At 37.9% G+C, this 124449-nt stretch overlaps 2 protein-coding genes across 2 annotated transcripts; one reads left to right on the top strand and one right to left on the bottom strand.

Annotated features, from left to right (window-relative positions):
* Positions 1–12689: 12689 nt before the first annotated feature.
* On the top strand, positions 12690–47549 carry MFN1 (mitofusin 1). Its single transcript, XM_065942777.1, has 18 exons — positions 12690–12817; positions 15604–15719; positions 18119–18254; positions 19599–19761; positions 22920–23044; positions 25380–25488; positions 27080–27187; positions 29670–29823; positions 29939–30006; positions 35229–35350; positions 36989–37115; positions 37288–37392; positions 37689–37791; positions 37940–38169; positions 39956–40108; positions 41009–41205; positions 43341–43475; positions 45393–47549. Exons 2-18 carry the CDS (start codon positions 15608–15610, stop codon positions 45469–45471), a joined length of 2226 nt encoding a protein of 741 aa, XP_065798849.1. The 5' UTR covers positions 12690–12817; positions 15604–15607; the 3' UTR covers positions 45472–47549.
* Positions 47550–47913: 364 nt separating this feature from the next.
* On the bottom strand, positions 47914–115403 carry GNB4 (G protein subunit beta 4). Its single transcript, XM_065942779.1, has 10 exons — positions 115191–115403; positions 82834–82931; positions 67207–67245; positions 66413–66519; positions 63598–63661; positions 62053–62215; positions 60975–61041; positions 60666–60867; positions 55345–55561; positions 47914–52117 (listed from the first exon to the last, which is right to left on the bottom strand). The coding sequence occupies exons 2-10, from the start codon at positions 82888–82890 to the stop codon at positions 52011–52013; spliced, it is 1023 nt and encodes a 340-aa protein (XP_065798851.1). The 5' UTR covers positions 82891–82931; positions 115191–115403; the 3' UTR covers positions 47914–52010.
* Positions 115404–124449: the final 9046 nt, after the last annotated feature.

Raw genomic sequence — 124449 nt, 5'->3', positions numbered from 1 at the left:
TAAAAGCACTATAAGTGACATAAATTTGAAAAAGCTAATAAAAATCAACTAACCACAATCCTCCTGGGAAGCAGATTGACTTAAAATAATCAATACTACTTACTTAACTGAAAATAAATAGTTAACGATTAACTAAATCCCAACAGAGAAGCAAATTTGGTTAGTCAGTTTTACACTACAATTAACAGTCTCATCCCTGTAAATTAAAAATGAACTTTTGAAGATACAGTCTTCTGTAACTTTCAGTTCTGATGACTGAAGATACAGAATATCTTTTAGAATTTCTATTTATGGCATTGGGTTTATGGATTTTAAATATACCTTATATTGGTTTAGCTTTCCATAAATTAATAACATTCAAATCTAAGAGAAAGAAATGTGTATATTTATGATGTAAAATATAAATACACAAAGCTTAAAGTTGTCACATGTAATTTACATGTTTATATGAAATTACTTGCTCAATTTACAAGTTTAAAAAACAAAATTTTAATGGTGTTTGCTCTATACTAATGATTTGAAAAATACTTTTCTATACAAAGATTTTCCATATTAAAGCATCACCACGACTTCCTTACTAAGTCCATCCTCTTTAATAACCTTGATATTAAACTAGTAACTCCCTGAACCTAAAATAAACCACATTGGTGAAAAGTAATTTCTTTATTGTAAAAAGAAACAATTTTCTCACATTGCTAAATAGGAATATTGTATTATCTGGTTTTATTCACATATTTTAAAAAGAATGACTTTAAATTCTTTTTTTAAAGGAATTTTTGTTGCAACCGTTGATTGTTGTTTATTTTGAGTTTTAAATAGGCAAACAGATATGACCTGGAAAATCTTTTCTCTTGCTGCTAAAAATATTGAACTGAATGAATTATACATTGAAAATTTTAATGAAAAGTATATTTTGAATAAAAATATTTTCTAGCTTTTAATATCTAGGTATTGTCTGCTACTGAAAAACATTACAGATGAAATAATTGGTATTTTTGCACTTATTCTTCAGAGTAAGCTCAGATTAGGAATTGGAGTCAAATGAAAATAACATAGAAGCATCATTTCTGGTGGGTGATGGGTTGTTTTTTGTTTTGTTTGGGGGAGGGGTGTTAGTTTTTGTTTTTGATCCTCTGCCTAAATACCATTTACCATGATGTTTGGGATTTCAGTTGGCTGAAATGTGAGAGTATTGAATTCTTTTTTCTTGCCTACCTTGCACATTTTATTTAGGGTTATCACTTCTCTGCTATAACCTGATGTTTCTGAAATATATTGCTCAAGCTATATTCTACGACTGATTACTCTTCGCTTTGCAACCCTTTCTCACCTCATTTGAATTTTCAGAAAGTCTCAAAGAGAGTAAAATTTTCCCAGTTAGCAAGGAGAGAGTGGATGTCTTAATTCTTCCTTCTCTATATTCTCCAAACTGTTAAAATAACTTACTCCTTGCTTACCGTATACCTCATCACTCACTTCTACACCCTGTAAATATCTTATTATATCCTAACAGGAGTAGTGAATTTATAAGTTTTAATGTGTCTATTTTAGATTTTTAAGAAGCAGAATATCATGGCATTTTTCTTTCTGGCTGTGCTACACAGCTTACGGAATCCTAATTCCCCAACCGGGGACTGAACCCAGGCCACAGCAGTGAAAGCGCTTAGTCCTGACCACTGGAGGGCCAGGGAGTTCCCGCACAGCACTCCTTTATGGTTATAAGGTTATAGTTAATTGCATTCTTTATTGAACAACTAAATTGCTGAAGTAGAAAAACTAACACAGAGTGACAATGTTAATTTGGAAGGAACCTCAGAAATCATCTAATCCAGACCCATAAAGCACACTACTAATAAAAATAATTGTATATAGTACATTATTTTGTGGTTTTAAATTATATATTGTAAAATGTAACACATCAAATCTCATTCATGAATATTTTTACTTAGGACAGAACTATTTTTTTTTTAAAGCAAACGTAAAGAAAAATGAAGTAAATAATGATACATCGACATGGAAAAAAATAGGCAGGTAAAACATGGATGACAAATTTGAGAATACAAAATCCTTATCTAAACTTATTTATAGCTCAGAAAATGATTCTCTAACATCATTAGTCGAATGCTTTTTAAGCTATAATAAATAGGACATAACTCTCTACCACTCTTCAAAGAATTTTAGAAAAAGTGAAAATGTACCCTATTTTTTCAGTGAAATGTCATACCAGACAACTGAAGAGAGAAAATAATGGTTGGTTCTGGATCATGGCATGAGACCTTATTTTCTAGTCCCTGTTAGCTAACCCTAAATTGTGTGACTAACCAAGGACAATGGATGTAATGTTACCAAGTTTTTCTTTCAATTCCTTAAAAACTTGTTTCACTACTAACTCTGTTTAAAAACTATGGAATGTCTCTTCTCAAGCCATATGCACAGGGATACAAAGATAAACTATGGTTCCTGTCCTCAGAGTGATTTATCGTATGGGGCAGGAAACTTCTCTGTCATTCTTCTGAACTCCAGTTAAATGTGAAGCTGAGTGCCTTTTGTGTTTCTAACTGTTCAGTTTCTATATAATGCTACCATAAACATTCTTGTATGTGTTAAGGTGTTTGGAAATTTTTTTTTTTTTGGTCCCTTCGAAGGATGTGGGTTTTCTGTAAATATTTTTTGTATGCTTGTGATTAAATATGTCCAAAATATTATCCAGACTGGCCCAAGTTTATACGCCCATCATATGATCAGGTTTCCCTGCATCCTTATAGACAATAAAGTGAGTTGATTTTCGTAAATCTGAAGGGCATAAAGCAGTATGTTACTGTTGTTTGAATTTGCATTGTTTGATTACTAACAAGATTGGGAAGGCCTCAATATGTTCATGAGACACTTTGGTTTCTCATTTTGTGAAGTGATTCTGCATATGCTTTGGGGTTTTTTTTGTTGTTTGTTTGTTTGAAAGCCCAATGTCCTAACCACTGGACCACCAGGGGACTGCCCTTTGTCCACCTTTCTATTGGGTTTTCTGGTTACTTTTGAGAAGTTCTTTAAAATTTTTAATTACTTGGTCCTTTGTTGATGATATACACTGCAGAGAACAGATTCCCGGATTCCCATCCATTGCTGATGTCTTTTGTTGAATAGAAATCTTTACATTTGATGTGGATAGATCCATCACATCTCACCTTACAGGTTGTGCTTTCTACAATCTTGTTAACAAACTCCTCTGTAACCCCAAAGTCACAGAACTATTTTCCTACATTTTTCTCTGAGTAATGTTCTGGTTGCACCTTTTGTGTTTAGGTCTGAATTTCTCTGTGTGTAAGAATGATTCGGGTTTTGTTTTTGTTCATTCAAGTGAGCCAATTTCGTCAGTACTATTTGTTAAATAATGCATTCTTCTCCCAGTGATTCATGATAACAATTTGATCATATATCACTCCCCATGGGCATAATTGGCATACAAATTTGTGTCTGTAACTCATTATATTCCTGTTTGTTCCTGCAACAGTATCACGCTTTAACAGTTACTTAAAACATTATAGGTTTCCAGTATGTCTTTCTTTTAATTGGAGTATGATTGCTTTACAATGTTATGTTTCTGTTGTATAATAAAATGAATCATTTCTATGTGTGCATATACCCCCTCCCTTTTGGATCTCACTCCCCAACCCCCATCCCATGTGTAAAATAAATAGCTAGTGGAAGCTGCCATAAAGCGCAGGAAGCTCAGCTCAGTACAGTATGTCTTAATATCAGGTAGTGTGAATTTATTCTCTTCGCTCTTCTTTTGAGAATTGTTTTAGCTATTGGTGGACTTTTCCTTCTTTCATGTAAATTTAGAATTAGTTCCAAATTCCACCTAAAGTGTTGGAATTGCATTATAATTATGATCATTTTAAAGGGAATTGACATCTTTATAGTGTTAAATCTTTGCTTTCATAAACATTGTATAGTTCTCCATTTACTTAGGTCTCTTTTAATGTTCTTTTAAAAGTTTTCCATAAAGGCTGTATGCAGTTTTTGTTAAGTTAATAACTAGATTCTTTAGTTTTGGTTGCTTTGACATGCTTTCTTGTTTTCTAATTGGTTACTGCATGTTTATAGGAAAGGTTCTGAATTTTGAAATATTGATTTTGCATATAGAAGTATTTGGGTTTTAATCTTCTTAGTTTTAATGGCTGTCTTTCCTTGATTTTTTAATGTAAGTCATCATATAATTGTCATAAATTATATATTTGTTTCTTTATTCCTAATCTGCGAGTCCCGAATGACTTTTTTTCTTATCACAGATAAAGAGCAGGAATAGCATTAGCAGGCATTCCTTTTTTTGCTCCTAGCCTTAAGTGTAAGACTTCTCTAATCTCCCTGTCAAGTATATTTTCTGTAGGTTTTGGTAAGTAGCCTTTAGCAGTTTTCTTAGTTTTGAAGACTTTTTATTGTAAGTAGGATTAAACTTTAGCAGTGATTTTTTTCTATAGCTATTGAAATAAATGTGGGCTTTCTCCCATAAGTCTGCTAATATGAATTCCATTGATTGATTTTCTAATATTATCTTTGTATTTCTAGGAAAACTGTACCTGTAGAAAAAATTTTTTTAACAGTGTTGGATTCAGTTAGCTAATATTTCACATAGGATATTTGCCTCTACAGTCATACATGTGATTTTCTTTACTTACACCTTCTGTAAGTGGTATTAAGGTTATTCTAGTCTTATAAGTGAGTTGGACTGTTTTTTCCTCTTGTTCTATGCTTTGCAAAAATCTGTATGAGATAAAATTAATCTTTTCTTGAAAGATTTAGTAAAGGGTTATCTCTAAAGTCATTTAGGCTGGCTTGTTTTTGGTGTATATGGGAAATTGACATTTCCATTTTTTGAGTACTTAACTAGTTTTTCACAAGTTTTAAAATAATTGAATTTTAGTTTTTGTTAATCTCTATTTGTTTTATTTAGCCATTATATTTAAATTTTTCCCCTTTCTTCTTTATGTTTACTCATGTGGTTTTTGCCTATGAGTCTTCTATAATAAGGAAAATGATGGGTTAAATTACTTATTATATGAAAACACTTATTTTTATAATTTATAACATGTAATGTCACTTTTATTTGAAATACAAAAATTATGTTAAACGTGTAGTTGTTATTTGGAAAGTGATACTGTTATGATTTTAAAATTTCAAATAATATAAATAAAGCAAAAGTTACCTTTGAGATTCCTTGTGTTCAAAAACTGATTTTGAGTGGTTCAGGATTTCACATAGCTACTAACTGGCATAGTGTAGATATGAACTAAGGTCTTCAGATTAAGTTACATGCCCTTTCATTAAAAGATTTCTTCTTCAATATATATTTGTTGAATAAACATGAAGATCTCAGGATGATAACTGCTTTCACCTTTTGCATGCTGGTTGATGCTTGAAATTCATCCTGAAAATTTCATTCCTTTTTGCTTAATGCCTTAACTTGATTTTAAATTATAGTACTTGTTGGTCAGGCAAGTACAACAGAAGTCTTTTGATTTCAGAGTGTTTTGTGCTTTTTAATTCATTGTCTCTTTCCCCACCCTCCCTCTCTATGCCATAAACAAAAATGCTTACATAAACGGTATACTATTATTTCTGCTAGGAATCCTTAGCTTTGTACTTCTATCAAAATTTCTTTTACAATGAAGACCAAGCCTAGTCTCTTACCTCCATGTCAGCTGGGTTGCAGTGTGTATCAGTTAGGGTTCAGAGGATAAGAAACTTATTGCAAGGAATTGAGGACTGGCTAGGCAAATCCATAATATATAGGGGTAAATATATATCTATATACATGTGGATATATATATCCAAAATGTATTGGGATATACATATATATATGTGTGTATACTGGAATAATACTCAGCCATAAAAAGAATGAAATACTATAATGCCATTTGTAGCAACATAGGTGCACCTAGAGATTATACTAAGTGAAATAAGTCAGAGAAAGACAAATATCATATCGTATCACTTACATGTGAAATCTTTTTAAAAAATGATACAAATAAACTTATTTATAAAACAGAAAAAGAATCACAGACATAGAAAAAAAAACTTATGGTTCCCAAAGGGGAAAAGAGCAGAAAGGAAGGGATGAATTAGAAGTTTGGGATAAGCAGATACAAACTACTATATATAAAATAGGTAAACAGAAATGTCCCACTGTATAGCACAGGGAGCTATATTCAATAATTCAATATCTTGTAATAAACTGTAATAGAAAAAATCTGAAAAAGGAATTGTATATGTGTGTGTGTATATATATGTATATAAAACTGAATCACTTTGCTGTACATCAGAAACTAACAAAACATCATACATGAATTAAACTTCAATTTGTTGACAAAAAAATAAGCTAAAAAGAAAAGAGAATTTAGTCCATCCAAACTGAGGATTATAACACAGGAAACAAATTCTCAGAAGCTCTAAGAGTTGCTTCATTGGTCAGGAGTTAGAGATGCAGTTTTTCTCTTTTTTTTTTGAGATGCAGTTTTATAGATTTTTGAGACAAATTATATAACATATTGACAGGTTAGCATTGTATGGATAGTTCAATCAACCAAGTTTTTTTTTTTTCTTTTTCAATTATGCATGTGCAGACAAGGCTTTGGTCAGTGCCACCCCTTGTGCCCTTGCCTGAGATGAAAAAAATACATTAAGCATAGAATTACAATGTAATTCTCTCTTGTGAAGAATGGGGCCAACCTTTTCTCATAGGGTGATTTCATCCTCCTGCTTTGAGAAGGTCTGTTTAATGTGTAATGTAGATGCACACTGCACATGGTGAAAGGTCTGACATGAAGGGAGCATGTCATTTGTCTTCCTTTATTTTAGTCTGATTGTCCTTCCACAGAATATTTAAGATTTTCCTTACCAAAAATTTTTAAAGGGTGAAAAACCAAACCATGCTCTAAGGAAAATACAAGTGTAATAGGTTGGACATTTTCTCCCCCAAATATGTGTCCAAGTTCTAACTGTTGATATCTCTGAATATGATCTTACTCAGAAATAGCACCTTTGAAGATCTAATTAAGTTAAGGATCTTGAGATGAGATCATGGATTTAGGAGCCAAGATCCCAATCCCCATACTGGATCTAGTGACCAGTGTCCATATAAAAGAAAGGAGAGAGAGATTTTAGACAAGGGCAGAAGGTCATATGAAGATAGGGGCAGAGATTGGTGGGTGACATGTATCCTTAAGCCAGGGCTTCCCTGGTGGCTCAGATGGTAAGAGAATCTGCCTGCAATGCAGGAGATGTCAACCAGGGAATGCCTCTAGCCAGTAGAAACTGGAAAAGGCAAGGAAGGAACCTCCCCCTGGAAACTCCAGAGAGAACTTAGTCCTGCAGACACTTAGATTGTAGACAATATGGCCTCCATAAGACTGTGAGAGAATTAAAATTTTGTTTGAAACAAAAGCAAAAAGCACAAGGGCAAGTCATCAGTAAGGCTTGGGCAGGAACTAACAGTCGATCCTGCAGTCCACAGGCAGAATGCCTTTATTAGGCAATTATCAGATCTGCTCTTAAAATCTTTTAACTGATTGGATCACCCAGTATCTGAATTAACCTCTTTTACATTCAGTTCAGTCCCTCAGTCGTGTCCGACTCTTTGTGACACCATGGACGGCAGCCCGCCAGGCTTCCCTGTCCATCACCAATTCCCGGAGCTTACTCAAACTCATGTCCATTGAGTCACTGATGCCATCCAACCATCTCATCCTCTGTCATTCCCTTCTCCTCCCACCTTCAATCTCTCGCAGCATGAGGGTCTTTTCAAATGAGTCAGTTCTCCCCATCAGATGGCCAAAATATTGCAGTTTCAGCTTCAACATCAGTCCTTCCAAAGAATATTCAGGACTGATTTCCTTTAGGATGGACTAGTTGGATCTCCTGGCAGTCCAGGGACTCTCAAAAGTCTCCTCCAACATCACAGTTCAAAAGCATCAATTCTTCAGCACTCAGCTTTCTTTATAGTTCAACTCTCACACCCATACATGACTACTGGAAAAACCATAGCTTTGACTAGACGGACCTTTGTTGGTAAATGTCTCTGCTTTTGAACATGCTATCTAGGTTGGTCATAGCTTTTCTTCCCAGGAGCAAGTGTCTTAATTTCATGGCTTCAGTCACCATCTGCAGTGATTTTGGAGCCCCAAGAAAATAAAGTCAGCCACTGTTTCCCCATCTATTTGCCATGAAGTGATAGGACTGGTGCCATGAACTTAGTTTTCTGGATATTGAGCTTTAAGCCAACTTTTTCACTCTCCTCTTTCACTTTCATCAAGAGGCTCTTCAGTTCTTCGCTTTCTTCCTTAAGGGTGGTGTCATCTGCAGATCTGAGGTTATTTATATTTCTCCTGGCAATCTTGATTCCAGTTTCTGCTTCATCCAGTCCAGAATTTCACATGATGTACTCTGCATATAAGTTTAATAAGCAGGGTGACAATATATAGCCTTGACATACTTCTTTCCCAATTAGGAATCAGTCTGTTGTCCATGTCCAGTTCTAACTGTTGCTTCCTGACCTGCATACAGATTTCCCAAGAGGCAGGTCAGGTGGTCTGGTATTCACATCTCTTTCACAATTTTCCAAAGTTTGTTGTGATCCACACAGTCAAAGGCTTTGGCATGGTAAATAAAGCAAAAATAGATGTTTTCCTGGAACTCTTGTTTTTTCAATGATCCAACGGATGTTGGCAGTTTGATCTCTGGTTCCTCTGCCTTTTCTAAATCCAGCTTGAACATCTGGAAGCTCATGGTTCATGTATTGTTGAAGCCTGGCCTGGAGAATTTTGAGCATTACTTTACTAATGTGTGAGATGAGTGCAGTTGCGCAGTAGTTTGAGCATTCTTTGGCACTGCCTTTCTTTGGGATTGTAATGAAAACTGACCTTTTCCAGACCTGTGGCCACTGCTGACTTTTCCATATTTGTGGGCATGCTGAATGTGGCACTTTAACAGCATCGTCTTCTAGGATCTGAAATAGCTCAATTGGAATTCCATCACCTCCATTAGCTTTGTTCATAGTGATGCTTCTTAAGGCCCACTTGACTTTGCATTGCAGGATGTCTGGCTCTAGGTGAGTGATAACACAATTGTGGTTACCTGGATCATGAAGATCTGTTTTGTCTAGTTCTTCTGTGTATTCTTGCCATTTCTTCTTAATATCTTATGCTACTGTTAGGTCCATACCATTTCTGTCCTTTATTGTGCCCAACTTTGCATGAAATATTCCCTTGGTGTCTCTAATTTTCTTTAAGAGATCTCTAGTCTTTCTCATTCTATTGTTTCCCACTATTTCTTTGCATTGATCACTGAGGAAGGCTTTCTTATCTCTCCTTGCTATTCTTTGGAACTCTGCATTGAAATGGGTATATCTTTCCTTTTCTCCTTTGCCTTTCACTTCTCTTCATTTCACAGCTGTTTGTAAGGCCTCAGCAGACAACCATCTTGCCTTTTTGCATTTCTTTTTCTTGGGGATGGTCTTGATCACTGCCTTTTGTACAATGTCATGAATCTCTGTCCATAATTCTTCAGGCACTTTGTCTATCAGATCTAATCCCTTGAATCTATTTCTCACTTCTACTGTATAATTTTAAGGGATTTGATTTAGGTCATACCTGAATGGTCTATGAATGGTCTAGTTGTTTTCCCTACTTTCTTCAATTTAAGTCTGAATTTGGCAATGAGGAGTTCATGACCTGAGCCACAGTTCAGCTCCCAGACTTGTTTTTGCTGACTGTATAGAGCTTCTCCATCTTTTACATAGTCAACTGACTATAGATGTTAATCACAAATAATCTCCCAGAAATACCTAGGGTTAGTGTTTGGTTGAATAACTGGATACTAGCTCCTACCATAAAGTAGGTATTAGTATTCTGCATTTGTGGATGAAGTACCTAGGGCTCAGAAGGATAAAGGGGCGTCAATTGCAAAACTGTGTCTCTTGCCAACTAGAGAAAGTCCCAGGACTTTCCTTTGAGTCATGTGCAGAACAGGAGCAGCAACACTCAAGGGATGTTAGAAATGCACACTTGGACCCAGTGAATCAGAATCTGCAGTTTAATAAGATCCTCAAGTACAAAATTCCTGAGTACAAAATTTGAGAAGCACTAGTCATGGTTGGAGGAGAAGGCAATGGCATCCCACTCCAGTACTCTTGCCTGGAAAATCCCGTGGACGGTGGAGCCTGGTAGGTTGGAGTCCATGGGGTCGCTAAGAGTCGAACACGACTAAGCGACTTCACTTTCACTTTTCATTTTCACTCATTGGAGAAGGAAATGGCAACCCACTCCAGTGTTCTTGACTGGAGAATCCCAGAGACAGGGGAGCCTGGTGGGCTGACATCTATCAGGTCACACAGAGTCGGACACGATTGAAGTGACTTAGCAGCAGTCATGGTTGGAAAAGGTCAATTTTCAAACCAATTCCAAATAAAGGCAATGCCAAAGAATGCTCAAACCACTGCACAATTGCACTCATCTCACATGCTAGTAAAGTAAGGCTCAAAATTCTCCAAGCCAGGCTTCAGCGATACGTGACATGAACTTCCAGATGTTCAAGCTGGATTTATAAAAGGCAGAGGAACCAGAGATCAAATTGCCAACATCCGCTGGATCATCGAAAAAGCAAGAGAGTTCCAGAAAAACATCTATTTCTGCTTTATTGACTATGCCAAAGCCTTTGACTGTGTGGGTCACAACGAACTGTGGAAAATTCTGAAAGAGATGGGAATACCAGACCACCTGACCTGCCTCTTGAGAAATCTGTATGCAGGTCAGGAAGCAACAGTTAGAACTGGACATGGAACAACAGACTGGTTCCAAATAGGAAAAGGAGTACATCAAGGCTGTATATTGTCACCCTGCTTATTTAACTTATATGCAGAGTACATCACGAGAAACACTGGGCTGGATGAAGCACAAACTGGAATCAAGACTGCCAGGAGAAATATCAATAACCTCAGATATGCAGATGACACCACCCTTATGGCAGAAAGTGAAGAAGAACTAAAGGGCCTCTTGATGAAAGTGGAAGAGGAGAGTGAAAAAGTTGGCTTTAAGCTCAACACTCCGAAAACTAAGATCATGGCATCCGGTCCCATCACTTCATGGCAAATAGATGGGATAACAATGGAAACAGTGACAGACTTTATTTTTGGGGCTCCAAAATCACTGCAGATGGTGACTGCAGGCATGAAATTAAGAGATGCTTCATCCTTGGAAGGAAAGTTATGACCAACCTAGACAGCATTAAAAAGGAGAGACATTACTTTGCCAACAAAGGTCCATCTAGGCAAAGCTATGGTTTTTCCAGTAGTCATGTACGGATGCGAGTTGGACGATAAAGAAAACTGAGCGCTGAAGAATTGATGCTTTTGAACTGTGGTGTTGTAGAAGACTCTTGAGGGTGCCTGGACTGCAAGGAGATCCAACTAGCCCATCCTAAAGGAAATCAGTCCTTGATATTCTTTGGAAGGACTGATGCTGAAGCTGAAACTCCAGTACTTTGGCCACCTGATGCACAGAACTGACTCATTTGAAAAGACCCTGATGCTGGGAAAGATTGAAGGCAGGAGAAGGGGACGACAGAGGGTGAAATGGTTGGATGGCATCACCAACTCAGTGGACATGAGTTTGGGTAAACTTCGGGAGTTGGTGATGGACAGGCAGGCTGAGCTGCTGCGGTCCATGGGGTCGCAAAGAGTCGGCCACGACTGAACTGAACTGAACTGAGTCAAGGATTGGCTCCGTGATAAATAATCCGCTTGCAAAGGCGGGAGACAGGTTGGATCCCTGAACCTGGAAGATCCCCTGGAGTAAGAAATGGCAACCTCGTCAGGTATTCTTGCCTGGAAAATTTTGTGCACAGAGGAGTCTGGAACGCTAGAGTCCATGGGGTCGCAAAGAGTTGGACACGCGAAGAGCTGGATACAAGTTAGCGCGCGCGCGCGCGCGCGCACACACACACACACACACACACACACACACACACACACACAGCTAAGGTAGTCACACACACACACACACACACACACACACACAGCTAAGGTAGTCACACACACACACACACACAGCTAAGGTAGTCACACACACACACACACACACACACACACACAGCTAAGGTAGTCACACACACACACACACACACACACACACAGCTAAGGTAGTCACACACACACACACACACACAGCTAAGGTAGTCACACACACACACACACACACACAGCTAAGGTAGTCACACACACACACACACACACACACACACACACACACACACACACACACACACACACACACACACACACACACACAGCTAAGGTAGTCTATAAGTCAAAAGGTTTTTCTTTATTGCTGATGGCCGAGCAAGCAGGATTCCTTGTTTTGCGCCACAACCCAACCTCATCTCGCCGCACCTGTCCTCCTTTTCGCTCTTCCTCACTACACCAACCACTGGCAGCTAGCGACGCCGAGGCTGGGCAGAGCTTTGGAAATTTTGAAGGCAGAGGGAGGCGAAGCAGAAACTAGGGGAACTGAAAAACATTCTTGTAGCAGCATTCCCTGCCAACAAAAACTCTTTGCCCTGTGCCCTTAAGAAATATGACCTTCGGCGAAGACGCACTTCCGGTCATGGAGCCAAACAAAATCCGGGAGGCCAAGAGGCCGGAAGTAACCGCCCTCGCGCCTCTCCTCCCGCCCCCTCTTAATTTCCCAGCGTCTTTTGGGAGAATGAGGCTGCTTGAGGGCTGTGGCTGAGGTGCGGTTGCTGGGTGACAAGTCGGAGCCCGGACTGGGTGAGTGCCCGCTGTCTCGGCCGCGGATCGGTTCACTTTGCTCGGGTGACCTTCGTCCTGCCGGGGATAGAGGGCAGGGAGTCGTGCGCGGGGCGCTCTGTGAAGAGGCGCCGCCGCGGGGTCTGCGGCAAAGGAGCGAGCTGGAGGGGTTGCGAGTGGGGCCAGCGCCCGGGTCGGGCCCGCGGAGCCCGCGAGGTCAGTGCCCAAGGAGTCGGGCGGCCGGGCCCGGGCCAGGGCTCGCGGGACGGGGGTGGGGTCTGGCCCCGAGCCCCGCAGGCGGGGCTCCCGCGCCTGGTGTGGAGGACGGGAAAGGCCTTTCTCCAAGGAAGGCGTTCACAACCAGCTGAACCGGGTGGTTATTCTCACCGTGTTTTCTCTCGCAGCCATTCGGTCAGTCATTTCCTGACCCCTTGAAAGTCTCAGCCTTTTTTATGGCTGCTCTGCTCCATTTTACACACACGCACACAGAGATTAGACAGGTGTGTGATCGGTTTTGTTGGGTGCTCTTTATGAGAAGCTACCACCAAAAATTATTTTTTTAACTTAAATTCCTGTAAGTAAGTTCTTGTTACTTTGGCTGGAAACGTTGATGCTCTTTATGAGGCTTGTCTCCATATTTGCTGCGATGAGAACTACTACTTTCTAAACGTTTGTATTGCTTTTTTTAAAGCTTGCCTCCTTACTTGTTGCGACGAAAACTAATTTCTAAACGTTAGTATTGCATCAAACGTTAATATGATGTTGGAAGTTTTATTTACTCACTCTGCCTATCCACCTTCACCCACCTAGAGGTCAAGGTTGAGAGACAGTAACTTATTGTTGGTGAACTTGGCTTCATCTCACTCATCCTGTTCCCTGATGTAGTTAAGTCACATGCACTCTTACTAGCATGAAAACAAATAACCCATTCAAAACAATGGGCAGAAGACCTGAATAGACATTTCTCCAAAGAGGACATACAGATGACCAATAGGCACATGAAAAGATGTTCAACTTCAGTAGTTATTGGAGAAGTGCAAATCAAAACTAAAATGAGATATCACCTCACAGCGTTTAGAATGGCTGTCATCAAAAAATCCAAAAACAACAAATGCTGGAGAGGGTGTGGAGAGAAAAGAACCCTTCTATATTGCTTATGGGAATGTAATAGTCACTATGGGAATCAATATTGTCACTATGGAGAGCAGTATGGAGGTTCCTTAAAAAACTAAAAATAGAGCTACCATATGATCCAGCAATCCCACTCCTGGGCATATATCTGCAAAAGAACGTCCAAAAGGATTCATGCACCTCAGTGTTCATTGCAACGCTGTTTACAATAGCCAAGACACTGAGGAAACCTAAATGTCTATCTACAGAGGACAGGATAAAAAAGATGCAGTACATATATTACAATGCAATATTACTCATCCATTAAAAAGAATGAAATAATACCCTTTGCAGCAACATGGATGGACCTAGAGAGTGTCATACTTAGTTAAATGAGTCAGAGAAGGAGAAATATCCTATGACATCCCTTATATGTGGAATCTGAAAAGAAATATACAAATAAATTTACAAAACAGAAAAAGACTCATAGACTTAGAAAAGGAACTCATGGTTGCCAGGGGAAGGGATAGTTAGGGACTTTGAGAATGTCATGTACACACTGCTGCTGCTGCTGCTGCTGCTGCTAAGTCTCTTTGGTCGTGTGCGACCCCATAGATGGCAGCCCACCAGGCTCCCGTCCCTGGGATTCTCCAGGCAAGAATACTGGAGTGGGTTGCCATTGCCTTCTCCAGTGCATGAAAGTGAAAAGTGAAAGTGAAGTCGCTCAGTCGTGTCCAACTCTTAGTGACCCCATGGACTGCAGCCGCCCAGGCTTCTCCATCCATGGGATTTTCCAGGCAAGAGTACTGGAGTGGGGTGCCATTGCTGTCTCCGCATGTACGCACTGCTATATATAAAATGGATAATCAATAAGTACCTACTGTATAGCACATGGGACTCTGCTTCATGTTATTTGCTAGCCTAGATGGGAGAAGGGTTTGGGGGAGAATGGATACATGTATATATATGGCTTCCTAGGTGATGCTAGTGGTAAAGAACCCACTTGCCAATGCAGGAGACACAGTTTCAATCCCTGGGTCAGAAAGATCCCCTGGAGGAGGGCATGGCAATCCACTTAAGTATTCTTGCCTGAAGAATCATGGGGTTGCAAAGAGTCGGACACGACTGAAGTGACTTAGCCCACCTATGTATGGCTGAGTACCTTCAAGGTTCACCTGAAACTGCCACAACATTGTTAATCGACTATATCCCAGTACAAAATAAAAAATTTAAAGTTTGGGGGGAAAATAGAGTCACATGCACTCAGAATTTGGCTAGTTTTCATCATCAGCAAAGGGAAATAAATAGAAATTGCTATCAAATTTTGGGCAATAGACTTCACATATTTTAGTGGAATATTGCCCAAAAGTAGTCTTTAATTGTCTGAGTAGATCACTTCTCTCCCAAAAATAGCTACATCAAAATATTTAGGGGGACTTCCCTGGTGGTACAATGGCTAAGACTCCACACTCCCAATGCAGGGGGCCTGAGTTTGATCCCTGGTTGGGGAACTAGATCCCACATGCCACCATTAAGAGCTTGAATGCTGCAGCTGAAAAGCCCACAAACTATAACTAAGACCCAGCAGAGCCAAATAAATGTTTTGGAAGTTTGTTTCATTGGGGAGTCAGTGTTGCTGAAAAGTGTCATTAACTCATGTGTCTTTAATTTGTACTTTTCTAACATTTTATTTTCAGCATAATGGCAGAAACTGCTTCTCCACTGAAGCACTTCGTGCTGGCTAAGAAGACAATTACAGCAATCTTCGACCAGTTACTGGAGTTTGTTACTGAAGGATCACATTTTGTTGAAGGTTAATATCTCTAAGTTTTTAAAATAATTACTTTTGAAAATATATAAAGATCCTTTATTCTTTCAACCTTGGATACTGAACACGTACAGAGCATTGTGCTATATGAGATACCGTAACAAAACCCATTTCTGCTGACCAAAGGAGGAACATTGAATTATATTAATAGCAACTAAGAAAGAAGTATATGTGTGAGGTCCTGTTCTAAGTACTTAATAATAGCTCATTTAATACTCAAATCAACACTGAGGAAGATTTTAATCACACTCATTTTTTTTTTGGTTTTGTTTTATTTATTTATTTATATTGTAGTGGTTTTTGCCATACATTGACATGAATCAGCCATGGGTTTACATGTGTTCCCCATCCCGATCCCCCACCCCCCCGCCTCCCTCCCCATCCCATCCCTCTGGGTCTTCCCAGTGCACCAGCCCTGAGCACTTGTCTCATCCATCCAACCTGGGCTAGTGGTCTGTTTCACCCTTGATAGTATACTTGTTTCAGTGCTATTCTCTCAGAACATCCCACCCTCGCCTTCTCCTACAGAGTCCCAAAGTCTGTTCTGTACATCTGTGTCTCTTTTTCTGTTTTGCATATTGGGTTATCGTTACCATCTTTTTAAATTGCATATATATGCGTTAGTATACTGCATTGGTCTTTATCTTTCTGGCTTACTTCACTCTGTATAATGGGCTCCAGTTTCATCCATCTCATTAGAACTGATTCAAATGAATTCTTTTTAATGGCTGAGTAATATTCCATTGTGTATATGTACCATAGCTTCCTTATCCATTTGTCTGGTGATGGGCATCTAGGTTGCTTCCATGTCCTGGCAATTATAAACAGTGCTGCGATGAACATTGGGGTACACGTGTCTCTTTCAGATCTAGTTTCCTCGGTGTGTATGCCCAGGAGTGGGATTGCTGGGTAATATGGCAGTTCTATTTCCAGTTTTTTAAGGAATCTCCGCACTGCTCTCCATAGCGGCTGTACTAGTTTGCAATCACACACACTTTAAAGATAAAGGACCTAAGGCACAGAAAAGGTAAGCAGCTTACCAAAGATCACACAACTTGTAAATGCCCAGACTAAAAAGTGAGGCAGCCCACATTTAGCCATTATACTTATCTCCCTGTCAACTCAACAGTTAAGTCAACATGTCAGATCTGTTTTAGTGAAAAGTGAGACAGGAAAGCTGTGACAAACCTAGACATTGTATTAAAAGCAGAGACATCACTTCGCCAACAAAGGTCCGTATTGTCAAAGCTATGGCTTTTCCAGTAGTCAAGTATGGATGTGAAAGTTGGACCATAAAGGCCGAGCACCACAGAATTGATGCTTTTGAACTGTGGTGCTAGAAAAGACTCTTAAGAGTCCCTTGGAGAGCAAGGAGATCAAACCAGTCAGCCCTAAAGGAAATCAACCCTGAATAGTCATTGGAAGGACTAATGCTAAAGCTGAAACTCCAATTCTTTGGCCACCTGATGCAAAGAGCCAGCTCAGTGGAGTTGGCTGAAGCTTCAATACTTTGGCCACCGGATGCTGGGAAAGATTGAAGGCAAAAGGAGAAGAGGGTGGCAGAGGATGAGATGGTTAGATAACATCACCGACTCAATGGACATGAATTTGAGCAAACTCTGGGAGATAGTGAAGGACAGGGAAGCCTGGCATGCTGCAGTCCATGGCATCACAAAGAGTCAGACAGAGCTTAGCGACTGAACAACCATTACCTATTCAAACCCCACTCTTAGCATGTGAATCCCTCTGCTCAGTTCAAGATTTGAAGCTCCTGTCAGAATGAAATTATAATTGGTGGATATTAGGTTCTAGTTACTCTGTTCAGAAATATGTTTTGGTCTTAAGTGGGTATTTTGTATTAGATGAATAATAAATACCCTTTTGGGTCTTCCCTGGTAGTCCAGTGGCTAAGACTCTGTCCCAGTGCAGGGGACCTAGGTTCAAATCCTGGTCAGGGAACTAGATCCCATATGCTGCAACTAAGACACAGCACAGTCAAATAAACAAACATTTTAAAAATAAATAAATATCCTTTTGACTGGATCCCTGTAATTTTTAGTAATTTTATAATTCTGAGCAGTATTCCTAATGACCTGTTGCAACAAGGCATTCACCTTTTACCAGATATTCAGATCCATGCCATTTTTATTTTCAAATGTCATGTTAATATAGAACAAAACCAAAATGTATGCACATCTTAAGTATTTTATAATTACTGGAGTGGGTTGCCATTTCCTTCTCCAGGGATCTTTCCAACCCAGGAATGAAACCCAGGTCTTCCACACTGCAGGCAGATTCCTTACTGACTGAGCTCTAAGGGAAGCCCTATAATTAATGTAATATTCATCTATATTATTTTATCTAATACCATTTTAATTTTACAGCAACATATAAGAATCCAGAACTTGACCGAGTAGCTACAGAGGATGATCTGATAGAAATACAGAGGTATAAAAGCAAGCTTTCCATCATTGGTGAGGTGCTGTCTCGGAGACACATGAAAGTGGCATTTTTTGGCAGGTAACTCTTTACTATTCTTCTCAAGGATAGTGTTCAGCTTGATCATATCTGCAGCTTTGTTTCTGATGTTTCAGCAAGGGTATTCCTTCTCCTTCTCTTTACAGCAGTTTCTGCTCATATTAAATGTTAAAGCTATTAGCATGTAAAAAAGTTTGTTTGTTTTAGTTCCTGGTATAAAATAAAGCTTTATGAAAGTCATTTCTTTTTTAAGGGTGCTCATCTCTAAGAATTGGCTTCTTAGCCAATTATAAGAATAGAAAAATAGATAATTTGTGACTTACTCTTTTAAATTTCTGTGGATTATCAGGTGTGACTTCCAAAAAGGTTTTCAGCTCCATGATTCCCAGAGGGAGAATAAGATATGCCATTCCTTAAAGAATCTTGTGGAGTGATAAGAGTGATTTCTGCCGCAGCTCATACATTAATTTAGGGACCATTTGTTAACTGTCTATGCACCAGTCACTAGAGATGCAAAGACAAATGACAAGGCCCATACTTGGTTGTTTAGATGTCATGTGGCATCATGTCATGTGACATGTCATTAGGCATAAATGCCTAATAGAGGCATTTATTTACTCATTAAGCTAACCTTGTGGGCCCTCTAAGCTATTTCCCATCTTAGGGCTTTAGCGCTTGGCAGCAGCCTATCTGTAGAATTCTCTGTGTCTTGTTCAGTGTCAAACTCCTTTGCATTCTTTAAGTCTCATTCTAAATGTTAACTGTAGAAACCTTTCCAGACCAAGCTATCTAAGGTATTCCTTTTCAGTTATTCTCTATTAAACCACCTTGTTTATGTCCCTGAAAACTTTTCTTCAAGCTCGTTTTTGTTTGTCTTTTTTGTTATTTGCTTACCCACTTGAGCTTGTGCAGAGTCTAGTATGAAGTAAGTCCATGAAAGAGACCCAACCTCAGGTTAGGGTGGAGTAGAAGTCAGAGTAGGAGGGAAGAGGCTTGTTGGGGAAGTGATGACTCAGTTGTCCCACTTGAGAAGAAGAAATAGGAATGAGTTTTGCATGTAAAGAAAGTTCAGCCCAGATTTAAGAAGATTTAAGAATGGATATTAGACCACACCTTGTTATGGGAATCAAAAAGCAAGAAAGATAAAAAGGGTAAGGGAGGATAGCTTTATGGGAAAGGTAGGATTTGTTTTCCTCCATTTTGTTTTTCTGAAATGTATATTGCTAATAGTTATGTAAATCAAGTTGTCAACTTTTTAATAAAAAATGGAATCTGGTGAAATTTTTGTACAAAATTTGCATTCTAAAAAAGTTGGCCTTTGACCCAGTGAAAGAACAAAATTTTTATCATTATGTTTTGTCATGATTTTGTGTATTCATTCTTCAGAACAAGCAGTGGGAAGAGCTCTGTTATCAATGCCATGTTGTGGGATAAAGTCCTCCCTAGTGGGATTGGCCATACAACCAATTGCTTCCTGAGTGTTGAAGGAACTGATGGAGATAAAGCCTACCTCATGACAGAAGGGTCAGATGAAAAAAAGAGTGTGAAGGTATGCTGTTTGACCTTTAGTAGCATAATGCACCTGAAATAATGTCCTTAACTTGTTCTTTTAGAAGCTTCTGACAAGATGTCTGCATTGCTAGAGATGGAAGAACCATTAGTATTTCTCTTCATAACTTTTAAAACCATCAGTATTATTTTGGATTTTCTCAGATACGTTTGCTTCAGAGCTAAATTCTTGGAAGAATAAAACCTGTCCTTAACTTCAAATGAAGATAAATTAGAATTAAAAGTTTATAAAAATTTTAAAGTATTGTTCCCAGTGAAAAGAACATTACTGAAGTGTGTCATTGCTGTTTAGTCATAAATCTTGTTTCTAAAGAAAACTTTGTTTAAAAAATTGGGCTCTGGAATCTGTTTTTGACCCACACCTGTGCCTTTAGAAACTGTTCTTGTCTTCGGAATATTTGGTAAGCTAATTCATGTCTAAATGCTATACTTTATCAGATAAAGGCCAGTGGTAGTTCCTTGCTGCAGCTAAGTTGCTTCAGTCGTGTCCAACTCTGTGCGACCCCATAGACGGCAGCCCACCAGGCTCCCCCATCCATGGGATTCTCCAGGCAAGAACACTGGAGTGGGGGGCCATTGCCTTCTCCAGTGCATGAAAGTGAAAAGTGAAAGTGAAGTCGCTCAGTCGTGTCTGACTCTTAGCGACCCCGTGGACTGCAGCCCGCCAGGCTCCTCTGTCCATGGGATTCTCCAGGCAGGAGACTGGAGTGGGGTGCCATTGCCTTCTCCAGTAGTCCCCTACCTTGTATAAATTTCTTAAGGAATTCAGTGGCACTAGGTGTTTTCAGCCAAACAAAAAGAAAAAACAATTAGGATGCAAGTTGTTTGCTTTGGTGGATGAAAGCAAGTGGAAAAGGCACTGTTTCTCATTATATTCACTTTAGTCATAAGAGCTTTCCCACAAATACAGAAGTTCAGTATGTGAAGATCCATGCCATTTTAGTTTTGACTAAACTGTAGGTGAATTCATAGGTCTAGTCATCCTCCTGTGAGTTTGCTGTTTGATCAGAGCAGGTAACTCAATCGTTCTAATACCCTTCAGTATTTATTTATGAGCAATAAATGAGATGATATTTATGAAAATATTCAAACTTTTAAGCCATACAGAAGAGTCACAAGTTTGTAATTCTATCAAAAAGTTTATAAAAACAAGCGAAAAAACCACTATCTATCATTGTCACTGCGGAAATTCACTTCAACCTTGATCAGGACTACTGTGGCCATTTGATAATAGATGTTTCCATTTTTAAGTTTCATGTAAATTGCAAAAGAATCATAGAGGTATGTGTTCTGATGCCCTTTCCTTGATTATTAATTTTGTCTTAAGCCCTTTGAACTTAATTGTGTGTTTAACATGTACATGAAAGATAATAAACAAATGTATATCAGAAGTCATCTTGAGAAGTAGAAATACTTTAGGGAGCTTAAACGGAAAGAGAGGACATCAGTCAGTTCAGTTCAATTGCTCAGCCGTGTCCGACTCTTTGTGACTCCATGGACTGCAGCACACCAGGCTTCCCTGTCCATTGCCAACTCCTGGAGTTTACTCAAACTCATGTCCTTTGAGTCAGTGATGCCATCCAACCATCTCATCCTCTGTCGTCCCCTTCTCCTCCTGCCTGCAATCTCTCCCAGCATTAGGAGAGTCAGTTTTTTTAAATGAGTCAGTTCTTTCCATCAGGTGGCCAAAGTATTGTAGTTTCAGCTTTAGCATCAGTCCTTCCAAAGAATATTCAGGACTGATCTCCTTTAGGATGGACTGGTTGGATCTCCTTGCAGTCCAAGGGACTCTCAAGAGTGTTCTCCAACACCACAGTTCAAAAGCATCAATTCTTCGGCGCTCAGTTTTCTTTATAGTCTGACTCTCACATCCATACATGACTACTGGAAAAACCGTAGCTTTGACTAGGCAGACCTTTGTTGGCAAAGTAATGTCTCTCCTCTTTAGTATGCTGTCTAGGTTGGTCATAGCTTTTCTTTTAAGGAGCAAGCGTCTTTTAATTTCATGGCTTCAGTCACCATCTGCAGTGATTTTGGAATACCCCAAAATAGTCCACCAGGAGCACCCCTGGTGGACTTCCCCTGTGGCTCAGATGGTAAAGTGTCTGCCCACACTGTGGGAGACCCTGGTTCAATCCCTAGGTCAGAAAGATCTCCTGGAGAAGAAAATGGTAACCCTCTCAAGTATTCTTGCCTGGAAAATCCCATGGACGGAGGAGCCTGGTACTATAGTCCATGGGGTTGCAGAGTAGGACGTGACTGACTTCATGTTCCTTTCCTTTTCCAAAAATAAAGTCTGTCACTGTTTCCACGGTTTCCCCATCTATTTGCTATGAAATGATGGGACCAGATGCCATGATCTTAGTTTTGTGAATGTTGAGTTTTAAGCCAACTTTTTCAATCTCCTCTTTCACTTTTCATCACAAGGCTTTTTAGTTCCTCTAAACTCTCTGCCGTAAGGGTAGTGTCATCTGCATATCTGAGGTTATTGATATTTCTCCCGGCAGTCTTGATTCCAGCTTGTGCTTCCTCCAGCCCAGTGCATGGGCTGTCACTAACTTGAAAGCACGCGTGTATGCATATTGCCTAGCGACATTCCTTTACCTGCCCCCCATTAGTAAGCAATAAATTCATTTTAGAAGAGTCAGGAAATACAATTAGAAAAAAAGAAAAGAAACTCCACAGCTCACACACTTCCAAAATCAGTGGAAATACTTTGGTATAGAGTTAAATTGGTGTTTCTCTGTATTTTTAAAAGAAAATGGTTTTATATGCTATTTTTTGATTTGCTTTTTTCCCCTTAATATATTGTAGATTTTTTTTCATACATACAGTATAATCAAGTTCAGGTGTTGCATAGGATGCCATTTGTTGGGGCATTTAGAATGTTTCCAGCCCATTGTTTTGCATGATGGTATGAGTCAACTGTTTTCATAGCTGTTATTTTCTTTTTTTCCTACTTGGTAATTTTAAACCTCAGGTTTTTCAAGATTGCCCCAGATGGTTTTATTTCAAATTACATAAAGTTCTGCTTTTTCTACATGTTTTGCAAAAATAAACTTAGCAAGTCCTAATATTTAAAATTTTTCTTGAATTTTGTTACAAGTAGTTTTGTTTTTTCTTTCCTTCCCTTTTTAGACAGTTAATCAGCTGGCCCACGCCCTTCATATGGACAAAGACTTGAAAGCTGGGTGTCTGGTGCATGTGTTTTGGCCAAAGGCAAAATGTGCCCTCTTGAGAGATGACCTGGTTTTAGTAGACAGGTAAAATTATATATGAAATGTTTTCTCATTGTAAAAGTTTTGTTTAATAGAAATGCTGCTTGTATGTAGAATGCAGTACATAAAAATTTTAAATGTTCAATTGCTGCTTTGTTCTCCTTTGCTAGATTGTAACAGAACATTTAAGGTATTATTTTTTATTTTGTTTCTTAATGGTTACATGAAAGTGCTGATTTATCAGTATGATTCTAGTACAGGAAATTTCAAGAACTGACCACTTTTTTCGCTAGACTGACTTTGTAGTTTGGATAATGGGCTGAGCCTTAGACACTGTCTCATTCTAGATACGTTGATTATTGTGGTTTAGTCACTGAGTCGTGTCTGACTCTTGACCCCATGGACTGTAGCCCACCAGGTTCCTCTGTCCATGGGATTTCCCAGGCAAGAATGCTGTGGTGGATTGCCATTTCCTTCTTTAGGGGATCTTCTTGACCTAGGGATCGGACCCACATCCGTGGAAGCCCAGATATCTTTGATAGATAACTCTAACCAGTTATTGTTTTTAATCAGTAATCATTCTTGAGACCTAGTTTCCCAAAATAACTGCTGGACAGTTCATACAGCTTTTTGTTGTTCAAGAATTAATCAAATGCTTTTGTAATTTATTCCCAGCTCTTCTGATTAACCTGATTAATATGCATTTAATATGTTCTTTAAAAATCATCCTACTGCATTGGTGCTTAATAAAATGGTAATGCATGTCCCTTTAACAGAGTCCTTAACAAAAAAAAAGTAGTTAAATGATTTTTTTTTTAAATTATGGTATGCTCTTTTGTTTTCTTAAGTTAAAATTTCAGTGTTTTATGGAAATTTTTTTTTTTATTTGATGAGGGCTTTCCCTTTTGATTGAAACAGTATTTCAAGTAATCAACAGAAATAGCTTGGATGAGACAAAAGGTATGAGAAATAAAAACACTGAGTTTATTTTTTTTATGTTTTAATTTCTTAAATAATTAATTTTTGGCCATACCATGTGGCATATGGCATCTTAGTGCCTCAACCAGGGATTGAACTTGCGCCCCCTAACCATTGAACTGCCAGAGAAATCACCTAAAAATATTTAGTTTAAATATAATAGTTTTAATTTTTCTTTTACTTCATGGCCAGACTGTATCCATGACCCCAACCTGTTTTTCTTGCCAGCTGGTCACAGGATACATCAAGCCAATGTATATACAGTTGGACTGTACTTTTTATAGTATAAATTGTGTATTAGCCTTATTTTTTTTTCTAGTGCTTATTTTCAGCCTCCCAAAGCATAAAGTTTTTTTTTTATTAGAATATAATTGCTTTGTAATGCTGTGTTAGTTTCTGCTGTACAGTGAAGTGAATCAACTACACATATGCATATGTCCCCTCCCTCGGGCCTTCTAGACCTCCCTCCACTCCACCATGCCCTCCCACCCATCACAGAGCACCAAACAGGACTTCTGTGCTTCATTGTGGGTTCCCACTAGCTATCTATTTTAACACATGGTAGTATGTGTGTGTACACACACACACACACACACACATATCAGTCTTAATCTCCCTGAGAAAACCATAATTTAAAAGGACGCATGTACCCCAGTGTTCTTGCAGCACTACTTAAAGTAGTCAGGACAAGGACACAGCCTAAGTATCTAGTGGCAGATTAATGGATAAAGTAGAAGTGGTACATATATATACAGTGAAATATTACTCAGCCATAAAAGGGAAACAAGGTCATTTGTGGAGATGCAGGTGGACCTAGAGAGTCTGACACAGAGAGTAGAGTAAGTCAAAAAAAGAACAAATATCGTATATTAAAGCATAAAGATTTTAAATATTTATCATGTTACTTGTTTTGTCAAAAATCATGAAGTTTTCTCTCTTTAATAAATAAACATTTTTAACATTTGTTTAGTTGTCAGTTGGATAGGCTCTGGGAGTTGTCAGCAGAACAGAAGTATGTAGAGCACAGTTCTCAACTTTCCACAACTGCTCTTTTTTTTTTTTCCCCCACAACTGCTCTTATAGATGAGAAAGTAATTTAAATCTCCTAGGCTTCAAACTGATAACTGGTAGAAATCTTATCCTTTAGACTTCAACTAATTTTTAAAAGTTAAAAAAAATTATCTCTCTGTAATCTAAATTTTCTTTTTAAAGAATGTATAGGGACTTCTTGGAGGCCCAGTGGTTAAGAATCTGCGCTTCTGTGTGGGGGGTGTGAGTTCGATTCCTGATTAGGGAACTGGGATTTCATATCCTACATGCTGTGCAACATGGCCAAAAGAAAAAATACATATGTACACATATATATGTATGTAAAATATAATTCTTACTTTATTCCCCTTAGTCCGGGCACGGATGTCACTACGGAGCTGGATACTTGGATTGATAAGTTTTGCCTAGATGCTGATGTCTTCGTCTTGGTTGCAAATTCCGAATCAACTCTAATGAACACGGTAGGATCTAATCATTCTTTTGTTTGAGTGATAGAATATGAAGTAATATCCTTTCTGATTATGAAAAGTAAGGGAAATCCAAATCGCATATTAGAAGGAAGCTGTAATATCAGGGGTGAATGAAGGGATTTGTGTTTCTTTGGGACTAGAAAGACTGATTTTGGTTTGATGGTTCTAGCTTGTAGTGAGTCTTTGAGTTCAAGGTGTGTTGTTGACATTTACTGTAGTTATTTGCAAGTTTCTAAAGGAACAGACACCAGAATTGTTAGGCTGTTGACTTAAGTATTTTAAATAAGATAGAACATTCCCACCTCACCTCCCTGTCTGGCAGGCAAAGCTTTTCATATTTTGAGTTTTGTCAACTTTCTCACAAAGGTTTACCTGTGTACGCCCTAGATATCTGCTTACCTGTGTACACTCTTAAGCTGCTGTTAAACACAGATTATTTATCCAGGATGTCTAGAACCAGACATATCTCAAATAAACTTTCCGGAGTTTTGATATCTAGTATCCAAAGCTATAGTGTAATTTTTAAACATTATTATTTCTCAAAACCATATAAATGGCCAAACACCATTAAAACCTAGTTGTTACCAACAGGTTCTGTTTTGTCACTGTGTTAATAGTGTTTATGTGGCCTGATCTATATCATAAACCATGTTGCTCTGACAATACTGACAGCTCTTTACAACCTGATGGTATAAAAAATAGGTAAATGTTTAAAATCTGGTTTAGAGTAACTCCATTATTTAGGTGTCAGGTAAGCAAACTTTGATATACATCTTGACTTTGGTACCTATGTTTATGTTATTCTTGGCTCACAATTCTTTTCCCTCTCAATTTTTCCGTCCTTCAAAAAGCCGTTATCAGTACCATCAAACCTATCTTTATCATCACTTCCTCCTTTATAGAAGATTTCTTAATTTCGGTTGGATGTTTATAGCATTTATGGCACATACGTTTTATTGTTTTTTATGATGAAGTGAAGATGAAGTGAAGTCGCTTAGTTGTGTCCGACTCTTTGCGACCCCATGGACTGTGGCCTACTATGCTCCTCCGACCATGGGATTTTCTAGGCAAGAGTACTGGAGTGGGTTGCCATTTCCTTCTCCAGAGGATCTTCCTGACCCAGGGATCGAACCCGGGTCTCCTGCGTTGTAGGCAGACTCTTTACCGTCTGAGCCACAAGGGAAGTCCTATGTTTATTATGATACGTGTGTCTTACATTAATTTACTTAGCCTGAATCTTCAAGATTTGAGGTAGCTTTTTAAAAATACTGTCATATCTAGCAGTATCTTATGTCCTGCATGTAGTAGAAACAGATAAATATTTGTTCAATTGAATTTCAGTAAAGACTCATGAGAGAAGCAGGAAAATCTTAACTTTTGCTTTCTTATATTTTAATTTTGTCATCTCTGGAGGTTTAATGTTCAGAGTGCTTTGGGATCCTTTATCTCAGTAGGTGTTTTGGGTGTTCTCACTGTTGTTAAATGGTTCAAACTTTTAGATTCAAATAAGTTTTCATGTATAAATATAGAAATAAAGTAGCTTTAAAAGTGAACATACTGTTGGGTATTGGGTGTTTTTCAGGAAAAACAGTTTTTTCACAAGGTAAATGAGCGACTTTCCAAGCCTAATATTTTTATCCTGAATAATCGTTGGGATGCCTCTGCATCAGAGCCAGAATATATGGAAGATGTAAGTTACATTTTTTTCCCTTAAGTTTTGAAATATAGTAATGTACATTGGTATCTGAGAAAACAATACACATCATAGAGTAGAACATCATAAGCAGATATTCTTTTGAGAAAAGAGTATAATTGTACACAACCTGAAGTGGATATGTGCTAAGGACAGAGTATTAAGCTACTTTGAAATAAAGGTGTATTATGACAATACTGTCAAATTATTTTAGATCTTGAAACATCCTTTTTAATTCTCTATTTAAGTATAGCATAACAGAAAAGTGTACAAATCATTGGTGTCCAGCTCAGTGAATTTTACAAATTTAATACCTTTGTAAGGGTTCAGGTCGAGAAGGAGAACATTCCAGCACCCCAGTATCCCCCATTTCTAGCTTCTATCCTCCAACCAAAGGATAACCACTTGTGTCTCTGATAGCCTAAATTAATTTTTCTGGTTGTTCAACTTTGTGTAGTGGAACCACATAGGATCTACTTCTGTGTCGGGTTTCTTTGTTCAGTGTTAAATTTGTGACATGTGCATTCTGTTGTGCGTAGATGAAGTATGTTCTCATTGTGTATAGTCTTTCGTCCTGTGAATAACAGTCGGTCTCTTCATTCTGATAGTGACGGGCATTTGGGTAACTTTCCTTCGTTTAGCTATTGTGAACAGTGCTGCTGGGCATCTTCCTGTGTGTGTCTTCTTGTTGCTCACTGGTGTATATTTCTCTTGCATATATACAGCGCTTCTCACTGTGATGGGTTCTGTGCCACTAGCATCTAGTGGGGATGGGCTTGCGATGCTGTTAAATGACCTGTAACACAGAACAGCTCTTGCCCCCAAGCCAGATTTATCTGACTCACAGTGTCAGTAACGCAGGAATCAGTAATCAATGGGTGTAGATCAAGGAGTAGAATTCCTGGATTATAGGTAAAGAATATGCTATTTTAATCAATGCAGCCCAAGAGTTTTTTGAAGTGCTCATATAAGTTTATATTTCTGTCACCACATTGAGAGTGCCACATGATTTGTATCATGGCCAGTGCTTGGTATTTTTTGCTTTCCCTTTAGTCATGCTGGTGGTTTTAAAGACTTTTTAGAAAGGATGAAGAATCTGTCATTTAGTGTACAAGTAATATTTAATTTGCTTGATATTTATTATTTTTTTAAGAAAACTTATAGAGAATTCTTTGGCAGTCCAGTGGTTAGGACTTCATGCTTCCATTGCAGGGGACATGGGTTCAATCCTTGGTTAGGGAACTAAGATCCCACAAGCCACATGGCCTGGTCAAAAACAAACAAAGACTTTAGAAAATACATTAAAAAAATAAAATTTATACTGTCCCATCACTATTCACATGTTAGATTATTTGCTTTCATTCTTCCCCTGACCCCCCAAATTGAAATTTTGCTTAATATGAAACCTTATATCCTGTTTTTAACTCATTTTGTAATTATACTCTTTCAAATCAAGCTCTCATGTAATCACAGAATCAGAAGATAGCACCCAGAGATTGTTCTTCTCCATTCCTCTTTAGTTTAATTTTATTAAGTCTTAACATGGAGATCTCTTATCATAGCCATAATGTTAAAGACTGGTACTAAGCCCTCACTAACTTTTAATCCTTATTCCTAATTTAGATACCCAAGTGCTAATCTTAAACTTAATGTCACAGCTCTAATCCATAGCTAATGTATTCTCCCCAATTTTAATTCCCAGTGTTTTTTGGAAGAAAAATATACCGTTTATGCTCTGATTTCAAAGTAAAACTAACTTCATTATAGCAAATTTATTGTAGCACTTATTTTCTAATTTTAATAGCTTCATTGTAGAAAATTTAGAAAATAAAATCCTAAGGAAGAAATTAAATTGCCACCCATTTTAGTGAGTGTTGCCTGCATGCCACGTATTAATTACATAAATATGCATATACATCATATATCCTTAGTACAGAATTAAGAACCTTTCCCTGTGCCAATAAGTACTAGTATTTGTCTACAATATATTTTTTAATGGTTGTGTAGTATTTAATGGGCCATCAGAATTTTAAATGAAATGTTCAAGGAAGAATCACTAAGTTAAGAGGAAGATTTCTCATCAGCAAGTATCAGACTTCATTTATTAGAATTTTTGGATTTATTTGTTAATTACAAGGCAAAACTAACAAAACATTGTAAAGCAGCTATACTCCAATTTTAAAAAAAAGTAGTTGAAAAAAATAAAGTTATTTAAAAAAAGTATAAGGCAACTGTTACTACATAGTATAGTAATCAGTTCAGTTCATCGCTCAGTTGCGTCCGACTCTTTGCGACCCCATGAACTGCAGCAAACCAGGCCTCCCTGTCCATCACCAACTCCCGGAGTCCACCCAAACCCATGTCCATTGTGTTGGTGATGCCATCCTTAATATCACTATAAATGGAGTTTAGTATAGACCTGTAAGTCATACTTGTTTAGTTATTAGAACTCTTTTAATGCCCCCTTTTTTTTGGTCAGGTGCGCAGACAGCACATGGAAAGATGCCTGCATTTCTTGGTGGAGGAGCTCAGGGTTGTGGATCCTTTGGAAGCACGCAATCGCATCTTTTTTGTTTCTGCAAAGGAAGTTCTCAGTGCTAGAAAGCACAGGGCACAGGGGATGCCAGAAGGCGGTGTGTATTCAGTACAGATTTCCATTTGAAATATAAACATGGGTTCTAAAAATAGAATGCAAATGTCTTATCTTGCTATGTACTAGGTTTTAAACTCTTCACCTAAATATTACAGGTGGGGCACTTGCAGAAGGATTTCAGGCAAGATTACAAGAGTTTCAGAATTTTGAACAAATCTTTGAGGTAGGAATTTTGTGAATGTATTGACTAATATAAAACTGGAGCTTTGGTTGGAAAGTGAGCATCATCTTCTGTTTTCATTACCTGTCTTTGTTAATAACCTTTGGTGTTATTTAGTGTAGCTTCTGACAGAACAAGTGAAGCAAGGAAAGTTTGAAGAAAGAAGGTCCCTGCAAAATGGATGATCTGTAAGAACAGAGAATTAAAGATTATAATTTCTTCTTATTCTTTTTTTTTTTTTGTATTTGTATCTAAATGAGACATTATTTTCTAATATTGTGTTGTGTGATGAATATAATAGTCTATATTCAGTAGTTAAGGACAAGATTAAAGAAATTAATTGCTGTAGGAATGGGTAACAGAGCAAAATGAAGATTTTTTTCTTTTGATAGAACATAGTTAATGCCATTTGACAAAAGTTAATTACATCTCTCAATTGTATTGCCACCTGTTAATTCTCCATGTTTTATGCCAAATGTCCTGAACAAAGCAAACAGATGCAAAAATAATTAAGATACAGGTCCTATACTTGAGGGGAATCTAAGCTACTGAGATGCAGGAATATCTAGTGTGTGTGCCAGTGGAGAGAGAAGATCCTGTTATATTTTGGGATAGGTGTTTTATTCAGAGACCTTAAAACATCCTAGATCGACTGAAAAATATTTGAGCTGTTAATCTTCTTGACTCTCATTTAGCTCTATCTAGTTGTATTTATTAGATTACATATCTCCTCACCCCCAGATGAACACAAATACTCAGAACTGAAAAAACTTTCGTCTGTAATTCTTCCTTATAAGTAGTAACTATTATAATACTTAGGACATAAATATTGAATGTGCTTGGAAGAATTTTTAAAATTAATTATCTGCTCACTATCCCCTACTTTTATTTATTTATTTTTTTATCCCCTACTTTTAATTTGGTGAGAAAAAGAAAGACCATTAGGTAGACAAAGACAAAATGTTTTAAGACAGCCTACTCTCTGCTCTCTTGATAGGTGTTTCTGATTCTTCAGAGGTCCCTGGAATATCAATAGGTGTTCTGTCAAGTTAAGCTGTGGGATACATGATATCCCAGTTACTTAAAGATCGTTGTTTATATTCTTTCCCTTTTCTTGCACAAGAGATTCAATCCTTTACCCACTTTTATCAGGAACAATCATTTCATCCATGGGAAAAATATTGGGGAGAGTATCTTTTGTTGTTTCCCTCCTCTTTTCTTATGTATTGAGCTTTTCTCTCTGTGTGTCTAGGTGTTTATCATTGATTTCTCCTACCAAATCATGTACTGTTCAGTTATACACTCATACCTCTTTCATATTGGTTCCTGGTACAGCTTTTGCTTTCCCAGAATATCTCCTTGAAGAGGTGGGAATGAGAAGAATAAAAGATGTGCTGTAGAGCACTGGTTCCCAAACCTGGCTGGTGATGAGAAACACACGAGGTACTTTGGAGGCCTGCAGGCTCCTGACCTGTCCCAGAGACCTAACCCAGTAGGGCCAGGATGGGCCTAGCAATCTCCCCAAGTGATTGCAATAATCAGAAAGAGTTGGGAACTATTCTTTCTAAGGTTTTTAGAAGAAACTTGGTATTTCACCTTTTTATTTTAAAAGTTCTTTTGAGAATCTAAAAATGTATGTTTGGAAAAAACTATTTATGATCAAGAGCTTTTCCATGAAATTGGAGAGAACGTTAGGCTTTAGAGTCTGAAATTTTTGTTTACAAAGCTGTGATAGATATAAAATGAGAATTACCTAAAAATGATTTGAATTTACCTAAGGAAATAGTCATATGGACAAACAATTTTGTCTTGATGGCCAAACCTTTTTTTGGTAATTAAATAGACAGCTCTTTTCAACTTTTTGCCAAAGTTCAAATTTGCTACCTTTAAAATTAATTTTGATAATTTATGATTTCTTATAAATTGATACATTGATGAGAATTTATAATTTAGTATAAAATTATTTATTAAAAAATTTTTGTATTCCTTTTATCTGTCTATATACCTATATATAGATATATCATTAGATAAAGTATATAAGAAATATCTATATTTTAATCTTAATTGAGATTTGTCAATGATTTGATTGCTTTGCTTTATCCTCTAAAGATTAAATGGATAATTTTTCAGTTTATAAATAGCATTTTTGGTTGTTAGTCATTTAGTTCAACTAATGTTTACAGAAAGTTTCTTTTTGTTTTCATTATAAAAGTGGAATGAATTTGTCTGTGAGTGTAGCTTTGGATGTCTTCCATGGCTTTCAGTACCCAGATTTCATTGTTGATTAATTTTTAATTATAGTTTTTGGCATTTCCTATTTAATACAGGAATTATTAAAATTCAGATATTTTGATCCTTCCCATATGACTTTTCTTGATTTGTGTGTGTGTGTGTGTGTGTGTGTGTGTGTGTGTGTGTGTGTGTGTGTGTGTGTTGTGATGACATGTGGCCTTAAATGCCCATTTTCTGTTTACAGAATTGATTTCTGTTTGTGTGTGTGTAGTCTTATGATTTTTGTGAAAAGAAAAACTGTACCAAGTTCATCATTTTATCAAACAATCTGATCTTTACTCTTGACCTCTTGAGATTCATTTGATTTAGAAGAAGCTGAAAGGTATATTGTATCTTGGTGTTCTTTCTTGCACTTCTTCTGTCAGTTTAAAATACTTCCAAGTAACACGTTTGGAGTGGTAAATAGCATGTTATTGGGTATTTGGGATCTTTATCAAGGGGACTTGACAGATTTGTTTTATGTTTTAATTACACATAAATATTAATATGTACAAATTTGTAACTACGTATGACTAGTTGTCAGCTGTTTTCTTTAGATGTTAGTAGAAAGTCAGAAAATCTTAATTGAAATGTGATTATTGTTTTGCTTCTTTAATAAGTTTTCAAGCAGCCTCTGGCATATTCTGATAAGATGAAATTTAAAATATCTGGTGTGGCATTTTAAACTTCACCTTATGAAAGCAGAGTTCCTGATGAAATAAGTCTGGATACTACTGCAGGCTATATGTGACCTCCATGGAGATTCATAAGTATATTAGTGTATACAGGACTCTGAGAAATGGTTCAGTAAAGAAGCTTTATTTAAATTAGCATTCCCTATACTTTGTTTGGAATAGAGTATTCCTTTTGTAGTTGACTTTTTATATTTTTCTGATCAGTGGGAACATCAGTGAGGCATACTTTTTAATTGGAAAAAACTTGCCTGTTTTCTTCTTTCTACATATTCACTACTGTATATTTTTGAATCAAAGAGTAACTTGTAATAACTTGGAGATTTTTCCTTTTTGTCTAGTCTAGCTCTAATACTGTGCTGTTATCTACAAATTTGGGGTCTTCATTGCTGATATCTAGATCTGCTTCATCGAGGAACATAGAATTTCTTTTAACTTTTTTTCTTTTAAAAATATTCTTATTCTTTTATTATAGTTTTGTAAAGGTTAATTTGGCAATTAATGAGACAGTTATTTAAAGTAAATTCAAAGCTTTGTTTTGGTCATTAAAAATTAAGCAATTGACTCTTTAAATGTTTGATGTTATATAGCTTTTTGTGGTTTTTGCTCTGGCATGTACAAAACAGTAATACTCTTAACTTCCTAACACTAATCTTTTCAAGATTAATGATAATTGAGAAACTTATGAGCTTGATGATGAGCAAAAATGAGACTATGCTTTGAAAAAAAGTAGTGGGCTCTGAGTTAAGGAAACTATTAGCTAAATGAATTATCCTCATGTACCCTGGAGCTAAAGAAATGAATGTTTTGTTTTCTATACACTCCAGTATTCTGGCCTGGAGAATTCCATGGACTGTATAGTTCATGGGGTCGCAAAGAGTTGGACATGACTGAGTGACTTTCACTTTCTGTAAAGTGAAGTGAACAAAATAATCATTTATAGATGTGAAGGCTTAACATAGATTATAAATAGGACATGAATTGAATATATATACTAATGATTTCAAGGTAACGAGTAACAGTGCTAGGGTATTGACTACCTTTAAAACTTGAAAGCTATTTATTTTGATAAAGAATAGTATTACTTTAGGAAGTAATTATCACAGTTTGTACCAGTTTTATATTAAGCTCAAGAAAATAAATTCATGGAAATATTAGAGAGTTGGAAGGTATATCCTTTTAAAAATTTATTGTAAAAAATAAACATGGTTTCCTACAGAACATCTGTTGTGGCTATTGATGTTGTGACCCAGATGAGTGTTTCTTGATTGTTCGAAGACCAGCTACCATTTCTCTATAGATGCTTGCAGTTGTTTTCAGATGTTAATGTCAGTATAGAATTAGACTTTCTATGAAGTAAAAGTGAAAGGCCAATTTTAGTTTAATAATTTTGCAAAGATTTAAGTGATGAATCACAGTTAATGTTTTAAATAACAAGCAGTATGCACACATACTGAAATTGAAACAATTTCACGAAAGAAATATCCATGATCATATGTGATGCATTTTGATGTATTATTCTCTGTGTAAAAAATACTGGTCATGAAACACTGATTTGTACAACTGTTAGTAAGTTAAGACCTGCAATTAACTTGAAAGTAAAACATGAGATAACGTACATTCTGACCTGTATGCACATGCTATATTGTCCCATGACCATAATGGGATTATCTTAGAAAAATAGAAATTTTTCTATAAACAATTTAAAATACTACGTTGTGTAGTGTTAAAAGAGTATTTTTCCGTTTGTTCAGGCTTCACTCTGTAGAAGTTCTTTTATGAATTTTAGGTGACATCATTCAACTAATTTTTTTCAATGTAGAATTCTGGTTCCATGGCTTAAGAACTTTATGAGGTGATCAATTACAAATTTGAGAAAGATCAAAAAAAAAAAAGATCAAGATAGATGAACTAGAAATAGATTAAAGGTGATCCAAGTAAAATTAGTACTCTAATAGGAAATCTTTTTTAACATTGAAAATAGTATCCTTTTTAATTTGCTTTTAAAGATAGTATAGTCAAAGATCCATTGCACATTACTGTGTAAAATTACACAAAGCTATGAACTTGCTGTTAAAGCTTTTTTACTTTTGAATCCTTGACTTTTTTTAACCTTTATAACTTTAAGTTGTGTTTATGTTTCATTTATTTTCTTTCCTTGTGTCTGTTTTGGTTAATATGAACAGCAAGTTTTTGTGTTTAAATTCCTGAAAATGTTTGGATGGAATTACAGTAATGTGTTATGGCTTGGGCCCCTCGCAGGAGTGTATCTCGCAGTCAGCAGTGAAAACAAAGTTTGAACAGCACACTATCAGAGCTAAACAGATACTAGAAACTGTGAAAAACATAATGGATTCAATAAACGTGGCAGCAGCAGAGAAAAGGTATGAGTTCATTTTACTGCAAAATAACGATTATTTTTGTGTCAGTATAAAAAGATTGATCTAAAATTTTTATTGTTATTGAATACCTTTCACACTAACATCAGCCTGATAGGTTTAGCTGATGCCTACTTGCATGTTTTTTAATGAATATTTGAAACTGTTAAGCATTTTTTTTTTTACAACCTTGAACACATTATTTACATTCTCAGTATACAGTCTCAGTATTCGGGTGTATGAGTTGTGATTTTTAAATGTTGAGTGACTTGAAAATATCTTTAAAGCAGTGAAAGAGCCATTTCTTCAAGCGGAATTTTTCGAAGTTCAAAACAGGTGACTTTTTTTTTTTTACATTCAACTTATCACTCATCTTTTATTTATTCATATGTTGAAACCTTGAAATCACTCTTTTATGCTAGTTGTGGTTTTATATCAGCTGGTAAACAAGCAAGGTGGTACTACCTGCCAGCCACAAGGTGAATTTGGTAAGCATTATTCCATATGTCATACTGTAGTACCAGTATTTTAGTCCATTTATTGCCTTGTAACAATGAAAATGAATACAGAAACCAGCACTATTCAAAGAAAAGGGTAGTTCTCACAAACTTAGTACACTTGAAACAAAGATCAAGATGTTATTAGATGTTACAGGCATAATGATAAGCCTCAACTGAACCTTTAAGTGAACTTAAGCCAATCAGTGGAAAGATATAAAGTGTCTAAGATTAAGTCCAAGGCGATGTAAAATTGGTAATTTTAAATGTATCCGATCTTGCTGAGAAGAAAACTCCATTCATATCTAGGTCTGTTGCCTAATTTTGGCATTTTTGCAGGATGCATTGTGTATAAAATTAGAGAATTTGCAGCATATTAAACACAAGGGTCAGAACCCAGAGTCTGATCGCTGGCCTTGTCACAGTGTTTCTGTATGTTGGGCTCAGTTGCTATATTATATGGTAGCCAAAGTAAGTATTGGTCCACTGGATTGACCTTAATTTTTTTTAAATATAAACATTGAAATAAACCTGGCACCAAAAAAAAGATGTGAATTGAGGATGGTTTGTAACTCTTTTAGCTAAAGATGATATTAAAAAAAAAACTCAGGCTTTTGTTTTCCTGTATCATCCAAGGGTTAACAAATTTAGCAGATAGCAAATATTCTAGGCTTTGTGGGCCATACTGTCTATTTTGCAGCTCTCAGCTCTGCAGTTTTAGAGCAAAAGCAGCCAATTACACCCAATAGGTACATGAATGCATGTGACTGTATTCCAAGGAAACTAACAAAAATTAGCAGCTGACTGGATTGAGCTTTCAGGGTGCTTTATTAAGTAGACTCAATAATGAGTTAGTTCTATTTTGAATATTTGTATCTGTGAAATGGGTGGAGATTTAGAATCCTTATTAATCCTTTGTGGGATTCAGGTGCCACAGGAGCAGAGAGATAGCAGTTTCTATCCAGTCATCTATAAAACATTTTATGAGTGAAATATTATTTGAATCCCTCTTAGATGTTGAAATAAAAGGGTTTTTTTTTTTCTTATATCACACTAACAGATGGTTCAATATATAAGTGAGTGTCTCCTTAATTTCTTTAGGACTTAAATGTATCCTGAATATTAATTACTCTTCATACTATAATAGGGTTTATTCAATAGAAGAGAGGGAAGACCAAATTGATAGACTGGACTTTATCCGAAACCAGATGAACCTTTTAACACTGGATGTTAAAAAAAAAATCAGGGAGGTTACAGAGGAGGTTGCAAATAAGGTGGGTAACGTTAGCTTTATGATAATATCTGAGAATGAAAATACTTTTGATAGTGCTAAAAATATTATCCATCTGTTACTTTAAAAGAATATTAAGTTTTTTCAATTTGATTTTTTTGAGTAGTCAGTCATCTTGTTTAAATTTTCTAATTCTGATTTTTTTGTATTTCCAGGTTTCATGTGCGATGACAGATGAAATTTGTCGACTCTCTGTTTTGGTTGATGAATTTTGTTCTGAGTTTCATCCTACTCCAAGTGTATTGAAAGTATATAAAAATGTAAGTTAAATTGTAGTTAAATGTTACTCAGATACAGTTTACTTGTCTTACCGAGTCTTAGTCCACGCTTCAGTGACTTGGTCATTTTAGTGTCTTCATGGCAATCAGTACAGGATTAAACTGTTAGCTCTCCTGTGCATTCTTATAATAAATGTAAATTATAAAATACACAAGAAAATTATACACTTCAAAAGAATAAAATCATTTTAGTGTTTACTATTTTTTAGCATTTTTATGAAGTATGTATATGTTCTAGAGAAGAAAATAATGTGGGCAATTATTACCATTGTTAACAGGAGTTAAATAAGCACATAGAAGATGGAATGGGAAGAAATTTGGCTGATCGGTGCACCAATGAAGTCAACGCTTCAATGCTTCAATCCCAGCAAGAAATTATTGGTAATATTTATGTCTGCAAGTTCATATGTAGTTTTTTCTTTTTTTTTCAGTGATAAAAGATTTATTATAATGTCTTTTAGATATCTTATAAATTGTAAAACATTATTTACTGTTGTTAACCAAAGTATCATAATTTGGTTCTTTATAGAAAATTTGAAGCCATTACTTCCAGCTGGTATTCAGAATAAACTGCATACACTGGTTCCTTGCAAGAAATTTGATCTTAGCTATGACCTAAATTGCCACAAGTTATGTTCAGATTTTCAAGAGGATATTGTATTTCGTTTTTCTCTGGGCTGGTCTTCTCTTGTCCATCGTTTCTTGGGCCCTACGAATGCTCAGCGGGTGCTTCTAGGATTATCAGAGCCTATCTTTCAGGTATCTATCTATCTATCTATCTATATATATATTTTTTTTTTTTTGGTAGGCTTTTAAAAAAATTTTCTATTTGAGTAGACTTTTTATTAGGTGGTTATTGTTATACTGTACAGGTATGTATCTGATTCTACCTGTTGAGAGTCTCTTTCTATTTCATTTGTGTGATTTTCTTTGTAGAACTAGCTGTGTCAGCTTTGCTTATTTGTAGGTAATATTTATGATATAGAGCCATTTCAGAATTAGGTATACTACTATGTTTAAGGGAAATCCAATCCTCAAATTTTCATTCAATACTGTTGTAGGTTACTCTGCATTCACTTTTGACACTCTATTTTGTAAATTTTCTAATCTTAATCATTTAAAAAAACGTTTTTGAATTTATCAACTCAGTAATTTTTCAAGAAACTTAGAGGATTTTAAAACCATTGCCACAGTCTACTTTTAGAACATTTCTGTCACCCCCAAGAATATGCTTGTGCCCCATTTGCAGTCAGGCTTCATTTCCACCTCCAGCCCTACTGCTAGTTAGATTTCTCTAGCTATTATTTTTGCTCTCCGTGGACATTTCCTATCAGTGGAATCATACAAAATGTGACTGGCTACTTTCATTTAGTGTAATGTTTTCAAGATTTGTCATCATACTATATGAATGTTGTAGCATGTATCAGGATTCAGCATTTCTTTTGTATTGCTGAATAGTATTCCGCCTTGGCTGTCACACATTTTATTTATCCATTCATCAATTGATGGACATTTGAGTTGCTTTACTTTTTGGCTATTATGAATAATGGTGTTATAAATACCCATATACTGTTGTTATGTGGGCATGTGTTTTCATTTCTCTTGAGTATTTAGGAATGAAATTGCTGGGCCATATGGTAAGGCCATGTTTAACTTTCTGAGGAGCTGCCAAGCTGTTTTCCAAAGCAGATGCACCATTTTACATTCCCATCAGCAACGTATTAACATTCTGTTTCTCCATATTCTAATCAAGGCTTTTTTTTGGCAGATACAAAGTTGTATCTCATTGTATTGATAGTTTCGATTTGTGTTTCGCTAGTGACTGATGATTTTGAACATCCTTTCATATGCTTATTCTTGTATTTCATTTTGTAACATGTCTATTCAAATTTTTTGCTCATTTTTAAATTAGGTTATTTGGCTTCTTACTGACTTTTAAGAGTCCTTTACATATATTCCAGATATAAGTCTTTATCAGATACATGATTTCAAAATATTTACGTTTCTCTAGTCTGTAACTTGCCTTTTAATTTTCTTATGGTATGTTTTAAAGTGTAAAGGTTTTAATTTTGATTTTATTATACTTTCATTATTTATTTATTTATTTATTATTTTTGGCTACATGGCTTGTGGGATCTTAGTTCCCTGACCAGAGGTTGAACCCAAGCCCTTGGTAGTGAAAGTGTGAAGTCCTAACTACTGGACCACAAGGAAATTCTCAAGGTTTTAATTTTGAAACCCAATATTTTTTTAAAAGATTGTGTTTTTGGTGTGAAAAAAATTTTACATGCAGTTTTAACTTCTCTTGAGACTTGAGGGCCTATTGTTATAGATAGACTCATTGTATATTATAAAAATCTGTCCTTTATGGTTTCAGACCATTTTTATTTTCTTCGTGTACTTATGGTAAACGCATTAATTGGAGTCATTATTTTTGTAGTTTTACTGCTGTAATTTTAAAAGAGAATATAATAGAATTTTGTAAATGACTATTCCATGTAGAGCTGTTTAATTGACTTAATTCTTTACCCCTCAACCTTATCAGCTCCCCAGATCTTTAGCTTCCACTCCCACTGCTCCTTCCAATCCAGCAACGCCAGATAATGCATCACAGGAAGAACTCATGGTTACCCTAATAACAACATTAGCCTCTCTCACATCTAGAACGTCTATGGGCATCATTGTTGTTGGAGGAGTGGTAAGAAACAGTACTTTTTTTTTTTAGAAACAGTATTTTTTGGTGTAATTAAAATTGAAATTTTTGCAAAGCTACCTGCTAGATCAGGAAAAGAAAGGTATATTTACTTCTGTTTCCAGGTTCAAAGTGATTGTTACACACATACACACACACACACACATATATGTGTAGCTTTTTTCAGATTCTTTTATAGGTTATTATAAAATATTGAGTATAGTTCTCTGTGCTATAAGTAGGTACTTGTTGGCTACTTTTTTTTTTGGCCTCACTGCGTGGTATGTGGGATCATAGTTCTGTGTGTGTGTGTATGCACCTAGTCATGTCTGCCTCTGCAACCACATGAAGAACCATGAGGTTCCTCTATCTGTGGAATTTTCCAGGCAAAAATACTGGGATGGTTGCCATTTTCTACACCAGGGGTTCTTTCTGACCCCAGGGATCAAATATGTGTCTCCTGCATTGGCAGGCAAATTCTTTTACCACTGCACCACCTGGGGAGTCCCTATAGTTCCTTGACCAGGGATCAAACCCATACTGCCCTGTAGTGGAAGTACAGAACCTTAACCACTTGACTGCCAGGGAAATCTATTTTATATATAGTTTGTTTTTTTAAACCTTTGACCTAAAAAAATTAACATCCCTTTTTGAGATACATTAAATCAACTTAGCAAATACTTGGCAGGTTATAAAAGTTCTTGCCTGCTATTTCTGTGCTGTTCCTTTTTCAACTTGATTTTCAGTAATTTCATATTTTCTTATAGAGTAGGAAGATACATTTTTAAAAAATGGATCTAACTCAAGGATCTGTATGGAGCCAATGCAGTTTCTAAAGTGCCTTTTAGTACAGTCTCCCTAGTAGTGTCTTTCTTTCTCAAAGTAAGCTGTGAATTTATCTTACAGATTTGGAAAACTGTAGGTTGGAAACTCATATCTGTTTCATTAAGTATGTATGGAGCTTTGTATCTTTATGAAAGGCTCACTTGGACCACCAGTGCCAAGGAGAGAGCCTTTAAACAGCAATTTGTGAATTATGCAACTGAAAAACTGCAAATGATCGTTAGCTTCACAAGTGCGAACTGCAGCCATCAAGTACAACAGTAAGTTGAAAGATTCATCTGTATTTTTGTTTTAAAGCTTTACTGAAGTATAACATGCATGCAGAAATGCACAAATAAGAGTACAACTCAAAGAATTAGCACAACATGGACATATTTTATAATTGCCACCAAAATGGAAAAAATAGAATAATCAAACAGTGGGCTCAAAATAAATACATGGTAGTGAATGTAATTTGTTTTTACTATTACAGCCCAGATTTATAAGAATTAGCACAACATGGACATATTTTATAATTGCCACCAAAATGGAAAAAATAGAATAATCAAACAGTGGGCTCAAAATAAATACATGGTAGTGAATGTAATTTGTTTTTACTATTACAGCCCAGATTTATAGGCATGATTTTTTTAAAAATTCAAGAGAATTTTATTATAATAATAAATACCTGGGTCCGCTGAGTATCTTTTATGTATACACTCAAGTACCATACACTCAAATATTTATTGTTAATTTAGTAAAAATACATAGGACCCCAGTCAAATTGATGCATAGTATTCTGCATTAGGGTGCTACTTACAGCTGAATTAGAAAGTTTTCTGAGCTAAAGATAATTGCAATTTAGTAGAAAAAGCAACATGTACATAATTATTAAAAAAAAGATGAAAAATGATAGGTAATGAGAGCTTCATAATGTGAGACTCTAGAATCTTAAAGCATAAAGGACAGTGGATCAGTAAAGGTTTCCTGGAGGAGAGGTAGCCTGATGAGATTTGAATGTGCAGAATAGAAAGAGGGAGACAGAGAAAAGAGCCCAAACTAAAAGCACGAAGTTGGAGAAAAAAGGAATGTGTTCAGAAACATGAGACAATTTCCGTGTGGCAGATGTGTACATAAGCGGGGTCCATTGGGGGGGAAAAAAAAAGAGGGGTCCATTGGAGTGTAAGCCTAACAATAGGACAGGTTTGGATAATCAGGAATCTTGGGAGTGGCATCATTAACATTAAGCTCTAGATCAGATAACTTAGCAGTGGTATAGTGTGTTAAGTGGTTTAGACTCAGGAGAAAAAAACTGCCAGAAGATTAAACTGTTTCAAACACAAGATCAGAGCCTGTACTAACCTATTTAGAGCTGTAAGGAATGAAAACAACGAGGTCACAGAATTGAGACCACTGATTTAGTCCATTCATTTCCCAAATATTTATTGAGCTCCTGTTTTATTTAATGGTGTTAATTTTGATTTATTTATATTAATGAGGATGACGTAGACCTCCAAAAGAAATCAGTCATGGTTTACATTTCATAAAAACAGAATGAAGCTTTCCATTCATCATCATCAAACATTTATTAATCACCTACCATGTGACAATAACTATAGCTAGAAGTTATGGTAAATTAAAAGTTAAAGATAACTTGTGTTCTTTCTTACATGACTTTACACTCTAACAGAGGCAACTTCAAATAATTATTCCAGTTAATATAATACTAGCCAAATATTAATGTAGTGAAATGTTAAAATAGATGCTTCATTTGTCTAATCTTGGTATTTGGTCAGATGAGGAGAGATGGGACAGGGGAAAGACCATGGGAAAGATGAAGATGGGCAAGAGAATAGTTGCAGAGAAAAACAAGTTGTCAAAGTCCAGTGGTACACACCTACTAGGCATGCTCCCAATAGCAAACACACAATATTTGCCAAAGTTCACATGTTAACTAGCACACAAATACACCCTTTAACTCTAGAAATGTAGTTAAATGTTGCTATAAAGTATTTTTGACTAAGTCACAGAAGTTCATGAAATTTCCTTTCCTGTTTTCAGTAATTTATTCTTATAGGTAGGGGATGAGAGTAAGGCTTATTATGCTTCTGAAGAAATATACCCAACCTTTGCCTTTTTTATAGCTTATTCACATTCACAACAAAATGGCAGAGTAGTTATTACCTGTTGAGCATTTGTCTTGAGGCCAGATGAAATCAAGCCCACAGTCAAATTAAGCTTACAAGTACCATACACTCTACCCTCCCTCACACCATTCTTAGCAATGTTCTTTGATACCTTATGTCTTAGGGATTTTTTAATCTTGTGATCCTTTTTTAATGTAAGCTTTAGATTAAAGCTTATTCATTTTAAAAAGACATTCGTGACTGCTGATAAAATTGTTTTTTATTTTAAGGGAGATGGCAACCACCTTTGCTCGCCTGTGCCAACAAGTTGATATTACACAAAAACATCTAGAAGAAGAAATTGCTAGATTATCCAAAGAAATAGATCAGTTGGAGAAAATACAAAACAATTCAAAGCTCTTAAGGTATTTGAACTTTTTCTTCTCAATAATATGAACATTTACTGGTCTCATGACCAAAATACAATTATGTAAAATTGCTAGCAAATTTATGTTAAAATTTTTGGCTTTCTGCATTGGCTTAATTATAATTTTCCATATTTAATTCCATATGTTTTATAATTTCAGTGAAAACTAATTTCAACAGCAAAAAAATATGAATTTAAAGGGATTTTTTAGATCCAGACTTAGAGCCCTGTGTTAAGCTATATTTGTCCTTTTTTAGAGCAGTTCTGTTATTAAAATTATGAGTTTTCAGTCCTATATATCTAAAATTCATAATTTTTCTTCTCAGTGGGGACTCTTAGGTATACTTAAATTTGAAGCAGCAGAAGTAAACAAGATATCCTAATATAAAGTGGAATTATGGTTTAATATGATTAGCCATGGATTCTTTGGACCCTAAATAAATTCTGCTTTGGGGAGTCAAGACCAGAAGTATTAGCACAAGGTCTATACTTGTTGACAGTTCTTAATTTGCTATGTATTAGCTCACTCAGCTACAAGTCTGGAAGACTCACTAAGCATCATTTCATTTCTGCTACTACTCACCAGGGCACATGCTTCATACAGCTGCCTGTATGAAAACAGTTTGCAATGTTTGCAAATTGGAGAGACTGTCCTTGTGACCGGAATTTTGGAACACAAGGATCTGTCCATGGTATCTGTCTGATCAGCAGTTACATTCTCATCGCGTTTCTGTTTCACAGTCTCTGAAAACGTGACTGCTTGTGACTTAGACTCCAGTATCCTTACAGACAGGCAGACACACACACACACACAGTCTGTCCATGCATGTTTATTTCAGTCTGATCACTAGTCACATTCTCATTGAGTTTCTGTTCCAGAGTTTCTGAAAATGTGACTGCCTGTGACTTAGACCCCAACATCCTTTCTCACACACACACACCACCCCCCACCCAAGCGAATTTCATGTGTTCCATTGCTCCTATTTTAAGCTAGATCATCCCAAATACAGCCTTTCAAATTTGGTGAAACAGTATTTAATAAAAAAATATTTTTAACTGAGGTAGGTTTTTATTTTTTTCATCTTGCTATAGTTAAAAAAAATAAATAACTGATAGATTATTGGTATTTATATATCTCAGGAGCATTTCCTGAAGAAATATACAGTGGAGTTCACATGCACGTTTAAATTATATGGCCTTGACAATATCCACTTAGCAACATACATCACAAGACCAAGAAGGAAAGAGACAGACTCATTTAAGCGTGTGTGCACTGTGGCGCATGATGAGCATGGAGACACAGACCTGCTTTCCCTCTTTTTACAGGCATTCAGTTTCTTTATATAAAGTTTTTTAATATTAAAAAAATATATATTTTTGGCAACTATGGTCCTTTGACATCTGCCAGCTACTGTATGTACACATAAAATCATTTATTCTATGTTTTATACTTAAAGGGAATTCAGGAACAATTGTCTTAATGTGACTTAGGATATAATTTCCTTGTAAGGTAGTGTGACTCCACTGTCTCTTAAGCTTTTCATTCTTTTTTTTCTTTATTCAATTTTTCAATTTGTTTTTTAATTGAGGGATAATTGGTTTACAGAATTTTGTTGGTTTGTGTCAAACCTCAACATAAATCAGCCATAGGTATACATATGCGTAGACTTTTCATTCTTGTTAAAGATTTTATCTCAGTATATCTTTCCTGGCCAGTGGACTGAGTCTGTGTTTATTACAAAGTTATAGTAGCATATATAGTAAATGCTTTTAAGAGTGGATCTGAATTCAGATAAATGTAGCAACAGCTGACTAGTGATTTTTTTTTTTTTTCAAGATTTGGATGGGATGCATTTTTTTCTCATTGACCTTTATGATAATTAGATTGGTGTTTATTCATTTTTTTTTTAATTAGAAATAAAGCTGTTCAACTTGAAAACCAGCTGGAGAATTTTACTAAGCGGTTTCTACATTCAAGCAGTGAAGAATCTTAACAATAGAGATTGCTTTGGTGATCATTGAAGGAGAAAATGGAGTTTGGAAGATTTGGATGGTTATTTTTATGAAGTGATTTTAAGTATGAATTATACTAACTATACCTAAATAGCAAATCCTTGAGTAGATCTTGGTATTGATCTATCTTAGGGTGTTTGCACTTCTGAAGTGTTATGGTGTCTCTTTAATTTTGGGTAAAGAAAAATTCTTTGATATGTGAAAATGATGAATTAGTTTAAAGCAAAAGAAACAACTCTGTGACCCCTGAGGGGTGGGGCCTTGCTCTTAATTAGGGCTCTCTTTGTTTTTGATTCTGAAAAACTCTGCTTCCTGGCATCCAGGAGTTAGAGAATGCTCCTTTCATCTTCTTTCTCAAAACTAATTTTTGATGCTGACTTTAATGGGAATAATCAGATTTTTGTTTTATAAACTGTATTGCTGTAACCACAAAGGAGTGTGGAATGTTCTTGAGTGTATTATTTATGCAGGTTACAATCACTTTTGCCATCCTGACAGGTTTGTAAACCACTAATAATTAATGCTGTTTTTACTCCCTTTTATTCCCATTGAAACTGATGTAAAGCAGTGTATAGGTTTTGTTATTAGAAAGAAAGTCCTTTATGAAAGTATTTGGGTCTAAATAGTATGCTCATGTTTCTCAAGAAACACATTCAGCCTCAGCTGTGATTCCAGTAAGGAGAGCTTTCTGTTTTTGAGAGTTAAGTTTGAAGTGATAAAAATAGCCAAAGGGATGGGAGATCTGAATTTTGGGTGGCTACAGTAAAAATTGCTGTTCTTCGGAAGGTGTTTGCCAAGGGTACTGCTGGGTTGTCCCCCACAGTGACTTTTATGTTTATTTAATTGTATGAATTTGACAGGGCACGGTTAAAAATTTTATTTTTTACCTTAATGAAAATGTTTATGAGTTAAAACATTGTGTTTGTTTCTGTGTTAAAAAAAAAACTAATAGAAACTTATATGGAAACATTAAAAACTGGTCTAAGGCTTTGCTATGCAAAAATAGTTTTGAGGACCACTGAATCAACATCAGCAGGTGCATGTTAGGAATGCACAATCCCAAACGACACAGCGCATTTGGCTGGTAAGAGTTGATGCTGCTCTTCCACAGGAGGGATAATGTTTCAGGCTTTTTTTCTTCTTTTAATACTCAGTACTTTTTCTGTACGTTTAAGTCTCTTGGATGCTATTCAGTTTTTTCACAACAGGTGCAACACCTCTTCTGGTTATTTTAAGGAGAAAATAACATTATTTAGGCCATAGAAGCCTTTAATGTTTGTTTATGCAAATCAGATACTAGAATGCAGTGTTCAAATTCAGATACTCATTTATAGCTAATATTGTGGCTTTATAACCAAAAAATTATACAAGTCACCAAGTGGGACTAAGTAACAACTGCAACAGAAAAAACTGATGTTTAAGAGTGTGTACTGCTAATTAAGGTTACAAGTTGAAGGCCTTAATCTTTACACACAAGTACTTGAACTTCTGAAATAGCATAGTGGTTTGTTATTACACCATGAGTGCTAAGTACAGTGGTTCTCACAGTTCAGTCCCTCAATCAACAGTATCACAAGTGAAGTTGTAAGAATTACATTCTTAGGGCTCATCCCAGACCTACTGAGTCAAATACTAGGTTTGGGGACCAGCAGTTTCTGGTTTAACAAGCCCTCAAGGTGATCCTGATGCATGCCAAAATTTGGGAACTGTGGAGCCGTGGTTCTGCTATAGTAAGTTTATACTAAATTTTCCATCAGTCGCTTGAATCCAGTTCTGCCTGATCAAGTTTGAAAATACATGAATGTTGGAAGTGGGACACTAAAATAATAAAGCCCACCTTTATGCTTGGGGTAAGTGCACCTATGACCAAGCACATGAATGAGAAAGAATTGTGATTTATGGCTGATGTTCAAAGTTACTGCACATTTACTTGTCTACTATGTGTTTGCAGGATTATTTATAAACTTTGTATAACCTTCAGCTTTTTACAAACCTAGACTTTTTATAATATGCAAGGTGGAAATAAAACTTGTTTGCTTGAAAGTTGATAAATAGAACATTTATACTGGCATTTAGTGAGTTTTAATCTTTTATTTTTGATGATTTTTATGGCAAGCATTTAAGCTATCTTGGGGAAACTGGCTCATTTTTACCCTAAGGGAGCTTTAAGGGAAGAATGACATATTTTGCTTTTTCATGAAAATGTGTGGCCTTTTAACAGTAGGCCAGCATTCACAGTACTATAGGATAGGTCATTGGACCTTCAGTCTCTTCCTTGCTTCTGGCAGCCCATTCATTTTTCATGACGAGAATGCTTAGATAAAGGAATCAGAGCTGAGCATGAACTGCTGGGCTTGGAGTTTAGTTCTGAGACTTAAAAAAGTAATCCTACTAAAAACTGATTTAAAACATGCTGCATGAAATCTGGTTAAAAGCACTTTATTGATTACAATATCAGTTCACAGCAACATTATTTCACAGAGCTACTATACAAATAAAGGAATGAATTACTGCAAGAATGATTCAAGAATACTGTTAAGTCGTGATACAAGTCCATAGTTTGGTTTAAAGCTTTTTTCTAAGAGCTTTAATCTAATACATTCACCTTTCCCACAGACTACTGACATTCAGGTTCAGTTGGCCACAAGTATTGTAGAAATCACGCTAGGTGAAGAAAAACATTTTAATCAACTTAAAAAAACCCATTTAGATATGAATGCCTTTGGATAAGAATATGCAAATACAAGTGTTCAGATGCTTCTTTGAGAAGAGAAAACAATAGGATAGAGCACCATTGTGTAAGAGACAGAAAAGGCTTGAAATATCTACCAAGTATATCACTGAAGTTCTATTAATTAAAAAATACTGTATGATGTAAGATTTTGTCGGGCACACTTAACATCAGTTGAAACATTTAACCAGTTTTTCCATATGCTGCATTAGTCAACTATTTTATAGGCTCAATAACTGGTTTTAAGAAAAAAGACTTAGGAAATTTTATCAACATGCAAACAAATTTGCTAAACACAAGTTGTACCATCATTCTGATTAATAAATTACTTTTTAAAACAATGCTAGCTTAGACATTCAACTACAGACCATTTTATTGAGTACCTATTATAACCAATACTTTTAAATATAGCACTGAATTTAAGGCAACTTACAATGAACAATGGGAGAAGAAGCAGTAAATATGAAGGGTGCATCACACTGTATTTAATCTAATTTAAAATACCAATATTATCCACTGTGCTACCATTTCTCACAAGATAGTCTGACTGGTGGGTGTTTTCAAAATTCTAACGAGGTAAGAAATAGTTTAAAATTTTGCTTTCCACAATGGCAAAAGGGAAATTAGAAACTGAACATAATTTCAAAATGTTTTTAAGCCTAACTCACACCCTAAAGATTTTAGAAAGAACCTGTTTATTACTAAAATCATAGGCCCATTTGGGAGATTGTTTTATCAGTTTCCATTACATTTAAACACATCAAGAGGTAAGCCGCAAGTATTCGACTGTTATAAACTGTGAGACACTCACCAATAAGCATAAATTTCCCTGAACATCTTCATTTTTAAAACAGAATCTAAATTTACTTCTAAATCTAAAACATCAAAAGTGTTGAAGAAGGTTAGTTATATAATATTAACACAGTATTTTTTTTAGCAACTTCAAAAATTTCATTTTGTCACCTGAAGAAGCCAAGGTTTATTTCTCTTTCAATAGGTTAACTTTAAAATTACTTAACATATTCCAGAAGCACCTACATCTGTTATGTCTGAGAGACTAGTTTACTATCATCATGCAGTATTAATCAGTTCAGATGAGTCTAAATGAAAACAAGGAGACTGCCTGCCAGGTAAGCCCTCTTGCAGAATTAAGAAGTATCTCTTGATACTTAAGTATCTCTTGAGATATTAAGCCTAAATCTTTGCCTCTCTGAAGATGGAACTCAATATGCTGTTGTAACCATGGATTCACAACTTAAAAAATTTGAGCTAGGGAAGAAACCTGGATAGTTAGTCTAAATCTCTAGTAGCACGGCTGCCAAAAATGAGGCCAGTCCATCGAAGTGGAGGCAGTGTCCTTGCTGGCAACATGAAGTGCTTTTTTGAGAAGGTTTATGGGTTGATGTGCTGAACACAAGGCCATCACCCCACTTTTAGAAAAGAATATTTGCCTTTAAAATACTGTCATATCTCAACTGTTCTTTATGTAGTGATTCAAGAATCTACAAATAAATCCAACTGAGGCACACTATGTTTAAATGTTTCTTAGGTAAAAAGAAAATATTGCAGGCACCAGAACTGCAATATTGATGCAAATTCCTTAAAACTACATTTGGCTTTTTTTTAATTTGGAAAAACTAAGATTCAAGCTATACTGTGCTTCTACAAAATATACTGAATTCAGGAAGTTTTAAATAGACAATCAGGTGAACTCAGACTGCAAGTACACAGATTTAGCAAGTGGGACCATATCACTAGATAACAAAAGTTTTAACCTGTGAGTTAATTAATATGGTATCACCATTTGGTCATATGTATAATCAGCCATGATAGTGTTGCCTAGTACATGTTTAACCACCTACAAAAAGTTTAATAATATTAAATCATTTTTATTAACATGTTTAAGACAACATAATTCTTACAGTCTGTGTGCCTCTAATTTATCTTGTTACTAGAATCATTTTCAAACTAGTGGAGATACTCTTCATATATATAAGGCAATTTTGCACATGACTACAAGTGCTTGCTTCAACAGGATTTTGGAATAAACTGAACTACATGGTAATCCTCACTCCTATTTTTGCAAATGACTGTCCCTTTAAAATTGTCTTGCCTTACCTCAAAGAGCTGTTCTTTATATCACTTCTTAAATAGTCCACAAACATTAACATCAAAGGTCCACAGAAATCCTGTTATATGTATATAAATATACATTCATGCCTGCCATCTACAGCAGTCTGGTTTTTTTTTTTGGTCCTATATCTTGATCTTCCTTTTTCCATTCTATTCTCTTTTTAGTATCTTAAAACATTTACTTCCTTATGGCTGATGTACTTATTAGCACATCCACAATATAAAAATGGAAATTTACAAGTAAAATTTGGGAGTATTTAGGATTACAGGTGATCAAAAGTTAACAGATCTAGCTCAATAGTAACTGACACAGTTTACTAAGTCACAAAACACAATGCACCTCTATATTAGAAAAACTCCATGACTTCACTATCAAGCAAGACTTAACAATCTTCTATTGTCAATCATTTAGATTATTTGTAGGAGAAAAATCCAAGAGGGAAAGTATCTTTGTTTAAATTTAAGGGGGCTCATTCTAGTAATAAACACATTATATCACTGACAAGCCGAGAAATTGCTTAGTATTTTCCTCTGACTCCTTTAAGAACTGCTCTTGGAATTTTCTTTTGGCTTTAAAGTGGGGATCACTTTGATCTAGGTATCCTTTGAAGCAAAACCACTTAGAAACCAGTATTTTGTCCTACTGGGAGGAAATGGTACAGAAGATCAAAGAGCTTGAATGTTTACTTTTTAAATTTTTGAAGACACAGAGCTAACATCAATTCAGTTTTTATATGAACATAAATTCATAAAGCAACCTTACATTGTGTGTTACAATGTAACAAATAGATTTGTTAGATTTTATACTTCTTTCAAAATCATAATGCCATCACACACTATCTGTCCTTCCTAGATACATACTGATGGAAACACTGGGAAAATTTCTTAAGATGCAAAGACAGTCCAAATGTTCATCAGAGTGCACCTGCAAACTCAGCTCTAGAAGATGAAATCAGTAGGAAAGCCTAACTATTTTTTAACTTTTTGTTTTGTATTGGGGTATAGCCGATTATGTTGTGATAGTTTCAGGCGAACAGCGAAGTGGACTCAGCCACACATACATGTATCCATTCTCCCCCAAACTTCCATCCAGGCTGCCACATAACACTGAGCTACAGAGTAGGTCCCTGTCATCAGCATTCTTTAACAGTCAGCAACCAGGATCTCTTTCAGATCAAAAAGAAAGCCGGAGTTCAAGGAGATCTTTAAACATCAGTACACACACGTATGGTCTCACTTCCGTGTATTACTGTGCCTGTTCCTCCACTACAGAACACAAAAATGCGATACTTCTATATAAAATTAAAAATGTAATTCTGAAAAAATGCAAACATACATTCTAACATGATAGGTTGCTGTAATGTGTACATTTCTGTCTACACAAAGAAAATAAAGAGACAATACAAGCAAGAATTCATCAAGGTTAAATGAGCTCAACTCCTCAGACTGACACACTGGTCCTAATCTCAGCAAGCACCTTTACCTTGGTTTCACCTTTTTTATTTTGTAGTTTACTGAAAGCTGCTTTTTTATATATAATAATCTCAATAGAAAAATCTTCACCTGCAAATATAAGGTAAATTCTTTTTCACAGCTATAGGCTGTAGTACTGATTTCTCCAGGTATCAGTGGAGAATGGTAAATTTGCATGTATTGTTAATTCCAGATTCTAAGAAAACTGTCCCAAGACCCTGTTGCCACAGCCATGCCATCATCAGTTACACCTAAACAGCTGACACGGTTGTCATGACCAGCAAGAACACCTGAAAGACAAAAGTTCAGTAAAAAGTTAGCGATGGGCAAGTTTTAGGATTAAACAAGGGTATGCAGAAAGATCTCAGAAGGATACTTATGGGCAGGAATATAAAATAATATTTCTTCGCATTACATGAATTTCTGACATATGCATTGTGTTTTTCATTTTTGAAAAATCTATAACTGCTTTCTCATATTCAAAATCATCTCTTCAAAAACATGTAGTCTTTTATGTCACTAATAAGTTCATGATACTTCTGAATTTTGCTAATAAGCTGTGACAACAAAAACAAAATTTTAAATGAAATTCAATGAACTTTTACCACCACCACAACAAAAACGTAAGAATACCAACATAGTTTACTCTATTCTTTTAACCACTAACACTGGAATGTTTTGGTCATAACTCTGTGAAACCATCAAACTCATATCTAGTTTTAGTTTCTTTTGAACTATTAAGCTTATCTGATCTTCGGACCACCAGACAGGATAAAATTAAATATTCCAAACTGGGAGGAAAATGAGAGATGTAGAGATTTAAAAGAAAAATCGGACTATATCAAATTCTCAGTAAGAATCTTTCTTTAATATACTGTTTGAGTTTGCAATATCTCTCACATGTAATTAAGCATATCACTTGCACCCAATCTCAGGCACAGATGTTAATCTTGTGTAACTCCTTAATATTCTCTGCAGTACCTTCTGTATAGCAATGTTTGGAAAAAGGCAAATTTACCATTACGGGTTGAAATTACAAAAAATGACCATTGTGACTAAATACTCCAAATCATATTGGAAAGAAGAATGAATTAGTAATTCATGTCACAATTCAATTTTAAGGTGAAAGTAGCCAGTTGAGTCAACCTGAAACCAAACAGCTATCAGCAAAGCAAAACTAAATCTCAAGCAGATGTTAAAAAATATGAAAAACACATTTCTATTCTGTTATGGATACTGACTCAATCCAGGCAAAACACCTAATACCTCAAAAAAGGAATCAGCTAAACCACGAACTCTTCTGCAGTCTCTCAAGAGAGGTTGTGGAAAATCATCCCAGTGTCAGAGGTAATGCTGACACTGCCTCTACTTCAGAAACCTCAAAACTGCACAGGAATTTAAAAGGGTAAGAACACAAGGACAGCAAGGATATGAGAGCAATGGCAACAAAAGTTCGTGAGCTATATGCTGATTATTAATGGGCCCCAAAATGCTGAGTTCAAAGCAAATGGTCTGATAAGCCAACAACAAAAATGACTGCAGAAGCTCCAAAGGGGTCAGAAACTAATGGAGCCAGGTATCTCTGGAACCACACACGGGCCAAGATGGGGTAAACGAAGACTGCATTAGAAAACATCTGGGCATCGATTAGACTCCAGGTCTCTACCTTTACTCCGCAGATGATTTATCATCCTGCCCAGAACACAAGACTAGAGACGTGCTAGAGAGAGAACAAGAGGGTCTCAACTGGAAGAAAACAGGCACAGGTGAGATGGTGCAACTACTGAAAGCTGGGGAATAAGCAAAGTTTACTTCCTAATTGTTTTGCACTCCAGCTTTCTTCCTGAAATCAGCCCCCAAACTGTCAGTCAACTTAAAGATTCCAGGTAGAAAAGTGGAAAAATCCACCTCGGAGAACACAGCAGGCCCAAGAGGGAAAAGGATATAAGACATATCAGAAATTCCCCAATGAAAGCCTGGCCAGATCATTGTTCAGTGAGGCCTACTCTCAGTACACCCTAAGCATGCAGAAGGCTTTCAGACAGTTTTAATGCCTTACTCTTAAGAATAAATAAGAGGCTAAAAATCATGAATTTCAAGGAAATACATTAATACAGGAGACTGAAAAAAATAAGGGGGAGAAAAGGCAACTTGGAAACCAAAAGATTATGCTTAAAGAAAACTTCAAGAAAGGCTTTTGTTAATGACCCTACAAAAACAAAAGACTTTTATTCATGGAAAAAAGAATGCCCTTAAAAAAAAAAATCTCAAAAAGATGGTAGCAAAAATGGAAAACCAAAGCTTGACAGAGAGTTCATGGAAAGAAAAGGCAAGGATTTCTCCCAGAACATACAGGAAAAAAAAAGACAGATGGAAAATAGGAGAGAAACTAAGTCAAAGGAAATTCCAAGAAGTCCAACATCAGAATAATGGGAGTCCTACAAAGAGAAAAAATGTGCAACTGATGAAATGAGCCCTCTAAAACTTCCCAGTGCTAGAGAGTATACATTTTAAGATCTAAAAGGTCCACTGAATACTCAGAATGATAGAGGGAAATGAATCTACCCCCAGACATAGCAAAACTTGCAGAAAGTTTGAAGAGTAATGAGAAGCACATCAAAAGAATGTGAGCCAAAAATTAAGAGGCCCAATAATTTGACCCTAGAGAATAGTAAGAAGCTGCATCACAAGTCTTATATATATATATGTCACTGCTCAGCAGTAAGTACTGTTTTAAAAATTCGTAAGTGTGTAATAAACACTGACTGATGTTCTAAACAGAATTCACTACATGGGAAAAATTGGAAGATGGCAGCTGCGGTAGGAGGAAGGATGTTAAAGCCAAACCTTAAGAGATAATGACTGAAAGTTAAGAGGAAAAAAAACCAATACAGGTATGTTATTTAAATATATGGAAATAAATACTTAAAAGTAGCTACCTTTTGGAGCAGAAAATATGGGTTGAGGTCAGAAGACTGCTGTGTTTCAGTAATAACCTATGTAGATCTAGCTGATTCTTTGCATATAAGTTTGATTCTAAAAACATTTAAGTCACTCTAATTTGTTATTAATGAGAGTCCCCAGTACAACTTGATGCTAGAATTTCAGAAGCTGCAGGGGAGAACTCGAAAGAGTATGAGATTAAGAGGAGACGGTAGTTCTATGCCCTTTCCTGGACAAGATCTGAACCAAAAAGAGGATGCAAAGCAGTTACAATGTTTCCTGTCAGATTATAAGCAAACTGTAATCTTCAAGATCACAGTAAACTATATTCACTATTCATCTTTATGTCAAAACTTAGTAAACATGAAAATATGGAATCAGATATTACTCTTTAGAAAATAGAAACATAAATGCGGTTTATGAACTGTAACTGAACTCAAAGGTTAACAACAGCCAGGAATGAAAACTGCCAGGTTGCCATTCCCCAGGGTGTCCAGGAGGCCTCAAAAACAACTGGCAGGAGACTACATGCTTCCCGGCAAAATCAAAAACTAACGTGTACCAATTTACTGACCTGCACGATCTCCTTTGAGAGTGTCCCATACGTTACAATTGAAGTCATCATAGCCAGCTAACAGGAGACGCCCACTTTTTGAGAAAGCTACGGAAGTGATCCCACAGATGATATTGTCATGAGAATACAATAATAACTCTTGGTCTGCACGAAGGTCAAAGAGGCGGCAAGTGGCATCATCAGAGCCAGTGGCAAAGGCATATCCATTTGGGAAAAACTATAAAGAAAAGCAACAAACACTTATTCCATAGAAGTAAAAAAAATTATGTAAGGCAGTGTAATGATGGACACTGGGTTAAAACAGTTCAGTTCAGTAGCTCAGTTGTGTCCGATTCTTTATGACCCCCAGGGACTGCAGCATGCCAGGCTTCCCTGTCCATCACCAACTCCCAGAGCTTGCTCAAAGTCCTGTCCCATCGAGTCAGTGATGTCATCCAACCACCTTATCCTCTACTGTCCCCTTCTCCTCCTGCCTTCAATCTCTGCCAGCATCACGGTCTTTTTCAATGAGTCAGTTCTTCGCATCAGGCGGCCAAAATATTGGAATTTCAGCTTCAGTATCAGTCCTTCCAATGAATATTCAGGACTGATTTCCTTTAGGACAGACTGGATAGATCTCCTTGTAGTCCAAAGGACTCTCAGGAGTGGGTAAGACAGACCTAGATTCAAATTTCAACTTGGCTTTGGATCAGGTGAGTGATTTTAGGCACTGAAGGTCCCTGAACACGTGGGCTTTGTGCATGCTGCATGCTAAGTCGTTTCAATCACGTCTGACTCCTTGCAACCCTATGGACTGCAGTCTGCCAGGCTTCTCTGTCCGTGGGATTCTCCAGACAAGAATACTGGAGTGGGTTGCCATGGCCTCCTCCGGGGGATCTTTCTGACCCAGGGATCAAACCTGCATCTCTTATGTTTCCTGCATTGGCAGGCACTACCACTAGTGCCGCCTGGGAAGCCTTAGTTTCAGCTTTAGCAGGTTGGTTAGGGCAAAGTGAAATAACACATGCAAAGGACCCATAACACATTGTTCAGCACAAGACACGTATTCAATAAATCCTGGCTCCGGTCCTCTGCTCTTGTTTAGTCACTAAGTCGTGTCTGACTTTTTTGCAACCCCTTGGACTGTAGCCCGCCAGGCTCCTCTGTCCATGGAATTTCCCAGGCAAATCCTTCCTTCTCCAGATCTTCCCAACCCAGGGATCAAACCCGCATCTCCTGCTTTGGCAGGTGGAAACTTTACCCTTGAGTCACCAGGGAAGCCCCTAATCCTCCATATGTTTTACTAAAACATTTAAATAAAATATTACCATTTACAGTATTTATATATGTATGTGGACTCAAAGACATGTTCCAAAAACCTCATTATGAGAGATAAATAGAAACATTTTATAAAAGAGAACATAAATCATCCAGTTAGGCTAGGTTATGAAGTGAAGCTAGCAGTAGACTAAATGATCTCATGCGCGTGCATGCAAACACACACACACACACACACAGAAAAGAAAACTATGCATTATTAGTTTGTGAATCTTGTTTCTCAGATATTGTGGCACTACTCAACACTTTTTACAAAGAAGAAATCAATTTTTTTCATGTATCTACTGGTCATCTATATTGCTTTTTTAGGACCTGTTGATATGCAGGAAGAAAATGAAGAATAAATTTGTTTACTTTGTGGCGAATATAGCTTATCATTTTCCTTCTAATATTATTTACTTTTTAAAAAATATAAAGCAATTTTTTGGTGGTATCACAGGCCCTGATTTCAAACTATACTACAAAGCTACAGTAATCACAAGAGTATGTTACTGACGCTAAAAGATCAATGGAACAGAATAGCCCAGAAATATACCCATAGAAACACAGTCAACAACAAAGGAGGCAAGAATATACAATGAGGAAAAGACATAAATGGTGTTGGGAAAACTGGCCAGCTCCATGCAAAGGGATCAAACTGGATGACTTTCTCATACCATATATAAAAATAAATGGATTAAATACTTAGATGTATAAATTTGAAACCATAAATCTCCTAGAAGATAACATAGGAAGTATGTTTTTTGTCCTTTTTTTCTGCACTGTGCGGCTTGTGGGATTTTAGTTCCCAGACCAGGGATCAAACTCAGGCCCTTGGCAGCGAAAGCACGGAGTCCTAACCACTGGACTGCCAGGGAATTCCCAGGCAGTATGCTCTTTGACACAGGTCTTAGCAATATTTTTTTTGGATCTGTCCCCTCAGGCAAGGAAAGCAAAAGCAAAAATAAACAGATGCAACTAAATCGAACTAGAAAAAGCTTTTGCACATGAAGGAAACTATTGAGAAAAGGAAAAGGCAGCCTTCTAGGTGAGAGAGGATACTTGCAAACAGTATATCCAGAACAAGGTTAATACTCAAAACATGCGGACAATCTGCAAAACTCAGTATCAAAAAGCCAAATAACCTGCTTAAAATACAGGCAGGGGAACTAAACAGCCATTTTTCCAAAGAAGACATACAAACAGCAAAGGGACACACGAAAAGATGCTCAACATCACTAATCATCAGGGAAATGCAAAAATAAAGATATCTTAAAAATCTACAAATATTTAAAACTATAGAAGCTACTTCTAAATAACTTCATGGATCAAAGAGATCAAAAGGAAAATTGTAAAGAATTTTTCACTAAACGAAAATGAATCAAATTTGTGGAATGTAGCAAAAAGCAATGCTTAGAAAGAAACTTATAACTCTAAGTTCCAATATTAGAAAAGAGAAAAGGTTTCAAACCAGTGATACCAGCTTCTGCCTTAAGAAATGAGAAAAAAAAAAAAGAAGTGAGAAACAGGAGAGCAAACAAAACCCATGTAAGCAGAAGAAAAGAAATAATAAAGATAAGAGTGAAAAATCAATCAAACAGAGAACAGACTCTTTGATGCCAAAAAATGGTTCTTTGAGAAGATAAGTTAAAAAAAAAACTGATGCAGTTGTGTCTGACTCTTTGTGACCCCACGGACTGTAGCCAACCAAGCTCCTCTGTCCATGGGATTCTCCAGGCAAGAATACTGGAGTGAGTTGCCATTTCCTTCTCCAGGGGAATCTTCCCCAGCCAGGGATCAAACCTGGATCTCCTGCATTGTAGGCGGATTCTTTAACAACTGAGCTACCAGGGAAGCCCTGATAAACCTTTAACCACATGCATTAGTTTGCAAGCCCTCCTGTAACAAAGGATCACAAACTGAATGGCTTCAACAACAGAAATTTATCATTTCATAGGTCTGGAGGGTAGAAGTCTGAAATCAAGGTGTCTGAGGCCTAAAAAGGGTCTGTTAGGACAATCTCCTTGGTTTATAGATGGGCTATCTTCCTATGTCTCTTCACACTGTTAACAATGTGTGTTTGTCTCTAAATTTCCCTTTTCTAAGAGCAACAGTCATATTGGATTAAGGGGGACCCCAATCCAGGATGACTCAACTAATTAATTTCATCGGCAATAACTATTTTCAAATAAGGTCACATTCTGAGGTACATTCTGATTTAGGACTTCAACATGTAAATTTTTAGAGGTATTCAATTCAACCCACAAGACCAGTCAGGAAAAAACTAAGAGAGAAGTTACTAATATCATGAACGAGATACCCTACAGATTCCATAGCTATCAAAAAAAAAAATAATAAGGGAATATTATGAACAACTGTAAGCTAATACATCTGACAACACAGGTTACAGAGCCAAATTTCTTTAAAGGCAAATTACCAAAGCTTACTCAAGCAGAAATGGATAGCTTAAGTAGGCTTAAATCTAATTAGGACATTAAATTTTTAGTTAAATTTCTTCTCACACAAGAAAATTTCCTTGGCCAGACAGAAAAGTCAACCAAACAATTAAGGATGAAATCTTATTAATTCCACACAAAGTGTTAGATTCCCAGCTCCTCCTATGAGTCTAGCATTAAGCTAATACCAAAGTGGGAACAAAATTCCTCAAGAAATGAAAAATCATAGCATAACTTATCAATATGGATGCAAATTTTAAAATTACAACAAATCAAAATCCACCAATAAATAAAAAATGATGAGGCATTATAGGCAAGTGAGGCTAAATGTAGGGTTAGGTTAATATTTGAAATTCAACTCATGTAAATTCACCATTTAGCAGACTGAAAAAGAAAAACACCACATGATCATCTCAATAGATGAAAAAGGGGCATTTGATAAACTTCAACACTCATTCTTGATAAATCTGCAGCAAACCAGAAACGGAAGAGATCATCAAGTTGATAAAGGTGGTGGGATGTGAGATGGACAGGATTGGATGTGCCTGCTCTAAAATTCTACTCTGCAAGCCAGATTGGCCTAATAGCAGTGGAGGTCACAGAGCCTTTACTTTCTCTGATATTCTCTAGAAGGTGATATAAAAGTGACTGTCGATATATACATGATAAATAAAATTTATCCCAAAAATATCTTCTTGCAAAAGAAGATCAGAGTACATCTTATACATATAAATAGTAGCAATTACAGTACTTTTGGAAAATATAGTCATCGGTATACATTCTGACATCTGATCTGCATAGTATAATTTACCTAAGTCAAGGAGTATCCCACTTTCTAATACCCCTCCCCTCAATCCTGACTGATAAACCATTTTGATTGTCATTCAAAATGCCTTTTGGCTTTAATTTATACACGTATGTCTATTCACTTTTGTATATATGGAGTTATTATCTGGCTTAATCTATTTGTGCCTATATGTCTGAATTGTTTTTTCCTTAATATGAAGGAGCTTATAAATAATTTATACTATTTACTGAGCATCCATCTCGTTTCATTTAGTTTCCACACCACGGTAGCATTACTCCTACCAAGGAATGTGTGGCTCACAGAGGTTAAGTAGCCCACCTGGTCTCACAGAGCTGATTCCCAGATTACTAAAATTCAATCCAGGGTTTGGCGGATTTCAAAAGCTATGCTCTCTACAGTAAACAGTCACCTCTGTCTTTCCGACGGCTCTCTCTTGGGGTTGTTCCCCTGATTGTGGAGAAACAGGACACTGTTCTCCTCTGAACACAGTTGATACTCTGGATCCACTTTTTTTGTTCAAGATTATCTTGCCCTGTAAATCTAGAAATTAAACTTATTCCTGTTCCCCTGCAAATGAAGACTTAGGCCTTATTAAAACCTTTCCATTAAAAAAAATCAAACTTTTATTATTTGGGGATTAAATGTTGTTGAGAGCACTTTATTTATGGAATCCTTAAAGGGAATTTGTTGTTAAAATCATACTATGGAGTTCAACACTTTATATGCACAATAAACTTTCCTTAGAAATGCTGTTCACTTACACTGACAGCATTAATATCCGACAAGTGCCCAGTGAAAGACTGTCTGCACATTCCATCTCGAATATCCCATAATTTTGAAGAGGCATCACAAGCACCAGAAACAAAAGTCCTCATGTCAGGACTCAGAGAAAGACTCATCACATCTCCAGAATGCCCAGTGAAGGCGGTGGTCTGCTGGGCAGTTTCAATGTCCCATAAAGCACTATGGTAAAAAATAGACAGAAATAATTAATGACTGTTCTCCCCTCTTACATTAGTTCCTGCTACCACGCTCAACCTCAAATTAGTAATCTTCTGGAATAAACTTACCACGTTGTGTCTCCTGAACTTGTAACTATTTGGCTATCATCTAAAAACCGACAGCAGGACAAGTAGCCTACAGCACAGAGATAACAAATGTTAGGTTATCACTGATTAATTCAATTACCATACAAAATAGTAATATGTATTTTAAAAATATAATACCTGGGCAACAAGTGTTTGTTAGTCAAATCTATAGTTCTACTTTTTTTTTAGTTCTGCTTTTAATAACTTCCAATTCTATGCTGCCTGCAACTATATTTTACCAACAAACCCTCTCTTAGGTATTTACTGTGTCAATGACTCTGAAAGTTACAAACTTGAGTAAAAGACACAGTCCCTTCCACCTACTACAATTACCTAGGAGAAGGATACTCCTTAATACAAATATTATCTATTATCTATAGCAGATTGGGTTAAGTACCTTGGAGAAATACTTTAAAAACCTCAATGAAAGCTTCATTAAAAAGGTGGATTAGAAAAAAAAAAAAAAGGTGGATTCGAATGCTCAGAATTCACCAGTTGTTCAAAATATGGAAATAGCAGGAGAAATACCATTATAGAGATTTTATAAAAAGCATAGCCAAACAGTACTTTTAAGAATTCAGAGAGGCTGAAACCTGGTAAGTGGCAACAAATTCCTATGAACACTGCTAACCAAATACTATACTGATGAACCATGGTGTGCACACTAATAAAGCAATGCATTATTACACAGTGGAAAAATACTTCATAAATGGAGCTTGATACAAACTTTCAATTACCTAATGAAGCATCCAAATACCATAAATGTTACAGGTTTGCAGAGAATACAGAAAATCGTATTTGCTTTCTTTCTGTATTCATTATTGTTGGAATTTTTGCAGTAAGTAATTTCTACAAAACAATACTAATTTTAAAAGAAAAATAGAAGTAGAGTCATCATTTGTATAATTATAAAAAGCCAATGCTTCTCAGATTCACAGTAATTTCCATTCTCACTTGAACATGAATCCTTTGGTCAGTTGAGCCCCTTCTGTCCCTCTTTATCCTTGATCTTCAGAGAAGTCAAATTTGGGAGGACAGGACAGTATGTAGCGAAGCTCACCTGTGTGACCCGGTAACTCTCGGCTCACTCTCACATTTCCCTCTCTGGTTTTTAAGTTGTATATAGAGCAGATGTTGTCCAGCCCTCCACAAGCAACGTAATTACCAGAGGGAGCATAAGCGCAAGTCATCACCCAGGAAGACCTCAAAGGGATAGCATGCATCTGCAGAACAAACACAACATAAAAACTAAGATTACAAAAGTCATTGATTTTTCAAACCTATTTACAGTGAAGCAGATATTACTAAAACTTAAATATATCTCAAAAAGAAGCAAGTAAAATAAAGAATACAATGAACTGAGAAACTGAATAAAGAAAACCACAACGCACACTAAAATGCCCGTTATATTTTCTACATATTGCAAATCATTTGGATTTACTTCTTTTCAGAAAGTATTCTTTTAGGAAGAACAAAGACACAGAATGTTTCAACACTAATAGAGCTGTTTGAAATATTAAGTATAAAATGTTAAAAAAAAAAACTTAATATAATTCTTGGCTTTTTGCAGTAGTGTTCAAAAGAGGAATTTCCTACAACAGAACACTGAACAATACAAGAACTGGAGTTAAATAGGATGGTCCTTCCATAAAGAACTATGTTTTTCTAATAACTCGTATTCTGGGTTTGAACAATGGTAATAGTTCGCACTGATCTATTCACACCATTGTCTGATGTCTTATTACCCAACACCAAGCATTTGCAAATCAGGTAGCACAGTTTAATGTGAATGGGAACATCAAGGCTAAATGGCCCAGACACAGAATCAACATATTGTGTGATTACTTTACTATGCTCTTACTTAACCCAAAAGAGTATTTTTCATTTTAGAAAAATATAGCTGAAAGTCATTGACTGACACCAAAAAACTAAGAAAACTATTATATTATAAATCTATCCTAGCTAGCTTTTTAATTCTCAACCAGGCTGAAGTTACTGTTTGCTTCACAAAATAGTACTTCTAAATCTTTAATGGAAACAATGGTATAAGTGGAAAACATTTGACTTGTGAGCATTTTTTGGGAGCTTTTCCACTACCACTCAACACTTCTACATCAGGAATTCTTTCCAGGAGACATATTAGAAGAACTCACTAGTTTTTACCACCAAGGGATCTAAACAAGTTGTAATCTGCCTCCAACCTATTGAATCTTCTGAACAGCCCAGAAACACAAATCAATGCCTAGCATTCCAGTTTATCCACAACTAAAAATAAAAACTAGAAGGTCACTGTCACATTTGGAAATGGGAACGTCACAAAAATCATTTATATATAAAACTGATGCATGCTATCTTTTAATATTTGAGTATGAAATATGGGATTCAAGACACATTGAACTGTATTCTTAGAGTTGTCTTTGGGAATAAAAAAAGGGCTAAATATTAAAAGCAAATACAAGGCCTAAAGAGAGGACCTAAGTAAAAATTAATGGAATAAACTTATCCCAGGAAGAAATAATAAGCTTGAAGTAATAGAATAAAGGAAAGAATTGGTTTATCAAACCAAATAAAAGGTTATATAAGAGGATGATTAAAAAAATTCTACCTTATTTGTTGTATAGCTATCCCAAATAATTAATTTTCCATCTTGGGAAGCACTGACTAGTAGCCTAGAGGAGCAAACACAAAAATAATGTGACACTTAGAGGAAAAAAGTCATTTAATTATGCATTGCATTAATGTAGAACAGTTCAGAAAAGACAAATATAATTTTTCTAATAAAAAACTTGATACCAAGAAACATTCTCAACTTAAAAAATATATATTCTGCATGCCAAAAGTTGTCAACATTAAAATTTTTTAGAGATTTTACTAAAAATGTCTCTGGTTATGATTCAGCTTTCTCATGGTGACAACATTCTAGGTATTAGTCACGATTTTGGTAGCTCGTAGTTGACTGGTTTAGTACGTACTGACTTAAATATAATGACAAAGGAGTACATGTTAAGTCTAACAACCACGTTTCATTCAATCTAAAAATATCAATTGAGAGCCTGTGACGGAAATGCTGTGTTAACGGCACAACATAGGCGATACCTCCTACCCTTGGGGCCTCTAGCATCTGGTGGAGATAGGATGTTTACTAAAATAAATGAGGTAAGTGAAAATAGTCAGAGGAGTAGTATAAAATAAAGGCCATAGGAAAACAAATGAGGGACACATAACTAAGTTACTCAAGTAGTCTAGCGAAAGAAAACACATCTTGAAAAAACGGAATTTTGAAAGCTGGAGAAATCTGTATTCTATAAAGAGGGCAAGTTCCATGGCAAGAGGTAGAAAAAAACAATGGGTGTTTCAAGATCTGTGAATTTCCCAGTTACACAGACTTCATAAGAAATGGAAAAAACAGTTGGGAAAAGCAGACTGGGCTTAAACAGCAGAGGGCTCTGTCTGCCAGGCTAACTAGAAACTCTTGACTGAAGTTACAGGCCACTGAATTTTCTGTTTTCTTTTGGAATTTTATTTTTCACTACAGGATAAAATTCAAAAGATACAAAAGGATAGAAACACAGTGAAAAGAATCACCTCTAAGTGTTCCTATCACTCAGCCACCCATTTCCCTTCACTACAGGTAAATACCGTTATCAGGTTCTTATGTAGTAATCACTGTAAGTTTCATGAAAGGGCAGATATAACCACAGAGTATGGGATGGAACTAAAGCTTTTTTAAAAACAATTGATATCATCAGCACTGAGTTGAGAAAAAAGTTAAGTAACAGGTTGATGATCAGAATGAGCAGAAAGACAGGTGAGACAAGTGCTTTGCTGACACGTCGTGTTCTGTGGAGATTAATAGTCTTGAGGAAATTTTAAGTAAGAACTATTAACATTTTCAAGTGATTGTATTTTGAGTTATGTATTTGCTATCTCAATGGTCAGATTACTGCTTATGTTAAATTTAAGAAAAAATTTGGCCTAGAAAAAAAAACATTTGGCCTTGCTTTACATTGGTTGTCAGTTATATACTTTCATTTATCCCCTCCGAAGAGGCACAAGTTCTATTTTACTGTATTCAAGAATCCTATTTACACTGAGATGTGGGAACCATTAGCAATAGGTAGCAACATTTTTGGATTCTCCTGGAAGAAGAGAAAAAAATGTGCAACATCTATTAAAAATCAATTGGTTGGGCTTCCCCGGTGGCTCAGTGGTAAAGAATCCACCTGTCAGTGCAGGAGACATGGGTTCAATCCCTGAGCAGGGAACATTCCACAGGCCACAGAGCAACTAAGCCCGTGCACAACTGCCGAGCCTGTGCTCCAGAGCCTGAGAGCTGCAACTACTGAAGCCTACATGCCCCAGAGCCTGTGCTCTGCAACGAGAAGCCCCCTCAAGGAGGAGCCCACACACTGCAACGAAGAGAAGCCCCCGCTCACCACAACTGGAGAAAAGCCCATGCAGCAACAAAGCCCAGCACAGCCAATGATCCTAATAAATAAACAAATTTTTTTAAATTAATTTTTAAAATTTCTACTTATTTGGCCACGCCAGGTCTTAGCTGTGGCACAGGGCATTTTTGATCTTTGTTGTGGCACGCAAGCTCTTTAGTTGTGGCATGCGAACTCTTAGTTGCAGCATGTGGGATCTACTTCCCTAATCAGGGATCGAACCTGGGCCCTCTGCATTGGGAGTGCAGAGTCTTAGCCACTGGACCACCAGCAAAGTCCCCCAAAATAATTTCTTAGTTAAGAAATTTTCCCAATTAGATGGACCAAATCAAAGGAACAAGTCAACCATTACATTAATGGTTACAGAGTAACCACTGTCAGATACTCTGGAAAGAGCACAGACCATACTGTAACCCCGTGAACAAGTCACGACCAACCATTCAACTGCAATCCAGACGGCGGCTGTGTGTGTACGGGCATGCACTCTCACTGCACACACACTTGTAGGGTGTGGCTGAGGAATAAAAGAAGTATTCAATGAAAATGTCTTCTTGTAATTCCATTCTTCATGACTTTAGGTAATGAATAAATTATAGCAATATCTGGTAACTTGTACACAGCAATATTCAACAAATATTTCCTTATTACCTGAAATTTCAATGTTTATTATGTAATAAAGCTACCCTGACATGCTAAAAAACAAAGTATAATACCCCACTGCAAAGAAAAGAAATCCTCAACACTTTTCCTAAATCATTTGATAAAGGGGATTTCTGAGAGGTAAATTTCTTTTCCATATTAAAGGTTTCTAAACTTTTAAAGTGTCAATGAATATGTTTATAAAAAGCAAAGCGATCATATTAGATGCATTTTTTCAAACACTTCATAGAAACAGGTTGTTTCTAATGGAAAATGCAAGTGATGAGTCAACAAAACAATTTTGCAGGCAGTTTGAAAATGGCAGGTACAAACCTTGAATCGTATCCCCAGTGCATAGCATAGATTTTAGCTAGGTGACCCCTCAGCGTACGTCTCGTTCGCATTTGTATTCGACCCACGGAATCCATATTTGACGTGATCTTTAGGAAGTGATGAGAATGTTATTCTTTAGCTTAGACACAGCTCAAAAAATAAAGCAGAAACAATTAATTGGCAATAAAGTAGACATAAAATAAATGGACAGTTACTGAAGATATTTTAATATAAATAATTCCTATGATGCTCAAGAATAAGTATGATTTATTTGCACACCTTCCAATAAAAACATCTTCTATAGACTAATAAGTAAAAAAACAGACATACCTTCCAACCTTAGTAAAAAACCAGCCACAAATAAAAAGTTAATAGATGATCAAATAGTAAAATATTTATAATTTTAATTATTTAAAGAAAGCCAATTTTTTATTTAGATAGCACATAAAATATCCGTAATAAAAATGAGCAATTTAATTAATGAAACTTTCCTAAGAGTTTATATAAAGAAAAAACTTAACCAGGGCATATCAAAAAGAAGCAGAAGCTACCTAAAAAGAAACATATATTATATGAATCTACATATTTTTAAAGTATTTACTTTTTTACGGACTTTCATTTTCACAAGTATGTTTTAAAAGGCTCTTGAACAGCATCTGACAAATTACAAAGCCTTTTTAATAGAGATCTCATTTTGCTTTCAATTAAATACTAATAAATAGAATCTGTCATTTGCATCGTTGTCAAGCTGTTTCATGCAAATTAGTAAAAGAAACTGAGGAAGAAAACTTTACCTGAACAAGTGTTGCATCATTACATGCTTTCCTAGCATCCTGAAATAAAGATGATTATACATTTAGACATGGAAATCCCTAGATATGATTTAAAATAAGGTTTACATTGGAAATGTAGATTTGAAATATGCTCCTTAGTGTAGTACCCAATCTTTATTTTTAAAAGGTTTATTGAGAAAATTCACATAATATAAAAATAACCACTTTAATCATTTTAATGTGTGCAGCTGGATTGGTTAGCATCTTGACAATGCTGGGCAACCATCACCACTACCTAAATACAGAACATTTCCATCACGCCCGAAAAAAGAAACCCTATACCTTCCAATTCCCTCTTCCCCCACCGCCAGGTGATCACTAATTTACTCTCTAATGGATTTGCCCATTCAGGACATCGCACACAAATGGAGTTGTACAATATATGACTTTCATGTGTCTGGCTTCCTTCATTTAAATGTAATGTTCTGAAGGTTCATTCACGTCATACCAACATGTCAGTATTTCATTCCTTTCTCTGGCTGAGTAATATTTCATTGTATGAATATATTACATTGCTTATCTATTAATTTACTGGATGGACATTTATGCTATTTCTATTTTGTGGTTTTATGATTAATGATGCTGTGATTATTCATATACAGGTTTTTGTGTGTGACGTGTATGCCCAATTCTCCTGGGCATACAACTAAAAGTAGACTTGGTGGGTGATATGGCAATTATGTTTACATCTCATCTGTTTATTTTTGGTTTTATTTCTATTGCCTTAGGAGACTGACCTAAGAAAACACTGGTATGATTTATGTCAGAGAACATTTTGCCCATGCTCTCTTGCAGGAGTATTATAGTATCATGTATTATATTTAAGTCAGAGAAAATGACTTTAAAATAAAGACTGTTACAAGAGACAAAGAAAGATACTACATAATGATCAGGGGATCAATCCAAGAAGAAGATACCATAATTGTAAATATAAATACAACCAACATAGGAAAACTTCAACAAATAGGCCAAATATGCTAACAGTCATAAAAGGAAAAGTTGACAGTAACACAATAATCATTGGGAACTTTAACGCCTCAATTACAGCAATGGACAGGTCATCCAGACAGAGAATCAATAAGGAAAAAGAGGCCTTAAATGACACATTAGATCAAATGGACTGAACTGATATTTATGGAGCATTTACATTCCCACCAACAGTGTAGAAGGGTTCCCTTTTCTCCATAACTTCTATAGCATTTGTGTCTTTGATGATGGCCATTCTGACTGTTATGAGATAATACCTCAATGTAATTGTGATTTGCATTTCTCTAATAAATTAGCAATGTTGACCATCTTATCATGTGCCTTTTAGCCATTTCTCTGTCTTCTCTGGAGAAATCTCTATTTAGATCTTTCCCCATTTGCATGGGTTGTTTATTTCTTTGCTATTCAGCTACAAGAGCACTTTATATAATTTGGAGATTAATCCCATGTTGATTGCTTCATACGTAAATATTTTCTCCCATGCAGTGGGTTGTCTTTGGTTTTGTTTATGGCTTCTTTTGCTGTACACAACTTTTAAATTTAATTAGGTCCCACTTGTGTTAGAGAATGTTCTAATTTCATTCTTTTCCATGGAGCTGTTCAAGTCTTCCCAGCACCACTTATTGAAGAGACTGTCTTTTCTCCACTGTATATTCTTGCCTCATTTGTTGTACAATAATTTTTAGAGAAATGCAAATCAAAACTAAAATGAGATACCACCTCACATGAGTTAAGAAAGACCATCATCCAAAAGTCCACAATCAATGAACGCTGACGTGGGTGTGGAGAAAAGGGAACCCTCCTACACTGTTGGTGAGAATATAAATTGGTACAGCCACCATAGAAAACAGCATGGAGGTTCCTTAAAAAACTAAAAATAAAACTAGCAAATAATCTAGCATTCCACTCCTGGACATATATCCAGAGAAAATTGTAACTCAAAAAGATACATGCACAGACTTCCCTGGTGGTTCAGCGGTTAAGAATTAACCCACTGCTGCAGGGGACACGGGTTCAGTCCCTTTTCTGGGAAGATTCTACATTCCAAGAGGTAACTAAGGCCGTGTGCCACAACGACTGAGCCTGCGTGCAGCAACTACTGAAGCTCGTGCACCCTACTGAGAGAGCTCACCCTTCAGTTCAGTTCAGTCACTCGGTCATGTCCGACTCTCTGCGACCCCACGGACTGCGGCACGCCAGGCTTCCCAGCCCATCGTCAGCTCCCAGAGCTTATTCAAACTCATGGCCATCGAGTCAGTGATGTCATCCAACTGTCTCATCCTCTGTCGTCCCCTTCTCTTCCTGCCTTCAATCTTTCCCAGCATCAGGGTCTTTTCAAATGAGTCAGTCAGTTCACATCAGGTGGTCAAAGTATTGGAGTTTCAGCTTCAGCATCAGTCCTTCCAAAGAATATTCAGGACTGATTTCCTTTACAATTGACTGGTTTAATCTCCTTGCAGTCCAAGGGACTCTCAAGAGTCTTCTCCAGCACCATTGTTCAAAAGCATCAATTCTTCAGTGTTCAGCTTTATAGTTCAACTCGCACATCCATACACGACTACTGGAAAACCAGAGCTTTGACTAGACAGACCTTTCTCGGCAAAGTAATGTCTCTGCTTTTTAACATGCTGTCTAGGTTGATCATAGCTTTCCTTCCAAGGAGCAAGAAGAGTCTTGTAATTTCATGGCTGCAGACACCATCTGCAGTGATTTTGGAGCCCCCCAAAATAAAGTCTCTCATTGTTTCCATTGTTTAGCCATCCATTTGCCATGAAGTTATAGGACCAGATGCCATGATCTTAGTTTTCTGAATGTTGAATTTTAAGCTAACTTTTTCCTCTCTCCTCTTTCACTTTCATCAAGAGGCTCTTTAGTTCTTCACTTTCTGCCATAAGGGTGGTGTCATCTGCATAGCTGAGGTTATTGATATTTGTCCGAGCAATCTTGCTTCCAGCATGTGCTTCATCCAGCCCACCATTTCACATGATGTACTCTGCATATAAGTTAAATGAGCAGGGTGACAATATACAGCCCTGACATACTCCTTTCCCAATTTGGAACCAGTCTGTTGTTCCATGTCCAGTTCTATATACAGATTTTTCAGGAGGCAGGTCAGGTGGTCTGGTATTCCCATCTCTTGAAGAACTTTCCACAGTTTGTTGTGATCCACACAGTCAAAGACTTTGGCATAGTCAATAAAGCAGAAAGAGATGTTTTTCTGGAACTCTCTTGCTTCTTTGATGATCCAACAGATGTTGGTAATTTGATCTCTGGTTCCTCTGCCTTTTCTAATACCAGCTTGAACATCTGGAAGTTCACTGTTCATGTACTGTTGAAGCCTAGCTTGGAGAATTTTGAGCATTACTAGCGTGTGAGATGAGTGCAGTGGTATGGTAGTTTGAACATTCTTTGGCATTGCCTTTCTTTGGGATTGGAATGAAAACTCAGCAGTGGCCACAGGACTGGAAAAGGTCAGATTTCATTCAAATCCCAACGCTCATCTTTAGGTACTTGATAAGTAGTCTGGGGCCCTTGAGGAGGAAAAGGTCCAGGGCCCTTGAGAAGGAGAAAGGGGTCTGAGGTTCTCAAGGAGGAGAAAAGGACTTTTTTTTTCCTACATTGTTTTGTATTAGTCAATATAACAATGTTATCTTGCTTAAGGACATGTTTCTCCTTAACAAGAACCTTCAGACTAATCTTGTTAAGATGTACAGTTGCGGGAGTGGGTCTTTCTATTGTTAGTTCTAATCCTGTTATCTTATACTGTGGGAGTGGGTCTGGTAAAACCCTTTTTATTGTAACAAGGTATAAAGCTCCCTTACAAAGACTAAGTGAAATAGGGCACTCTGTCCCCTTTCTAACGTCTATGTCCCCTTTTATACTTTAATAAAACTCTGCTACACAAAAGTTCTTGAGTGATCAAGCCTGGTCCCTGGTCCTGAAGTTAAATCTTCTTCGGAGATCACGAATCCGACATCGTTCACTGTAAGCTATCAATATGCTCCACAACAAGAGAAGCCACCACAATGAGAAGCCCATGCACTGCAACTAAATAGTAGCCCCTGCTCGCCACAACTAGAGAAAAAGCCTGCAGACAGCAACAAAGACCCAGTGCAGCCTAAAGTAAATACACAAAAAATTTTTAAAAAGATACAGGCTTGTCAATGTTCACTGCAGCACCATTTACAATAGTCAACACATGGAGGCAACCTAGATGTCCATCAATAGATAAATGGATAAAGAAGGGGTGGTACATATATATACAGTGGAGTATTATTCATCCATAACAAACACTGAAATAAGGCCATTTGCAATAACAACAATGGACCTAGAGATTAGAGATTATCATACTAAGTGAAGTAAATCAGACAGAGAAAGACAAATATTCTATGATATCACTGATACGTGGAATCTAAAAAGATGATTACAGGGAATCCCCTGGTAGTCCAGTGGTTAGGACTCTGACTATCCATAGCAGGGGACATGGGTTCAATCCCTGGTCAGGGAATTAAGATCCAGCATGTCACACAGCTTGGCAAAAAAAAAAAAAGATTACAGATGAACCTATTTACTAAACAGAAAAAGATTCACAGACTTAAGAGTTTGGGATTAATACATACACACTACTATATATAAAATAGATCTTCTACCTACTGCATAGCACCCGAATCTCTACTCATTATTCTGTAATAACCTATAGGGGAAAAGAATTTTAAAATGATTGGATATGTTAGGTAGGAAGTTAGGTATGAGCAATGAAGGGTGGCCTAGGTGAAAAGGATGCAAGCTAATCTTTAAACCCCATCCCAGACATGCCCAGGGGAGCTCACAGATGTACTACAAAAAAAACCACAGAGACTTTTCCAACTTCTCACAGGAGCCTCAGGCACACAGTGAATATAAACTAACCACAGGGGCTTACTCAAGTGACGTTAGGCAGCTAGGAAGCCATTAAGGATTTATTAATGTTCCATACATACATATATATGGTAACAACAGACTGAATTATGGGAAGACATGCACAACAGAGTCTGTTGCTATATAGCCTGCAACTGTCAATCAGACTTGAGTATGTCCATGTGCATTCCCTTTCCTGACTGGTGGTGGTTAAAGCCCTATTTTGCATTGAGCAGAACCAAAAGGAAGAGAAAAGTGAAGTCACGCAGTCGTGTCCGACTCTTAGCGACCCCGTGGACTGCAGCCTACCAGGCTCCAACATCCACGGGATCTTCCAGGCAAGAGGGGAAGTATAAAAAAGGGAAACCTTTTGACTCCTCTGGGGTCAGCCTGCTCCCATATCTAGGGAGTATCTGTTTAATAAAAGTTCTATCTGCTTGAGCTGTAACTGAGGTGTAACTTGCCTGTCATTTTAAATCGTTTAGTCTACCATTTAAATTTTTGCTGCAATGATATAAGAACAGAGGGAGAAAAATAAACCAACCTGACAGAAAGATAATCAGTTTGCTGTATACCTAAAATTAACCCGCACACTGTAAATCAGCTATACCCCAATAATAAAATTAAAATAAAACTAAAAACAGACACACCACTTGACTCAGCAATTCCATTCCTGAGTATTTATCCAAAAAAACCCCTGAAAACACTATTTTAAAAAGATACATGTACCCTAATGTTCATAGCAGCATTCTTTATAATTGCCAAGATATGAAAACAATCTAAATGCCCGACAACAGATGATGCATAAAGAAAATATACACACACACATACACATATAATGGAATACTACACAGTCATAAAAAAGAATGAAATTTTGCCATTTGCAATAATATGGATGGACTTGGATGGTATCATGCTAAGTGAAATAAGTCAGAGAAACAGTGTATGATATCACTTACATGTGTAATCTAAAGAATAAAACAAAAAGACTTACAAATATAGAGAACAAATTAGCAGTAACTAGTGGGGAGAAGAGGTGGCAAGAATACACAGAAGGACTGTACAAAAAAGATGTTCACGACCCATATGATCATGATGGTGTGATCACTCACCTAGAGCCAGACATTCTGGAATGCGAAGTCAAGTGGGCCTTAGCAAGCATCACTATGAACAAAGCTAGTGGCGGTGATGGAATTCCAGCTGAGCTGTTTCAAATCCTAAAAGATGATGCTGAGAAAGTGCTGCACTCAATATGCCAGCAAATTTGGAAAACTCAGCAGTGGCCACAGGACTGGAAAACGTCTGTTTCATTCCAATCCCAAAGAAAGGCAATCCCAAAGAATGCTCAAACTACCACACAATTGCACTCATCTCACATGCTAGCAAAATAATGCTCAAAATTCTCCAAGCCAGGCTTCAACAGTTTGTGAACCGTGAACTTCCAGAAGTTCAAGCTGGATTTAGAAAAGGCAGAGGAACCAGAGATCAAATTGCCAACATCCATTGGATCATCGAAAAAGCAAGAGAGTTCCAGAAAAACATCTATTTCTGCTTTATTGACAATGCCAAAGCCTTTGACTGTATGGATCACAACAAACCGTAGAAAATTCTTCAAGAGATGGGAATACCAGACCACCTGACCTGCCTCTTGAGAAATCTGTATGCAGGTCAGGAAGCAACAGTTAGAACTGGACATGGAACAATAGACTGGTTCCAAATAGGAAAAGGAGTATGTCAAGGCTGTATATTGTCACCCTGCTTATTTAACTTATATGCAGAGTACGTCATGAGAAACGCTGGGTGGAGGAAGCACAAGCTGGAATCAAGATTGCTGGGAGAAATATTAATAACCTCAGATATGCAGATGACACCACCCTTATGACAGAAAGTGAAGAAGAACTAAAGAGTTTTGTGATGAAAGTGAAAGAGGAGAGTGAAAAGTTAGCTTAGAGCTCAACATTCAGAAAACGAAGATCATGGCATCCAGTCCCATCACTTCATGGCAAAAAGACGGGGAAACAGTGGAAACAGCAGAAACAGCGGCACACTTTATTTTGGGGGGCTCCAAAATCACTGCAGATGGTGACTGCAGCCATGAAATTTAAAAACGCAAAAAAATAAAATAAAAAAATTTAAAATAATAAAAGACACTTACTCCTTGGATGGAAAGTTATGACCAACCTAGACAGCATATTAAAAAGCAGAGACATTACTATTTGCCAACAAATGTCCGTCTAGTCAAGGCTATAGTTTTCTAGTAGTCATGTGTGGATGTGAGAGTTGGACTATAAAGAAAGCTGAGCACCAAAGAATTGATGCTTTTGAACTGTGGTGTTGGAGAAGGCTCTTGAGAGTCCCTCGGACTGTAAGGAGATTCAACCAGTCAATTGTAAAGGAAATCAGTCCTGAATATTCTTTGGAAGGACTGATGCTGAAGCTGAAACTCCAATCCTTTGGCCACCTGATGCGAAGAACTGACTCATTTCAAAAGACCCTGATGCTGGGAAAGATTGAAGGCGCGAGGAGAAGGGGACGACAGAAGATGAGATAGTTGGATGGCATCACCAACTCAATGGACATGAGTTTGTGTAAACTCCGGGAGTTGGTGATAGATAGGAAGGCCTGGTGTGCTGCAGTCCACGGGGTCACAAAGAGTTGGACACGACTGAGTGAACTGAACTGAACTGAGTGGGGAGAAGAAAGGATAGAGGGACAAGACATGTGTAGGAAATTAAGAGGTGTAAACTACTAAGTATAAAATAAATAAGTTACAAGGATGCATTGTACAACACAAGGAATAGAACCAATATTTTATAATAATTATAAGCAGAATATAACCTTTAAAAGTTATGAATCACTATACTATACATCTGAAACAAGATACTGTACAACTACATCTCAATTAAAAAATTTAATTAAAAAATATAACACTTCTTTAAAATATTTTGCAAGTATACTATATGCAGATGCTATTAGAAATAAAACACTTAAGCTGTAACATGATAAAAAGATATGACATGTCAGAAAAATAACTTTTTATATAATAAGTCACATCTACATTTTTATATTAAAAGCAAATTCCCTACAGGTTATCAGGTATTTATGCTTAAGTATTATAGGGTAGCCTTTCAAAGAGACCTTAAATTTTTACACAAACTGAAAAGAATTATTAAAAGGAAGATAATGAAACAAAAATCAATGTAACAAAGTAAGTAAAGGCAAGCAAAGGCCGTGTTTAATAACTAATATAATTTTTTAATGGAGAAGGAAATGGCAACCCACTCCAGTATTCTTGCCTGGAAAATTCCCTGGATGAAGGAGCCTGGTAGGCTACAGTCCATGGGGTCGCAAAGAGTCGGACACGACTAAGAGACATCACTTTCTTTCTATAGCTCCTTTTGGAGATGGAAATGGCAGCCCACTCCTGTGTTCTTGCCTGGAGAATCCCATGGATGGAGGGGCCTGGTAGGCTGCAGTCTATGGGGTTGCAAAGAGTTGGACACGACTAAGCAACTAACACACACACACACACAAAATGTTTTAAATCAAGTTTATCAGTTAATAATAAATTTAGAAGATTCATATATATGGGAAAGTGAAAGTGAAAGTCACTCGGTGTGTCCAATTCTTTGCGACCCCATGGATAGTCCCTGGAATTCTCCAGGCCAGAATTCTGGAGTGGGTAGCCTTTCCCTTCTCCAGGGGATCTTCCCAACCCAGGGATCGAACCCAGGTCTCCCACACTGCAGGTGGATTCTTTATCGGCTAAGCCACAAGGGAAGCCTAAGAATACTGGAGTGGGTAGTCTATCCCTTCTCCAGCAGATGTTCCCCACCCAGGAATAGAACCGAGGTCTCCTGCATTGCAGGCAGATTCTTTACCAGCTTTCTTTATCAGGGAAGCCCCATATACATGGGAAGACAATTCATTTTTTCTGACTAGATGTGTTCCAAACATTTTCCCCTAAAGGTTAGGGTAGTATTATCTTCAACTCTATTTTCCCCCACTGTGCTTTGCAGGCACTATTTGTTGAATTAATGTCCCCAAAGGACAACCTGCTCCATTCATTCAGGGGAAAAATGCCAGCCATTGCCTGCAACAAAGGCTAAATGGATATATGATCTTTTTGGTGGCCTTTAACCTATTTATAAAAACTTAGAATATTTCTATGTGAGGGTGTTCATAAGTAGTTACACACACATATGATTTCATTCTCTAATTCTCAGTCTAACTGTGGGTTTAGAAATCTGATTTGGCAGGGAATAATTTAGCCCACTCTCCTACAATGAAAGAACTTCCAGAAATGACAGTGATGGCCTGAGCCATGTCCAAAAGTGGTGCAGTTGAAGACTAAAGTCTATAAAAAGAGCTCTCTGATTTTAAGCTTTATGAAAATGAACTGTCATTGTTTAGGTTATTTTTCTTAATTCAGTCATTCAATAAAAAATGTCTGTTGTACACACTACTCTAGGCACCATAGAAACAGCAGCAGACCCAAAATCCCTGCCCTCACAGAGCTAACCTTAATATTAACAACACAATTAAAACACTGTAACTGAACATTATCGAACTTAGTCTAAGAAATAGTTATATTCACTATAAAACTGAATATAACGGAATCATTCCCAATTAACAGATTTCTTACTGTCCACCTTAAGAAATGCAAGCTCTGATATTAACACCTTTGCGCAAAGTAAGAGAAAATTGGTGCTTCTCAATCCAAATCAAACAAGTAGAAATTACAAAAGAAAAATCTATGTTTTTACTATTCTTTTCAATTTAAAATGAATCATGATTAATCAATGATACTCAAATATAAAACGCAAAAAATGTTTAATGATACTCAAATATAAAATGCAAAATGTTTAATGTTGAATGTACAATGAATTACTGTACCAAATAGCACACATGTGTTTCTATTATGTCATGTGTTTATACCCTAGTTAAATATACAGTTAAGTTATATTTCTGGAATTAAGAGAGAAAAAAAGGAAAGAAGGAAGAAAGGATTTTTAATTATAGCATGACATGATTAAACTGAAAAGTATGTGGTATTTCATATACATGTGGTTACTTGAAATCATGTAAGATGATTCAGTGAGCTATATGCTCATGACATTCTACTTGGATGTTGGTGAGATATAAAGATGATTAAGACACAGAATCTTCCAGTCAGACACAGGTAGTGGAGGCAAACATGCACAAGGAACTATAATAGAAAGCAAGCTGCAATCAACCCTAAAACACAAATCTAAAAAGCTGTACAAAGAACTGCCACTTACTGGCATTGGTCTAAGTCCTTTACGTGTCATTTTGTTTCATTCTTCTCCATAAACCTATAGAGCAGGCTTTAGTATTCATACTTTACAGCAAAGATGTTGAGCATCAAAAAATCTGTAAATGTGTCCTGACCACAAAATAATTCAAAGACAGAATCCATGCACTTTTCCATCAGGCCATGCTGCCTTCCAGCAAAAGAAAAAGAATTACAAGTGGAGGACTTTGAGGCAGTTTTTTAGAGGAAGACTAGGATTTAATGAATAGAAGTACCAGGAGCAAAATCAGAGCAGAGGAAGTGTAATTCCAGGCAAAGTAAAAGATTTGGAAAAAAGCAAGAAAGTAGAAAAGAGCCGTGCATGCTCAGGGAATGACAACAAATTCATGTGGCTACAGCACAGGCTACAAAGCCAGATATTAGAGCCGGCTGGGTCTATAGTGGTCCTGTGGCAGGACCACTGCATATATAGACCCTACAGTAGGTCTATAGGCAGGTCAATAGTGGTACCTATGGCACCAGTTCTGGAACCAAAATACACTTGGTTTGAGTCCTGGATCTATCACTACCTTCACAAGTTACTTAATCTCACTGAGGCTCAGTTTCCTCAACTACGAAATGAAGAAGGACCATCTACCTCACAGGGTCACTATGAGAACTAAATGAAATTCACATGTGACCAAATAATTGGCCAAGCACTTCAGACAAGAACATCACAAGAAATGAAAAATGCACACTGACATCCATGATGAATATAGATTCAAAAATCCTCAACAAAATATTAGCAAAAAAGATTCAACAATACATCAAAAGGATCATACACCATGGATCACATGGGATTTATTCAAGGGATGTAGGTACAGTTCAACACCCACAAATCAATGTGATATAACCACATTAACAAAATGAAGGATCAATATCATACAGTTATCTCAACACATGCAGAAAAAGCTTTTGACAAAATTCAATATCCACTTATGGTTAAAAGAAAAAACCTCTCAACAAAGTGGACACAGATGCAATGTACCTCAACATGATAAATATGACATATATAACACCAAACATATATAACATCAAACATATATAACATCATACTGAATGGTGAAAAGCTTAAAGCTTTTCCTCTAAGATCAGGAGCAAGACACAGATGCCCACTCTTGCCACTTTGATTCAGCATAGTACTGCAAGTCCAAACAGAAATAAAACAAAGGGCACTAAAACGTGATAGGAAGAAGTAAAACTAACACTATTTGCAAATAACATGATATTACATATATAAAACACTAAAGACTCAATCAAAAACTGAGAATTAATAAAGGAATTTGGTAAATTTGCATATATATAGAAATATATATGCAATATATACAATATATATTTATACAATATAATGTATATACAATATACAATGTATATATATAATATATACAAAACATACAATTATACAGAAATATACAAAATAAGTATATAGAAATCTGCTATATACACTAATAATGAGCTATCAGAAGAGAAATTAAGAAAACAATCCCATTTACAATTACATCAAACAGGACAAATCACCTAGAAATAAATTTATCCAAGAAGGTAAAAGACCCGTGGGCTTCCCAGAGGGTGCAATGGTAAAGAATCTGGCTGTCAATGCAGGATGTGCAGGAGATGCAAGAGATGCAGGTTCGATCCCTGGGTCGGGAAGATCCCCTGGAGAAGGAAATGGCAACCCACTCCAGTATTCTTGCCTGGGAAATCCCACGGACAGAGGAGCCTGGCGGGCTACAGTTCATTGGGTCACAAAGAGTTGGACACGACTGAGCGACCAAAAGACCTACCTGTACACCGAAAACTAAGACACTGATGAAAGAAACTGAAGACGACACAGATAAAGGAAAAGATATTCTGTACTCAATGGATTGGAAGAATATTGTTAAAATGTCCATACTACCAAAACAATCTAGATTCAATGCAATCCCTATCAAAATCCCAATACCATTCTTCAAAGAAACAGAACAAATAATCCTAAGATTTGTATAAAACCAGAAGACCCCGAACAGCCAATGCAGTCTTGAGAAAGAACAAAGATGGAGGTATCACATGCCTTGATTTCCAAGCATTAACATATTACAAATCTATAGTAATCAAAATAATATGATACTGACACAAAACGGACACACAGATGAACGGAACAGAATAGGGAGCACAGAAACACACCCACACAGAGAAGATCAATTAATTCACAACTGAGGAGCCAAGAATATACAGTGGGGAAAAGACAGTTTCTTCAAAAAGTGGTGTCGGGAAAAATGGACAGCTACATGCAAAAGAATGAAGCTGGAGCACTAGGCTTACACCATTTTTCCAAAAAAGACATATAGATGGGTCAACAGATACGTGAAAACTTGCTCAGATCACTGATCATCAGGGCAATGAAAATAAAAACCACAATGAGATAGTATCTCACATCTGTCAGGATGGCTATCATCAAAAAGAGGACAAGGACTTCCGTAGTGGTCCAGAGGTTAAGACTTTGTGCTTCCAATGCAGGGGGTATGGGTTCTATCCCTGACTGGGAAACTAAGAGCCTACATGCTGCATAGTACAGCCAAAATATAAAAATTTAAAAAATAAAATGAAAAACAGAAAAACTCAAAAAAAAGTTTTTAAAAGAGAGACAGAATAATAACAAGTATCAATGAGGATGTGGAGCAAAGGGAAACTTGAGCGCTGTTAGTGGGAATGTAAATTGGTGCAGCCACTATGGAAAACAGTATATTAGTATACAGGTTCCTCAGAAAATTAAAAAAAAGAACCACCATATTATCTAGCAGTTCCTCTTCAGGGTATTTATCTAAGAAAGCAAAAACCTTAACTTAAAAAGATATACTCACCCCCATGTTCACTGCAGGATTATTTATAATAATCAAGATATGGAAACACCCATGTATCTGTGGACAGATGAAAGGACACGCACACACACACATATATAAACACAGTGGAAAGTCACTCAGCCATAAAAAAGAATATCTTGCCACCTGTGCTGACAATGTGGGTGGACTCTGAGGGCATTACACTAAAAGAGAAATACGCCAGACAGAGAAAGACAAATACCATACAATCTCACATGCGCAATCAAACAAACAAACAAAAAACACCCAAGCTTATAGACACAGAGAACAGAATTTTTTAAAATGAGATGGCCACATGACCAATGTGCTTGGCCAATCAGTCATTCCTGCTCAGGATCTGGAACAAGTGAGATAAAGAGATGCTGGAGAATCCATTCTGGTGGTGGCAGCAACATCTAACTAAGAGATTAGCTATGAAGTCTTCTCTGATCATCCCAGGTGAAATAAATCCACCTTTGACAGCTTTGTTTAGACACCTAAGGTATCCACGCAGAGTTATTCACATCTAAATCATTAACTTCCTGAATTCCTGGGAATAAGACTGGCTGCTCCTTGGAAGGAAAGTTATGACCAACCTAGACAGCATATTAAAAAGCAGAAATATTACTGTGCCAACAAAGGTCCATCTCATCAGGCTATGGTTTTTCCAGTAGTCATGTATGGATGTGAGAGCTGGACTATAAAGAAAGCTGAGTGCAGAAGAATGGATGCTTTGGAACTGTGGTGTTGGAGAAGACTCTTGAGAGTCCCTTGGACTGCAAGGAGATCCAACCAGTTCATCCTAAAGGAGATCAGTCCTGGGTGTTCACTGGAAGGACTGATGTTGAAGCTGAAACTCCAATACTTTTGCCACCTGATGCAAAGAACTGACTCGTTGGAAAAGACCCTGATGCTGGGAAATATTGAAGGTGGGAGGAAAAGGGGACAACAGAGGATGAGATGGTCAGATGGCATCATCAACTCAATGGACATGAGTTTGGGTAAACTCCGGGAGTTGGTGATGGCCAGGGAGGCTTGGCGTGCTGCGCTCCACAGGGTTTCAGAGATGGATACTACTGAGCAACTGAACTGAACTGAAGACTGGTTATAGTTTTAATCCACTCATATCAACATTTTTCTGCTGACTGTTCTTTACCCACCCCTTGTTTTTCCTACTCCCTTCCTCTCCTTCCTGTAATACCTCTGCATAGATCCTATAATTGTTCCTTTTTTAAAAAAAAAAACCTTCATTTTTAAATTAGATAAGTAATTCTGAAATTACTGCTGCAAAAGATTCATCTCTCATATTGGAAGATCACAGCAGTGTTCCAAGTTACTAATACCTTGGATTCTCCCTGCTTCATAACGAGATTCTTCAGTTATAAGTTGTTTAACCCTTACTTTTCCCTGTGAAAAGAAGTAGCCTGTCCACATCCTGATATTTGATGACCTTCCCCCATTCTATTAGGGTCTGAAGTTCTAAGTGTTTTTAAATTTTGTTAAAGATGAAGTTGTATTTGTTCCTCATGCTCTTTACTGTTTTGAGTTGATTTCCAAGAATAAAGAAGACAGACACGTCTTTATTATGCCACTGGACTTCCCAAGTGGCGCAAGTGGTAAAGAACTCGCCAGACAATGCAGGAGACAAAAGAGACACGGGTTCGACCCCTGGGTTTAAAAGATTCTCTGGAGAAGGAAATGGCAACCCACTCCAGTATTCTTGCCTGGAGAATCCCATGGACAGAGGAGCCTGAAGGGCCACAGCCCATGGGGTCACAAAGAGTTGGACACAACTAAGCGACTTAGAAGCAGCATTATGCCACTAATTATTTTTAATGTTTTTCTGCAATCTAACGTTTTAGAGAAGAATTTTCTAGTATATTACAATATAATATCTTCCTCATTGTATTGCTGTTGTTCAGTTTGTCTGACTCCTTGAAACCCCATGGACTGCAGCACGCCAGGCTTCCCTGTCCTTTACCATGCCCTGGAGTTTGCTCAAACTCATGTCCATTGAGTTGATGATGCCCTCCAGCCATCTCATCTTCTGTCATCCCCTTCTCCTTCTGCCTTCAATCTTTCCCAGCATCAGGGTCTTTTCTAATGAGTTAGCTCTTTGCATCAGGTGGCCAAAATACTGGAGTTTCAGCTTCAGCATCAGTCCTTCCAATGAATAGTCACGGTTGATTTCCTTTAGGATTGACTGGTTTGATCTCCTTGCAAATCCAAGGGACTCTCAAGAGTCTTCTCCAACACCACAGTTCAAAAGCATCAATTCTGCGATTCCAGGCGTGTGAGTAGAAGAGGATGATGTCAGCAGGGATTACATGTACAATATTAACTTCTTAGGGACAGAGAGGTCACTGGTCCACATAGGTATTTGTTAGAAACAACTTTTGGAGTGTTCTTTAGAGGCATGATAAAAAAAAAAAACTGACCATTTCTCATTTCAAAAATTATTTAGTATATGTAAACTATTATTCAAATTTTGTTCATCACTAGTAGTTCACGAAAGTGTTAATAAAATTTCAAAATGAAAAAGTTTGCTCTTACCTGGATCTGATTCCGAAGCTGCTCGGCTTCCTGCCTCAGTTGTTCCAGCTCACTCATCCTTGAATTTCCTCACGGCAGAAACTAACAAATGAAAAGCCCTGTACAAAAGAGAAAGAGAAAGACTGATTCACTTCTCCATTTACATATTAATCTACTTTTTAAATACTGACATATAATTGGTCCTTCTGAATTTCAAATGCAATCATTATTACTAGAACTTAAAATGACTTAGTAAATACAGATCTAGATTATTTACTAAAGGATTTTATGGAGGGATGGGATGAGAGGATGGAAGAGACACCTTGACTGGTAGTATTCAAGACTAAATTATAGACAGTACTAGAACTGAGTCCAGTGAGAAATACTTTACAACAGTTCCAAAGGTACCAAGAGACATTCGGACCTAGATGCCTAAAAGGCACCTCAACTTACTTCAAAAGTGAACCCCACACCTTTCTCATCTCTGTAAATGGCAATTCTGTCCTTTCAATTGTTTAAGCCAAAAATCTGGGAGCCATCCTTAACTTCTCTGTTCTGTTTCTTTTATATCCTACCTCTAATCCACCAGCAAATCAGGTCAGGCATTCCTTCAAAAAACATCCAGGATTTGACCAAGTCTGATTACCCCTACTCTGACTACCTTGGTGGAAGTCACCACTATCATTCCCCGGGTCTCCTTCCTATCGCCCTTGCCCTCTCTCTGGTCTATTCTAAACACAGCAACCAGTGATCCTTTGAAAATACAAGTTACTCTTCTGCTTGAAATTCTACAATAGCTTTTCACTCCACTCAGCGTAAAGTCTGTTTATCTTGACCTACAAAGCTTTACGCTTCCCTGGTGGCTCAGCAGTAGAGAATCTGCCTGCAATGCAGGGGATGCAAACTCAATCCCTGGGTCAGAAAGCTTCCCTGGAGAAGGAAATGGCAACCTGCTCCGGTGTCCTTGCTTGGGAAATCCAATGGACAGAGCAACCCGGTGGGAGACAGTCCATGGGGTCACAAAGAGTTGGACACAACTTAGCGACTAAACAACATCATCAATGCAGAGCCTTACACAATCTGTTATACATCCCTCTAACATTGTATCTCTGCTCCCCCCTGCCCCCCACTCTGGTCCAGACACTCAAAAGCCTTCTTAATATTAGAAAGCTTTCTTAGTGAACACACTAAGCAGGCTCCAGCTTCAGTCTCGGCACTTGCTCTTACCTCTGCCTGGGAGCCTCTTGCCCCTGATATTTTCACTCCTTGCACCTTTATCTCGATTCAAATGTTCCTTCTCAAAACAACCTTCACTGATAGCACATATGCACCCAACTGGACCCCCTTACCCCTTGTGTATATCTAAGATGTACAACGTGCTGATTTGATATTTTTATATTTGCAATATGATCACCACCAAAGCATTCACACCTCTCTCGCATCACATAATTACCATTTCTGTTTTATGGAGAGAATATTTAAGATCTAGTCTCTTAGCAGCTTTAAAGTACATGACAGAGCATGGCTGACTGCAATCGCTATGAACTTTCTCATTTTCGAGTTTCAAGTCACTCAGGCTAGATTCCAGGTCCAGCACTTCATGGACAACTCTGCCAGCACCCTAGTTTCCCCTGCCCTTCTACTAGGTCCCATTCAACAGACAAAAATCACACCTTCGACAAACCCAACACCCTACTTTCTTTCAGCCAGCGCTCAAACTACCAAACACTGACTGTAAAGTCAAACGGGGGAGGGCACATCCCGTAGTTCTACTGCAAGTTCATATAAGCAAGTCAGCTATTTAGCCGGCTACTCTATGAAGCTTTTTACCCATCGCGTCTGCTCAGTATCAATGATTCTCATAATAGAAGGAAAGACGGAGCTTCTTCAATAGAAGCTTAACAGAAGAAGGAGTTTCCTTCCTTAACAGAAGGAGCTTCCATAATAAAAGGCCCTCCTCATGATAGAGGAGCTGAGTTTTCTGTCCTCTGGGTCAATTCTTCCCCCTGAGATTTAAATCCTCTCTATCCCTATCTTTTTAGTAAACTTACACTTCTGATTATCCCTTTTCACCTAGTTCATGAACCTCTTACTTTTCTCAGTTGCTTTTGTCTTTTTATTTAGAAAAATTTCGAACACAGAAAGAGGTAGAGAAATTTGTATAATGGACATCCATAATGTCCACCATGAAGGTTTACAAATTGTTAATACTGTTACTGTATTTGTTCCAACTTTTGTTCCTTTTGCTGAAGCATTTTAAAGTCAAGCACAGACATCAATGGACAAGGAAAATATGCTGCATATATATAATGGAATATTACTCCATCAAAAAAAGAATAAAGTAATGCCATTTGCAGCAACATGGATAGACCCAGAGATGATCATACTAAGTGAAATAAGTCAGACAGAGAAAGACAAATACCATAAGGTATCACTTACATATGGAATCTAAAATATGACACAAATGAACTTATCTATCAATACAAAACAAAAACAGACTTTCAGACAAGGAGAACAGACTTGTGGCTGCCAAAGGGGAGAGGGGTGGGTAGGATGGATTGGGAGTTAGGGATTAGCAGACACAAACTATATATGGATAAACAACAAGGTCCTACTATAATCGCATAGGGAACTATATTCAATACCCTGTGATAAACTATAATGGGAAAGAATATGAAAAACAATATATACATTTGTGTATAACTGAATCAACTGTGCTACACAGCAGAAAGTAACACATTATAAATCAAATATAAATAAAATTTTATACTTCCATAAATTTTTTAAAAAACAGACATCAAGCTACTTTAAAATATTTCAGTACACATTTCCAAAAATATCAAGACATTTCCTACTAAACCACAATACCATTAACAAACCTCCCATATTAACAATTATCTAGTAGCTAATACCCAGTTCATTTTCAAATTTCCCCCATTATCACCCAATGTCTTTGACATCAGAGTTGTTCAAATCAAGATCCAACTAAGGACTCTATAATATATTTAGTTATATCTCTTAAATCTCTCCATCTAGAAGAACCCATCTCCTGCTTTCTTTTTTCTCTATGATAATAGAGTTATTGGAGAGACCTACCCTGTAGAACATCTCACATTCTGTTTACTTCTTCATGGTATCGCTTCTATATCCTCTGTAATATCTATGAATTGGAAGGAAGTTAGATCTACAGGCTAGATGATATTCAAGCTCAATGTATTTGGCAAGAATACTCTTAGGTGAGACTAGACTTCATATTACAATACATCAGAATTAACTTAATGTTTATGTTGCTATTAGTGAAGCTAAGATTGAGCAGTGTATTCAGGTATTGAAAGCTAGTGTGTCTACTGTAAAGTTACACATCCTCATTTCATTCAACACAACCTGTGGGGAGCATTTCACTTTCAACTGCATCCTTTCCATTAGGGGTTACACACTCAAGTCTCTCCCTTTAAGGAAAAAAAAGAAAAAACTCCCTGATTCTATGTTTCACCACCACTTACAGACCTTTTTCTATATTTAAGGAACTTTCAAACAGACTTGTCTTTACCTGACTCTATGTCCTTATACGGAATTCTGAATTCTCAAGTCTCATGTCCAATGACTTCAGCTAAGTTTAAGCATAATAGAAAACCTCATATTCTATTTAATAGAAAACTTAAACTTCAGCTAAGTTTAAGCATAAGTTTAAGGCATAACAGAAAATAAGGGGGAAATTGTAAGGCAATGGACTTTCTGAGAAAATTTCCAAACAGCAAAATCAGAACCCTTGTGATGCATGTGCCCAGTGAAGGGTAGCAAAATATGTCATCCCATAATATGCCTCTTGGGCAGGAGGATTAAAACAAGAGCCGAAGTTACCCCCTTTGAAATGGAAAGCAACATCTACGAAGGGAATCTCCAGTTTTAAGGGTACTTCTTGGTGCCATAAGTGAGGGGTGACTCCAAATGACAAAAGTCTTATCACTGGAGAAGGCAAGGTCTTAAATCTGTACATCAAACCTTACCCTTGCTTTACCTAGGAACCTCTCAAGACTGGCTTCCACCCCTAGCCTCCCAAACTTTCTTCTATCTTTGGCTGAAGATGGTATTTAAGCTGGTGGCTTGGGTACCTCAGGGAGTTACTCATTTTTTCCTGGGTATCTCACATTATACTTCTATGTTTTCCTCTTGTTCATCTTTTATTACAGGACCTCTCAGCCAAGAGCTCAGAAGGGTAGAGTGAAAATTACTTTTCTTCTGCTAAAGGACAACCACAAACTTTTTCATCTCTGAAAAATATCACAGCAGCCTTCCCTGCCTTTCAAGGCTGTTGCTAAAAGCAAGAACTAACTTTTTGCTATTTAAGGAAAATTTATTAGTGTTACCTGAAAACGGGATTCACCTCCTGGTGGGTGTTGCGCCAAAAGACACAACCACCTTAAAAACTGGAAGGAAGGATTTACTACTTACAGCAGGTAAGGAGAGCGCAGGGGATCTTTCCCGAAGCAGTTATCTCCCCAGCAGCAAAACTAAGGCAGTTTTAAGCTAAGGGTTCATGCAGATTCATGAAGGGGCCTGGCTGGTCTACAGAGACTAAACTTTAGTTGACTAAAGTCACAAGGTTCAGAAAAAGTCAACATCATCATCCCTTAGGTTCGTTGATCTCGAGCCCTTCAGGCTAATCACCACTGAAACAAAACTGGGAGTCCTTACAACTGATATGTTATCTTTGCTATTGCTACTTCTCCTGCCTGACATTCTTTCGTTCCCTTGGTTTAGTCACTAAGTGTCTGACTCTTGTGACCCCGTGGACTACACAGCCCTCCAGGCTTGTCTGTCCATGGAATGCTCCAGGCAAAACTACCGGAGTGGGTTGCCATTTTCCTTCTCCATTTGTTCCCTCAGATCATCCATTACTGGGACCTGTTCAAGCACTGTTCCCAGGTTTAGAGCACAAAATGGCTTAGATCAAAGTGGGGTCTCTTCTGTTAAGAAAGTCACGCCTGATTCTGTTTCTCGGAGAGCCCCAACCTAATCCATTTCTATTAGTTCTGTCACTAAAGAGGGAGAATAATTTGATTAAACAGACTTTCTGTTAAGTTTCCTTCTCACCCAACAACTGTTGTATTCCTGAGAATACATCTCCCCCCACAAAAAAACTACATGCAGAATAGACTAGTGGATTATAAACTACTTCCAGACAAGTCCAGGGGATGATTAGAGTAAAAAAAGGCAAAAGGATACCCCCAATTGAAACCTAATAAGGTCAGTTCAGTTCAGTCACTCAGTTGTGTCTGACTCTTTGTGACCCCATGAACTGCAGCACACCAGGCCTCCCTGTCCATTCCCAACTCCCGGAGTCCACCCAAGCCCATGTCCATTGAGTTGGTAATGCCATCCAACCATCTCATCCTCTGTCATCCCCTTCTCCTCCTGCCCTCAATCTTTCCCAGCATCAGGATCTTTTCAAATGAGTCAGCTCTTCTCATCAGGTGGCCAAAGTATTGGAGTTTCAGCTTCAACATCAGTCCTTTCAGTGAACACCCAGGACTGATCTCCTTTAGGATGGACTGGTTGGATCTTCTTGCAGTCCAAGGGACTCTCAAGAGTCTTCTCCAACACCACAGTTCAAAAGCATCAATTCTTCTGCACTCAGCTTTCTTTATAGTCCAACTCTCACATCCATATATGACCACTGGAAAAACCATGGCCTTGACTAGACGGACCTTTGTTGACAAAGTAATGTCTCTGCTTTTTAATAAGCTGTCTAGGTTGGTCATAACTTTCCTTCCAAGGAGTAAGCGACTTTTAATTTCATGGCTGCAATCACCATCTGCAATGATTTTGGAGCCCAGAAAAATAGAGTCAGCCACTGTTTCCACTGTTTCCCCATCCATTTGCCATGAAGTGACGGGACCGGATACCATGATCTTAGTTTTCTGAATGTTGAGCTTTAAGCCAACTTTTTCACTCTCCTCTTTCACTTTCATCGAGAGGCTCTTTAGTTCTTCTTCACTTTCTGCCATAAGGGTGGTGTCATCTGCATATGATAAATCCTAATAAATTATGCTTTGAAGGAGGAGGATCTCAAGAAGTGGCCAATCTGGTTACTGGAAATGGCTCTGTGGATATATGGCTACAAAAATTGTGAATTCTTGAGGACAATATTGTTGCATGAGGTATAGTTTATTAAGTAGCTCCCTCAAACTCTACACCTAATAGTATGCTCAAAATCAGAGAAGCAGAGTCTCTACAGGCATTTATTTTGATTGGTAGAAAACAAAGTCATCAGACTACTTGCCCTCCTGCAGGCCTTTGCACCTACAATTATTAATAAAGTACAGAAATAAGGGAAGTGGCAAAACATTTCATAAAGCATTGTGAATCCCATGTGGGAAAAAGGAAAATACAGAAAATAATGACAGGATATGGAAAACCAGTCAGATAGTCACCCACTAATGAAAAAGTCTTCACTGGGTGTAGCCAGGCAGACTAAGAGCAGAGAATTCCAGAAAAACATCTGCTTCTGGTTCACTGACTATGCTAAAGACTTTGACTATGGATCACAACAAACTGTGGAAAATTCTTCAAGAGATCGGAATACCAGACGGCCTTACCTGCCTCCTGAGAAATCTGTATGCAGGTCAAGAAGCAACAGTTAGAACCAGACATGTAGCAATGGAATGGTTCCAAATCGGGAAAGGAGTATGTCAAGACTGTATATTGTCACCTTGTTTATTTAACTTATATGCAGAGTACATCATGCAAAATGCTGGGCTGGATGAAACACAAGCTGGAATCAAGATAGCGGGAGAAATGTAAAAAACCTCAGATATCCAGATGACACCACCCTTATAGCAGAAAGTGAAGAGGAACTAAATAACCTCACGATGAAGGTGAAAGAGGAGAGTGAAACAGTTAGCTTAAAACTCAACATTCAAAAAACAAAGATCATGACATCCAGTCCCATCACTTTATGGCAAATAAATGGGGAAACAATGGAAACAGAGACAGACCTTATTTTCTTGAACTCCAAAATCATGGCAGATGGTGACTGTAGCCATGAAATTAAAAGATGCATGCTCCTTGGATGAAAAGCCATGACCAACCTAGACAGCATATTAAAAAAGCAGAGACATTACTTTGTCGAAAAGGGTCCATCTAGTCAAAACTAGTGGAAAGTTTTTCCACTAGTCATGTATGGATGTGAAGTTGGACCATTAAGGCAGCTGAGCACTGAAGAATTGATGCTTTTGAACTGTTGTGTTGGAGAAGAATCTTGAGTCCCTTGGACTGCAAGGAGATCCAACCAACTAATTCAGGAAATTAGTCCTGAATATTCACTGGAAGGACTGATGTTGAAGCTGAAGCTCCAATACTTTGGCCACCTGATGTAAAGAGCCGACTCATTAGAAAAGACCCTGATGTTGGGAAAGACTGAAGGCAGGAAGGAGACAACAGAGGATGAGATGGTTGGATGGTATCACCGACTCCATGGACATAAGTTTGAGTAAACTCCGGGAGATGGTGAAGGACAGAGAAGCCTTGGGTACTGCAGTCTGTGGGGTTTTGAAGAGTTGGACAGGCTGAGTGACTGAATAACAACAAATAAATAAGGAAAAGCCTTATCTAAAGTATTTAAAATAATTTAAATCTAAAGCATTTAAAATAATCAAAATCCCAACCTGAGAAGGGAGTAAACCAAAAACATTCTTTCATAAGACTTTCCCTGAGTTACTGACCAAAAAAAGAAGTGATTATACACTGAAATTAAAGTATACCATCTCCACTGGTTATATGTATAACAGAAAATTGAGTAGAGCTTCTCCTAAGGACTCTGACCTGGCAACTAGCCCCAAAACTGAAGACAATGAGGCATCAAATACACCACTTTAAAAAAAAAAAGTTCCCAACATATGGAAGTAGAATCACTCTCCAGGCTTATTAAACAGTCTAACAGTCTGATGCATACACACACACACACAGTTGTGTGCTTTTAACAATTATCTTTATACACAAAAGCACAAAGGAGAGGAGGAAAGGTCAGCTACAAGAGCTAGCCTCTTCGGTTGTGTAAGTACAGTATGTGCATGATGAGAAGAACTTATCTTCTACATCAAAGAGAAAGAAAAAAAATAAAAAACAAAGACATAGATTGAGTGAGAAAGGACAGCTTCAAGCTAAAATTTAACTAAAAGATTAACATCGTAAAGAATTAACAAATAGAAATTTAATTAGAGTTGGGAGACAGTAAGAGGGAGCTTTCGCACCCTGTGACATCACAGAACCCCCAAGGAAAGACGCATTCTTCTTTCCCAGCAAGGACACAGCCAATGGAAAGCCATGGGTTCTGTTTACTACAGCCTACTCAACTTCCTTTTCAACTCTATAAAACGGTTCTCCTTTCCTTGCCCGGTGAGACTGGCACATGATTTGCCAAGGTTACAGACCCTGAACTGCAATTCTCTACAATAAATCCAAAAAACTCATCTCTTAGGGAAATATCTGGCAGTCAATCTGTTTTACATCCACAGCACCTAGAATTTAAAAGCAGTTCCTCCAAGCTAGTAATAAAATAGACTGATGACCCAAAAGAAAAATGTGCAAAGATACAAATAGCAGATCACAGCAGGAAAACCAGTAGAAACCAATATACAAATAAAAAGATACTCAACCTCAAGTTAACAGGGAAATGAAAATAAGCAACTTCTCAGATTAACAGAATTTTTTTTCCCTTCATCCAGGAGGTGGCAAAGCTGTGGGAAAATGATAGCATATTCTGATGGAACAGCTCTTTGGGAAGCAATCTGGCAATATCTAACATGGGTGATATTATGTGTACCTTTCAATCTGATAATTTAATTCCACTTCTGGGTAGATGAAGAAACTTAAGTACATGTACTCATGTGCTCAAGAGCTGGATTTATACAGCATTACCTGTAATAGCAATAAATTGCCTGCCAATAGGGAAATGGATAATTATACTCTTTTTACAGTGAATTATTACATTGCAGTAAAAATGAATGAGCTATAGGTATGTACAACATAGACAAATCTGAACAATACTGCTAAGAGGAAAAAAGCAAGTTCCAGAAGACACATACCAGCATAATACCTTTTACAAAATGCAAAAGCAACTAAAACTAAATAATACATTGTTTAGGAACATATACATATCCAATAAAACTTTTTTGAAGCAACAGAATGATAAAACAGGAAGAAGAAACATACAAGTAGTTGCAAGCAATTGTTATTTTACAAATTCCTGAGTTGGATATTTGTTTTACAGGTGTTTCTATATTATCAATAAGAAAGCAAATACAAATACATAAAAGTGAATCATACATGGATCCAAGAATATATTTACAATTAATACAACTCTTGGACAAATTCAATCAAACAAGGAAGCCATTAGACTGAGGTGATTCTAATATCTTAGCAGCCTGTCTGAAGAAAAAGAAAGTGAAGTCGCTCAGTTGTGTCCGACTCTTTGAGACCCTGTGAACTGCAGCCTACCAGGCTCCTCCTGTCATGGAATTTTCCAGGCAAGAGTACTGGAGTGGGTTGCCATTTACTTCTCGAGGGGATCTTCCCGATCCAGGGATCGAAGCCAGGTCTCCCACATTGCAGGCAGACACTTTACTATCTGAGCCACCTGGAAAGCAGCCTGTGTAAGCAAACCAAAACCTAAGCCTATAAATGCCCCAAGGTCAAGAAATCAAAACCTAAGGACAACCAGTTACAGCTAACCAGTGTACCAAATAAGGCAACCATGTAAGCTCAGTTCAGTTCAGTTGCTAAGTCATGTCCGACTCTTTTCGACTCCATGGACTGCAGCACGCCAGGCTTCCCTGTTCATCACCAACTCCCGGAGTTCACCCAAACCCATGTCTGTTGAGTCGGTGATGTCATCCAACCATCTCATCCTGTCATCCCCTTCTCTTCCTGCCTTCAATCTTTCCCAGCATTAGGGTCTTTTCAAATGAGTCAGCTCTTCGCATCAGGTGGCCAAAGTAGTTTCACCTTCAGCATCAGTCCTTCCAATGAACACCCAGGACTGATCTCCTTTAGGATGAATTGGCTGGATCTCTTTCCAGCCCAAGGGACTCTCAAGAGTCTTCTCCAACACCACAGTTCAAAAGCATCAATTCTTCGGCGCTCAGCTTTCTTTACAGTCCAACTCTCACATCCATACATGACCACTGGAGAAACCATAGCCTTGTAAGCTACAGCCAATCAAATAACACCCTCGCTCCCTTTCTTCCTCTTCTCTATACAAGTCTCAACCCTGCCTCCATAGGTGGGTGGCCGAGCACTCCTAACCACTTCTGGTTTGGCAGTACCCAATCCAAATCAATTTTTGCTCAAAAGGAAAACAAACAAAATAATCTTCAATGTTTCAGTATGACTCAGTTTACTTTTTAACATACCTTAAGTCCACTGGGACATAATAAAAGTAAAGGAATGAAATAAAAATAAAGACAAAAAGAAGCTGAGATTAGGTTAAACGATTTGCCTAAGATTAGAAGCAAAGTTAGGACATGAATCCAAGCTTGTGTGACTCTGGAAGCCAGTCTTAACCACTCTCCTTTGACTGCGTGCAAGGGCATTTCATTAGGTCTCTCCGCTGAATCTAACGATGATCCCTTCTTATTTAAGCTTTACTCCAATAGCTTTCCAGACTCCTCACTTTCTAGATCTTCTGAGTACTTCACTGACTATTCCTTCTCTGCATCACTGTGGACTCTTCCCTCCTGCCCCCAGTCTCCAATTCATTTCTTAAATATTTGCTTTCCAGATCTATCTTCAACCAACTGTTAAGAAATTTCCCTCCTGGGGGGAAGGGAAGTTACAGAAGTGTATGAGATACATAGGAGCTATCTCTACCTTCCTTTACAAAAACTTAAAAATAATCAGAAAGGCATGGTCAAGGAATTTCACCAATGCTGATTTTTACTCAAGATCCAATTGGAGTTGTTTATCACAGTCTCTGAAATGGTACTGAAGTTACTAAAGCAATTTGAAACTAATAATTTAACAGAAATTAGTTTGATATAAGCATAGTGCTCTTTCAATTACTCTAACTTCTTGACTAAGTTCTTTTTCAACATAAATATCTTATTCATTTAACACATTTCACACAACTTGATCACATAGTGAAAGCACTGTTAGTTGAGCAGAAGGCAGCCTATCAGTTATCTTTTTACAAGTTCAGCTGTACCAGTAACAAATATCAAAAAATACCAATGGGTTATTGTACCCAAGCCAATTTATTAAATGAAATGGAAAAAAATACAGTTGCATAATTCAAACATTCTCCTCTCTCCATTTCTTAAAATGTCCACAGAATTTTTACTAAAGCAAGGCATTATGTAGACTGTACAATTATACTGCTGTGTTAGCAAACAGCTATTTTAACCCATATGAGACAAAGACATACAAGTATTTCTTACCTACTAATAATTTTTGTATGGATTTTGGCAGCTCATGTTAAGGCATGAAAGAATATTTTAAAGTGTACTTTAAAAGTTTAAGTATAAACTACTTTTACTTACTAGAGTTTATCAGAAAAGTTGAACTTTGCTATTTTTATAATTAAATTCTCTAATGTTCTGCTTTTCTTTGTAATCCTGAATCATAACTCCTGTACTTTACTTTTTTAAAAAACCCATAAGTTCATAATGAATTAGTTAAGGTACTTATTTTTATAATCATTCATATAATCATATAAAAATCAGAAGTTTTTATAATCATTCTCTCCAAGGAATTTAAAAACATATTTGCTTACCCACCCCAAGCAGTCTTCCAATTACAAATACTCCATGTGGCTTTCCTTGTGAGTCAAAAATCTAGAGTTGTATGAGACAAGTGGATCACAGAAGAAAACAGAAGAGATCCTTGACACAATACAAGCACTGAGTTTTTATTTTTGCTACCAAATCTCTCATTACACTGAGCATTTTTAAGTGCCCCCAAAGTAACACAATTCAGCCTCTTATGAACTGAAGGGAGTCTGTTTTGTCTGTGCTCCAGGAACAAATAAGATGCTGCTCTCAAGTCTGTTTCCCTTTACCTAACTGGTATTTCTGGCATAGTTCATCTCTCACCAGACATTTACTGAATCCCCATTATATGCCAAGAATTAGATACAGGCCTAGCTCTCCAGGAGTCGACAAGTCTAAGAGGGAAAACAGACGTTTAAGTGCACATTCACCTAGGTCCATAATCCATTATCCTGAGCCCTAAGGGCCAATTCAGAATCTGGGAGTTTATAGATTTTAAAAAGACTTTTTTTAAGGTTTTCAGATTTTAAAAGGTATATTCAACACATATTTCATAACACCCCAACTGGACTTTGTGGCAGCACCCACATAATCCAGAAGGAGTATTTCTGCAGCAAAATATAAGTATCTTCACAATCAAGTGGGGAAAAAAGATACACTAGCAACAGTTTCACATTAGTTCAAAAGTTAGGCTGTGCCTTCAAATGAGATCAAATCACACAAGGTTTTGCCACTAATGATACATGACCAAAAAAACCACACAAAAAACCCTGCAGTTTCAAAGCATTCTGGATCTCCAAATTGTGGGTAAGACTCTTTTTTTTAAAAGCAAATAACAGTTTATCTAAAAGATGTGTGAGGCATTTCCAAGAAAGGAACACTTTTCCAGTAAGTACAACCTATTATGCAGTGATTAATCACAGTCTCATTATCAGTTCAGTTCAATTTAGTTAAGCTCAGTCCTGTCCGACTCTTTGTGACCCCATGGAGTGCAACACGTCAGGCCTCCCTGTCCATCACCAACTCCCGGAGTTTACTCAACCTCACATCCATTGAGTCGGTGATGACATCCAACCATCTCATCCTCTGTCATCGCCTTCTCCTCCGACCCTCAATCTTTCCCAGCATCAGGGTACTTTCAAATGAGTCAGTTCTTCAGGTGGCCAAAGTATCGGAGTTTCAGTTTCAGCATCAGTCCTTCCAATGACTGTTCAGGACTGATTTCCTTTAGGATGGACTAGTTGGATCTCCTTGCAGTCCAAGGGACTCTCAAGAGTCTTCTCCAACACCCCAGTTCAAAAGCATCAATTCTTCGGCACTCAGCTTTCTTTATAGTCCAACTCTCACATCCACATATGACTACTGGAAAAACCATAGCTTTGACTAGACAGACCTTTGTTGGCAAAGTAATGTCTCGGCTTTATAATATGCTGTCTAGGCTGGTCATAACTTTTCTTCCAAGGAGCAAGCGTCTCTTAATTTCATGGTTGCAGTCACTATCTGCAATGATTTTGGAGCCCAGAAAAATAGTCACCCACTGTTTCCACTGTCTCCCCATCTATTTGCCAAGAAGTGATGGGACCAGATGCCATGATCTTCATTTTCTGAATGTTGAGCTTTAAGCCAACTTTTCACTTTCCTCTTTCACTTTCTCCAAGTGGCTCTTTAGTTCTTCTCCACTTTCTTTTCCATAAGGGTGGTTGTCATCTGCATATCTGAGGTTATTGATATTTCTCCTGGCAATCTTGATTTCAGCTTGTGCTTCATCCAGCCCAGCATTTCTCATGATGTACTCTGCATATAAGCTAAATAAGCAGGGTGACAATATACAGCCTTGACCTACTCCTTTCCCTATTTGGAACCAGTCTGTTGTTCCATGTCCAGTTCTAACGGTTGTTTCCTGACCTGCATACAGATTTCTCACGAGGCAGGTCAGGTGGTCTGGTATTCCCACCTCTTGAAAAAATTTTCCAGTTTGTTGTGATCCACACAGTCAAAGGCTTTGGCATAGTCAATAAAGCAGAAGTAGATGTTTTTCTGGAACTCTCTTGCTTTTTTGATGGTCCAACAGATGTTGGCAATTTGATCTCTGGTTCCTCTGTCTTTTCTAAATCCAACTTGAACTTCTGAAAGTTCACAGTTCACATACTGTTGAAGCCTGGCTTGGAGAATTTTGAGCATTACTTTGCCAGCATGTGAGATGAGTGCAATTGTGCAGTAGTTTGAGCATTCTTTGGCATTGCCTTTCTTTGGGATTGGAATGAAAACAGACCTTTTCCAGTCCTGTGGCCACTGCTGAGTTTTCCAAATTTACTGGCACATTGTCTTATTATAAGTTACAGCAAATACACTACAGTGTAACAAATAATTTCTTACAAAATTGGTGGCTATGAGAGACAGAGACAGAGACAGATACAGAGAGAGGGAGACACATGTGGCCAGGGACATAAATCAACTTCTTGAGTATAAGCAGCCAAATTCTGATTCTGAGCCTTCACCTTCTCATTGTAAAAGCCAAGCTACCCCATTTAGATTCATGATTCTCAAATCTTGTGGCACACAGACCAGGTGAGCTGATAAAGAGATTTTTGACCTATAATAATATACAGGAGGAAGATTACCTGGGTGACCCCTGAACCTAAAAGATCCTTAGTATTTAGCCAACCAAGAGATGACATTTACTGAGTGCTTACTACGTGTCATGCACTGTTCACAACTCTTCACAGTAACTCATTTAACAACCTCAAATCAACCTCAGAAGGTAAGTGCTAATATCATATTTTACAGATGAGGAAACTACATGTTTTGGAAGTTATGAACCTCATCCTAGTTCACACAACCTAGTAAGTGTTGGAGTATGACTACACTTACTGTGTGATCCCAGAAAATGTTTTAACTTCTGAGTCTCAATTTCTTCATCTGGACAGTGGAGACACTAGTATCTACCTCCAAGTGATTGTCTCAGGGATTAAATAATACATATAAACAAACATCCTTAGAACTTTAAGTCAGAGCTAATTTGGCCTAACAAAGGAAATATATGAAGAAGTTACAATCATAGGGTTTCCATGGTGGCTCAGATGGTAAAGCATCTGTCTGCAATGTGGGAGACCCGGGTTCAATCCCTGGGTTGGGAAGATCCCCTGGAGAAGGACACGGCAACCCACTCCAGTACTCTTGCCTGGAAAATTCCATGGACAGAGGAGCCTGGTAAGCTACAGTCCATGGGATCACAAAGAGTCAGACACAACTGAGAAACTTCACTTCACTTCTATAATCGTAAACACGACTCAGGTTCATATTCACATCTGTTGATGGGTCAACAGATATAATAATACTTTTTAAAAAAAGGAAAATATAATTATCACCAGAAAGAATTCTGTTCAAGGCCTCAGCACCTTAATTCTCCTGCAACGTCACTTCTTCTTTGTTACCTCGACTCCTTGAAAAGCATCACTGCTTCCTCACTGAGCCCAGGGGCTGGAAGTTTGCTGGGAGAGGACCTACACTACTATCCCGTCTGCACTCTCACTCACAGACCAGGACTCTCTAACAGGCATGGAGGAGGGAAAGAGAGTCACAGAGGGAGAGGAAACGTTCAGTCCTTTGAAGGGCTACCTCCAACTACACCCACCTCCTGAAGATCCCAGCACCTGCCTCTCCAACAGTACCTTGCCCATCCCACTCCAATACTGTCACTACTAGATTGAGGAATTTCAGATTTTAATCAATGCTTTATCCATTAGGTGTGTAAGGAAAGAAACATGGTTGACAGCCACTGATTTAACCCAATAGCCTAATCACTGGTTCTCAAAAGGTGAGGACCGGCAGCATCAGCTTTTTTTCTGAGGAACTTGTCAGAAATGTAAACTGGTGGGCCCTTTGCTAGGCCTAAAGAACCAGAGACTCCGAGGGTGGAGCCCAGCAACCAGTGTTTAACAAGCACTTCAGGTGATTCTGATGCCTCTTGGAATCCGAGAACCACAGTGCTAAACTCTTGTCTAAAACCACTGGATCGGGTGGAGAGGGAGGTGGGATGGGGGACCGGGATGGGGAATACGTGTTAACTCTATGGCTGATTCATATCAATGTATGACAAAACCCACTGAAAAAATAAATAAATAAAATAAAACCATTGGATTGGAGGAAAGTTCAAGGATGTGCGTTCATGCATGAAGAAGTTCCTAAAAACACTATATGACATTTATATTATCTTTCTGGTTAAGCAAAACATCTACATACTTAAAAAAATAAAGATAATAGATGGAATACATAAATAAAGAAATCATTCCCCTTCCAATTGGTTTTAAAACAGAGCAAAACTATTCCCCATATTTGAAACATGAAAATGTTTTAATTTTTGTTTCCCTGAAGGGCAACTTGAGAATGAGAAAAGAGGCAATAGAAGGGAAACAAAAGCGAGGTTTCTCTATAAATTTCCTATTTCAACACTCTCAACGTAAAATATTTTTTACAAAGAAATCATTAACAATTCCTTGATGTAGTTCAGGCGTTATCTTCCTTTTCCTCAAGGGAAACTATCCATCTGGCAAAATCTTGATTTTCTCTTTTGCGGGGGGCAGCCACTACCTCTTTTTAATGGGGCTTCCTCGGTGGTACAGACGGTAAAGAATCTGCCCACAGCGCGGGAGACCAGGGCTCAATCCCTGGGTCAGGAAAATCCCCTGGAGAGGGGAATGGCTATCCACTCCAGTATTCTTGCCTGAAGAAAGAAACCAAGAAACCAAGTTCCTTATCCAAGTGTCACAAACAGATTCACTTGGAGTGAACACTTTGGATCACAATTTGTGGCTCTGTCATCGAATGGGCTACATCATCATTTAGAAACCTAAACTGAGATGGTAAATTTCAAGACCCCATAAAATGTCATGCATAAAAATGTTTAAAAGGAATAGAAATTCATGGAATTACAAGCAAATGGATTTCTTTTCCTACATATTTTTTACATCCGTGTTATAAATTAAATGTGTGTGACATATGCAATGTCTTAGCCTATTTGGTGTTTATAAAAGCTGAGCATTTAACCCTAAGTTCTTTAAGATTAATTTTTAAACTAAAATTACATTAAAATTTTAATTTAAAATTAACCTTAAGAAAATAGAAAAGAAGGGGAAGAAGTCTTGAGGCAAAGCTAACACAAATCAAAATTACTGTAATACCGGGTATTACATGAAAACCTGATGTACAATACATGTTATATTAATAAATATAGAGTGGATGTTTCTATTCTTTCAGGATATCCTTTTTAAATTTCCACATACATATATAAAGACACAATGGAAGTTTTAAATAAATAGGTATAGCTTTTTTCCAGTTAACTTTTTGGGAAGGCTTTCATAAAAAGAATTTTCTTCCTGCTTTTCATATTCGTATCTATAGTCCTAAGTACATAATAAATGAGACGACTACAACTACTGTCAATTGAAACCATTATGTGATTTATTCTTCCACTCAACAAACATGTTATTAAACATCTACTCTGGACCAGACATAGTAACCCCAATCAGAAAAATTCAACTTCTCACAACAAAGTTAAGAATAATTATATTAGGATGGTAAGTGCCACAAGGCACATAATTAGAGTGTTATGTCACCAAAACCAAATGTTTCATGAGACTGTGATAGGACTCCACACAGTAAGGATTTCCCTTAAACTTAATGCAATACATTCTGAGACCATTTTCAGCATGCTTGTATTTTTAGCTGTAATGGACTTCCCTGGTGGCTCAGATGTAAAGAATCCATCTGCCAGTGCAGGAGCTATAGGTTCAATCCCTGGTTCAGGGAGATCCCTGGAGAAAGAAATAGTACTAACTCCAGTATTCTTGCGTGGAAAATCCCATGGACAGAGGAGCCTGGTGGTCAACAGCCTGTGGGGTTGGAAAGAGCCGGACACAACTTAATGACTAAATAACAAACAACAACCACCTCTTAAAGTAACTAGTTCTGTAAATTCACTGTCAGTGATGTAAACTAGTAGGGTATCTCCTCTTATTTAGTCCTCAAACTATTTTCTCTAAGTTGAGACTCCTCTAGTTTTAGTGTCTTCAAGGCTTTGTGAACAAAACACTAGAAAAATCAATTATGATTATGTAAATTACAGATCATAACCATATCAGCCTATCTTTTCTCATATAACTTCACTCAAGTGTTATCACCTCTTGGGTTTTCTGAACAGGACCATGCATAGTTCATATCTGTATCACTAACTCACAGTCTTACACCCTTTAAAGTCACATAATTTGCTTTTATTTTACCAGAAACAAGACCTTGAATTTACCAGATTTGGTTACATATTACTCTTGGTTATATATAAAACCAAGTTTAACTGGTTTTATTAACCGTACCACTTAAATCTTGGTTTAATTAATCTTACCACTTAGGGATGAAAATACAACAACTGATCAGAATTTCATCCAGCAAATTTTTATGAGTGCCTAACACACATCTATCATGATCTAGCTCATTTGCTGAGTTGGCTGGAAAGCACAAAATGTGACTTGCTTAATTAACATATTCATAGATAGGTAGCTACAATTCCATATGTTCAGAGTTATAAACATAAAATATCTTAAAAGTTACCAATAAGAAGTAGAAATATGAGTATAGCACTCAGTATCTTTCTCCCAATGCAGATTTCATTCCCCAGTGGCTCAGCAGTAAAGAATCTGCATGCACTGCTGGAGCTACAGAAGATCCTGGTTCGATTCCTGGGTTGGGAAGATCCCCTGCAGGAGGGCATGGCAACCCACTCCAGTATTCTTGCCTGGAGAATCCCATGGACAGAGGAGCCTGGCAGGCTACAGTCTATTGGGCTGCAAGACTGAAGTGACTAGCATGGACACATGCAAAACTATTATGCCTACCCATGAGATAAAACACTGACGTTTTACTAATTAAGAAGCAAGTGTGGGGCTTCCCTGGTGGTCCATTGGTTAAGACTCCACACGCTTCCACTGCAGGGGGCACATGTTTGATCCCTGTTCGGGGAACTAAGATCCTACAAACCACACAGCATGGTCAAACAAACAAACAAACAAAAAAACGGCAAGTATACTTATATGATATTGATTACCAATGCTAATTCAGGATCATACTTCACCAAAAAGTCATATGATTGCTGTCCTGGGTTTAGACCAACAGTTAATTAATAACCTACACTAGCTTATTTGGAACTCCACTCCATTCCTAGTTCCCCATCCCAAGTAACGTCCTCAAATGCTTTTCTAGGCTTCAGTGGTAAAGAATCTGCCTGCTGAGGCAGGAGACACAGGTTCGATCCCTGGGTCGGAAAGACCCCTTGGAGAAGGACATGGCAATCCACTTCAGTATTCTTGCCTGGGAAAATTCCATGGGCAGAAGAGCCTGGTGGGCTACAATCTATGGGGTTGTAACAGAGTCCAACATGACTTGGTGACTAAACAATAAAATGTCTTCAAAATCCATCAGTCAATAAAGGGTTTATCTCCACCAAGTGCCTTGAACGCTATATTCTGCTCTTAGTTACATTTGCATCATAGCCACAGTTTTACTCTACTTCTCTGTTGTCCTACGGACGTTTTCATCCTGCCACACCTACCATCACACATGCCAATACTGCTCTTCAGCAGCATTAAGGAAACACACATTGCTCCTAATGCTTCACCATCTCATCATAACCTGCCTATCATCCCTGGAAATATACAAAGATGCTCCCTCTTGAAAAGATTAGTTATACCAAGGGGGGAATTTATATACAAACATTTCTCTCCTTTCTTGTATCTTAAGGCATGGAGGAGTCTTTGCGTGTGTGTTTTTAAAGTTATTCCCTGCCCCAGATCTTCCCTTGTGGCACATTAATTATTAATAAACATAATGAAATCCTTTGTTGATGAAGTTTAATTCCCATAGGTAAAGGTTAACACATAACCATGAAAACTAATATCTAAGTTTAAAACTTTTAAAATACAGACTGCTTTTGCTTTTTTACACCAAATGACAAGAAGACTACATTTTTCAAAAAGTTTATTCCCATCTGTAAAGCAACTGTCCTTCAATTAAAAAATAAACAAATTTTTAAAAAAAGAAAAAAGTTTTTCCCCCCCTCCTAACAGTTCCCTAGAGGCCCATTTAGTAAGCAGTGCACATAATGAAGATCCCCTGTTGACAAATTTCAACTTCCTTAAGCAATCAGCTGTCTACCATTTTCCATGTAAATACATAATTTAATTAAAAGAAGCCCAGAAAGTAAAAAATGCTTAAAAATCATTTTCTTATTGAAAACTGGTCACCATAAGTCATGTTAACTATCCTAAATACAATGTATAATCTATGTCACATGCCAGCTGGATAAACAAAGACTCATTCAGCTTTAGTTGCATTACTGGGTTTTTAATTTCACAAACCAAGGAATTAATGCCCAATTTTTGCATTTTAAACAGTTCCTGGGTAAAGGAGTTTAGGTGGGGAACTCATAAAAACTGAAGGGGAAAAAAACTGAGTCAAGCCATTGGTAAAAGTCATCATAACAAAAAATACCAAAAATTCCTATGGAAGAGCCCAGAGGTGATTAGTTCTTTGGGCATGGGGACCACTGTCCTCATCTTTGTCCCTCCCAAAGTAGTGTATGCATTTTATGGTATAGATTCTATTTCTCTATAGTTAAAAATGTATTAAAAGTTAGATGAAGAAGAAAGAGTAAAACTTCTAAAAACATGGCATTTTTGAAGAGGAAGAATCAATGTTTAGGGCTTCCCTCGCGGCTCAGTGGTAAAGAAACCACCTGCCAATGCAGGAGACACAGGTTCCATCCCTGGTCCAGGAAAATCCCACGTGCCGAGAAGCAACTAAGCCTGTGCATCACTACTGAGCCTCTGTTCTGTTCTACAGCCCAGGAGCTGCAGCTACTGACGCCCTGGAGCCCATGCTCCACAAGAGAAGCCACCGCAATGAGAAGCCTGCACATCACAATGGAGAGCAGCCCCCACTCACTGCAAACTAGAGAAAAGCCTGTGCAGCAAAAAAAGATTAAAAAAAAACAAAAACAGTGAATGTTTAAAGACAGTCATCATCCAACTGTTTATATAACCCAAAATTATAAATATACATCAATTGGCCAGCCAAAGGCAAAACTGGGAAAAAATTTTAAGCTGTATACTGCCTTAAATATTAACTATGGACATTAAGAGAAACTTCATATTATTTTAGGAAGGCAACAGTACCCAAGTGTTGAACTCTTTTAATGTGACTTCTACTTCAAAACAAATTAAGATAGAATTCTCAGCAATTCTAGAAGAGGCTCCCCATAACGCAAACCAGGAAAACAGTACTGAGGAACACAAGCTGTGAACTTACCCAGCGTTTTTTGGTTCGTAACTATTACACCAAAGGAAAGTGTTTGGTGCCTGCACCATTCACAGGACATTTGTAGGATGGCTGTAACGAAGCGCAGTAATTAAAGTGCTGCCTCTAGTACCCAGCTGTTCGGGGTTGAATACTGGCTTTTCCTCTAGCACATGTTTACTGACAACTGGAAAAGTTTACAAAGCTTAGTTGAAATAATTAGCACAGTTGAGAAAAAGATGTCTTTGAACTAAAAGATGGACAAAGGTTAAAAATATTTTAAGAGAGGAAGCATATTTAAGCAGAAATTATTTTAAGTAATCAAACCATTTTGGAGCTTGTTTCATTTTTCATCCTAAGCCAGATATTTCTTTAACTACTGCCTATTTTCTTTTCATTCTTTCCAATCTTATTATGGTTAAGTTTGAGGCTTACTTACTAAAATTTTCAAATTTTTGTAGTTTAAAAATTAATTGTCCAGCTTGTAATCAAGGTTGGTCCACTTTTACTTCTTCCTACGGACCCACCCATTCTACTCATCTCTTGCTTCTGAGTATTCCCTCCACCAGAGGGCAGACAAAAGAAAGATGAAAAACGTTCCCTTCCAGAGAATCTTGAGCGGGGCCACCAAAAAACTTTAAACAGCACTGATGTTCCCTGAGACAGTCTTCTTCAGTTGCAAAAGCGTTAAATAAAATACAGCCAGAAAGCTGGCAATATTAATGCATTTATTCATTCATTCAACAAATATCTGAGTTCCAACCACATGCAGGGCACATCCAGGCTCCAGAGAGTCAGCTGTAAACAAAACGAAGTTTCCCGTGGTCATGGAGCTTTATTCTACGTATGTCTAGGAGAGGATAATAAAGCATGTCAATAAATAACAATTTCAAGTAAGGCAATGTGCAGGGGGGGAAAAAAAAAGAAGTTACAGGATGACCAGGAGAGGTATTTTTAAAGAATTTAATCTCAGTTAAAGACTTGAATGAAATGAGTGAACGAGCCATGCCTTAAAAGGGGAAGAGCACTCCAAGCACAAGAAACAGTAAAATGCAAAGGCCCTGGGGTAGAAACTACCCTGGCAAGCTGAATCAACAGGAGACACAGGTGAAGACTGGAGGGGAGTGAACAAAGCAGAAGCTATGCAGAGGTGGGCAGGAGTAACTCTGCAATACACGGGTCTCCAGACCATAATAAAGACTTCATGTTTTATCTAACACTAATGGGTTTTGCTAACTGGGAGACAGAATCTAATTTGACTCATACCTTTTAAAGTTCATGCTGGTTGCCAGGAGACACACAGACTGGAAGCTGAAAGACCAGTTAGGTGCCACTAGAGTTGTCTGGGCCAGGAAAGACGGTGGATTGACACAGGGGAGTGGGAGTGGAAGTGATTAAGAAATAAGACAAATTTGGAATGATTTTTAAGTCCGTGCCCATTGCTGTTCAGTCGCTAAGTTATGTCTGACCCTGTGACCCCGTGAACTGCGGCACGCCAGGCTCTCCTGCCCTTCACTATCTCCCAGAGTTTGCTCAAACTCATGGCCTTTGATTCATGATGCCATCCAACCACTTTGTTCTCTGTCGCCCCCTTCTCCTCCTGCCTTCAATCTTTTCCAGCATCAGGGTCTTTTCTAAGGAGTCAGCTCTTTGCATCAGGTGGTCAGTCTACTGGAGCTTCCACATCAGTCCTTCCAATGAATGTTCGGGGTTGATCTTCTTTAGGATAGAGCCCATAATACTTGCCAATGGAGGAATAAATATAGGATGAGTGAATCGGGATCATTCTTAGGAGTTTTAAACTTCAGCGTCTGGGTGAATGGTGATATCATTAACTGAGTTGGAAAAGAATTACAAGCCATAGCCAGTGAGGCCAGATGAAAATCAGAATTAGTGTTCCAGAAGTCAAGGGAAAGAATGTTTCCCTAAGGAAGGAGTTGTCAAATGTGGTTGAGAGATCTAATTTGGCAAGAATGCCATCCCTGATGACAATGAGAAGAATGGTTCTGAAGCATAGGAGAGATAAAGTCTCTGGAGTAGGATCAGAAGAAAATGGGAAGTGAGGAGTTGAGAAGTAGACACAGGCGAAATGGAATCTTTGAAAAATTTTTGAACACAAAGTAGCTTTATTAGTTTTTCAAGTTTTAACTTGCCTGTTTTTGAAATTTCAAACTTAAAGTTGAAAATTTTTGGTGGCTCACTCTGTAAAGAATCCGTCTGCAACGCAGGGGACTCAGGTTCAATCCCTGGATCAGGAAGATCATCTGGAGGAGGAAATGACAACCCACTCTAGTATTCTTGTTTGGAGAATCCCATGGACAGAGGAGACTAGTGGATTATAGCCCATGGCGTCAGAAAGACTCAGACATGACTTCGCTACTAGACCACCACCTACCATAGTGAACACTCATTCCATTCACCTAGATTTACCAACTGTTAACATTTGTCACATTTGCTTTACTGCTCTCTTTATATGTAATAATCATTATTGCTTGTTCATTTGAGAGTAAACAAATGGTATTTTGACCCTTTACTCCTAAATAATTCACTGTGCATCTTCCAAGAACAAGGGCATTTTCCTATCTAACTACAGTGCTCTGCTGTGCTGTCACTTCAGTCGTGTCCGACTCTTCTCGACCCTACGGACTGTGGCCCGCCAGGCTCCTCTGGCCACGGGATTCTCCAGGCAAGAATACTGGAGTGGGTTGCCATGCCCTCCTCCAGGGGATCTTCCCAACCCAGAGATCGAACCCACATCACTTACGTCTCCTGCATTGGCAGGCGGGGTCCTTACCACTAGCGCCATCTGAGAAGCCCTGTAACTACAGTACAATGAACAAATTCAGGAAATTTAACATTGATATCCTATTAATCAATATTCAGTACATATGCAAATTCTGCCAACAACCCAGTAATGTTCTTAGAGTGGATTTTCCGATTCAAGATCCAATCCAGCATTCTGCACTGAATTTAATTTGCAGGTCTTTTGAACTTCCTTTAAACTGAAACTGTTCCTTTGCCTTTCTCTGTCTTTCACAAAATTAGCCTGTTGGAAGAGTACAAGCCAGTTACTTAGTAGAACAATCCTCAATTAAGGGCCCTTGATTGATTCCTTGTGATTAGATTTTGGTTATGCATTTTAGAAATACCACAGGAAAGTAATGACATTCCCCAGTTCAAGTGTGTCAAGAAGAACATGTTTTTCCCACTACTGGTGATATTAATTTTGATCACTTGGTTGAGGTGATGCCAGACAGACTTCTCCACTGTAAAGTTACTGTATCCCCATTGGTCATTAATCTCAAGAGAGACCACTGAAAACTGTAGTAATATCCTTTCCTCCATTAGTATCATTTGCCTGACTCGGTATTACCATGATGGCTGCAAACGAGTGACTTTTCTAACTACCGTTCCTTCTACAGTTTTTACTGGCCATCTACCAGGAAGAGTTTTTCCCTTTTTTTCTTATTTATTTATTATGGACTTGTGGATTCTGATTGTATTCAATCAGTTATAATCCATTACTGCTATTATTCATTTTGATCCCCATATTCTCTCAGATTTGACATGCCCCCGTTTTTTTAAAAAACACTTCCTTACTTTGTGTTCCATCCTCATCTTGTATTTTCCCTTCTCAAGCCCTGGAACTGGAAGTAAGGTCTGATGCTGCAAAGAGCAACACTGCACAGGAACCTGGAATGTTAGGTCCATGAATCAAGGCAAATTGGAAGTGGTCAAAAAGGAGACGACAATAGTGAACATCGACATTATAGGAATCAGTGAACTAAAATGGACTGGAATGGGTGGATTCAACTCAGATGACCATTATATCTACTACTGTGAGTAAGAATCCCTCAGAAGAAATGGAGTTGCCATTATAGTCAACAAGAGAGTCCGAAATGCAGGACTTGGATGCAATCTCAAAAAAGATAGAATGATCTCTGTTCGTTTCCAAGGCAAACCATTCAATATCACAGTAATCCAAGTCTATGTCCCAACAAGTAATGCTGAAGAAGCTAAGTTGAACAGTTCTATGAAGACCTGCAAGGCCTTCTAGAACTAACACCCAAAAAAGATGTTCTTTTCATTACAGGGGACTGGAATGCAGAAGTAGAAAGTCAAGAAATACCTGGAGTAACAGGCAAATTTGGCCTTAGAAGACAAAACAAATTAGGTCAAAGGCTAACAAAGTTTTTCTAACACAATGGTCAAAGCAAACATCCTCTTCCAATAACACAAGAGAAGACTCTACACATGGACATCACCAGACGGTCAAACCGAAATCAGACTGATTATATTCTTTGCAGCAAAAGATGGAGAAGCACTATACAGTCAGCAAAAACAAGACTGGGAGCTGACTGTGGCTCAGATCATGAACTCCTTTTTGCAAAATTCAGACTTAAATTGAAGAAAGTAGGGAAAACCACTAGACCATTCAGGTATGACCTAAATCAAATCCCTTACGATTATACAGTGGAAGTGAGAAACAGATTCAAGGGATCAGATCTGATAGACAGAGTGCCTGAAGAACTATGGACAGAGGTCCATGACACTGTACAGAAGACAGTGATCAAGACCATGCCCAAGAATAAGAAATGCAAAATGGCAAAATGGCTGTCTGAGGAGGCCTTAAAAATAGCTGAGAAAGAAAAGAGGCAAAAGGTAAAGGAGAAAAGGAAAGATATATCCATTTGAATGCAGAGTTCCAAAGAATAGCAAGGAGAGATAAGAGAGCCTTCCTCAGTGATCAGTGCAAAGAAATAGAGGAAAACAACAGAATGGGAAAGACTACAGATCTCTTCAAGAAAATTAGAGATACCAAGGGAACATGTCATGGAAAGACGGGCTCAATAAAGGGCAGAAATGGTATGGACCTAACAGAAGCAGAAGATATTAAGAAGAGGTGGTAAGAATACACAGAAGAACTATACAAAAAAAGATCTTCATGACCCAGATAACCATGATGGTATGATCACTAACCTTGAACCAGACATCCTGGAATGCAAAGTCAAGTGGGCCTTAGGAAGCATCACTACAAACAAAGCTAGTGGACGTGATGGAATTTCAGTTGAGCTATTTAAATTCCTAAAAGATGATGCTTTGAAAGTGCTGCACTCAATATGCCAGCAAATTTGGAAAACTCAGCAGTGGCCACAGGACTGAAAAAGGTCAGTTTTCATTCCCATCCCAAAGAAAGGCAATGCCAAAGAATGCTCAAACTACCGCACAATTGCACTCATTTCACATGCTAGTAAAGTAATGCTCAAAATACTCCAAGCCAGGCTTCAACAATAGGTGAACCGTGAACTTTCAGATGTTCAAGCTGGATTTAGAAAAGGCAGAGGAACCAGAGATCAAACTGCCAACATCTGTTGGATCATTGAAAAAGCAAGAGAGTTCCAGAAAAACATCTACTTCTGCTTTATTGACTATGCCAAAGCCTTTGACTGTGTGGATCACAAACAAACTGTAGAAAATTCTTCAAGAGATGGGAATACCAGACCACCTGACCTGCCTCTTGAGAAATCTGTATGCATTTCAAAAAGCAATAGTTAGAACTGGACATGGAACAACAGACTGGTTCCAATTCGGGAAAGGAGTAGGTCAAGGCTGTATATTGTCACCCTGCTTATTTAACTTATATGCAGAGTTCAGTTCAGTTCAGTCGCTCAGTTGTGTCCAACTCTTTGCGACCCTATGAACCGCAGCACACCAGGCCTCCCTGTCCATCACCAACTCCCGGAGTCCACCCAAGCCCATGTCCATTGAGTCAGTGATGCTATCCAACCATCTCATCCTCTATCATCCCCTTTTCCTCCTGCCCCCAATCTTCCCCAGCATCAGGGTCTTTTCAAATGAGTCAGCTCTTCGTTTCAGGTAGCCAAAGTATTGCAGTTTCAGTTTCATGCAAAATGCCAGGCTGGATGAAGCACAAGCTGGAATCAAGACTGCCAGGAGAAGTATCAATAACCTCAGATATGCAGATGACACCACTCTTAGGGCAGAAAGCGAAGAAGAACTAAAGAGCCTCTTGATGAAAGTGAAAGAGCAGAGTGAGAAAGTTGTCTTAAAAAACTTAGCATTCAGAAAACTAAGATCATGGCATCTGGTCCCATCACTCAAGTCAAATAGATGGGGAAACAATGGAAACAGTGAGAGACTTTATTCTCTTGGGCTCCAAAATCACTGCAGATGGTGACTGCAGCCATGAAAGTAAAAGATGCTTACTCCTTGCAGGGGCTTCCCTGGTGGCTCAGACGGTAATGCATCTGTCTACAATGCTGGAGACCCAGGATCGATCCCTGGGTCAGAAAGATCCCCTGGAGAAGGAAACGGCAACCCACTCCAGTACTCTTGCCTGGAAAATCCCTTGGACACAGGAGCCTGGTAGGCTACAGTCCATGTGTTCACAAAGAGTCGGACACAACTGAGCGACTTTACTTACTTTACTTACTCCTTGGAAGAAAAGCTATTATCAACCTCAACAGCATATTAAAAAACAGAACCATTATTTTGCCAACAAAGGTCTGTCTAGTCAAAGCTATTGTTTTTCCAGTAGTCATGTACGGATGTGAGAGTTGGACTATAAAGAAAGCTGAGCCCTGATGAATTGATGCTTTTGAACTGTGGTGTTGGAAAAGACTCTTGAGAGTCCCTTGAACTGCAAGGAGATTCAACCAGTCCATCCTAAAGGAAATCAGTCCTGAATATTCACTGGAAGGACTGATACTGAAGCTGAAACTCCAATCCTTTGGCCACCTGATGCAAAGAACTGACACACTGGGAAAGACCCTGATGCTGGGAAAGATTGACGGAAGGAGGAGAAGGGGACGACAGAGGATGAGATGGTTGGATGCCATCACCAACTCAATGGACATGAGTTTGAGTAAGCTCTGGGAGTTGGTTGTGGACAGGGAAGCCTGGCGTGCTGCAGTCCATGGGGTCGCAGAGTCGGATACAACTGAGTGACTGAACTGAACTGAGCCCTGGAATTTGCCATTTAGATTTGGGCAAACTAGCTTGGCTCACTGCTACTAGAGTGCCATTAGTTCTAGCCCTTTCATTACACAGTTAGGAATTATATGCATGTCTGTATGAATGGATATTTTAATCACAAGTTCATATGGATAACTCTAATTCCCATCCAACACTGCTGAGGTCTTCACTGCCTTCTTTTATTTCCTATTTTTATTTTGCTTCTACAGTGAAAATTCTAGTTCCCAACATAGCAAGGAATTTACTCATTTGCTCAGTCCTACAATACACACAGAACAGTTGTAAAATTGCTATGTCTCTACCACTATACATAACAGCCTACTACACCTGGTTCAAATTTCTTGTTTTTATTTTTGTCAGTCCTTTTATCTTAAGTTAAAGGTATATAATCAAATTCTGTGTTAAAAGTTTACTTGGATTCATTTTTTTTATTCTGAGAATTTGTTATTAAAGTATAGTCAGTTCATCTGCTGCTGTCTGTATTCAATTTTGGAAGTTCTTTACCCTCCCAACCTTGTTAATTTCATTTTAAAAAAAATATAAAATATTAAAAAGTTTCCAAAACTCATAACTACATAAAAAGGTGTAATCAGAGCATAGCCACTCCCTCCACCATCCCTTTTACTCTGTTCCTACCCATTCCCCGTAGGTAACTAATTAGTTTCTGGTTATCTCTTCTCTATTTACTTTTGCTATATCAAAATATTATGTTTTCTCCACGTGGAACAGAGAAATGGGACAGAATACTGGATCAAGAAAGAATTTTAAGATGGAAGATGTAACAGAATGTTTGCATTATAATGTAAATGATTCCACAGAAACTGAAATTGAAGATGTAGAAAGGATAGGATAACTACAGAAGGAAATATCCATCAAAATTCCTTCTGGTTTAATTTGAGGGACACTGAAGGATTCCCATATTCCAAAATAGATTGCCATCCTGTTTGTAACCTTCCAAATTACTAATATCTATGGCTCTAGAGAACTCACACAAAAATAGGGTTATTATTTAGAAGGATAATTAAGCTAACACAATACTAATGTTGGGTTTCCCTGGTGGCTCAGTAATAACGAATCCACCTTCCAATGCAGGAGATATGGATTCAATCCCTGGGTCAGGAAGATCCCCTAGAGAAAGAAATGGCAACCCACTCCAGTATTTTTGCCTGGGAAATCCCATGGACAGAGGAGTCTCACAAAAGAGCTGGACACACCTTAGAAACTAAACAATTACAACCTATTAATGTCAGTAGGAGAAATTCTGCCCTGGCAAGAGGGAAGTTTCAAACTTGAGCTAGACATTTAAGAGGAAAAGAGGTGAGAAAAGAATGACTAAAATGAGGATCTGTATAATAGCAATGACAGATAATAACGATCACGCTAGAAAAATAAACTCACATCTCTCGGAACCTCTTGGAAAATGTACTAATATGCGAATGAGTAACAGGGTTACTCCTCATGTCCTGATGCTGTCGTGTGGCACAGAGGGAAGAACATAAACTTCACAGAGAGGTCTGGCCTTAAATCCCAAATGAGTTACCTAACAGCTACATAACCACTGGCAAGTTATTACTTAACAACTCAGAGCCACAGTTTTCTTACCTGTAGAACTGGATAATGTCCCTTTTACCATGTTAACATAGGACATAAACAGAATAATGTACAGCATTGCCCCTGGACCAGATGAGTGCGTGCACTCGGGTGTGTACGACTCTTTGTGACCCTATGGACTGTAGCCCACGAGGCTCCTCTGTCCATGGAATTTTCCAGGCAAGAATAATGGAGTGGGTTGCCACTTCCTTCTCCAGGGGATCTCCCCAAACCAGGGATCGAATTTGTGTCTCTTGTACCTGGCCCAGAACATATGTTTAATAAGCAGTTCCTATAATAAACACAGATTAACAAGGTAAAGTGCTACGATAACATGCCTGAAAGGAATCAGTGAAATCACACCATCTCAGGCAGTATTTGGGGCTTTCTGGGTAGCTCAGCAGTGAAGAATTCGCCTGTAGCACAGGAAACATAGGAGACTTGGGTTCGATTCCTGGGTCAGGAAGATCCCCTGGAGGAGGTCATGGCAATCCACTCCAGTACTCTTGCCAGGAAAATTCCAAGGACAAGGAGCCTGGTGGGCTACTTAATCCATGGGGTCACAAAGAGTTGGACACAGCTGATCATGCACATACGCAGGTGGTATTTGCTAAGAAAAAAAAATGTCCACATAATTCCAATCCTCAATTTTCAGAATGTCCCAGAATCTATTTTTAAAAGTGTAAAAATATGTGCTGACATACTAAAGTGCCAATGATTTAAAAGAAACCATTCTAGGGAGATGTTGATCAAACGTTAAAAACCTCTAGTTATAAGATGAATACCTTCTGGGGACTTAATGTACAACATGGTGACTACAGTGTGGTTCAGATGGTAAAGAATCTGCCTGCAATGGGGGAGACCCAGGTTCAATCCCTGGATCAGGAAGATCCTCTGGAGAAGGGAATGACAACCCACTCCAGCACTGCTGCCTGGAAAATCCCATGGACAGAGGAGCCTGGCAGGCTATAGTCCATGGGGAGGCAAACAGTCAGACACAACTGGGCAACTAACACTTTCACTTCACTTTCATTGCATACTTGAAAGATGCTAGAACAGATCTTAAATACCCTACATACACACACACACAGCTAATTACAGGAGCTGATGGATGTATTAACTAACCTTAACATCCATAATCATTTTGCAATTTATATATCAAACGATCACTTTGTACACCTTAATCTTACACAATGTTATATGTTAATTGTATCAATTATATCTCAATAAAGTTGGAGAAAGTAATAATAGAAACTATTCTGCAAGTTAACTGCTAACAACTCAAAATAAACTAAGGAATGCCTACAGCTCACAAACAAATGAACATAAATGTATTACAAGCAATATTACCCAATCTTATAATTTTATAAATTCGTATACACACAAGAGAATTAAGGACACTGAAGAAAGTGATATTTTAAGTTTCTATTAATTTAAGTTAATTAAGTTTCAAATTAATCTACAAACCAAAATGTAACATGGAAAGTCTTAAATGACCTTTAACTAAATACTGAAAAATGCAATAAACTTTCAGAGCCTAGAATCAGTAATAACCCCAAAGCCCCACACGTGAGAGTCTTAATATGCACAACAGCAATGAGACTCAAAACATACAATTTTATCCTACAGACCGTCGTTTTCCTCGCCGACTAGTAATGACTTCTCTCTCATCTTAAATAATCGGTGTGTGGTCTATTTCTGTTCTAGAAGATGTGCTTAAAGGTCACAATCTCAGTTTGCAATACTAAGATAATTAGAATGCATCAACAATGCAATGCCGAAATGTCTTAAGAAAACTTTCCAGTAGGGTGCTAATCCACAGATAGAGCTTGTGGAGGGAGAAAGACGCATCCACACCCTTTAATAAGAGAAAAGGAAGGAGTGGGGGGAAAAGGGAGAAAGAGAGAGAAGCAAAATAACAAAGCACTGCTTCCATAAACAAATGAAAGTCTGTTCTTAAACTTTGGGAAATTCTATCTTCTTCTACCAGATAGCAATAAAACTACAAGGCAATCGTTTGTGTTTCGAAGCAGAAAAAGACTACGGAGAGAAAAGGAAAAAACATTTTATCATGTACTGAACTTACAAGTATTCAAAATCCTTAATCCCCACCTCCACCAAATATCCACCAAATATTGAGCATCACATCCTTTTCAAAATAAATCTAACATGAAAGCACTGGACTCATTTTTAGCACTCGGTAGAGAACTTTTATATCTCCCAGCGCTCACCACCCAATAACCCTTCTGGGCAGCCCTGGAATAACCGCTATTCTCGGGACAAACACGAGCTCGCGTTCCAGTGTCCCGGAGGGGCCTCCGGGCGCGGAGAGGAACTAGGGGTCTGGAGGCCAAGGACCACTGACCGCCCCCTCGCTGCCCAGAGCCAGAGGTCCGAGCCGCCCAGGAAGTGCCCGAAGCGGCGGCCGAGCGGCGGTCCCCGCACCCCAGCGGAGTGCCATCGAGGCGCACCCGCCCCGTCCCTCTCAGGCAAGATCCGCCTCCCGGAGTCCCCAGTCTTCGAGTCAGGAGGGACCTCGCCGACCCCGCGCCGCCTTCCCGAGCCGGGTTCCGCCCGGGCGGCCCCGCGCCGCCTCCCGGGCCGGGTTCCGCCGGGGAGGAACCGCGGCGCCTCCTGCCCCCGCGGGCGCCCCGACGAGCCGCAGCTCGCGCGGCCGCCGCCTACCTGGAGGGAGCTGGGGCCCGCGTGGACGGGGGGTGCGGAGATCGGCTAGGCGCTCAGCCGCCCCTGGCGCGCGAAGCCGGCGTGCAGAGCGCAGTGCACCGCGGAGACCAGCGCCGCGGAGATCCGCCGACCACACCCAGGCCCGCGCCGCCCAGCAGCCAACTCCGCGGCGCGCGGGGCCGGGGCGGGGACGTGGCTCGAGGCGCAAGGCGCGAGGCACGAGGCGCGCGGACTCGGCGGGGACGCGCCGCGGGCGCGCGCAGATCCTGGAGCTTGCGCGTCCCGGGTTGGGGGGCCAAAGCTGCTGGCGCGGCGCGCAGCTTTTGCTTCCTATTTTTTCTCTCGTTTCCTGCTAGAAGGAGAAGAAAAACATTAATTCCCCGGGCAGTTTCGTTTTCTTGGTGCGGCGCCTGGACTCCGGAGCACACTTCTGAGGAGCGCCCAAGTGGTGTGGCCGGTTTCCTTCCTGCCACCGCGCAGGCCTCAGCTTGCTCGTGGGCTGGATAGAGGGGCTGACTTAGGAGACCTCAAGGTCCCATTTAGGTTTCACATTCTATGAACTGAAGCCCCGAGTCTTCCAAAATTGCCTTGGGATCCCAGCTCTATCGTCGCTAGTTGTGTGACGGTGTACCGTCTCACGGACTGTCATCGTGGGCAAAGTAGGGCTAGTCTACCTACCTCATGAAGGTGCGAAATTTTTTAATGAGGTAACGTTTGCACAGAGCCTGCCTCTGAATAAATGATCAACGCTTGGAAGTTATTGTTACTGCTGTCGCTGATGAAACCGGGCCTTCCAGATAACCCTGTCAATTCGTTCATCTCTGCATGAGTTAAACATCACAGGCAACCGACTTTTTCCAGATTTCTAGGGCTGTTTTATGTTTAAAATGTCATAAAAGGAATGCATCTACCCAGTTTGCTTCCTCTGAAGTCAGTACCGCCCGGGAGCAATTTTCCTCTCCCCCCACCCCCATCTTTCTTCTGAGTTAATTCCAGTTTGACAGACTGTTGCTATAGCATTCCTTCTCTGACGTCAAACAATTTAAAGAAACAGCCCTGGGTAGCGAAAACTGCAGAGGAGTTCTTTGTGGAGTTTCTGTGCTGAAGAAACGTTCGAACAATATCATGAGAGAACTTTAACACCTCCGCAGCCCTCCATTTCTTCTTCAGCAGCTCCCCACCATCACCTGGAATAAATTTTTTAGTACCCTCATGATGAGCACACCCTGACTGCAGCAGAGGAGAAGATGTGACCGTTTTGTAGAAAAGCCAGACCATGACAAAAATGGAAACAGCTGTGGATGATGAAATTATAGGTGGTTTTCCCCCCCACCACCAGATTTTTATTTTTCTTAATGTGGCGTGCTTGTTTCCATTAAGAAAAAGGAGGAGACTTGCCAAATCTTCTACATATACGTGTCTGAAAAGCTGATTGGGAGCTGAATAGTTTGCAGTCGTTAACTGTTTATGTTTTATTAATCAAATCCTGAGCATTATCATTGTCATGTTTAAGAGGAAGCAAAGGGAAATTATTATTTAAGGGACTCCTATTATGTACCAGGCTCCCTGCTTTCTTACATTGTACTTAACTCTCATACTAATTTTTCAGTGTGCAGTTTATCCCTGCTTTACAGGTCAAAAAAAAAATCAGGCTCAGTGAGATTAAGTAATTTATATAGAATTGCACGGTGTCACAGACTTTATATGGAATCCAGATTGTATCGACTCCAATACCCACTTTCAGATTCTTTTCTGTCCCCTACTTGTGTGCTGGCACTTAACAGATATTACAGGTTTTTGAGAAGTGGTTGGGTTAAGATTATCAGTTGAAAAGCAAGTTGCTGGTATTTAGGAAAACCCAGTGGAAAGTATTGAGTTATTCTCTTCCAGGAACGATTAGGGGAAATATAAATCAACAGCTCCTAAACACAAAAACCTGAAAAAAAAGTTACAAGAATTTTACTGCCCATTATTTGAAGATTTATGAATAAGTTATGCAAAATGATCACTTCAACCTTCCTGAAAATTTGATGTGGACCGAGAAATTACTGAAAGAATAAAGTCCAAGTACAAAAAAGGAAAGTTAAATTATTATCCAAGCTAGTTCACTTCCAAGAATATTATATTTCTGTTTTGCCACATCTGCTCCACATTTCTCTGAAAAGAACACTTACTTGTTAAAGGACAAGCCTGTATTACAAATCTGAAAGTGGAGATGATGAAAAGAATTTCTGTAGCAGGAATAATGTCCTAAAAACACAGCGATACATCTAACTAATCCAGCAATTAGTAATCTTTCAAGAAAGAGAGAGAAGGAAAGAAAGAAGAAAGAAAGAAAGGTAGGTATTATTAATATTCTTCAAGCCTGTGGATTTGTGTAGACAATTGTGTAATGATGTATCCTGCCTGCTTCTAATAATTAAATCCAATGTTCTTGTGTTTAGATGCCACTGGCTGGCATTTTGATTTCTAACTCGTTAACCCCATGTTGGCAAATCCTATTCTATTAAAAGAGGATGGTGGGGGGTTCCCCTAGAGAACCTTGGAAGTCAAAATTCCTGTCTGTTTCATCCTGTGTTCTTCGTGATTTTAACAGAATACCTTGTAAATTCTAAGTACGCAGTGAGCAAATGAATAAATAAAAGCACCTGGCTACTTCTTTTACTCAACCTTCATACCTACCTCCCTCAGGCCCCTACTCAGACTCATAGAAAGGAGAAGAGTGATCACTGTTTTTCTGGGAGTTCAATTGTTGTTGCTTCTGCAGTGAGCTTTGCTCGCTTATAACCAAGTTCTGAAAAGCTCTGCTGTTGGTTTCTATATTGGATGAATCTGAAACCGATTCTCAGCAAGCTACGGTAGAATCCACAGTGCATAGGTTCATAACCTCGGCTTTTAAATCATCCCCTCAGTTCAGTTCAGTCGCTCAGTCGTGTCCGACTCTTTGCAACCCCGTGAACCGCAGCACATCAGGTCTCCCTGTCCATCACCAACTCCCAGAGTCCACCCAAACCCATGTCCATTGAGTCGGTGATGCCATCCAACCATCTCATCCTCTGTTGTCCCCTTCTCCTTCTGCCCTCAATCTTTCCCAGCATCAGGGTCTTTTCAAATGAGTCAGCTCTTGGCATCAGGTGGGCAAAGTACTGGAATTTCAGCATCAGTCCTTCCAATGAACACCCAGGACTGATTTTCTTTAGGATGGACTGGTTGAATCTCCTTGCAGTCCAAGGGACTCTCAAGAGTCTTCTCCAGCACCACAGTTCAAAAGCATCAATTCTGCACTCACCTTCCTTTATAGTCCAACTCTCACATCCATACATGACCACTGGAAAAACCATAGCCTTGACTAGACAGATCTTCGTTGACAAAGTAATGTCTCTGCTTTTTAATATGCTGTCTAGGTTGGTCATAACTCTCCTTCCAAGGAGTAAGCGTCTTTTAATTTCATGACTGCAGTCACCATCTGCAGTGATTTTGGAGCCCAGAAAAATAAAGTCAGCTGTCTCCACTGTCTCCCCATCTATTTGCCATGAAGTGATAGGACTGGATGCCATGATCTTAGTTTTCTGAATGTTGAGCTTTAAGCCAACTTTTTCACTCTCCTCTTTCACTTTCATCGAGAGGCTCTTTAGTTCTTCTTCACTTTCTGCCATAAGGTGGTGTCATCTGCATATCTGAGGTTATTGATATTTCTCCTGGCAATCTTGATTCTAGCTTGTGCTTCCTCCAGCCCAGCGTTTCTCATGATGTATTCTGCATATAAGTTAAATAAGCAGGGTGACAATATACAGCCTTGAGGTCCTCCTTTCCCAATTTGGAACCAGTCTGTTCCATGTCCAGTTCTAACTGTTGCTTCCTGACCTGTGTATAGATTTCTCAAGAGGCAGGTCTGGTGGTCTGGTATTCCCATTTCTTTCAGAATTTTCCGCAGTTTATTGTGATCCACACAGTCAAAGGCTTTGGCATAGTCAATAAAGCAGAAATAGATGTTTTTCTGGAACTCTCTTGCTTTTTCGATGATCCAGTGGATGTTGGCAATTTGATCTCTGGTTCCTCTGCCATTTAGAAATAGTCTAGTTTTTTGTTTTTTTTCTGAGCCTACTTTGCTGTCAGACAATGCCAAGTACATTATAAAGAACACAACAGTCAAAGTGTACAATAGCCCAGTACAGGACTGTTGTATGTGTTGTATACATTCCAATCTATTGTATTCAGGATGACACCAAGTTCTATACATGACATATACTTTATAGAACTAAAGTAACAGGTTTTCTTCTAACTACAACTAAATAGTTCAAAAATGTTAATGGAAATTATTTTAACAGGATTTGCAGCAGAGTTCCTTAAGGATGTAAGAAGCAAATCCTTAGTAGACTCTAAGAAGTGAGTTTGTGTGTTGTCTCAGATATCCTTAATCCTGGGCAGTCATGTCCAAACCCTTCCCTCTTGCTCACACACATTGCATTTTGATATCAGCCCTTTTTACAGTTTATACTTTGAGGCTGCCTTTACTGTGTTCTTCTGATCTGTTCTCCTGACACAAATAAGTTAAAGCTCTTGCATCTTTCTTCCCAGGTTCTCTAATGGCTATCCGGGTCTATTGTCTATATGCACATCAGTGATCTTAGTCACTGTACTTGATTAATGATGTCTGTCTCAGGCATAGGAGGGGAAACAGAATCACCCAAGCATATATTTGCTGCTCTAGGTCCTATGGTTCATGTCTCTGGAATCTGTTATTGAAAATGGACAGGCAAAGCGGAAAGAATACTAAACTGCACATCAGAAGACCTGATTTAGAGCTTTGGCTCTTGTACTAAATATCTGTGTGAGCAAATCATAACCTGCCTGCATTCTGTCTTCTTCAGTATACAAAGTGAGAGTGCTGGATCTTAAGAGGGTTGGCAGACAGCAGTGATGCCATCACTCAGTACTGTGCCCAATGTATAACTTCGCTAATCAGAAAAGGGCTCTTTCCCTCTAAGCCTCATTGCCATCCCCCAAATTCTTCTGAATACAGGTATCCCCCAACCTTTACAACAGTTTATACCACTTCACATTTATGAAAGACCCTATATTGGAGTCTGTTTTTTTACTAACTGAAAGAAATCCAAGAAGGATTTTTGTTTTTATGGGGAAAAAAAGGCAAAAGGCGAAAATAGCATTCAGCATTTGTTTTCCAACAGCCCTGGCAGAGGCAGTGCACACCCGAAGCAGCAGGGAGTGCGGCACCCCCCAGCTCCTTTCCTGAGAAATACAGTCAGCATCTTAGCATCCAGCCTCCATAGCTTTGCGTCTGTGGACATCTGGGCTTTATTTTGTGCTTCCATTAGCAAGATGGGTCCTAACTTCTTCACTTTAGACCACTTTGGTTTCCTAAGGTTCTGCTTTTGAATAGTGGGGGAAACCTGTACCACACACCAGGAAGGCACTCTGATCTACTGGCTTATAAGTGAGAAAAAGCGTTGTATCAGGGGGCTTTCCAGGTGGAACTAGTCGGAGACAGCCCAGGTGGTGCTAGTGTTTAAAGAACCCACCTGCCAATGCAGGAAGTTTAGAAATGTGAGTTTGATTCCTGGGTCCGGAAGATCCCCTGGAGACGGGGATAGCAACACACTCCACTATTCTTGCCTAGAGAATCCCCAGGACAGAGGAGCCTGGTGGGCTACAGTCTACGGGGTCGCAAAGAGTTGGACACAACTGAAGCGGCTTAGCAATCATGCATGCATGCTGTGTGACCAGCCTTCTCCAAACTTAGTGGGTTAGCACAACAGCAATTGTTTATGTTGCTCACAAAAGCCTGCTTAGGCAGGGCTCTGCTGACACTCTCTGCTGTGTTCTGGGGAGTGTCAGTTAGTTTGACTCTATGTTCAAGATGGCTGTGTGATATGGCTGGCACTATTGGGCTGGCTGTTGGTTAGAAGAAGATCAGCCAGGGTCTTTGTTCCTCTAAAGTTAGGCCTTTCCGTGGGCTACTTAGAATTCCTTATGCTATAGTGGCTGGGTTCCAAGAGCAAGTCTTCTAAGAGAACGAGGAAATGCATAGCAGTTTTATGACTTAACTTTGGGAAGCATATACTGTAGCTTTCAGCATTCTCTCTTGGTCTAAATAGTCACAAATTCAAGTCATAGGGACACAGATCTCTCTTTAAGAAAAAAATTTTTATTGAAGTATAATTGATTTACAATTTTGTGCCAATCTCTGCTTTACCACAAAGTGACTCAGTTATTTACATATACACATTCTTTTTATATCCTTTTTCATTCTGGTTTATCACAAGATATTGAATATAGTTCCCTGGGCTATACATTAGGACTTTGTTGTTTAGCCAGTCTAAATGTAATAATTTTCATCTACCAACCCCAAACTCCCAGTCTATCCCTCTTCCCCACCTCCCCTTGGCAACCACAAGACTCTTCTCTATGCCTACGAGTCAGTTTCTGTTTTGTAGATAGATTCATTTGTGCCATATTTTAGATTCCACTTATAAGTGATATATAGCGTTTGTCTTTCTTTTTCCGACTGACTTCATTTAACATGATAATCTATGCTTGCATCCATGTTGTTGCAAATATCATTTTGTTCTTTTTATGGCTGAGTAATAGCCATTGTATATAGGGACATAAACCTCTTGATGGAGGAGTAGCAAGGTTCTAGAAGAGCATGTAGGTTGACACCTATTGTTGCAGCCATTCTTGAAAATACAATCTGCCATGAGCATATTTTCTGATCCTAGATTAATGTGTGAATCTAAAAATCTAAAATTCTACTTTTCCATTCCTTTTTCCCGTTTAACATTGCTTTTATTTATGCTAATATCTAATAGATATTTTAAACAATAGAAAATGTCTTGCTTTCTATGCTAGTTCGGTTTTTGGGCTTTAAAATTTTTTTTTAAATTATCATGTTGTGAAATTGATCTTTTTCTTTTGGTATGTGGTTCTATGATTTTAAAAACATGTATGGGAGACCGGGATGACGAATTCGTGTAACTCTATGGCTGATTCACATCAATGTATAACAAAACCCACTGAAAAATAAAAAAATTTAAAAAAAAATAAATAAATAAAAAAAAATAAAAACATGTACAGATTCCTATAACCATAACTACAATCAAGATACAGGACAGTTCTATCATCCTCCCCAATTTTCTCATGCCATCCTTTTATTATTATTATTACTATTATCTTACCTCCCTCCCTAACTCCTAAAAACCACTGGTCTGTCTTCCGTCACTACAGCCTTGTCTTTTCGAGAAGGTTATTAATATATAAATGGAATCATGCTGTATGAAACTTTTTGAGACTAGCTTCTTTCACTCAGCCTACTGCCTTGTCCCATCTCATTACTGTGTAGTAGTCCATGGTATGGAAGTACCGCAGTTTGTTTACCTATTCACCCAGTCAATGACATTTGGAATGTTTTCCAATTTGGGGCAATTATGAACAGAATTTCTATAAATACTTATGTACTATCCAAATGACAGTGTTTATGTTAACTTATGTTTTCATTTTTCTAGAGCAGATAACCATGAGTGAGATTGTTGTATTACATGGTTATGAGTATATGAGAAACTGCCAAATCATTTTCTGGAGTGGCTGGTCCATTTTTCATTCTCAACCAGCAATGGATGGGGAGTTCAAGTTGCTCTGAGTCCTTGTCAGCACTTGATATTGTCAGTGTTTGTTTTTTTAATTTCAGCCTTTCAAATAGGTGTGTAGTGGTACATCATCATAGCAGTTCATTACTGTAAATTCTTCAGTGTCATGCATACATGTTATCTCCTGCCTTTCCCTACCTTGATCCAATCCATGCATTTCGGTCAAATAAGTTTTCCTATAACACAATACTGATTAGATTCATTCTTGGCTCAGAGAACCTGCAGCGCTTTCCAATTACTTATTGAACTGAATACATCTGCCTTGCAAGGCCTTACATCATCTGACTCCAACCTGCTTTCCCAGGTTCATCTTTTATTTCTTTATTTTTCTCTCAATCTAGTCCTTTTGTTCTTCTGAGAGGAGGTTCTTTGCCTTTTCATCTTTGTCAGTGCTGTTCCCAAAACTGTCTCTTCTGTCCTTTCTTCTGTATTTCTCAAGAAACAAGAACTTGAGGGGACTGTCCTTGATTCTCTGTGCCTGGAATACCACCGTGAAATACCATGCAATCTATTCCAGCCACTCTCCCCAGGCTCTTCGATCACCTTCCTGGGCAGGTCAGCAAATCCAGGACCGGCTGTTATCCAGCTGAAAAATGTCTCCTTTGCTGATATAGACCAACTACGTTCCTAGTGATTCTACTTGGAAATAATGATGTCATCTCATGTCTATCTTACCAGTTCTCTGAGAGGTTTTTGAAACATTTTTGAGATTTGAGATTAATGATATGGTAATTTTTCAAAAACTTTTCAATAAAGCATGAAGAACTCTGATAGCTGTCAACAATATGTCACTTCCCTTCAGTAAATGAAAGCTGAGAAAGGATAAGTTAATAACATTATTAGTTTCCTGAAAAAAAAAAAAAAAAAAAAACAGTTGCTTTTGTCTGATACCAAGTCACCTACCCTGGACTTCAAACTCTACTTATGAAGTTAAAAAAAAAAAAGAAAGGAGATTTATAAATCAGTTATTACTCTAAACATTTTTATTTAACTGTTGAAGAGACAGCATCTTCAGTAACGACATTAACAAACCTGCTCTTTAGAACAAACCTCTAAGGCTAAGGGAATGATTTTAAAAGCCTCTGCTTGCTCCGAGGATTAAGAGAGAAAGGTTTATTTGTTTTGCCTCAGTCGTATTTTCTAAGTGGACCAGAATATTGAAATAATGTTTTTGAAAGCCCATATAAATTCTAAGAAAGTTAAATTAAATCGTTAATGGTAGCAAATTCAGTTTAGGTCAAGAGTATAATGTATTCAAGTTACATTCTACATAACTTCCTTCTTCTATAATTATGCCCATAATTATAGTATATAGAGCATAATATATTATTTTGTATGGTCTAGAGGTTTACAATTACATGACTATTCCATACCAAAATCTTACTTCTAGGGCTTCTGTCTTATCACTATATCTTTAATCTTAGAACAGCACCAGTGTGTAGTAGGGATCCCTTGTGTTTGTTCAATGAATAAAAGACTGTGGAGCTCTAAGCAGAGGTTGCTGGGAGTTTCATTCATTCATTTGTGAGTATTTGATAAGTTCTCAGAAAAAAAGATAACTTCAAAGCTATTTAGAAATAAATAGAATCAGGCTA

This window comes from Muntiacus reevesi, chromosome 8, assembly GCF_963930625.1.
Source record: "Muntiacus reevesi chromosome 8, mMunRee1.1, whole genome shotgun sequence".
Classification (NCBI taxonomy): Eukaryota; Metazoa; Chordata; class Mammalia; order Artiodactyla; family Cervidae; genus Muntiacus; species Muntiacus reevesi.
This window is presented reverse-complemented; position numbering and strand designations above follow the sequence as displayed.

Excerpts from the sequence above, each read along its gene's own strand:
- MFN1 (XM_065942777.1), top strand. The coding sequence starts at position 15,608 with ATGGCAGAAACTGCTTCTCCACTGAAGCACTTCGTGCTGGCTAAGAAG. Across the intron at positions 30,007-35,228 it reads ATTTTGAACAAATCTTTGAG|GAGTGTATCTCGCAGTCAGC; the intron begins GTAGGAATTTTG and ends GGCCCCTCGCAG. Across the intron at positions 43,476-45,392 it reads AACAATTCAAAGCTCTTAAG|AAATAAAGCTGTTCAACTTG; the intron begins GTATTTGAACTT and ends TTTTTTAATTAG.
- GNB4 (XM_065942779.1), bottom strand. The coding sequence starts at position 82,890 with ATGAGTGAGCTGGAACAACTGAGGCAGGAAGCCGAGCAGCTTCGGAAT. Across the intron at positions 66,520-67,206 it reads ATGATGCAACACTTGTTCAG|ATCACGTCAAATATGGATTC; the intron begins GTAAAGTTTTCT and ends CACTTCCTAAAG. Across the intron at positions 60,868-60,974 it reads AGTTCAGGAGACACAACGTG|TGCTTTATGGGACATTGAAA; the intron begins GTAAGTTTATTC and ends TTTTTACCATAG.